A 117561-nucleotide genomic window follows, 5' to 3' on the forward strand; every position below is an offset into this window, starting at 1 on the left:
TGATTTTTCGTTCACATAATACATTATGTGTGTATATATACATATTCCAAAATACGGCATGGATATGGTGAGTGATGGTTTAGGTGAAAATCTAATGTGGGTAGTTTTGTGCAGCGAATGTGGAACACTGGGGCCTATCTTTTCAACGTCATTTCCATCATTGGGTGGCATGCCAACTTGGTCTTCTCATTCGGCTGTCATTTTTATTTATTATTATTATTTTTTTTAATTTTTTTTACTTTTACTGGAATCATTCCATGGAGGACCCTCTCAAAAGAAGATGATTTGACGCTTGTCATTGACCTCTCAATAATGCCTTGATGACTAGCTTCGCCCATCAAACTTTACAATTGAGAAAAACCAGCTATATATGCCTTGATTCTTGATCCTTGACTTAGGGTCTCTTTGAAAAGCATCTTTTTTTTCCCAAATTATGATATCAGTATATCACAACCTTCTCTCTCAAACTTTAATTTATTAGACCTAACGCCCCTCCCACTCTCGCTCTTTTCATTCAAGATTTTCAACCATACACCTCTATTTTAGGGTTCACCAATACATCATCAATGAATTTTATATTTGAAAAATATTTTTATTTTTAAAAATAAAAATAATTATAATATTTTCAAACAAAAATAATTATGTTTTTAATGTTTGCAAAATTCTCCAAGAATTTAACACCCACTGCCAATCCTGAATGATCTCAATTGTTGTAGCAATTTTTATTTATTTTTTTATTTGCATATTAAGTCTTGGACATAAAACTTGGGCTGCACGGTCCAAAGGGATTTGGGATGGGCCTAGTCAGTCACTATTGCTATGCCACAATTGGGCTTTATTAGGCCTGGCCTTGTTCATCCCAATCGAGCCCACCCAATCTCTCAATATTATTTTACGTTACTTTCATTTATTAGTTCTTTATATTTTCATCTCATTCAAACACGACTATTCATTTCTTTTTCCCTTTTTTTTTTTTTCCTTTTCCCCACATGTCTTAGAGAAGGAACGGTAGATCTAACATTGGGCCGGCCTTCAAACAAGAAGCCCATTACGCATTATGGGCCCACTTCTCGCCCAGCCCCATAACAGGTTAGCTGGGGAAATCCTGGCCAGACTCCAAATCCTAGAATATTGGGCTGGTACTCAGATATGGGCCTCCATCAAGCTTATGGACCTGGTACAATCAGCGGCCCATGGCCCAACTAACCATTTGGATATTATAGATGAAATTTAAGGATCAATGCTATCACGTGCCCTGCACGTGACATTGCCTCACCCTTAAGGGGCCGGCCCGGCCCACCAATGTGGAAGCATTGACAAATTTTCATTTCTTTTAGTAATTTATTATGTTGGCACAAATTCCCAAAATAAATAAATAAATATTTTCCCTTATGATAATAAAAAAATCAATATAGATTCCCTATGCATGAATTGGGTGGGCTCAAGACATTGATTTTAATATCAAAATGTTATATAAAATGATGGAAATAACATGAATTTAATGTGTCTTCTACCGTGCGATTTCATCCGTAGTTTCATTCGTTGTCAAAGTTTTTGGCTCGAAAAAGGTGTAGTCAATAAAAAACTACAATTATTCATGAAAACCATTTTGTTATGAATTGGTCGTTGATATTACTTATCTAGATTTTGACATAATGGATGGTGTCTCCTTACGTGTTGTAATGTTTCTTTCAATCGATGTTGATTGATGTTTGATTACATTATTTAATTTTAAGTGAAGATAACGAAATTAAATATAATTTTGAATATTTCAGCTTAGAAAAGCCACTGAAAACTCATTTGAGCTAACTTCTAATTATTTCAGGATCACATTTTAATTAAATTTCCTATCAAATATAAGAAGGATGATATTTTATTTTCATAAAATATTTTTTTATTATTTTTATATTCTTTTTTCTAAATTAACCAAATCTCTAGGAAACTTTATTCTATTCTTCAACTACAATAAAATTGGAATAATTTCCTTCATTCAATGGTAAGATATTAAAATTTATAAATGTCACTTGTTTATATTGATACTATATATTTTCTAATGTTTCTTTTAAATAAATTATTATAAAAACTATTAATTCATAAAGATTATAAAAACAAGTCTCGATTATCAAGTGAGAACACACAAAAAATATTGGTCACGTATTTATGCTACTTTTATTATTTGGTTTATTTTATACAAATTAGTCACCACTAACTTCATCTATAAGCCAAATTCAATTTGATTTCTTTTGATGTACACAACTTTGAAAAGTCCAATTCAAAATTTGAATTTCGATTCTAAATTTGATTTAGTATACAACATTGAAATTATGACTTTCAATCTTAAAAAGGTTGGTCATCTTCCTTACAATTTTTTAGTTTATCAATTTCTTATAATCAACAAAGGACAACCTTTTAAGATCATGTAGATAACTTCCAGGACGGTATCTTTTTTTATTTTTTTATTTTCAAAAAGTAACAACTAATTATTGTGAATTAACTTGAGGTATGGATACATCATAACTTTTTTATTATAAAATATTAAAATTTATTTATTTTAAAGTGAAGGTTGATAAATTTTAAGCAATCATATGATCTTTCAAGGTCGTAACTTATACTTATATAATTTTCAAACTAAGACCGATCGATAATTTTAAAAGCGATGATTTAATTTATAAACTTACACCCAATTTCATATTAGGGTTTTTATTTTTGTGAGGATGATGTTGAATTTTAATTTCTATGGTGGATCATTTAATAATACCCCACTATCCATTGAATTTGTCATAAAAGTAGTTAGTAGATTATGCTGTCAACTTCTTCGAGTACCTCTCATGCAATAAAATTAATGTTGCCGACTGAGTCTCTGACTTTGAAATTAAAGAAATCTGTCCACATATTTAAAAAAGAAAGAAAAAAAGAAAAAGAAAAAAAAGAAACGAAAAGAGGGTGAAGTCGGCATGGGCCATGACAAAAATTGAAACAATACAATAGTTTTAATTAATTTGCATATTTTAATCTGTTTCTCACCTTCAAATAAATTAAAAAAAATAAAAAATAAATAAATAAAGTGAATGGAAGTAACGGTCAACTTGGCCTTAAATCCTAGAAAATGATTGAAAACTGCCAACTGAAACGCAGGCAGGTGGTAGTTAGGGCTTGGTTCACCAAATTCACTGACAATTTTTTGGGTCATGGCCCAGCAGTGCCTCCACCCCCCCCACAAGATTAGACTTAAAAAAACCAAGCAATTATGGGCTTACTGTATGATTAATAAACCAATTTATTTTAATATATTCTTTTGTTTATTTGTGAAGAAAAAAAAATGTTGGGTCCATGCCAATCAAACTGGCATTTATAGGGAAATTTGAGAAATAAGTATGCCAAGTTGTTGTTTCCTTTCTATTCCTTCACTTTCTATATACTTCATGTGAAAGGGAAGTGAATAGAATTATTATTTTTGTTAGTTAATTATGAAGAAAAAGAAAAAAAGTGATAACGAGTATATGGAAATTTATTATCTTTTTTGAAGTCAAGAAAATTTGTATAATGCAAAGTATTATTCCCGAATATGACAGTCTATATTGCTAAGTTATGTTATTGTCATATCAAAACTCACGTATTTGACTAAATAGATCAATTCAAATACGACATGAGTAATAATGAAGTTAATAATATAAACTCAAATATGATCGAATTATTAATCAAATAATAAGTCATTTAGCCATTTAATAATAAAATATTATTCAATAATCAAATTGAATTAAATTTTATTTAAGCGAGGTAATCTAAACATAATTATACTTAATTCAAATCTATGAAGAAAAATTTCAAATTCAAACACGTTTTTTTACTTTCACAGTTACATTTTTCATATTTACAGTCATATTTTCTGATCCCTTAGTAACATATTTTATATATGTTGACTGACATGAGATTAGATGAGCAAACCCAACTAAACTAAAGTATTATCAAGTATCGATCTAAATTTTTATTTTTCTTTATTTTTACTCTTCTTTACATTTCCCCATGCAAATTAAAACAAACCCATTATTTCAAAACATCGTTAAAAATTTTATTGTATTTAAAGGATAGCCCCATGCATGGAGGTTAATTAGTCCATACTCGACTTTCAATGGTTATAAAAAACACCCAAGATCAAATACTCTTTCTTTAATATTTTTTTTCTTTGTTTTTTGGGCGGTGGTGGTGGTGGGTGGGGATTAATTTTCAAACCCTTCTTCAAAAGTAAAAATATTTAATTGTTTTAACCCATGTACCAAAAAATATCATACAATACTATAAGATGCTCTCAATTTATTTATGATAAACTTTTATTATATATATATATAAATAAGTTGTATTCCAATTATTGATGATATAGCATAGATAAATATATGGTAGGACCTCCATCTATGCGATGTAACATGGATGCTTTGGGCTTAGAATTGGTTGGGGCTACACCCTATTGAATGATAATGACCCATTAATTGCTATTTCCAGAATCAGAACTATGGCAAATATAATTTTCAAAAAGAAAAGAAAAAAAAAAAGGAATTCGTGTAGTGAGAGACTTGCCTTTTTTCACACATTTCTTTAACGAAGGAGATAAGAGGATTGGTTTCACACGTCTCTCTATAAGGAAAGAGTGTGAAAAATGAAAGTCTTTTGAGTGTTAAAATTATTGGCGTGAGTCTCATTTGGATAGAGACAATGAGACATGGTTGCTGATAATTAACCCACCTTCTTATATTGCTCTTAACTTTCTTCAATTCAATCCCAAAGCATGTGAATTTAGGTTAGATTTAAATAGTTATACATATATATAAGATTTTTTCATTCAAGTTTCATAAAGTAGATGTGCATTTAAATTTAATTTAAATCGAGTCAAATGTATGAAAGATTCTTTTCTTTGAGCTTCATAAAGCATAATAATAGGTGTATATATAAGTTTAATTTCAATAGAGTCTGATATATATAATATTGTTTCCTTCGAGTTTTATAAAGCATGACAATGTAAAAATAAAGTTAGAATTCTAAATTATTTGAGTGATTCTCCTTTTGAATGCACTCAACTTTTTCCGATCCAATCCCAAAGCGTGTGAATTTAGGTTAGATTTAAACGGTGATATATATATATATATATATAAAAGATTCTTTCCTTCAAGTTTCATAAAGCATGATATCGGACATTTAAATTTAATTTAAATTGAGTCAAATATATGAAAGATTCTTTTCTTCGAGCTTCATAAAGCGTAATAATATATATGCATTTAAGTTTAATCTAAATAGAGTATGATATATGTAAGATTGTTTTCCTTCAAGTTTTATAAAGCATAATAATGTAAAAATAAAGTTAGAATTCTAAATTATTTGAGTGATTCTCCTTTTGACAAGGATATGGTTGGTTGTAGTGTGCACGTTTCTATAATGTATACCTTTCAATATTATACACGTTTCCTTTTTTATTTCATCACAATGTTTCAAAGTTTAAAGTACATTCAATTTATTAGACGGGCTAGCTTAAGTACACCTCCACTGATCCCACAAGACCTTAAAATTAATGATCAGGTTTCAATTTATTAAATATAATTTGAAATAAGATGAAAATATCAATACATATATTATTTAATGTATAAACTTGGTTTCTATATATTTAACAATACAACATAATTTTTTATTTATAAATTTTAAATATTTTAATCATAAATATTATTAATAAAGATATAAAAAAATATTTATTAAAATATGAATCATAAAACAATGTTTTAAATAATATTAAGAACGGGACGTTTTCATATTCTTTATAATAGTAAATAATGAGATGCAATATGAATTTTATTTTAAATTAATATCGAATATCGAGAACATCGGAATATATTTTTTATTCCAATTTTTTAGTAAATCAAATATAAATATGACGTAATATATCTTGTTGGAATGATAATGTGAAAATAAACTAGTGGTTAAAAACTATTTGCATGTCTCGATTGGACGGGGACAGCATCGTCCATAGTCAGCACCTTTTGATAGCGTACAACATATTCGCTTTTTATTTGGTCACCTTGTTCCAGTGTTGGCCCCTCCCTCCCATTAAGGTGACACCAATAATTTTGAAGATTCTAAAATATATTTAAAATTTATATATTTTTAATATCTATACAATAAGAATTAGTAATCTTTAAGTTACTTTTTTCTATATATATAAAAAAAAAATTTAAAACTTTTATCCACATTTTCTTTTTTTACTTTCTCTCCTACTTTCTAGAATTTAGACAGACGGACAATTTTGAGTGGGAAACCAATAGGCCTTGAAGGCTAGGCTAGGACTACATGGGCAGAAAATAGACAACGTGGTGGTCCATTGACAGCCATTTACACAAGGGCACCATATTTTTCCAAAATAAATATATCATAAAAAATAAAAAAAATAAAAATAAAAGAAGAAAATAGTACTTTGAGGACCATAATCTTGGCACCATTGGACCAAGGTCCTGGGTCTATGCCCAATCATAGGAACAACTGGAATAAAGATGGAAGAATTTTTTATTTTTTTAAAAAAAGGGAAAATGGTTTTAGTCCTCTCTAGATTCTTTAGGTGAAAGTGGCTATGGGGATGGGAATGGAGATTCGAGAAGGAAAGAAAAGTTTCTTTTGAATATGAGCTTAGCGTTGATTGTGGAGTACTGCATGGGAATGCAAACCCTACATTTCCTTCCTTTCCGAAAGCAAAATCTAGTTGGAGTCGGAGAGTTGGACCTTAGCTGCATCCTCCTCACCATTCATTTTTCCATTGATTACCCAACATCATTACCAGTCTCCTTCAATTATTAATTACTTTATTTAGTGGACCTCATCGCATATTTAAAAAAAAAAAATTATATATTGACATCAAGTGTAATGATCCCGATGATGACACTGATGATAGTGATAATGATATTGATAATAACAAGACTTAGAAGATTTTAAAAAATTTCTATATATGATACCGTCGTAGTAGACAATAAATCAAATAAATACATGTGTGAATAGAAAGGGAGGAATTATAAAAAGAAAGATAAATTAAATTTATATAAATGAATGGATGATGTTGGGACAAAAGTCATGTCATCATGCTTAAATTATTTGTGAAAATGATCCACTATTGCACGTGTGGAAGGTGGACAAGATTAGTCAAAATCTTGAAAACTTTATGATAGAAAGGAGTTGATTAGAATCTGGGAAGTTTGAAATGAAAGGCAAACGTGTGGAGGAATGGCATGGTGGGGTGATGTGGTGCATGATCATCATCTCCATTCTCCCAAGGAGAAAAACTAACATCACATAGAGATTGGTATCATAATTATCAAAGCCCATTCCTAGTCCATGAGGTTGGTTGATGGATGATGTAATGTTTGGATCTCACATCATGATGATGATGGTGCTAGCTCCTACCTTTTCCAAATATAAGGTGAAATTGGAGGTATGATTATTACAAGGAAATTAGCCTAAAAGTGAAAATAAAGCTTGTTGTTGCAAGAGTAATCTCTTCATTTTCAAAATATGAAAAATGATTTTCTTTTTCTTTTTAAATAACCTGAACCTGCTTTCTATAAAACGCAAGAAAAAAACCTTTAAATTCAAAATAAGAAACAAAATGAAAGAGTGGATCAAATATCTTTAAAAAAGAGATAAAATAATGAAGATATATAGTGCAGAGCTTTTAGAAATACCCGATATCTTTTTGGAGGCATCTTATGTGTTTTTTGAGAATAATAAAGTTATATGTTACAAAACAATTAGCAAGTAGGATAGTGTTACGATTTTACATTCATTTTGTCATGTGTTCAAATAACCCTTATTATAACTAAGGTTGCCTAGCATGTTAGATTAGAGTTTATTATTTGTACCATATGAATTTTTATACCTTGGTTTTGAATTTATATCTTATCTTTCTTTTCCATAGGAGGCCCAAGAATTTAAAGCCATCATGATAAATTAGACAAGTGCATTTGGATTCCCTCCCCTTTTTTCTTTTGACACATTTGGATAATAATTCTCAACTAATGTATGAACTAATTCGAGTAAAAATGATAAGGCCTCCAAGATGTGTCACACTGAATGGAACACTTAATGTTGATGTTTCAAATCAACATACTTTAATGCAAAGTGTCAAAAAAATTAAAGTAAAAGAAAAAATGTGTAGCCTTCAAAAGGCATATTGATAAACCTAGGGACTTAAGCCACATTGGTGAATCAATAGAGTAATAATGCAGTGAAGAACAAGGCCATGAAAAGTTGGATATGTAGGAATCAATTAGCTCTCCCCTACCCTAGTCAAAAACCTCTACCCCACTCCCTCTAGAAGCTGTTCACATTCACCATCATCTCCTCACTGTCACACACCTATCTATCTCCCCCTGTTTTCTCATAGCCCACAGCTACCACTACTTACCATATGGACTCTTTCTTTCATTTCCCCCACAAACACCCACATTGAAGACCATGGAGATATTTTATTTTATTTTATTTTCCTTCATTTATTTCTTGATGAGGGGCTTTAGTCACTCTTGAGAACAATGAGCCAGGAAAGATAACATATGAGTGGGTTTGATACAGAAGAATAAGAATGAGAGTGAATTATATCATGAATATTTTTATTTTATTTTTAATAAATCATTCAAGGATGAAAAATATAATGAAATAAATGTGGCCAGATATGGTTACTTGCACAGGAAGGAAGGAATATATAATGTAATGTAAATTAATGAAGGTCTATTCAACAAAGCTAAAGAGTGAAAAAATTTAAGCCTAGAAGAATGGTAAAATATACCAAAGAGGGGGGGAAAAAAATCCAAGTCAAAAGAGTGTAGAGAAAGTCAACCTTCATTGTGTGACAGGAATTTGCTAGTTGTACTTCACCCAAAGTCTACGATTCCTGAATCACATTTATTTATTTATCCCTCTACCTCTCTTAAATATCCCCTCATCTTCTCAACTCTTCACACAACTCTTCATCCTTCTTGTGGAAAACAATGGTGGTGGCCTCTCCAACCCCAATTGGAAGTGAGAAGCTCATAGCTGTGGAGGTTCCAATAATAGACCTCGCAGCTAGGGGACCGAAGGTAGCAGAGCTGATAGTGAAAGCTAGTCAAGAGTTTGGTTTCTTCAAGGTGATCAACCATGGAGTTCCTGAGGATGTGATCAGGAAGATGGAAGAAGAGAGTTTTAACTTCTTTGGGAAACCAGACTCAGAGAAGAAGAAAGCTGGGCCAGCACAGCCATTTGGCTATGGCTGCAAGAACATAGGGTTTAATGGTGATATGGGTGAGGTTGAATACCTTCTGTTCAACACCAACCCTCACTGCATTTCTCAGAGATCAGAAACTATCTCCAATGACCCAACAAAGTTCAGGTACTTTTCTCTTGTCTCTCTCTCACAAATAAACTTGAGGGTTTTACCTCCTTTTGTGGCCTCTATTCCTCTAGAAAACTTTAGGGTTTTACGTGGGTTTATCCTTTACATCCATAGGTGGCCAAATCTTGGAAAACATCAAAAAACAAATTTACACGGAAGACAAGTTTTTGAAACTCAAAATCATGAAGAAAGTTGAATTTTCTTTTTATTTTTATTTTTCTTTTTCCTTTTTTTTTTTTTTTACTTGGTACTGCTAGTATGTGTTTTACTATGATGAATGGTTTCCATATAAAGGAAAGAACTTGTTGAAAAGTCACTTCAACCCAATGAAGTTAACGTGGAGCATGGAAGAAAAATCCATATACATATTCCCTCCTCCATTGCTTTCATATGCAACAACCCACTATTTGTAATGACTCCTTTACTTCAAAATGATACGACATAGGTGTCATATGAGTTGGTTCATTTTCTTCTTGGTTTAATGTAGCTACCAAAACACTAATAATAATAATAATAGAATAAACTATGAAAATAATGTGATTCCACTGCCAACAGTGAATTCAAAATTCATATATAGAAGTAGTATTAAATTATTAATCTTTATATACCATTTTAGATGCTACATTGTTGCATATACAGTACACTAATTGTGGTAGTGCTTATTGATGAGAAGGTACTGTTTTTATAACTAAATTTTGTATTTGGGTAGGGAAAAAAAAAAGGAAAAAAAGCTAATTGTCTCAGTGGGGGAGACAATGATTTAAGGAATTAAGCTTAAAATGTAATTAATTTATCCCATAGGAAGAGTCCATTGAAGCTTTTAACTAAAAAATAAGCCTGATATCCATGATTGGTTCTTTATCTAATAAGTTTATAATAAAAAATAAAGGGCAAATGGGAGAATTTTGAGTTAAAATTATGGAAAGAAAATTGACATGGGAATGGGGTTGAAAGTACAAAATGGTGAGGAGAAATGGAGGCAAGTGGGCAAGAAAGAGGAGAGTAGGGTAGTGAGTGATAGAAGGAGATAAAAAGCGTATAGAATCAGAACAGAATGACAAGTCAGAAACACATCAAGAAGGTCCAATCAAATCAAAGAAGATGTAAATGAGGGGAAGGTCCCAGATATGGAGAAAAGCAATGGTAACTTCTGTTACCAAATGAAGAAAACCAATGGGTGGAGGGTGTCAGAGAGAGAGAGAGAGATAGAGAGATAGAGAGTGAAGGTTAACCTACTTCTCCATTTTTATTTGTTTTTTTGAATGTGGTGTGTTATGACAGCTCTGCTGTGAGTGGTTACATACAAGCAGTTACAGATCTGGCATGTGAAATTTTGGATCTGATGGCAGAGGGATTGTGGGTCCAGAACACTTCAGTCTTCAGCAGCCTCATCACACATCTTGACAGTGACTCAGTCTTCAGGCTCAATCACTATCCTCCTCCTCTTAAGGACAGGGACACTTCACCTTCTTCCTCATTTCAGATTCATCATCAGGGCAACAACATTGGATTTGGAGAGCATTCTGATCCTCAGATCCTGACCATCTTGAGATCCAACGATGTGGGTGGCCTCCAAATTTGTCTGGGAGACGGGGTTTGGGTCCCAGTCCCCCCTGACCCCACCAGCTTCTGTGTTAACGTGGGGGACTTGTTGCAGGTGGGTCTTCTTCTTTCCCCTACTCTTTTCACTCTTCTCTCTCTTTAGTCTTTATCTCCTCTCGTGGTAATCAGGAAACTGACTGACAGAAACTGAAAAATGAATTGGGAATCCCTGCGATTTCTCTGTACTGGATTGGTGATAAGTTGGACCCCACCCATCAGTTCCCAACCAATGAGATTCATTGAAATCATACCCCATGCATTTCATTGAAATCATACAACCAACTTCAGAAAAAAGAAATACCAGCTCCAATGGTTTTTTATTTTTTTTCTTTTTCTTTTTATGATTATTTTCTTGGACACCAAACATGGGATTGATGTAAATGCTTTTCTCTTGTGTGAAGGCCATGACAAATGGGAGGTTTGTGAGCGTGAGACACAGAGCCTTGACCAATTCAGACAAGCCCAGAATGTCAATGGCCTTTTTTGGAGCTCCACCTCTTCATGCATTGATCACTTCTCCCCCAGAGGTGGTCACACCTGAGAGGCCTTCTCTTTACAGGCCATTCACTTGGGCTGAATACAAGGAAATTACATACTCTCTACGGCTCGGGGACAGTCGTCTGAACCTTTTCAAAGCCTGCCCAGACAAGGAAGCTCAAGAGTGATGAATAAAATGCATGGTCAAGCAATCTCCAACGCCAAATTTTGCTTATAAGTTTCCGCTAATTAGATGATATATGTGGTTTTAGCTAGCCTGGATGAGTGTGTGTATACAGAAGAAATGGTTTCTACTAGTGTAATTCTGTAATCAATGGAAAGTTTTTTCTCCCAACAATGGTTTCTACTACTGTAATTCAACATCCTTTTCCCATATGAGAGGAGTAGGAGTGTAAATTCGGGCCACCTGGAGGGCCCAAGCCTGAAAATTTGGGCTTTGGGCGGGTTTTAGAGGATTTCTTGGGCTCGAGAAATGATTTCAGACCGGGTCAATCTCCTAAAGGTAAGGCCCAAAGTCCAACCCACAAAATTTTAATCTTCAGTCGGGTTTAATCGGGTTTTGGGTCATTAGGCTTTTTTAACCTCCCTCGAAAAGAAGATTGAAGGAAATGGAGAAGCTTACACAAAGATGTAATGGAGGAGGAAGATAAATTGAAGTCATATGAATATATAAATGTTGATACAACACCAGTTGGTTACAAACTTACAATTTGAAGAACATTCATGTAAAGGCAGAGGCTCTCTAAAAACGTCAGCCATCCATCCGACTACATATCAGTCATCTATTTCAATTGAATGTACATACATCTAACAAATATTTTAAGCTAAAGTGGCTGTCAGAAAATACAAGGGACTAACTTGTCAGCCAAGAATCTGAGAAGCATTGTCTCTCTTGTATAAAACCAAGTCACCCACCATGCTCTTCCTCGTGTTTATTGTTGTGTCCTATGGTTGCCTAAACGACGGTAAATACTACAACAGGCAATGGAAGTGTTAATTAGGATGAAGGAATTCTCACTGGACGGGAATCTGGGATCTTGCAGCACTGCGTGAGCACTTCTTTCGACCGGTTTTGCTAAGTGCGCAGACACAAATCTCAAGGAGCTCATAGTCCTCTTCCCAAGCCAACAGGGACGCCATCTCTGGGTTTTCCAAGAGCATCTTTGAAGTCAGGAATCCAGCAATTGTCCATGTTTGGTAGAGCCGTGACTGCTTGCCTATGAACCGCCCATTTCGTGTGTCATAATATTCAGGCCAGTGGTCTACTGAAAGTCTCTCTTCAGCTAAAGCAACTGCCTTTCTTGCTAATTCTGGCCTTCCCATCTTAATGCAGGCCAATGTGAACTGAAATGCAGAGAACGAGAAGCATTAGTATGATATGGCCAGCATTCCCCATCATTATTATATAGATGCGGATTAATTTTTCAGCAACTGCTCTTTTGGTAGACCTAATTGTTGAACCTCAATTTGGTTCAAAATGATTTATAATGAGGAAAAGGATGATGGGGGACAAAAACACTGTGAAGATAAGAAGTGCTTTCTAATGAATTAACATGTAGAAAGATAATCATTCTGGAAGCTTTACAAAAAAGGTTCAGGGAACTCATACTATATAATCACGAGAAATTTTACCTGCCACAGGAGTGTTGGCCAAGATCCACCATTATGATATGACCATGGCCTGCAAGTAAGCAGAGAAATTCAGTGTTTGAATAAGAATATTTTACTAGAATTGATGTGGAGGTGCTGACAAATGAGGTTGACGCAAGAAAAGAACAGGAAACTCTAAAGAGCCTCACGTGTTTTTTGGGTCACTGCCAGTGATTATACGCCATTCCTCATTCTCTAGAGCAGGGTAACATATTTTAAGAGGCATATGTGCCACAAGATCATCCCATTTGGCTTCAATTAAATTCAGAATACCCTCATTCTGTTTGGCAGTACCCAAAGATGATATAATGGACCAAAGATTTCCAAGGGTGAAAAATCTGAAATCCATATGTGCAGGTTGTAGATTGCCAATAAGATAGCCACCTTGGTCAGGTATCCAATCTACCAGCCAGGTAGGAATTTGATCCGGATAAATGTTGAACTTGTTGATGGCATCTGTAGAGTATTCCTCTGTCTTGTAACGATATATCTCATTGATCTTCTTCATATCCACCCAATAATACTCTCGGATATGAAATGACAGGGCACTTAATCGGTTGTTGATGGCCCTCACCAAATTCTTGGTTCCATCATTGACAGTGATCATCTCACGGGAGCAACGTAGTGCTGAATAGAATAAGGCCTGTGAAATAAGATTTGTCAACAAAATGATAAGAGACCAGAAACTTGAAGCACCAATCGAAAGCTGTAAAGAAAGACATGAGATATATGTTGAACACATGAACTTGAAAACCTACTCATCCAAACATTCACATGGAGGGAATAAGCAAGAATTGCAAAATAATAGCCAAAGGAAGATGCCATACAACCATTAGCAACATAACTAATTCTACCTTAATATCTAATCTTCTTGAACAAGTAATAAATGGAGAAGAATAGTTCACCAAAATCCAATACATACAAAAAGCTCAAAACTACACAGAGCATGCACAACTTACTTGGATTTCAAGAGGGTGGCCGTGAATACCCATGCGTCTATCAATCATGCAGGAACCATCAGTGACTAAAAGAGAAGGGAACATGTCAAACCCATCAGTTAAACATAAATTAAGGATCAGTCTTATGCCTGTCTGGACATCTACTCTTTCTTGCAATGCATAGTCACCCGTGATCTTTCCATAAGCTCTCAACAAAATGATCCACCACAACCCTGTCAGAGTAGTTAACATATAAAACAGTGCTTCAGATTTTACACAATGCTAACTGTCAGATTGTTATTTAATATGTGTAGGTAAGAATTAATCTTATTGCATGAAAAGCACTGGATAAACATCTGGATATGAAGCAACTGAGAAAAATAACAACAGATCATGTAGCAAAGCTAAACCTACCAGAATCAACAGGGGCAACACGCCCAATCGCTGATTCACCAAAATCAGGATCCAAAACTTCCTCAAATGCTCCATTGCCGCCATCAAGAGGCACAGTTCTAACTTTAAAACTTGCTGGCATCAACCCTTGCCCAGGGCTGTAGCAGTCCACAGTCTTCTCCCAACTCTAAGCAACAAACACCAAAACGATATGTTTAAATTTATGTCAAAGCTCACAGAAATCCCAAATTTGCACAAGCTAGCTATTTGAACTACAGGCCTTCAATAGGCTTCCCCAGTAGATTACCCTTCACTGTGGCTTCATATTTTGTCAAAGGGGTATTATTTTCCATGATGAAACTAGGAATTCTTTTTTTCTTGTAAATGAGGAAAAGATATTCCTTGTTCTTTGGCCTTTGTGATGCTAAATTTCATTATAAGTCAGGACATCTGACCAAATAATGGATTCAAAATTTTTCCCATTTAGTTTCTGTATAAGGCCTCACTGATTCTTTCCATAATTTGTTTAATAATCATGTGGGTGTTGTACAGAAAATTTTTAACTCATGTTTCTTTCACATATGATTTATGCAAAAAAAAAAAAATCATTACAAGAATAGGCTTTTACAGAAAGTAGCAGCCATCACCACAAAGTAAATAAAAAACAATCCTAAACTTGAATTTCAAGAAACCCTTAAACCTCTCCTATATTATTGTCTGTGGAGATGACTCTCAATTTCTTTTGATTTGAATGATGGATTTCTAGTTTACAATGCTAGGTAAACCCGATAATTGAATAAATTTCAAAAGATGCATGATAATGCCCTTATTGTATTACACACAAAAATAATGAAATCATGTGCATCACTGAGCAGAAATTCACTTAACATAAAAGGGAAACAAACAGTAACATCAACATCAAACCAGAAGAAAAATCAAAATAAAAACCACAACTCACCTGTAACTGTAATGTATGAAGGAGAAAATTCTTCACAATCTCTCCCTCTCCTTTAAGCAAGAATGCAAGCGCTGATGGGACAAAATCCCGAATAAAGACCTGATCATAATTCAGCGGTTGCTTATCCCCTGGGTCATTAGCTGCAACAGTCCCCACCGGATTTCCACAGTAATCCACAACTGCACTTCTCAACAGCCTCCATGCCTCTTTTTCAATCTCGGGCACCTCTCTCTCAACCTTTTCCTTATTCAAACCCTCTGAATGATCAAAATTCACATCCGGGTCCTTAAATTCTAAGCCCGACTCCTCCTCTACATGACCCCTCTCAATTCTTTCAATCACCAATGGCTTCACATTCAATCCACCATTGATATAAATGCTCTCAAACCCCTTCTCATTCACATGACTCTCCACCGACGTCGAATGCTTCCTAAAATCCGACGCCACATTCGAGATCACCAAAACACCTCTCCTACCTCCATGAGCACCACTACAACTTCTGTAAACCCTAATTTGGCCCCAATTCGGATCGGACAACCGAAAAGCCCTCCGATTCGAATTGATTCCACATTTCTTACCCAGAATTTGAGCGCTACAACAGTGGAATCTCCGGCTATGGATCAACTTGGATTGAAATTTCGACGAATTATCAGCAATGAAATGGTTTGATTTTGAAGATGGGAATTTGAAAATGGAGGAATTCCTACAGCTGGTTAGAACTCTACAGTAGGGTTTCATGGTCGTAATTCCAATATAACTGCTCGAGTTCATGATCCGTAAAAAATCAAAATATTATATATATCAAATGAGGTTGAAATGGAACAATTTTTATATATATACAGAGCTCTGTCGATCCTGAAAATTTGATCAACAGAGAGTAAAAAATATAGGCAAAAAGGAGGATAAAAATCACTATATATGTATATAAAATGAGAAATGGAAATCAAATGGAATGATTTTTTAACTTACAGTTGAAGAAAAAAAACACGTTGACGAGCGAAATGGTTTGAATGTGAAGAGCAGCAGATTTGGGGGAGGTCGGTGGAGTGGGCCTTTTATAGAGACGGATGAAGAAGCTTCGTGGATGGAGAGAAATTGGCGTGGAAATACGAAGTTGTAAGCGTGGTTTGACGGTTGTGCCCATGCGCGTGATTGGTGGTGTCAATGGTCACATGGAATTACGGATATACCCTCAGAAGTGGATAAACACGAAAGGTTGGTGGGGGAGGAGGGAGAGGGGGAAGGGCAATTTGGGTAATCGAGGGGAGGAGGAAGGGAAGATGGACTTGGCAGATAAAGGGTAAAATCGTCCAGGCACAATTTACGATTTCGAAATGATCAATTTGGTCGGCGAGGAGTCAGTCTAAAAAAAAATGTGCGGGATTCAATAAAGATCAACTTTTGGCTTTTTCCATCTGAAATTAAAAATTTATAAAAAAATAAAAAAGAGAGGACAGCGAGGAATCCTACAGCTTGGCTTTTGTATAAATATACAGTACAAGTCTACGTATAAAGAGCATGGGGTACACGTGGACTTCTGCAATTGGATAAAAAATGGGTTAAGTTTGTTGAAATATCTCGCTAAGTCGTCTCTTTCTGAGTTGTAAATATCGCGATATTTAAAGATAATACGTGGCTTAGGCTTTTGGGTGTCAATTTTATCAGGGCTGTGGTCCAGTCACTGTCCCGATATAATTTCGTTATAGCGTTCAAGGCACTTTTCAATTTGGAAACCTTTACCCTTTTATCTCCCATCTTCAATTCTTTTTATTTTTTATTTTTTATTTTATGGATTTTAAACTTAAAATTATTTTTTTTAAAAAGATCTGAAATTGATATTTAAAGTAAGAGTATTTTTTTTTTAAATAATTTTAATTTTAATTTATTTTTAAAAATTGTTCAAAACTCATTAGCGTTGGTTAAAATTTTCGATCCCTATTATTCTGATGGAGATAAGAATAAGAATTCTCAATAAAATAAAATAAAATAAAACGTATAATTATCCAAAAAAAAATCAAGTTCGTTGAATGTTTCGATTTTTTGAAGTGTGTAATTGATTGGGCAGCCTGAAAAATGTTAGTGGCAGGAAATAATGGAAGATGAGTAGGATGAGGCTCCAAGTCAGCTGCTTTTCTCCATAGTCATCAAAGCTGACCTCAAATGCCAGTCCAGGCGTGTGGGTCTACCCAATCAAATTGCTCTTTATCCTTATCTTTATCTTCTTCCACCTCAATATTCGCATTTAAAATTCAATCTTTTATTTCTCAAATTTGCTATCGATAAAATCCGCCCTTCAATTTTTTCAATTGGTATTTTTTCGCCCTTTTAAAATTATTTTCAGACGATATCTATTATCTACACAAAAATCAATTTTTAATCCAATATCAGATTCTATTAATAAAAATATTACAAATGTATAAGTTTTTGTGTGAGATCTATTCACAAAAATAATGTTTTTTTTTTTTGAGAAAAACATTTTGAAAACATATTTGGTTATTAATTGTTCCCAAAACATATTTTTGATAATTGTTTTGAAAATAAAGAGTTTTTTTCAATGCATTTTAATTATTTTTATTTGTTTTTTAAGGTTTTAGTTTCAAAACTAATTGTATCTCTTATTTTAATTATTCTTATATATAAAGATTAAATACTTTTGAAAATAAATAAATTTTTTTATTAATTTTAATTATATTTTATTTTTTATGAACAAATCAAACATAAAAAAAAAAAAAAAATTCTTGGTATTTTATTTTTTCTTTCTTTAGCATTTTTTTACCAAACACAATGAAGATAGATATCCTTTATGGTTATGTTTGATTTATTAAAAATTAGAGAAAAATGTGAAATAAATTAAATATAAAATCTTGTTTTCATAAACTTCTTATAACTTATTTTTCTCTATTATATAAAGATTAAATAATTTAAAAATATATAAATTTTAAATTAATTTTTATTATATTTGATTTTTCATGAAAAAATCAAACATGAAAAAATAATTTTTAATTTTTTTTTTCCTTTGATACTCTACTCGGACCAAAGGTAGACTATAAATTATGGCTTTAAATTTACATTAAGCTTTTAATTAAAAGTACAAAAACCCCCTGGCCCAAAACCCCAGCGAAGCATAGTCCAAATGTTGAAAGAATCCTTCAACAGGCCCAGTTGTATCAAGCCCAATGTTTGACTTTTGAGGCCTAAAAGCAGAAACCTAATAAACATTGGACATATATCCAAGGCCCACTTCCCAATCCTTTTGCGCCAGATCAGTGACCTTCCCAAATTCCAATACTTGGGTTTTAAGTCCAAAATCAAACAAAACCAGCATGGGCCCAAAGAAAATGTGTGGGCCCATTCTACAGTTAGCCCAACCACATACTATAATCGACATGCTTACATGAAAGCCCCATGCAAGTTGCAGCTCCAGATAGCTTAATTAAAAATAAAACCACTAACTATTTGTTTATTAACAACTATAAGAACCTTCTATTAGCAAAATCCACAAATTTTTTTAATCCAAATGTTCACGCGCACCACGGTTTTGGCTCGCGTAAGCAATGATACCATTTTCTACGACCGCACTTGTCGAATGCCATGGATATGGTCGATTGGATTAGATTAAGTCTAGCAGCTTGACCCGTGTTTTATGTGTGATTATAATCTTTATTAAACCCGAGTCATGGTCAATGCACTAGGCTGCTAATCCTCCGATTAATTCTGTTCAAAGTTTTCCTCTCATCCTCCCATAGTGTGTTAGTTGGTTTAAGCTTTTCCAATTTCCTCAATCCTTAATCAAAATCAGATAATAGAATTAGAAATACAAAAAGTGGCTTATCAATTTTACATTATTAAGTTGTTTCATTTTATTGGAGTGCTTTGATGTTTTAATTTTACAAACCCACTCACTATCAATGACCGAATCCAATTTCACTTAATAGATGCATATAAGAAGCGGTATGAATGTTTTCTAACCGTTTTTCCTTTTAGGGTTATGAAAATTAGGAGAAAAGAAACATCATTTATGATATTAGATGATCCACGCAATTCAAATTTGTGGATCACAAAAGCCCCTAACCCCATGATGTTAATGTAACCAAAATGAAAACTACGTCTTTTCTAGATGTTATCCTATTTATAAGACATCAAGGATCCCTTTAGTTTATGGGTATCTTAATTAGGAAATGAGTATAATCCATCAAAACAAAAAATTAATATGTTTTGGTATTAATAATGAAGTTTTATTTTTTTAGATTCGAGATCCTGGCAATATAAATAAAAAAGAAAAGAAAAGTAGTTGATTTTATTTTTAAAATATTTATAACTAAATCCAATTTTTATAAGTATTTTCGTCAAGATTTTTGTAATAAACTTACATTAATTATTCGATGATTCTAAAATCAAAGTCTCGTATTTTTAAATTTAGATATCATTAAACTATCAAACGAGTCTTTTGAATGTTTTTTATTTTTCCAATATGGAATATTACTCTATTGGACATTCCAAAATGTTGAGAGGTATAGGAGGAAAAATCTCAATGACCCTAAAAGAGGTCATACTTGGAGGTGGAGGACACATGACGGGTCAAAATCATACATCCATGTGGCTCCTCCCCATGTAAATGTAAATATATGATCAAAACTTAGCCCAAAAAAAACCAACTCAATTAACCACTTGGAAAGGGTGGATAAGCATGACCCAATACAACACATTCCATTACTTAAAAGAGGAACCCCAACATGAAATTTTCCTTCATTTCTTACGGGTAGGAAAGATTTTCTATGCATTTGAAGATGTGACCAAGCGAAAAAAAAAATTGATGGATATGACCCCAATAACTTTGGCTGGCTAGCTAGGCCATTGAACTTGTGGCTGTGAGGCTTTGCAGGCCAAATGAAAAGGGGGCACCATGGAAACGTGTCGCTTTCAATACAAAGCTTCACGCAAGTGATGAATGGGAATGGGAATGGTAAAGGCAGTGAAATGGACACTTGAATAAAATCAACCAGGAATAGGAATATGGAGAAGGATATAGTACACTTGGTGGTCACACACATGTGTTTCATAAGATTTTACCTTCTAATTTGGTTTGAAAATTGATGGCTATGAGTCTCATGATGATGAGGTTCTTGGGGAGCCCATGTGCGCATCAATGCTTTTAAGGGAAATTACGGGGTGGTTTCGCATTTCTTTTTTTTCATAAATTAAGACAATTTCAAATTAAATTAACTATATATGACCATGTCTTAGAAAGTTTTGATTTAAATTTCACTACTCATTTTTATTCCATAAAATGTGATTCAACAATTTTTTTTTTTTTAAGGAATCTCTTGATTAGACTTTAGTACGTGTGTTACACAACATTTTTACCACCGAAGTATGGTATGAAAAATGTTGTGCATGGGAGTATAGTAAGGTAGTTCTTCCATGTAGCTCATCAATGTTTGAGAGAAAAGCTTGGATTTACCTCGTATGGTTGAAACCTTAACTTGCATTAGAACCATTATTTGAAAAAAAAAATGAAACTCATAAATTTAAATTTTGAGTTAATTTCACCTGCCTCTATGGGTCTATTTATTTTTTATTTTTTAAAATAAATTTTATAACTAGAATTAATTTATAAAAATATTAATTGATAAAATGTAAAATCAACGATAATCAAGTATATTTATACAAAGCTTTAAAGGGTTTTAAATTAAATTAACTATTTAAATTCCAATATGTGTAAACAAGAAAAGTTTTTGAAAAAATTTGTAAGTTAAAAAAAAAAACTTATCAGACAACCATTTCTCGATATTTTTCCATATAAAAGAATACATTTAAACAAATTTATATTTCTTTCGATTCATTAAGAAATAATAATTATATTGTAACTTTCAAATAATTTCTTAAAAATAATCAAATACTTTTTTTTTATTATTATTATTATTATTTTTACAATATTGCCTCTTTTTAAGCCTTTCAAATCATGAATGATATGAATGATTAGGCTCCTTAGCCTAAATAGACTTTGATATGTATTGTCAACCATTTTGTAAAGGACATGAAAAAGAAGGAGATGTGGAGAAGCAAGGACAAGTTGAGCTTTCAACATTATAAAAACTTTATAAGATAATAACATTAGTGAAAAAAGCAAGCCATGGTATCCACCAATATTGGGGGATGGAATGATTCAAGATACAAGCAACAATTTTGGTTTGTTTAGAAAGATTTTATTTCTATCAAGAAATGTGGAAGGAACCCTAGCGACTGAATCTTTAATCTTTATCAACAATCATGGCGAATCTTTATTCCCCATTTTGTGGTGCATGGCATTGTAGATTGTATTGTGGAGACCCAACTTCTTCTTCCATAAGTGCTTTTCCATCTCATTTCATAGGGTGAAAATTATATTTTTTTAAATTTAAAAAAATAATAATAATCTTTACAAATTAGTAAATAAAAAGATATAATATAATCTTTATGAAATATATATATTTTAAAAAATCATAAATAAAAAATTTTGTTTTTTATTTTTCTTAGCATGCTATGTATGGAGCACACATCATGGCTCAAGCAACAAAATTTTTATTTCTTGACGCAATTCCATTTTCAACATTCATCAATTTTTTTCAACATTTATCAATAATATGGCTATATTTGGTTTTTAAAATATTTGAGAGAAAATATTTAAAAAATAATAATAATAATAAAATAAAATTTAAATTTAAAATTAATAAATTATTTTTATTTATCATTTCAAATTTATTTCAATTATTTTAGTTCTTTTAATATAAAAACTAAATAACTTTTTTCTTATAGATTTCGATGACACAATCAAATAAGATAAAAATAATTTTTTAATTTTTTTTCTTAATACTTTAAAAAAATCAGATATAACCTTTGAGTTATTATTGAAGTCATAATTCTGACAATATTTTTTAAAATAATTCTTTATTATTTTAAAAATAAGATTTTATTTAAGAAATAAAAAATATTTTTCTCATATATAATATAAAATATTTTAAATTTGCAATTATTAATAAAAATATTTTATTGTTTTTTTAAATGTCTTAAATTTATTATTGAAATTAATTCAATTTTCATAATGATTTTTCGAGAGAGAGAAAAAAAGGTCGATGCTTCTCGGATCGTGATTTAGGCTGCCATTTATTATCTCATTAAATTTTTTATTAATATAATTGGAGGAAAATCCCTAGCTCCAATATTCATGGAACTGAATTGTTTTAATTTTTCTTTTTCTTTTTTTTCCAAAATAATAAGTACATCCTCAGGACCTCAACCAAAGCTTCCGTTTTTGCTCGGCTGTGAGATTGTTATGGGTGGACTTGAAGATTTGGTGACAGTAACGGTATACTTTTTCCAGATATAGGAGTGGTGGGGCTACGGTCCCACAATTGATGGCATCAGATGCCACCTACATTGCCCACGTGGGACTATTCTAGTGGACCCCATTCCCTTGACTCCAAGTCATCTTTCCGCTAGTGGGTCCCATCAACTCAAAAAAATCAACGTGGCCTCCAAAGAAGATGAGTCATGGAAGTAACTTTGGTGCATTCCAGTTGTCTGCTACAACGTCATTTTTGTTATTATTATTATTATATAAAAAAAATATTAGGAATAATGAGATGTACATGTGGACTTGTGATTGGGCAGCTTCAAGACTTGCGGCTGTCAGTGCTTCAGTCCAGGAAGCCTAACACTTTTTAGTTTTTACACGTGTAAGCCCCTCAACCCCTCCCACCCTCGGGACCACTTCGGTGGCTTGTCCAAAAGGCACGAGTCCTCTCTCTCGCCTGAGATTCCCGCCGCCACTCTCCTCACTATTCCATCACGTTTTCATCCGGTTTTTCTTCTTCCTCAAGAAATTACTTTATAAAATTTATATATACTATTATTATTATTTTTGTTTGGAATAACTCAAAATTTTAAAGTCATTGATAAAGTCAAGTGAATTTATTTTAAATATTATTATTAAATCCCTTAATTAATAATGAAAATTATTAAATCGTGTTTTAATTAATAATGAAAACTGATAAGATCGATTAAGGATGAGTTGACGACATGCCACGAATCAAAATCATTGCGAAATTCCCTTTTTGTCATCTAGAACAAGGAACTGTTGGTAGGTTCAGACCCCATGGACCAGATTTCTAAAGTGCCATGACTTAAAAAATTATATTAGTGGAACCAATTATTCACCGTCGACATTTAAAAAAAAAAAAATGGCTACCATAAAAGTAAAAAGAAAAAAGGACAAACACGAAAAGCGATCAATGTAAAAATTTAAATTACACGGTCAATTTCAATGAATGAGATTCAAAAAACCTCAAATTACAAATCCCCCCCTCAGAAGAAAAGCATACGGAATACAAACTAAAAAAAAAGGAAAAAAAATTCACAGTTTAACCTGTCCATTCTTCACAAATTCTAATTTTGTATCCTAGATTATTGTGTTCTAGTGACATTTATGTATTTCGCTATTGGCCCAATATTTTCTGCAAATATCAAATTGGGCTCATTTTTTTATTATTATTGTTTATCAGATGTTGGTGAACTGCGTCTGTACGGACCAAATGTCTTCCACATTCCACAAATTGTCCGCCGTGGCCGTGTCGCCGCCTTCGTACCACTGGGTGTTTGGCTCCATGGATTGGAAATCCAATCCTTGGTTGAAGTAACCCGAGGGGCTGATTAGCGAATCTGTGTACCCAACCTGGCCGGTCTGGAAAAAATCCGGGTTTTGGTTGTCACTGACCGGGAAATTGTAAATCTCTGTCAGGTCCGAGACGGGTGAAACCTGCGCTCCAAACGAGTCCGATGAAGCCGCTGTGCTAGAATTCTCCGGGGTGTAACCGGTGCTGACTTGCCCACCGTAGAAATCGGCGCCCCCGGCTGCCATCTGAGGAACCGCCGCACTTCCGGCGACGATATCGCAGCTACCACTGAACTGGTGGGCGGCCACGGCGGCCGGAGATGATCCTGATGTGGCCGCCGCCGCAGCCTGAATCCTCTCCACCAACCTTGGCATCCATAGATAACGCATGGTGTCCTTGAATTGCTTGCTGTTAACGTCGCATTTCAGCTGCTTGGCATGCTTCTGAACCCGGGTTCTCCAGTAGTTTTTAATCTCATTGTCTGTTCTGCCCGGCAAGTGCTGTGCTATCTTCGACCACCTATGAAAATCAAGAAAATGGAGTATATCATTGTTAGTCTTCATTTCTCTGGTTGTGTGACGTTAAATTTTTCACTGGGGTTTATCATTTATGTAATAAAATGGAGAGATCATGTACCGATTTCCCCAGCGGGAGTGAAGTTCAAGAATCAGAAGTTGTTCTTCGAGAGTGATGTTTCCACGTCGAACATCTGGGCGGAGATAGTTCAGCCACCTCAATCTGCAGCTTTTTCCAGTTCTTTTCAGGCCTGTTTCAATGATGAAGTTGTTTTGGTAAAGTTTTTTCCAGGAACAGAAAAAGAAAAATGCATAGAAACAAACAACAATTCCCTTATACTGTGCTTTTGCTTATACTTTACATATAAATATGCTATGATTAGCTCCGCAATATGCTTGGTTTTTTTAATCTCCTTATGGGTACGGCTTGCTAAAGAATAATGATGTGGGTGTATCTCATTCTTTTAAGCAATAAATCAAAGGTTTTTTTGCATCTGAGATGAATGAAAGAAAAGAAAAAAGAAAAAAGGAAAGTGGAGAAATTGAGCAATTGGGTTCCTTTGGTTTCTACTGAATTGAATTGGTTTAAGGAAGAATAAGAAGAAGAAGCTACCTGCACAGCGAGCGAGAGAGTTCCAGCGGCCTTCGCCCTGGGTAGCAATGTAATTGACGAGTGTAAGATCTTCTTCCACAGTCCATGGGCCTCTCCTCAGGTCCATCTCTTCTTCACTCAAAACGGTGGAGCTACCACCTCTACCATTAACATCCATTCCGAACAAAGTCTCTGATTGATTGAAACAAAAGTCTTTGATTCAGAGAGAAGAAAGAAAAGAGAGAGAGAGAGAAAGAAAGACTTTTGGTTCTTTTAGAGAGAAAGGGGGAGGGTGCTTGGATTAATCCAAGAGGATAGAGGTGGTGTGGGGTTTTTATAGAGATAGAGAGATAGGTTTGAAAATGGTGACATGTGAGAGAAAGAGAGAGAGAGAAGGAGAGAGAAAGAGCGCACACGCCGCAATAGGGATTTAATTAATCTGTTAAATTAATTAACAATTATGTGTAATTATAGTTATTAGTAAGAGGGCTTTCAACTTTGACGCTTTGACTTTCCATCATCCCTGTCTCTCTGCGCGTATGCTGAGTGTAGCAGTCCCCTGGAAAATGGCTTTCCCACTCTCCAAACAACTTGTCATTTTTATTTTTGTTTCTTCTTTATTGTTTTTCTCACTGTTTTCAAGTTGAGTAGAGTTTTTGACCAACCTTCTCATGGTTTTCTTCAACATGTTTTGGACCAATTTGTAGGTATCACCTGCTGGGTTATTTCAGCATCAACTAATAATTTGATAAAATTAATTTTTTATTGAAATTTAATGAAATAGATAATAATAATAGTGTTATCTTTTATATACCATGCATTCTGAATTTTAATAATCAAATTATTTTTAATGATTAAATTTTAATAAATAATATTAAAATCTCATTTCATAATTCTTTTTAAACGTTAAATTCGGATGCAATTTTTAAGAATATAAATATAAAAAAAATATTTTAATATTATATTCAATGAGTCTTTATAAACCAATTTAATAACTTAAATTCACTTAATAATTTAATTTTAAATCATTAAATAAATTAAATATATTTGATAAAATAACTTAAAATAAAAAATAAATTTAAGTAATAAATAAAACCAATTAACTTATTTTTAAATCTATATTTGTATATTAATTTTTTATCCATTTACCCTAATTACTTCATGGTATCTTTTACTACTTCATCATCTTCATTGTTACATAACTTTTTTTACTCTAATCATAATTTATGAAAATAATTATATTAATTATTAATTCGATAATTTAAAATATATTTTAAATTAATTTTATTAAACACCTTGATACTTAAAGGAATAAGTTTTAAGTTAACTTAAACATAATTCAACTTAAAATTAATTTAATTCATTAAGTAATAGGTATAAATTTTATCAAATACTCACTTAGTAAATTTTAATATTTAATAAAATATTTGAAAATATTATGTTTTATAAAAGTGTTTTAGAAATTTAATTTCCAATTACAACATCTAAATTATGATTATTTTAACCAATTTGGAATGTTGAAATAAAACCTAAAAACAAAAAAAAATAATCCATTTTTCATAAAATAAAAATTTTCCATAAAAATCAAAACTCACTTTTATTAATATTTTGATGTAAGACAAAAGAAAAATATTTTATATGCTATGAAAAAAAACTTTTAAATTAATTAAAAAGAAAATATTGAAACAAAGAAATAAAATAAAGATTTTTATAACAATTTTCTAATATTTTGCAGGAAAATTTATTTGAAACTTAAAATATTCATAACTTATATTTTAAAATTACTTTTTATTTGTATTACTTTATTTTTATAATTTTTCTTAAGCTAATTTTATTCATCTCTTTTAAAATTTTGGTTAAATATACTTAACCATTGGTTTAAAATTTCATCAAATATCTTAATTATTTTAAGTGAAATTGATGAATGAAAATAAGTAAAAACAATTGAAAGCTGTCAAAAGTGTTATACTGTTTTTTTGTTTTTGAAAAATAAAAAATTGTTTTGAAAAACAGTTAGGGGAATAAGCCTAGGATGTAAATGATGTTGAGTTTTTATTTTATCTAATTAATCCTTCCCTCTGTTTGGAAGATGGGTCTGTGCCCAAGTATTGGAATAGGGAAGTGAAAAAGAGTGGGTCAACCCAAGGCTATGGAATCCAATTCAGCTTTGGCACCTGGTTTGGCATTACAAATTTTGCAGTTTTTCTCTGGGTGGAGACGGGCCATACCTCATACCTGACCACCGCCACGACTCTCTTCCCGATCCATACCCACTTTTACATGTCACCTTTCTATTGGCTTTACCTTATTTTGCTTCATTTTCGCCGCATCTTTTGCTTGTGGGATCTTCATTCCTTCAATCACTTGAATTATAAGTTTTTTTTTTTTTTAATTGAATATTATTTTGTGAGATATTTTTATCCACCCAACCAGGAATCTTATATCAACGTTTCAAATAGAAAAAAAAAAAAACGATACTTTTATGTCTAAGGAAGAAAAAAAAAAAATCACAAAAAGATATGACTTAAAAAATTATTAATATAATATCATGTCCTCCCCGCAAAAAAAGTTTTTAGATATTTTAAAAGTATAAATGACTTTTGACCCTAAAATATAGGGGTTGTTATAGATATAAATATGCATAATATCAGAGTTGATATTCGATCTTTATATTAATTTTTATTTATCGGAGTCTTTTATTTGTTTAAGAGATAATTATGTTTTGGGGGTAGATGGGCTCCCAAATTAATAAAATGTTCATATAACTCTTCAAATTGAGCCCAAGACCCAATAAAAGTATGGAAATTGAGTTGAAAGATATCATCCTTCAGTATTTTCAAAAATGCATTGTTGATTTTGAGAAAAAAAATTAATATTTTTGAAAAATATTTTTATTTAATTTAATATTTTTAAAAAATAATTTTATTTAATTTAATATTTTTTAAAAATAATTTTATTTAATTTAATATTTTTTAAAAATAAATTTATTTAATTTAATATTTAAAAAAATAATTTAATATTTTTTTTAAATACTTTAATTTAATTTAATATTTTTGAAAAAAAAATTTTAAAATTTTTGAAAAAAAAAAATTTAATATTTTTGAAAAAAAAATTATTTAATTTAATATTTTTGAAAACTACTTTTATTTAATTTAGTATTTTTGAAAAAAAAATATTGAAAAAAAATTATTTAACTTAATTTTATAAAATATTTTATATGTGTTCTTAAAGGGTATATTTGTCCATTACTATTTCATATCCTTCAACTCAATTTGAAGAGTTATATGAACCTTTTGTTAATTTGGGGCTCATCTACCCCCAAAAGATAATTCTCCCGTTGTTTTAAGCAAGTTAAAATTTTGAAATAAAAGTTAATATTTAATTAAATAAATATTTTGATTTATTTAAATCCAATTATTAATATATTATTTTATATTATCTTTTTAAACTCTCTTTTTTTAATTTTTTTTAAATAAAATTCAAGAAAATAATATATTTATACATATAATTTTTTTCCTTTTATATTTTGTAATGAATAACACATAATATAAACTGAAATCCATAAGGTTATGGAGTAGACAAGACAAGAGTAAAAGACCAAAATAAAAAAAAATAAAAAAATTAGAAGATCTAATATGCAATTTAAAATAAAAAGGTATTATTGGAAAATCACTTTTAAATGAGTATTTTCATAAAAATAGGAGAAAAAATTATATTTATATATTTTTTTTAAATTCATTTTTGTTATATTTTTTCATGTGTTAAATAATTTTTTTAAAATATAATTTTTGTTATTAATATTAATTATTTTCAAAATTTTATATAGTAAAATAAAATATTTCTTAAAAATTTTATAGGAGTGAAACATAGCCGAGATAATTAAATAGAAGCAAAATGATTAGATATGTTATTTATTAGCTTTATTTTGGGCGCATCTTTTGCCTATGGGATCATAGGGGAGTTAATAAAAGAAACTAATGAGTAATGATGTTTCTGGTTCAATTTTTCAAAACTAATAACTTTTTGAGCAAATTAAATTCTAAATCAAGAAAGGCCAAAACAAACAAGACTCAGATTTATAAAAAAATAAAAAATAAAAAATTACTAAGTTTTTAAAATAATTTAGAATTAAAAAGTGATCGAATTAATTACAAATTTAATTAAAACTAGTAAAAAATATTCCATTTTTTATGAACATGTAATTAAAAAACTTGGTTTATTTACATATTAAAAAAAAGTATTTTATTTGCTTTCTATTTATTTAAATAAAATATTATTATTCAGTTAAAAAAACTATTTATAAAAATGTAATATCTGGATTAGTATATTATTTTTTTAATAAGAAATATAGATTATTATTTTGTTATAATATTACTATTCATATTTTAGTAAAACTTATTTATTTCTAATTTATTTATAATTATAATTTTTAATAATATTTTAATTAAATTTAATTGATGTTACCTAAATTGAATTTACAATTTTTTTTTTATAAAATCAAAATAAAAACTTTATTTTTAAAAACAACTAAAATTTGTTTATCAAAATGATTTTTTCATATTCTTTAAAAATATTTTTCAAAATAACTTACCAAATTCCTACGCTTATCTTTGGATAAAATAATTTTAAAAAACATGGTCACACCTATTTTTAAAATGTTTAAATACTTGAGCACCTTACACAACTTTTAGACTTTGACCCCCCAAAAAAAAAAGTAAGGGTCTCTTTGAAAACTATTTTTAAAATAATTTTCCATTTTTCATAATAAAATACCATGAAAATATATTTGATAAAAAAAAATTGTTTTTTGTTTTTTTATTCTTAAGAATAGAAAATATAATGTTTTTAAGAAATATTTTTAATTATTTTAAAAAACACTTACCAAACAATCCAAGAGTTTTACTATTATATAATCTATTTTTTGTTTTTGAAATAAAAAATACATCAAATGACATCAAATCTTCTTTTCTACATTTCTTGTTCACGGGAGTCTTTCATTTGTGTTATTACTTTTTATGTCATCTTCCTACTTCTACTATTCTATGAGTCTTATCCCTCACGCTTAGTCAGTATGATATGAAAACCTGATCGAGACTTATGATCTTTTCTTCCCTCCCGCCATCTTGACTACTTCCCATCCACAAATCAACCCGGCCCCTACTCCCCCTAGTCATTTAATTCTCAAATATCATCTTTCCTTTTTATTAAAAAAAAAAAAAAAACAGTTTAACAACATTAGGATTACTCAATATTTGTAATATTTATATAAAAAAAATATTACGTGTACGTAGAGATCACATGTAAAATAAGAGAAGAAAATTTTAAATTATTTCGACTATTGATGTAATTCTTATCGTATACGTAACACATCTAAACTTGAGAATCTACTAATTGAACGAAGATAAAAAAAGTCATAATGATGAAGACCTTTTTACGATTATAATGAGATGTATTTTTTTTCAATTCTTTATGACTAAACTCTAAATTATAAGAAGGTTAAATATAATAGGGATTGTTAATCAACAATTGCTCAACTTATGTAACTCTTTTCACTCAACTGTTAGATGGGTTTGTAGAAAAGGAGTGATCGGAATGTTGTTTCTAGAATGCTCCTTTGATGGTAATGTTAACTTGAGGACTTTTAGGTGGAGTTTTCATATGGGTTTAGAGTGCATATATTTACCCTTTCATATTTGATGTCTTTTTATAACAGAGGGGTCTCGTAAAATTGATCGTACATTTATGGTTGACATTTATAACAACTTTAATATACATCAACGACCAATTCCTTAGTTATCAAAAATCAACAATTTATAATATGTGATGTGATTGTCTGTTTTGAATCATGTATAATGTGACGGTTGCATTTATATATTTGGTACTTGAAATAAAATTACGAGTTTCAATTGACTTCTACACCCGATAAATAGTACACCCTAACGAGGCCAATCAACCTCTAAAGTCCACACAAACAAATTTATCATTCAATGAGACAATACTTCAATCCAACAAGCTAATTAGACAATTCGACTTCACAAACTTTTCGAAATCTTTTCTATAATGATAAAAGTTCGGTTTCGACTGTATAATACAACATATCTAACGTCACCAATTTGATTTTTTAAAAAAATAATAGTAATATTTTAAAATTGGTTAAATGCGACATATTTTACTCAAATAATGGATAACAATCTTCACGACCAACTAGTGATCGGTGACGTACCCATTACTATGTCTTTAAATTATCACATTTATTGTACGGGCTCTGTACAAAGACACACTAAGCTTTCCATTTTTTTTTTCTTATTAAATTAAATTTTTTAACTCTATTCAGATTTCAGATATAGTTGTAAGTGGGAAGAGAGAAACATGACTTTTTAAAAGATACCACTATTTTTAACTTTCACATGCCAACAAAAGACTTACTACTTCTTCTTATGGATGCTTCATGGCCCACCTTGTAAGTATCAATGGATGCTGTTCGACCACGCTCGTCCCAGTACAAAAATAATAATAAATTATAAAAAAAGGAAAAAAAAAAAAAAAAAAAGGGAGTAACCAACAACAATATATTGTATAATAATCATCTAAGCACTTTGGCATTTGCTGCACTCATAATTTAATTTAATTTAATTTAATAATTTTTTAAAAGAGGTGATATTTAATGTAGCGATAATCACGTGTTTGGGAAATGCATGCACTTCAATTGGGCAAGGGCCTGTTTGTCTCTTGCGGCTGGGAACATCAATTTAATTTAATTTAATTTTATTTAATTAGGATTTGGGTGTGTTATTGTTTAAGGTGGTATGAAATATGCCACTATGATTGATTGCATCTAATAAAGCAAAGGAAAATGGGATCCACCCACTTAATGTAAATATTATAATATATAGACATATATACATACTTCAATCCGACTGTGGACTTTTAAGAAGTGGGTCCAAACCTTTTTTCAATAATTCAATGACCCAATTAGTAAGCTTCCATTAATGTCCATTTAATATTGCTTCTAAGATAGAATAAAATTGTTAATATTTTTTTTTTAAAGAAAAGGTTACTTCCACTTTAAATGAAATTAAAAAGTAAGGTTAATTTCTTCACATGTCCCGAGTTTAAATATATATAATTACAATCGGTTTCAAATTTCGTAAATTAGCATTATTATAAATTTATTTCAATTATCAAGAATAAAAAAAAATTAGATAAGAATGTTCTAAAATTTATTATTTAAAAAATAAAATTTATATATGAAATATATTTATGAGAATGCTGGTGACATCTCATATCGGATAGAGGAAAAAATTCTTAACACTATATAAGTATGGACTAACCCTGTAAACATGTTTTAAAATCATGAGGGTTCCTTTATATCCAAAGCGGATAATATTTATACGATTGGGTCAATTAATAATAATGTATTTATACTAAACTTTAAAGGGTTTCAATAAAATTAACCAAAAAAATTACATTTTATTTTTTCTGCACATCAATTTGTATTTTTTTAATCAATAATCACTTTAAAATTCTTGTATTATTATGTGCGGTATAATTAAATAATATTACTTTAACACTTACACGTGAACTTACTTCAAAAATTGTTCATGATGTACTTATCATTTTATTTCTCGTTTAAAACGATTTTGCAAAGGGAAAATAAGATTAACACGTTTATTTACTTGGTGAGATACTTTGAGGAAATCATTAAAAAAAGTTCATCAATTTCACATGGTCAAATTTGTTGATTAGAATCTCTTATTAGCAATAAATACAAATCATTACTTAGCATAGTTATTTGGACAAAGGAAGAAAAAAACCCTAGCAATGAACCACATGACTAAAAATTTCAAAGAAATGGATTGATCAAAATAAATGAAGAAAATGAATCATGATTTGGTGTTTTTTATAGACTTTTCTGAACTAGGCAACTAGGAGTGCTTTAGTGAAATATTAAATTATGAAAAATTTCATTACAAAATCATTCTATATTGGAATATAAAATGGCCAAAAAAAAAAAAAAAAAGGGAAGTATAAAGTAAGGATAGTGTGAAAACGGATCTCACACAAAAAAAAAAAAAAAGTAAAGGAAAGATTAAAGTATGTTCTAGAGGGATTCTAGGGTGGGGGGTCAGTTCCTTACTCCCCAAAAGGAGGCTGGAGGTGGAAAGCAGCGCAAAAACACTTAAACTATATGATCCATAAACCATTTTTCCTTGACACGTGCCCCACACTGCTTATCCTTTCTTCTGGGACTCTAATTCCAAGCAACTCTTTTTAATTTTTTACTGTTTAATTGTACTATTTTATTCGAAAGTTATCCTATTGAAGTATGTATGATTGATTGATTCCATGGATAATGGTTGTTTGGATGTCTTAAAGCTTAATACACCGTTTGTTTACACTTTTTTGAGAAGCAAAAATCTCTTTATTAATCTTAATAAGAGTTTTTATATTTATTAAACTACTTTTATTTTAAAAGTTTATAATTTAAAGAAGAACTTAATATAAAAATTAAGAAAATATTATTTTTTTAGAAACTTTATTTTGACTTATATAAGAACTCTAAAATTAAAAAAATATCATAATCGATAAATAAAAAGTAAAATAGATCGATGAGGCTACTTTTGTTTTAAATCTTAAATTATAGCAAGGTATTAGAAAATTCAAGACAAAATGCAAAAGAAATAAAAAAATTAAAAGAGAATATCGTATTTTCATTTTCCATTTTCATTATTATTGTTATTGTCATCCGTAATAAGAGCCATAATATGATTTGATTGAGAGATTAAGAAAATCTTCACTTTGGTTACTTATTTGTTTTAGAGAAAAAAAATCATAATAATAAAATATTTAGCAAAGATATTTGATTAATAAATGACCAATTTGTGTTACATGTAACCCTGAGTTAACAAAAATATTCAAGATGTTTGATCAAGACCTTAAATAAAGATTAATATAATATTTTAAAATGGATGAATAATTCATATGTATATGATATGAACAAACTTTAGAATATCTTCATGTAATTTAGCCTTTAAACAATAATATTAAAAAAAATATTTTTTTTTCAATAATACATAAGCCATACAATATTTTTATGTTAGTAATAATATTATCATATTGAGAACTCTCACAGAGCAAGGTATATCCGTATATGCTTTTGAATAATTGGAAGTAGTTGGAACTCCAATACCAACCCCTACGGTCCTACCATCGATCAAGATGGGAATAGGTTTAAATAATAAGAGTAGGGTTGGGATAGGTGTGACTCCTCCCAACCCATTTTGTTACCATCCTTCAATCTCAATGTTCCTAGCAATCATGTTACCATATTGGGAACATTTACATGTGTTGGAGTGAGGATATATATGCTTTTGAATAGTTGGAAACTTAAGAAAAAAGTTACTGATATGACGATCAAAGGACGAGCGATTGAATATATTAAGAGTTTCAAGTGAATGTATTAAGGTTTTTATTTTCGATTGTCACTAAGAAGAATATTATTATTACCATCCATGCTAGAAGTGATACGGTGATTTGATTAAATTAATCTTTGTTTTTAATTATAATTAGAGATTAAAAAATCGTCGCTTTGCTTATTTATGTTTTTTAGAAAAAAAATATATTAAAAAATAATGAAATTGAACGGATTTGGAAGATTTATAAGCAATACCTATAGATGGAATGAACTTTTTATAACATTGCCCACTTAATTCCAAATTGCTAGTAAAGTAAACAAAACTTCAAAAAGTGACAAGAAAAAATAATTTAAAGTTCTCTTGCTATAATGAAACTTTAATAGGATGGTCAAAGATGTTAGAACCTCCAAGGGAGAGGCATATAACAAGATGCTCAATTTTTTTTGATCAAAACCTTAAATAGAGGTCAATTTAATATCTAATCAATAAATGATTATTTTAAATTATCTGTAACCTCAATTTAACCGAAATATCCAATATATTTGATAAGATCTTGAATGAATGAAGGGGAAGGTAATTTGGTGAAGACCTTGAATGAATGAAGGTCAATACAATATTTTAGATATGAACCACCTTGTAAGACTTTGGTATGATTTACCCTTTGAATAATTCATCCATATTCTCCCTCATTTTTTTTTTATCACTTAAGTTATTTTTTTCAATAATACATAAGTTACACAATATTTTAAATGTTATCAATAAAATTAATGACCATATTAAGAAAATTCACTTGTAATGGAATTAGCGCAATAAGAATGTATTTTTGAATAGTTAGAACTCTTGTACTAGTTCCATCAATTTAAATATTTTTTGGAATAGGATGAAAAGAGATTTAAATAACAGTTAATTTCACTCACCAAATATTAGGATTTGACTAAATATACTTGATCTTATTGATTTACGATTTTATCAAATATCAACTCTCCACTCAAAATAAGAGTGGTATTCGATGAAATTTCAAACTAATAAGATTCGAGTATATTAATTTAACCAAAACATGAAGAGAATAGAATGAAATTAATGGCAATAAGTCTGACCCATCCTAAAACTGTTTCATTACCATTCCTAAATCTGAAGGTTGCCAATAACTATTACTATATTTGGAACACTCGCATGTGATGGAACAAGTGCATATTTATATATAGGGGGTTGTTATTTGCAACAACCCTTTTGCTAAACATAACACTTTTTTGTTACATATTTTTTTTCTTTCACATATACCCTTTTTAATAAAGAATTCTCTATAATCTCCTCTCAACATATTAAACCTAAATTATAGTTGATTAGGGTTGCGAATCACATACGAAATATAATGAATGACAAAATTCAATCATCTGATAACAATTTTTAGGTAAGATTTATAACTTTCAATTTTTTTTTATAAAGAAATATATGTATATATTTATCAAAAAAAAAAAACTAACAACCTAGGTGGGGCTCCGACGATTGTCATATGCAATATTTTTGTTTGGGTTACAAAAAAAATCATATTGAATACAATAAAAATATATTTTTTAAAAACCTATTCCAATTTAATATTGTTTATTTTAAAATTTTAATAATAATTTTTATTTTAAAATTTTGAGTTATGATTTTCACATTAAAACATTAAATATAATAAAAATATTTTACGTAATATACTTTTGATGAGAAAATCATTTTATAATTTATTATTTAAAGAAATTATTTTGTTTTAAAATATAAGAAGAATATGAAAAACAAGTGAGTGTGAAAAAATAAAAGAAATAAAAAGAAAAAAAAAACAAAGTTTATGTGTGGTGAGGGATTGGGTGGATTGAAATGAAAAGGAAAAAAAAAAAAAAAAGAATATCAAAACGTGGGATAAGGGTTGGGAAAAAAAAAGGTACAGTTGAAACATGAGGTTGGGGAGGAAAGAGAGGGGAGAGGGGAGGGAGGGGAAAGGAATAAGGAAGGGTAGTTCAGGAATTTAAAATATTGCATTAATAAAAATAGTGTTATAAATAACAATCGAGTATATATGTACTTATACTTTTGATGTACAGCTGGAAACCAAAGAAAGATTTTGTCAAACTAACAGCCGAAGAATGAGTACTGAATGTATGGAGAGTTTCAAGTAAACCCGCAAGGATGGAACACTGGGAGTGTTGTTGGAATTTTGCAGGTATCGCAGAACATCAATCCAATTATATATTCAAAAGACAGCGACACCATGCAGTGTCTCCTCCTTAGCCCTTGCATCTTTTTAATCTTCTTTTCTCTTTTTCAAAAGCCAACCCGGGTTTCAAGGCTCGCCCCATTGACCATGGCCGGCGTTGATGGATTACACTATTTGTCTAAGCTTTTTTACAAACTGACTTCTCTCAATTCCAACCCATCCCATCTATTTATCTGATGAAGCGTCTTTGACCCGAACATATCCTTAATTTCACCTTTCCTTTTTTCTTTTTCTCTGGTTTAAGGTTTTTTAAGTCTTCTTTCCCGCATGCGTATTCGGTATTTTCCTAACTTTAAGGTATGAAAAGATAATAATAAGAATTAGAATACTCCTCTTACTGTCCTACGTTCATATTCATACCCCTTGAGAAGAGCTACAAGAATTTTCAACCTGTTTAATTATCATACACCAGTCAAGTCTTCCAAACATCGCTCTCATGGAATTGTTTGGATAATCACCACCCCATACTATCATTTTTTTTCCATAAAATAATAAATGATAATAATAATAATAATAAAAGAAGTAGATATGATATGATATGATACGTATTCTTGTGCATCTCTTTATACTTACATATGTGTACATAGATTCTCTATTGTGGAATTTATCAAACTAATCCATACTAAATATGCTGTCTAAATTAACTATTGAGGTATATGGGATGAACTTTCTGGAACAGGCCTGGGTATAAAAAACCAAGGGCTGAGTCCAAACCAGGCTTGAAATATAAGATTTGGGTTTTTTTTTTTTTTTTTTCTGAAGGGGTAGTAAGAAAAAGCCGCCAATGAGACTAAGAAAGGGACGACCACAAATGTCTCATCTCTGAGACGCACGCCTTTCATTTAAAGCCAAGTTTTTATAATAAAGTATATGTACTTGTGTTCCCTCTGGTCTTTGGCCTTTTTATTAAGTATACGTAACTATGTTGGTCTCTAACTCCACGCCCAAATCGGATTTGCCCATAATTGCATACACATTTTTCTAAATTTTTAACTCCATTTTCCCATGTGGTTTCGTTGCTGTTTGGCCTTGAGGTGCACCACTAGCCCATTGAGGTTGTTAGTTTAATGCCTGTGTACTTGATTTTGATTGTTTCAATGGATGGTTTCTTAGTCAGATTTCACACTGCTGGAGGAGATAGGGTTTTGATCATGACGTGGCGGTTTCGGACTTGCTCCAAAAACCTTACTTTTTGGTAGGTGACCTTATTTTCGAAGGAAGGAAGGAAGGAAAGGTGGTGGTCTTAATGGGCTAATTCCGGAATAATCTTGTTAGGGTTAATTCCGCTTGTGGTTAGGGCATGCTGTCGTGTCATGTTTCCATATGTTATCAAAGATGTGCGGAGGGTGGAGGTCTTCAGTTAAATCTCCATATATAGTTACGTTTTCGTGCTGCAAATTGACCATATTGCTATATATCAAACGTTGATCCACGTTCACCGCCTTGTTCATCCCACTGTTACATATGGATTAGGAGGGGACCAGTGTCTGCAATTCCACTGTGGGAGATGATCCTTATATAATGTTCCAATTGGGTTCCTTATCAGTTGCAGCTGGCGAGATAGCTTCTGAAACCCCACCATTCAATCACGGTCATGTCTTCATCAGGCCTATTACAGTGATTGAACTACATCTAAGGAAGTTTAAATAGGGTTTTATGCGTACTGGCAAAGGGCATGATGACAGGAATGATGACGATGAAAGTGGTGAGGACGATGACGGAGATGATAATATTGGATCACATGCAGTTACAGTGGGGTCGAAAAGCAGTGAGATTGCGACGTTAGGAACGCGAACTCATGGTTGGAAATACGACCAAGTAATCAAGAAATTAAGACACTTTCGTCTAGGTTCAATGCCACCTGTTATTAGACCATGACCCTATTCCAAAAGCACACGTCCTTTGGAATATTTTTACAAACAACTAGCGATAAAAGCACTCCCCCCTGCCCCCATTTGTCTTCTGGCGGTGCCATTTTCTACATTAGCTCAGCTGGTTGGAGTGTTTACAAAAGTTCCATCATCTTATGATAATATAAGACTGCTTAGGGTTTTCATGGCTTTGTTTTTCAGGATGCATCAAGCATAAGCATCCCTAGTCAACAAAAGCAAGAAGTGAAGACTTCTTTACACGTAGTTATAGGTCGGAAAGTTTGATTATTTCCAACATCAACATATTTTTAATTCCTTAAAAGCGGACATTAGTCTTGTAAATCCTTTTCCAACTGGGTCAATAACTTGGAATATGGGTGTTTTACATTGCTTCAAAATTTAGCAACATGAGCGATGTTCACGGGTAAATTGAATTAAGGTTGCTAAATCCTAGAGTACTGACCAGTGACGAACAATATCATATATGAAACAAAACCCGGAAATTAATGTTTCAGACTATACAACATCGAGGGTTGGCACTAAATCGATCAGTATCATAGGTCATGCAAGATCTAGAAGCCGGTCTCGCCATACTCATACTTTTTGGGACACAGTTGCATACTAGTTGTATCATGGAGACAATGTAGAAGACAATAGAAAAAGAATGCCAAGTATGAACTCAACAAGCCCTACAAACTATAAAGCAAAGTACTTAAAAACATGTTCTTCCTCAAAACATTTTGTTGGGGAAAGCCCCTACACTATCATTCATTTGGTTGAATCTAACTCAGATATGACTCTCAGTGGCCACCACACTGAGTATTAATTTAACCCTTTAAATAATGCTTGAAACCATTGTTTAATCAAGCACCATCAAAGCATGAATACTTCCAAGCCATTGTGCTTTGTATCTTAAAAGGTTTATAGCCTTATTTTAATGTTTTTTTGGTAATCAAACACTATTTCTTTAATCAAAGCATCAAAAACTTCAAGTGATTAACTTAAGCCATCGCACCTTTTTTGTTAAAGTGACCAAAAGTATTAGCCCCGTGTAAGCCCATAACTCCATACACAACTTATGATTGACCATTTCGCTATTCCTTGTCAACAAAGGAAGCGTCCGCGTAATTGTTTGTTTAATCCTAAATTTATCTTGCTAAGTTTGAATTTTTCGACCTTGTCTAAGTGTGTATAGTTACTCTACATTATTGGAACAAGGCTCATTTCAAATGTGCTATTAAAAAAATCAAAATTGAATGAAGTTGTTTAATCTACATGTATAACTAAATAAAGCCTTTGGTTTTCCTTGATTATTCCATGTGATCATCTACATTATTCAACGTTATCGGGTTTTTTTTTTCTTTTTATAATCTTGGCGAAGTTAGTGAACTAAAGGCGGGTCAAACCATACAATGAACAATGAATTTGTCACAAAATTTGTCTAACCCCAAGTGGGTCAGCTCAATGAGCATTGTGACAATGTACTTATCTCGTAATATGTTACATAATTAATGTTAAAAATTATTTAATTGTTATTGTTAATTTGCTACAACACCTAATTACTTTTGACATTGAGAGTGGACTATCAGTTTTTTTCATTATAATTTTATCTCTATGGTACTTAGGATGATTTTGGGGTGTTTTGAGACACACTCAAGGACTGGTTTGCTCAAAACTGGCCGCTAGAGCAAGGTGACAACCATCCACAGCCGTTGGATCTTAATTATTTGATTATTTTATGTTATTTTTATTTATTTATTTTTTCACCATTTTTTTCAGTTCTGAAATTTGAAATTTGCTTGTGTGAATATCACAACTGATAGTTTAAGCCTTTATGGTGGGCCTGATTGCAAATCGATATGGGCCTGGTCGGGGCTTGATATTTTTTCAAATGCTTTCATTTTTTTTGGTCTTTTTTAGTGTGGGCTATTGGGCTTAGAAAGGAACATGCACAATAATGGGCCTATCAAAATCTTCTCATTGGGCTTTTGGATAACGGATGACCCAAAAAGGAAAGGAAAATACATAAATTCAAGGTCTCTTATTTGATTTGCTAAAATGTGAAAAAATAAATAAAATAAAGTTTATTTAAAATTTAATATATTTTCAGATTCCTTATTCTTGAATCTTAATATAGGAAAAAATAAAAGATAAATTTAAAAAGCATATAAGAAAATTTATTAATTTAAGCGTTCTTTTACTGATTATTACTTTTTATTTTCTATATTTTCCTCCCTATTTTCTTTCTTATGTACTTAGCCTCTAGCTTTCCAAGATATAAGGAAGTCATAAGAAATGACAGGCGAAAGGCCTGATTTGAATTGGGCCAGACCCAATAAAGTAATCCAATGAGTATTGTGGCTCAGCCCATCCCAAGCGCTGGGCCGTTTGATGGAAGCTTAAATCCACGGGGTTTTTATTACTTTTGCGGTAAAAAGCCCATAGGACATATTTGTGTTTATATTTATATTTACAATTTAATTTTAAAGTTTTAGAATTTTATTTAAACTATTATATATATATATATATATATATATATATATATATATTTTAATTACAGATTTATAAAAGAATTATTATATATATATAAATTCTTTGAAGTAGAAGTGAATAAAAAATAGAAATGGATAAAGAGAGATCATGTGTGAGTCCCTGTCCTCTCTTCTACGTGTTGTTTATAGAATCATGTCTTTCTTTTGTTTTTATGATAGATCTATATATAGATCATGGGTTGAGTTATGGTGACATGGATCTAAAGACTTCACTTCCAAGTTCCAACATTGTCGATTGAATCATTAATGTGTTTTCATAACATGGGTTAACCAAGTGAACATTATGGTTTGACAATCTTCTCAGATCTACTGTGTTGGACAAGTCTTTTAATTTGATGTGTCTTGTAACGAGAAAACGTTTTACTCATAAAACAATTAGTTATCATACATAGTATGATGTTCTCATTGAATGATAAAGGAGACTTTTTAAATCACAAAGAAGACTTCGGAACATAATATTACACTAGATCCTTTTAAGTCTATTGTGAAATAAGAATTAAATAAAAAATAAAAAACTTAACCATATGTCATTATCGAGTTGAGTAGTTGAATAATTGATTGTTGGTTTTCCATAACTACTATGCATGTTGCGAAATAATACAAAATTAAATAAGTTACTATAATGCAACTCCCTTTATTTATTTATGTTCATAAATATTTCTTCGTCATTATTATTATTATTTATTTATTTATTTATTTTTGTTATCTTAAAGGCAATTTTGTTTCTTAGTGGTTTTCTATCTAGATAATTTTATCCAATAATTTTTTTAAACAATTGTCTTCCTTGAAAACTTCCCTCTAAAACAATTTTTTGCCTCAATTATTTCATCTAAGATAATGTTCTAAGCAATTTTCTTCCTTAAAAATCTTCATATAAGACATTTTTTTTGTTTGAATAAACAACAATACTATATTTTGTCTTAACAATAGTCAAGACAATTTTTTTAACTTAGCGACAATTACTAAAATCCACCATCAACATGACAATTTTTATTCTTTAAGGCAATCTTTTACCTTACTCATTGATAAGACAATTTTTTACCTTAACCAAAATACGGTAGTTTTTTACCTTAGCAATCTACTAGGTACCTCTTTGTATTAAGCATTGATTAGGCTTTTTTTTTTTTTTTTTTTTAACAATCTACTAGGTAATACTTGTTCTAGCATATATCTCAAAATCGTCAAAGTATATAGTTAATAATATGTGATGAATCTTTTTTAAGCAAGTCATAAGATACTATGAGTTGTGTGAAAAACATATATACTTATGCATTCATTGATAAGGGAGGGCATAAATTTTCTATGATTATGTAACTTCTATACTAGTGAAAAAATATAAACAAAAGTAAAAAATAAGTGAAAGTCAATTTCGTCCATTTATCTACTTTTCACCTTAATAACAAAAATACCTTTAAAAGGAAAACAACCTAATAAATAAGTTATTTGCCTTGTGGCTTTTTCCTATACAAAGATTTGTACTAGTTAAAGTTGATCCAGAGACGACTATTAAATGTAATCTTAGTCGTAGCATCATGACTTTCTACTTGCATCAAGGTAAAACTAAACATCCTCACATAATAAAGGGTGTGCTCTCTATTTTGCTTGTTTGATGTCAAACGTTGAGTCCATATCTTTCTTCAATTTTGAATGAGCACATGTACTGCTTAACTAATGTTGTATTGAACTCAAAATGTTGAAGTTGACTTTGTTTTCAAATTGTGAAACCACACTAATATTAGCTCTTACAAGCTCGATGGCAAGGTTTTACGTGATAGTGCATTGTTTCATTGTACTAGCATCATTATCTATCGAAAATGCGTTATGTAATTAATTAGATCTTTTAATTTATTGTGCATTTGGAATTTAGGGAAGACAAATTTGATTTGACTTTAAACTTTCAACACATCTTTTGTGAAAAAAACTAGTGACAAATCCCTTAACTCTTTATGAGCTAGTTTATTCAAAGTGTTCATTTTCGTCTCATCTAGTTAGACCTTTAGCTTCAATGCATTACTCTAAAACCTTGTTCTACTTATTTGAATATCAAATAGATATATTTCCAATTGGGTTGTCCACTTAAATCTTCAGGATCAATTTCTTTCACCAAGATTGAGATTCATTTGGTGGAATAATAATTGGGAACTTAGACATTTACTTTTGAGTTGTCCTATGATGTTTTTCATATGATGAAGAATTTGGAAATTTGCCTTTCAATTGCGTGCCTAATCATTTGAATGACAATAAGCTGAGAAGTTTGCGCTTAAGTTGTCTATGGAGTTGCTTGGATGGTAGAGAACTTAGTATTTGAGTTGGGTGGAACCTAGCTTGAGTTACATGATGAAGAACTTAGATATCTACCTTTGAGTTGTATGTCTAGTTACTCATTATCTTGACTTAAAACCTTATTGTGTTCTATAAGAACTTGTAGTCGTTACTAAAGTTGGTGTTGCATTTGATAAAGGGGCATATTACTTGCAACTCAAATTTGTATCCTCATTGTCAAACCCTAAAAAACGGTCAATGACTTTGAATTTGTAGTACTTGATTAGTATTCAAATCTTAAACCCTAGAGAGTGACAAAAAAATGAGTTCAAGAAGATGAAAAGTAAGTATTTTTTTTTTTTTTTTGCTTGCTATTTTTTCAAAATTTGAAAGGGATGAGGTTGAGAATACGAGTAGTTGAATGAAATGAGAAAATAACTACAAGGTTTTAGGATAGTCTAAGGTATCCTCCACTCAACTTGTCTTTGGAATGTCATTGCAATGCATGACTTATTGTGTCAAGTATAGCACCATTGCATTTAATGCATCCTTTCATCGAGAAATAACTTAAAGATTTAAAAACAATATTCTTCTTCGTTTTATTGTTTCAAACTAATCTATACTACAATGAAGGTTGAATGTATTAATTTTTACTCAGTTGTCAATATTTCAAACTTACAACATTCTAAGCAACCCAAGGATTATGAAAGCAACAAGAAGAATGCATTTTAAGATATCGACTAAGTGAATTTGTGCCTAAGTTGAGATGAACAAACTAAACTAAGAAGCATCATCGACAAGTTATTCAAATATTGTACCATAAGATTGAAGTAACCTAAACTTTCCTTCACTTTAGATTGAGGGGTGGCAATTGGAATTGAACAAAAGCTGAAAATTAAAACTAAAATGGAACTTTAAATTTTCATACATGGAAGCAAAAGCAAGCATGACAACAAGAAACACGACTAGTGCCATATTTTCTTGACTTCTCTCGATGATAGCAACAATTACACATGAAAGATAGTTGGTAGATGAGACAATGATAGCTATAATGAGTGACAACCCATAGTTGGTTGACTTGGCAACTATTGAGAGGAAATTTAGCAACCAATAGCAATAAAATATGATGACTAGCAAAATTTGACGTAAGCCTATCAAAAAATGAAGGAAAATGTTACAAAAGCATATTAAATCCAAAAATAGGAATTTAGTAATAAAGTTGAGTAAAATGATGAAGATAAAATCGAATGTTAAAATAGAAATGTCTAAGTTTAATTATATAAAACGTAATTATTTAATCATAACGCTTACTTGGCTCAAAAACTCCTATTTCCTCCATAGTTGATTAGAAGGTGTCATACTTCTAATTATTCTAACTCATTTAATGACTTTCACCAAAAATCATTATATTTTTCTTTATTTTTTATATTTAAAAAACAATGAATTATACTGTTATCCTTATTCAATAAATTAAGAAAATTTGAGCCTTAAATATATGTGGAAAAAATATACATGTATCAAATTAGTAACTCAAACTATAGAAAACATTAGAAAAAAAAAAGTTTTACATTTTATTAAAAAAAAAAAAAAGAAAAACGTTCAAAAGAATTTGAAAAATATCAAGAGATCTCACTATAAATTTTTTTAATGATTTTGATAAATTTTGTAGCAATTTTTTATTTTATTTTTAAATTCAATCAATTCTCTAATAAAAATTAAGATTATTTTTAAATGTCTAGAAGAGTGCTAAGCTTTTTGTTCTGCCATATATAATATGATAACTATCATTGTAAATATATTATTAGTTAATTAAACACCAAAATCCCAATTATTTAAACATTTCAAATGGATGAGAACCACTATTAAAAAGCTATTTAATAGAATATTAAATACAAAATTGCATAAACTTTCCGATTTGTTAAATAAAAGTTTTTAAAATAAACAGTTAGGTACTGCCCGTAATAACAAACTTGCAAAATGAATCTATTCATCATAAAGAGATTCTTTTTTCTGGGAGGTTTGCCTAAAAGTAACCACTCTTGAAAGAGTGCATAATAGATTATTGATCAAACACTTTTACGTAAACAAATGAAAAGTTCCAAAACTAAATTAATTGATGGAGTGGAAAATACATTAAGAAAAAAATTTCAAAAAAAATGATATGTATTAATATTTAAAAAAAATTATAAACATTTTATTTTAAATTTTTTTTTCATCTAGGTATGAAATTCCTTTTTATTTAAATCCTAATGTATATAATCAATAAACATCATCATCACTTGACTTTAGTGTTAGTTTTCTGCGTACACCATTTCATTATAATTATTTATTATTTATAAAAATTTAAACTCAATATTATATATTTTTTAAAAGGTAAATTACCTCATTCTTACTTCATAAAAAATTCATAGTTAAATTAGTATTTCTAAAATTGGAGGAGACACGTTTTTTTTTTTTTTATATATACCTCGACTTTACAAGTGCATACATCAAACAATTGTTGTATCATGGATTGAGTAATGAAGAAATATGTCTGATAACTCCGCTCCTAACATCGAGAATAATATTACTAGCATATAATTAGAGATATGAATATGCATGAATAATCTTTTCGATATCTAATTGGATTAGTCTTGTCAAAGGCATTCTATTTAGAGAATAATTAGTTGCTACAAGGAGGATAATGATCTTTTCAAATGATAATGAAAGTTTCTTAAATGAAAAACAAAATTTATCGTAAGAAAAACTTATGGTTTATATATTACAAGAAATATCATCTTTAAACATTTTAAATGATAATGTATTGCTTATAAAATCAACATAAGAAATAAATAAGAATGTGATTCATGATATGTTTAATTATATATAAATTTGTGTGCATTAAATTATTAATGATGTGGCTTATCTTTTCACATTAAATTATTATGAAATGTTTATTTTTTGTGTTACTTGGCATTAAATGTATCCATATAATATACATTTTTTTTATATAATATTGGGACCACATTGTTATAAAATAAAAATATTATTCCTTCACTTCAATTTATATATTTTTTTTCAAGAGAAGTGACATGGCATTACAAATTTAACATTTGACTAAATTTTGAATAATGGCATTGAATTCAAATTGATTATGTTATTCGAAGAATATCAAACAAGTCTTAATATAATTTATAAAAAATTCAAATATTTGATATATATATTTAATGAAATTTCAATTCCAATCACGCTTTATTATTCAATACAAAGGTTAATATTACAAAATCGTTAATTCATACATAAATATAGTAATTTAGATTTGTTTGGACTATTGGATCAACTCATTTATTCAATGTCATTAATATTTCTTAGTTGTGACCCATAGATGAGACTTCACTTTAACGAAAATGATAGATCAAGTCAAAATTTCAAAATCAAAATTTACATTTTTTTAAAATTTAAAATATATAGAATCTTTTATAAATTCTTATTATTTTTAAAATTTAAAATGTTTCACATGGTATATATGTCAAATCTGAAATTATTTAGAAATTCGTTTCATTTTTCAAATTAAAAAGTCAATAAAAAATAAAAATAGAAAAAAATCTAAAATTTTTCCTTGCTCTAACAAAAAATACGATTTTTTTTAATATATTTATTTTGATATTATTTAATAAAATAGAACTAATTTTATTCACCTCCACTAAGATTTCGATTAATTATATTTAACCCTTATAAATAAAAATTTATTAAATATTTCTCATATCATTTTCTATTTTTATTTTTATTCATTTTTCTCCTAACTCGAAATAAGGGAATGTACGACGAAATTTTAAATTTATAAGCGTAAGATGTATTTAACCAAAACCTCAACCTCGAGAAATTAACTCTATTAAATAAAATAAAAGTAGGGGGAGAATTTTTAATCAGTTTAAAATTTTCTTCTTTATTTTCATATTTTTATAAGCTATATATCGTCCAACGCAGCCTTATTAATGCGATAAGAGTCCAAATACGAAAGGAAAGGATCAAAGGAAATTAGCGGGATTTTCCCAGCACCCAAACAGCACGTCAAGGCATTTTGGTCATTTGAAAACAATCCCTTCGCACAATCATTTCAGTGGTCCAAGCCTTTTATAATAACTTTCCTACTCGGTTTCCCATTTTCTGGTCCAGCACGGACAAGGAAAAGGGAGAAAGTGAGAGAAACCCCAATACAGAGGCTCCTCCTTTTTTGATTTGTTCATCTAATAAATTTTCCTCCGATCCAATCACTCCGCCGTCAAACTTCGGCCGTATCGGGCTAATTCTAGGTTGGAGTCTCCGATCAGAACCTCTCTCGTTCGCTCACTTATACTTATTTGCAAATTCTAATGAATCCCTAAACTTTGATTTGTAGTTTTCGAATAAGGCGAATTGTTGCGAATTAGGGCTGAGCTTCGAGAATGTTCTTCTCCGGAGATTCGTCGACTAGGAAGCGAGTCGATTTAGGCGGTCGAAGTTCGAAGGAAAGGGATAGGCAAAAGCTTCTGGAGCAGACGCGGTTGGAGCGGAACCGGCGATGGTGGTTGCGTCAGCAAAACTCCGCCGCACTCAGGATTCAGGTTTGCTTTTCGTGTTTTGAATCTTTTGATCATGTGTTCTGGTACTGGAATTGACTGTCTGTTGTTGTTGTTTTTTTTTTTTTTGGGTGGGGGGGGGGGGGGGGGGGGGGGGTTGGAATTGAGGGTTGGCATGCAGTGTAAGACTGTAGTTTGTGGTTATTTTGTGAAAACGGATGTTTCAGAGGCTGTTCACGTGATCATTGCATTCTTTCAAATTGTTTATCGATGGTTGCATTGTCAAATTCTGATTTCTATGCATATCTTACAGAAGTTAGGGAATGCAAGTTTAAAGGTTTTATTTTCCTTGTTTTATATTTCCGGGATAATGAAATTATTGCTTATTGAAGATCGAAATGTAAGGTGGAATGCATGGTGGTTTTGTTTTTGCCTCTATGAATGGATGTTTATGAGTTCTAAGCATGTACACTGGGTTCATCCTGACCAATAAAATTGCTTTTACCCATAAAAAGTTATTGAATTGATGTTTTGTTGATATCCTAGATAGATTGCATGAGCACATCATGCATATTTATAATTCCAGTAGGTGCAATGCAGATTAGTCTTGGAGAATAAGCATATTTGGTTAAGTGAGGTACTTAAAATAATCTATATCTCATTTTTGGTTGCTTACTGTTGGCTTTAAATGCCTTAAATTAAAGGCAACATAATATTGCGTGTGAAATTTATCTGAATTATATGGAATAGTGGGGCCCATTCCCACTTCAACTCCTTTAGAGAGAGATTTTTTATGGCTTGAGATGCTCCTCAAATGTCTTCTTCAAAATGGCCAGTTTAGCTGGAGATGTTACTTTGGAAGGAATCAAAGATTTCTTGATTAGTGTCTTTGGAAAAGGATCTCCCCTCCACCCACAATAAGCAAAAAGACTTCTCAATAAACATACCTCATCTTTGAGGAAGCAGTCTTTGATTTTGATCCATGGGTCCGATGAATAAATAGGTCTCCAGTACATTTCATGAGAAAACTAGTTCTCAATCCTAACTTAGGAGGAGTTTGATCCGTAGTTTTAAAAGGCACACTTTAAGCGCGCCTAGGCTCAAGGTGTCACCACTCCCTAGTTATAGTGGCTTACTTGCTAAGATATGCGTCTTATTGAAAAGGTGCGTCTTATCAGCTTTGCTATTCCTTTTTAAACACTTTTATTCTTGGAATTTCTAATTATATACTGAAATTTATATAATTTCATTATTTTTTTATTGAATGTTTCTCTTAAATGTTTCGAATCTTAATTTTTTTATTGATTGGATTATATATATATATATATTTATAACTGAGGAACCTTTCATGGCCAACCCTTAGGATTCTCCATAGGGACCCAAACCTCGAGGTGCTGACCACCCTACAATACCTAGCACCGGGTAAATTCAAGGTATTATTAGTGGTTGGATTCGAACCTAGGACCATGTGCCACTTACTGGGACCACACTCCCCAGTATTCGCCTTGACGAACTGGGCTACCTTGGTGGGTGTTGATCGGATTAGATTTTGAATCATATTTTACAAAATTGATGTGCACCCTAGGTTGTATTTCACTTCACTCAAGTGTGCGCCTTGCGCTTAAGCTATAGGAGACTTTTGCGCCTTAGGTACGCCTTGCGCATTTTAAAACTATGGTTTGACCTCATTATGGTACCCAATTCCCCTTGCAAAAGAGGAAGATTTTTAGAATCACTTTTCAATGGTGATATTGATATGGGATGTACTTCTTCATGAATGCACCAAATGAGTGAACTTAGATGCTTCCAGTGCTAGTGGTTTACAATCAAAACCAGCAGAGTGCCACATGATACACCTGAATGATTGATATTTAAAAGAAGCAACAAAACTACAAAAGATAGGGGAGGTTTTGGGTTCTTATTTATTTACTTTAAATTTTTGACACGATCACTAAACATGGTAAAAAACATAGCAAGGATATAAAACAAAAATTAAACTTTCAGCCACTCATTACCAATGGAATGACCTAAAATTAAGTCTAGGAATAGTTACATTGAAGTGATCACGACTGAAAATGTCTTCATTTGTTGTTTGTGCCTCAATAAAGTAAAAGTGGAGGATGATTTCCATTTATGTTTACCAATGCACTCCTCCCTGAATTCCATTGATGGATCCTTCTCTGTATAATGACTTCTAAAAAAATCTGTGACTAATTTCAACTGTGGCACTCTCATTCTTTATGTACCAGAGGTCGCATTCAAGTGGTTTCACCCAAGGTTTGTGATGAAATGATATCTGTTGACATTAAGATAAAATCTTTTTGGTGTGCCTGAGGAATAGTTATTGGTAAATTGCATTTATGTGTAGGGTGTGAACTTTAGGTTCCATTAATGACAATTGCATATTGATGCATATTGATTACTCGGTTGAAAGGTCGAAATCTTTTTCACATATCTGGATTTGAAAGCTGTTTTTCTCTTGTCCTTTATGGTTTAAACTGAATGCTTGAATCATAGTTTCCACATTGTGTGGGTGGGTGGGTTGGGGTTATGGGGTTTTTCTTTCTTTCTTTCCTCATTTTGCCCTTTGTATTTTTCTTTGGATGAATTTGGCTACCTATGGACTTCTAGTTCTCACCTATTTTCCTTTGTCCTTCAAGGAATACAAAAATGGTTAATCATGATATGCCAAGAGGGGCATGCAAATAGGAAATAAGTATTATTTTGGCATTACATGGTTAATCATATGAGACGTGCTTTAGAAAGTGAACCGAAGTTTATCCATATTGTAGCTAGTTTTGCTTTTAAAACTACCTTATAAGCTACATAAGCCTTTGCACCGTTATGAAATTACCATTTTGTTCCATTAAACTATATTGATTAATTGTTTATTTGCTCACCTATTTTAGGCAGAGATAGAGTGCTGATTTACATCCTATTAGGTAGAACTCTAGAAGATATTCTAAATGGAAAATGTTTAGACATGATGCATATTTATAATTCCATTAGGTGCAATGCAGATTAATTTGGGAGGGTGGGCATGGCTGGTTAAGTGGGGCGCATACAATAATCCATATCCTGTTTTTGGTTGCTTGCGGATGACTTTAAATGTCACAGCAGTGTTTGATGAAAGGGAACTTAATTTTGCGAGTGAAATTTAGCTGAATTGTGGCAATAGTGGGCCCCCTTCCTGCTACAAGTCCTTTAGAGAGATATGTTTTATGGTCAGGATACTCAAATATCTTATTCAAAATTGCCAGTCCAGCAGCTACTTTGGAAGGAATCAGAGATTTCCTAATGAATGTCTTTGGAGAAGGATCTACCCCAATGTGTTAAAAGGTTAAAGATGGTATTAAGGCATTTTGTCTAAATGAGGCGAGGCGTAAGCCTCAACTAAAACAAATAAATAATAAAAAATTATAAAAAAAAAAGAAATACTCATGAAGTCACAATCAAATTGAAGAATAAAAATGGCATAAACTTTATAATTATGAAATAATAATATATTATATTGTTGTTTCTCATAAAAAAATTATAAAATTAATTATTTTTCATTGTTAATAGTTCTAATTTAGCTCATTTTTTTAAACATAAAATTTAGCCTTCTCCCATGGTTTTACCAAATAATTTTCAACATTATTGATACTATCATTGGGATCCCCTAAGGAATATAATCATATCCAATTGCTCTATTATCCAGCATAATCGAAGAACCTTCAAAGATAAAGAACTCTCCGACTATGGTTTAAAGGATCTCTTCTTTCGGACTCTTTTTGAGTGGACTAGGGATTCTTTGGAGCTGGATTTCCCCTCTATGTTGATTTTCCTAGATACTCTTTTTTGTGGTTAACTTTGCTTTGTTTTGTTTGTGTGGTCTTTTTTTGTTTGAGGTGTGTTTGGCTTGTTTTCGTGTATACAACTTGTATATGTAGGGTGCCCCCCTCCTTTTTGGGTGCTTATTAATGCTTGTTCTTGTTGTCTATCAAAAAAAAAATAAAAAATTATCCTCCCTAATAGCGTTAATATTCACCCATTTTTCTTCTCCATCTACCAATTTTTTTTTTTTTTTTTTTTGATGGGTAAATAGCAATATATTAAGAGAAGAAAAGACACTCCAAAAAAGTATCCCAAAGTACACAAGAAGTATACAAAGGATGCCTTAGAATGCCTAAAAAAAAGGACAGGGTACCATAAAAAACAGCGCCCCCCTCAAACAGAGCCTAACCAATCTTCTTCATCTACCAATTGTAGTGGTATCTTTTTTTATCCATCAATAATTAGATTATTTATGAGATGAACCACTAGGACAATCAACAATTTTCTTATTATTTTCAATCTCTTTGTTTCCCTTCCATTTAAAATGTTAATTGGAAATCAAGTAAGCCCTTATTTTAAAAGGTTTAACCAAATAGGGACTTAATACTAAATTCATAAAATTTATGTCGGAAGACCCCAAAGTTATAGATGGTAGAACATGTTAAAACTCATTAAATTTTGAAATTTAAGCCTCTTATAAAATATATATGAAAAACCCCTAAAGGCCGAAAATTGTTTGAATATTTGAGGCTTATTCTTTAACAGCCTTGAGGCTATAACCTCAAAGCTATAAGCTTTGATAGGATGAGGCTTAAGCCTCAAGGCTAATTTGTAGAGCTTCGCCTTGAGGCGAGCATTGAGGTGTAAGCTTTGATAGCCTTTTAAACTTCTTAAATTTTTAGTTCCAAATTCTAACTAGACCTATGTACTTATGTGTTGTTGATATATAAATGTATAAATATATATGTATGTGTGTGTGTGTAAAAATAAAAAATAACTAACATATTAAGTAGAAGTTTTTATTCACTAATCACCATAATTTTTAATGCCAAACATCCAAACCATTTAAATAAAAATTCTCCAATATTCATTGTAAAAATAAATTTACTTGACTTCTAACATAGTATTTGACAACAAAAATGTAGTTTTTTTATATATAAGATTATTTTGCCTCATTTTCCCTTCAATAATCAATTTTTAATGTTTCTGTACATTTTAAACAATAAATATAACAAATTCTTTTTAACATTTTTTTTGAATTTTATTTTTCTTAAAAATTATCAAAATGGTTGAATGTGTATGTATCGTTGTATATATATCATACCATGTATCATATATGTATCATAAGATATGCTTTAAGATAAGATAAGAATTGTACGATGTATCAATTTCCATAAAAAATGTATCGCATTGTGTATCGCAAGTTTTTTTAACAACTATGGTTTTTCCATTGTAATTTTAAAGCATAGAATATATAAAATAATACTAACTGAATTTTAATTCAAATAAGAGACGGTGTTTGATATATATGCAATTTCCACACCCATACATGGCGCATTTGAGTGGTTTTGGGGGTGGGGGGGTTGATAGTGGTTAGATTGATGGGGTTTTTCTTTCTTTCTTTCTTTCTTCTTCTTCTTTTTAATTAATTTAGCCACCTATAAGCTTCTTTTTCTCACCTATTTTCCTTTTCTTTTCAAGGAAGACAAAATATAATAAATGATACCTAAGAAGATGACTAAAGTTTTGGGAAAAAGGGGTGATGATCATGACACATCAAGAGGTGCATGCATATAGGAAAAAAAAGGAGTATTTTGGCATTACATGGTTAATAATATCAGACATGTCTTAGAAAGTGAACTGAAACTTTACACATTTTGAAGCTGCTTTTGCATTTAAAATTACCTTATAAGCTATATAAGCTTTGGTGCCATTATGAAGTTACCTTTTTGTTGCATTAGGTCATATTAGTTAATTGTTTATAACCTTGAGGGGTAGCTCAGTTGGTCAGGTCTTGGGTTTGCTCCCCAATGGTCACCAGTTCGAGTCCCCTCAGGGCCACTGGAGGTTTACCCGGTCGTTAACTTCAGGGCCCCGTGGGATTAGTCGAGGTGCGCGTAAGCTGGCCCGGAAATCCACGGTTATCAAAAAAAAAATAAAAAATATTAGTTAATTGTTTACTTGCTCAACAATTAGACATTTAGGAGATAGTATTCATTTACAACCCATTAGGAAGAATTCTACAAGATATTCTCAATGGAAAATGCTTAGACATATATTCTAATACAGATATAATTTGGTCTAAACATGTTCTGATACAAAACATAAATGCTATATGGATACAAAATAGAAATGCTAGCGTTGGATATTGCTGAGTTATGAAAAAAGGATTTATGCATCCAACCCCAATTAACTGGGATTAGGGAGTTATTTGAGATGAGTTATATTGAATCTCAAAATGTACGGCTATGGAGTTGACTACTATCATAGTTCTTTTTAGGTATAACATTGTTGAAATGAAGAATTCAAATGGTGTCTTCTAATACTTGAACAATGTGGTTTACATATGCATGGTTCATTTGAGTCTTCATGTTCATAAGGTGTGACAGTATTTACCTATCTCTCCTTTCTTTCTTTGTGTGTGGCACTGGATGTTTGATATATGTAAAACCTTATTCGTACCTATCAAAAAAATGTAAAACCTTATTTGCGGCTCAAGTGAGTTTAGGTGGTCCAAATTTGACATCCTCAAATTCATGCACTCAATGTACTTCACAAAGCTCAATTTCCAAGAATGATATGTTTGCTTTTCCACTTGATATTTGACATGAGGGTCAGAGTTTTGAAGATCCTACATACACTTTCAATTTTTTTGTGTGGAATTTGTAGACAATGGTTCAATCATAATCTCATAAATTTATATATTCTTTACATAATAAAGATAACTAAAATGCCAAGATGATGAGAAGACTCTTCCTATATGGACACTATCTCATGAAGATTCACTTTGATGGATGTTCTTTGGGTGCCTTGGGGCAGCTGGGGATTCAAGTAGTGCTTAAAGATCAGCGGGATACAATGATTATTTTAGCCCTGCAGGTCAAGGTTTCCGATTAAGGTAGAGATTTTGGTTCTTCTGGAGGGCCTTGGATTGGTCTCAGCTATGGGCATTTCCCACCTTGTAGTGGCAGGAGATTGCACTAGTGTCATTTCATGGATGACTAAGAAGGAAAGGGGCTCATGGAACTTTGATGAATGACTTCACCAAATTTTTGATATCCCTATAGGGTTGGGAGATTCCTTTTGCTGAGCTTCTTGCTTAGCCAATCAAATGAAGGATCTTTTAGTCAAAAAAGGAGCAAAACTTTTAATGTCTTTAATTGGGAAGTTTTTTGCCTTCCTAAGGTTTAATTAGTGTCTTTGGTGTTCTTTTTTTTTTTGGTGAATATTTTTTTGTAATCTTTTTTGGTGTGCAGATTGTAATGCTTCTCCTTTAAAGATTTTCTTCTTGTTTTGATCCTGATAAAACAAAGGCTATGAATAATTAAGGAAAATACCCAAAAGGGGGGGTGAATTGGGTTTTTCAAAATCTTTTTTCACACAACAATATATGCACAAAATAAATAAAGGAAAGAGATAAAGGTAGAGAATTCAAACTCAAATTTATAGTGGTTCGGCACTCCCTTGCCTACGTCCACTCTCCTCAATCTCCTAACCGAGTGAGGGTTCCACTAGCTTGAAGCTACAATCAAGCTTTCAATCGTCTTACACTTGGATTTCGGCTCCAATGGGCTCTTACACAATCTCTTCAAGATTTGAACCACTTGAAGGCTTTCACACTCAGTTTACACAAGGATGAAACACTCAACCTAGCTTAATGAAGGCTCAAGTACAAGAGAAGGCTAGGATGAATTGCAAGAGTGCACTAAGAATATGCAATTGATGGTTTTAATGCACTAAGAAGGAAGATGAGAGCTTTTTAGATCAAGAACAGGTAGGTAGGCTTTGAATGCAATTGTTCTCTTAGTCATAAATGAAGAAGAGCTCTCAATATATAGGTTTCTAAGCTCGGGAGACAAAAACAGCAGAAAGTAGCCTCGACCAGACGAGCAAAGGGTCGACCGGATCACTAGCCGTTGGAGCATTTAATGCATAGCAGGTTACCGTTGCCTCGACCGGACTTCGACCGGACATCGACCGGACCTCGACCGGACAAAGGGTGAGGCTCGACCGGGAAGAGGAAGCTACTGGGAGAGAGAGAAAGTTTTTGTGTCTCCCTCGACCGGACCTCGACCGGACAAGGGAAACCGGTCGACCGGTTCCCCAACCGGTTGAGCCGGTTGGCCATAGCCTCGATCGGATGAGCCTTTTGGCCCTGAAAACCTATCCTTTTTGATTTCTTTCTTTTCCAATACTTAGGCAAGGTCTTTAGGAGAGTTAATATGTCAATTTTGAATCAATTTGCCTAAGGTATATTTGATAAAACTCGGGTTTTAAAGAAAATCAAGTTTTAAAGAATAAACCGAGTTTTCTAAGATGCATGAAAATGTATGAACATCCTAAGTGCACTCATGCTATCATCTTACATTCATTTCCTATGATCACAAGTCTTCCAAATGGTCTTTACCACGTATTCGTTTGGTCCTTGAGATTATACCTGAGATTCTTAACAATTTAAAGCAATTAGTCACTTAACCATGGTTTGTTATCATCAAAACCTGATTAGGAGAACCCTTGGGCTAACAGATCCAATTTTCATATTGTGGGAGGCTGTCTTGTCCTTCTTGATATTTATATTTTATAGAAATGAATTGGTTTGTTTTACGTAGATATTTGGATGTGATAGTTTATAAAGTATTTTTACTATATGTTTCCACAACTTTCTAGCATCTTTGAATAATATACTCCTCCACATGTAGATGGAAGTGTGGTTATTTATCTTATATGTAGTATATGCTCATGGCTATTATAGACTCATTAAATAGGTATTTTCTTAATTGGTATTTTGAAATCTGCATATTTCTTCTTTTCAACCTTTTATTTTGACTTAAAAAAGTGGCAGCTGTTACTTATCTGTAAAAATCTCCTCCTTAGTAGAATGTTAAAAACTTTCATCAATTACAAAGTGTAGAATTTGACTAATTACTAGTTACAGAAATGCTTCAGAGGTAGAAAGGCTGTGGAAGCTGAACACGCAAAGGTGCGGGAACAGTTCTTTACAACTTATGGAAGGCACTGTCAAAATGTAGACAGGTAGCACTTTTGGATCCTTGTCCTGGTTAATACAATGGTAGCCATCATCCTGCCCCTCTCTTCCCCTCCTACCACACACATATATATACTGTTTCTCCTCATGCCCGTCAGGGTGCTCAGTTGGTTAGGGCAGATGCCGGGATGTGTGGTAGAGATGCACGGTCCTGGGTTTGATTCCTGCCGTTGGTTGAATGCCTTGAATTATCTGGTACTGGTTGTGATGGGCACGACAATACCCTGAGGTTTGGGTCCCCATGGAGAGTCTAAAAGGCTCGGCCATGGAAGGTTCCGTAGTTAATATATATATATATATATATATATTGTTTCTCCTCATAGAGTTCACTAACTTGCTGTGGATTGCTGTCCCTATGAAATCATGCATTATTGCTATTTGAATAGGTTCTTCCATTTGATCTATTAATTTTTTTCTTTTTCTTTTCTGAAATGTCTTTGTACATTAGGCATTCTTTTGGTCCAGACTCAGAGTTCCTCCGCCAGTTACTCTTTTTCTTTGATGCACGAAATGTTGGTGATTTTTCAGCTCTCGTGGAGACATGTCGACTACTTCAGAATTTTGTTCGAGATAGCGGTGTGTGCTGTCATTACTTATTTATTGTGAATTGGATCTTTTAGGTCTTTTATGACACTGAAGAATTATATATGACTATATAAGATGATAAATGACAGCACTTCTTTTGTGATATGGTGTTTATTTTTTATTTTTATAATTTGCTTGTATTTTCAATTTGGCATCTTATCTTGTGTATCTTTGTTGCTAGTATTTATAGTATACTAATTTCTTGTTGGTGGTGAAAGTTAGAACAGAATTCAAGAAATCCATAATTTAATTATTATATTCTATCTTTTACTTGTGTTATTGTGGGTAAAAATAATTTTGAGAAATCCTTAGCACATGTACAACTTTGTAATTATCAGCATAGTTATCAACTAGTTAGTGGTGTGGGGTATTGTTTTTCTCTTTTACTGTATCATATTATACTCATTGAGTAATAGATAAAAAATGTGTATATACTTGAAATGCATTAGAAACACAGTTCATGAAAGATATTAAGGGTAAACCAGACCAATATAAGTATTCCTCTGATGATACATAGATAAAGATTGAACAAGGAGTTCTGAAGAGATGAACTTAATAAAATATGATATTTAATGTACAGATTAATTATTTGAAGAAAGAAGTGAACTTTCTAATCATTAAACTATAATTTTTATTTCTGAATTGTACACTATGACACTATTATTCTAAAACTTAAGTTCTAGCCTATATGCCAAATGAGGAACTAGTAACTTGTATTAGGCGTATATGTAATTGTATGGCTGGTAGACATATGTGTGTCTATGATGTACAAAGTTTTAACTTTCAAATTCATGATTAATCACCTCCTACCCCTCAAATAGAAAATATTTTTTCTTAGTGGAGTGTAGAAGAAGATAAAAGAGAGCTTCTAAGGTTTTGTTCTAAACCATTGAGAGTCCTGTTAGTTCTTGAAAACTTTAGTTAAACCATTTGTTACACTGGATCAGCATGCTTCCTTAGGTTCAGTAGTTGCTTCTCTTTTTAGCTTTCAGCTTATTCGTTCTTTTTTCTCCTTACATCCCTTGTTACTGCTCAAAAGCTAGTATCCAAACAGACAGATTGTACCTTCTGGCAACTGTGGTTTGTCTTCATTTTTTCTCCTGACAAACTTAGATTATGGGCCTTTACCTTTAATCAACTTTTTTGATTGGTTGGTTTCTAGATAAGGGCGGGTGAGGTTTTTTGTTGCCCCTCTTTTTCTTTTGTTGCTGTGCTTAGGCTGCCTGCTGTATGCTTCCTGTATGCTTTGGGTCGTTCTTTGGGCGCCGTTTTCTCTTTTTATATACTATTGTGTTTTTACCTTTCAAAAAAAAGAAAAAAATGAAAAAAAGAAAAAGAAAAATTATCTCCTGACAAACTTAGAGTTTGTTGTCCAACAATTATTCATAATTACCATAAGTATGTGCAATGATTTTTTTCCCTAATCATTGCTGCCTGGGCTTTTCAGTACCTCTTATTTGGCTTTCTTCATTCGCTTTTGTTGGGTGCTTTTTGACCACCTAATTTAATAGAAAATGACTGGCAGTTCTATATTTTTGATAGATAACTATTTTAGCCTGTTGGGAATTGCTTGTTTGTGATGAAGACAAATATACAGATGAAACTGTTGTTTTCCATTTTGGTTGATTACCATTTTAATAGCTAAACATGTCTCAAATCCTGGAAAATTGATTATCTGTAAACCTTTTTTGGTGTTTAAGCATGTCTGCATCAAATTTGACTCTGTATTCATATGCAACAAATGTGATTCGGAGAAAAAATACCTTGCGCTTCCTCTTTTTGGAGTACAAGTACCTTATGTTTCCTCTTTTTGAGTATAAATGCCTTGTTTTTCCTCTTTAGCATCATTCCACAATAGGTCTTCTTCATTTAAATGCACTTGCTTCATCTTTTTTACTTACAACTTTGCTGGCTAGTATTAACAAAGTATGCAAAATATGATCATGTTACAGGGGATGCTGTGAACCTGTTTGCAGGCATGGATTATTCATCCAAGAATGCTCTGGTTGATTACAGGGTGAAGCAACTTGCATATGCTTGTATCCAGGCTGTTCATCAGAATAGGTTAGTTGCCCCACACCTTCAGTTGAGTGTATCTCGTTGATTGCTGACACCTCTTTATAGCTTGCATAATTAGTATTTAGGTTTAAAGTATATAAACCCAGAAAAATCAGTGTTGTACAGTACTGTGGATGAGGATTAGTTTCAATAGAGGTCAGCTAACATCATTTCTGATTATTAGGTCGTGAAGATGTCTGTCTGTTGCATATTACAATTTTTTCTCCCTGTAAGCTGGTAGTGCTCATCATAAGTATGGGACATGCTGGTTTTGATTCGTATTCTCTTGTGAATTTACTGTCAGTTGTGATTTGGACTGCAGAGCTATGAACATTTTTTTGATAGGTTACTGAGCTATGAACATTCTAGTCTGCATTCCACTTTTATGTTTTTTTTTTTTTAAAGAACAATGGTAATTTGTTGCCTTAAGGCAGCTAGATTAATGTGGGTTTAAGAATGACAGAATCTGTTCTGAATCATGCATGCAGTAGACCATTATTTTTCTGTTGGGATAAATGTTGACTCTTTTTTTGTTGTTGTTGGGGGGCCGGGGGGTTAAAAGGCAATTGCTTACTTGTTCTAGATGAGCAGTATTAACAAAATATTTATATAACCACTATTATCCAAGTTATCTTGTTATGTCATACTCCAAATTGTCTGAAGGTTGAAAGATCTTGGTGAATTCTATTTAAGTTGGAGCTGGATGTCTTGGAGCTGAATGCCATGTCATGGAGATTCCTATTTTTTTTTGATAGGTGCCATGTCATGAAGATTCCTATGCAGTAATGAGACAGACACTTAGGATTTTTGGATATTGCTAAGTTAACCTGTTCTCAACCAAAAGCTAAGTAGTGGTAACTTTGAAAGAGCCAGGTAGAGATCATTTGAAGTTTGGAAAAAATGCAAGTGAACTCATCATAAAGGAAGCTTTCAAGCCTAAGAGCTTGACAACTCTAACATGCTTTGAACAAATGAGACTGCCACCTATGTTTAGGCACTCAAGGAACTCCCTGTAGAACTCCTTACCTCCTTACAAATTGAAGTAGATACAATGTCTTGGTGTATTATAGATACTCCCTAAGTGACAGAATTTTCAGAGTGTGGGCTACCATGGAAGACACCACCCTAATTTGGAAGCTTTAATAATATTCTAACTGTCCCTTGAGAGTTCAATCAAGGATTTTGAGCAGGTTTATGTGCAGTTTCTTGTGCGGTTTGTGACTGTACCTATCTATAAATGCCTTATGAGGATCATTTGTGAGAGGTGTAATATAAAGCTCTGAATATCAGTATCCTAATTTAATATATAATACTGCTGTTTCTCATAAAAAAAAGCTCTGAATATCAGTGCTTTTAGCTTATGCACATTTAGAACTCTTTTGTTTGTCATACTTATCAAAAAAAAAAGAACTCTTTTGTTTGTTAAATACCCTATGTCATAAATGATGCATTATGACCATGGTTTGTTTTCATATCTACTGTCCAGTGGGCTCAATATGGTTAAGCATGATAACAGTAAAGCAAAGATAAAGAGCTTTCACAGAAGTGCACATGCATTTATATGGTTCAATGATGTGTGCTTACATCCACAATAGAGGGGTTACTGAATATACTATCAAACAAGGAATAGGGTTGGAAACACTCTTTTGATCAGAGAGTTGGAAATGCGCTCAATCTGGAATCCAATGGCTCTAATACAAGACATCTACAATAGCAGCATCTTGGCTACTAGACCCCTCTCAAATCAAGTGACAATAAAAATTGGAGGTTTACATAAGTCTTGTTATTTGCATCAATGTGTGGGCTCTATCCTAATTTTTGGGCTGTGAAAGTTCTATTCATAAATGGATGTTATACTTCATGTTTCCAGAATTTTTAAAAATAGGTAGACCTTTTCTTCTAGGCAACTAAAACTATGAATCTAGAAATCATTTGATGCTTAATACTAAACAGTAGCACTTACTCTATTTTCAGTCTTTAATATATTACTTGTCAAGATATGTGGTGTCTATTAACTTTTTTTTTTTTTTTTGATAGATAAACGCAGAATAATTATATTAAAAGAGGGAAGCAAGAAGGCAACCCGAAGCATATAGGAAGTATACACGAGAAGCCCCAAAAACAAAAAGCACAAGGAAGCATACACTCACCAACCCTCAATTAGAGCCCAACCAATCTGCAATGTTAATTAAGGAGCGGGGCTCTCCAACTAAACAAGACTTAGTCCAAGAGAAAAGATTACAAACGAAGGAGGTTTTCAATCTTTGGATCAACAAAGCCTCATTATCAAAAGCTATCCTATTTCTTTCTTTCCACATCGTCCAAAATAAACAAAGGGGGGCTGCCCGCCAAATCTTCCCACGCTTCTTGTCTACAAAGGAATCGGACCAGCCAAGGAGAGTGTCTTTAACCGTGAGCTGAAGGACCCAATTAACCCGAAACATCGTAAACATAAGATTCCACAACACCTTCGCCTTGGGGCAATGAATAAGGATGTGGTTAATTGTCTCCTCATCATCACAACATAAGAAACATCTGTTTGCTAGAGACCAGCCCCTCCTCTTGAGATGATCTTGGGTTAGGACCTTCCCCCAAGAAGCTTCCCAAGCAAAAAAACCCACCTTAGTAGGCACGCAAGCGCTCCAAATGATTCTCCACGGAAACGGGACTGCTCCACCAGAATCAAGAGTATTGTAGAGGGATTTTACAGAGAAAATCCCATTCTTAGAAGCATTCCACACCACTCTATCCTCCATCCCAACATTGAGCCTCTTTCCTTGAAGGACCGAAAGGAGACTCGCCACCACCTCCAGCTCCCAGTCATTAAAAGATCTAGAAAAACAAGGATACCATCCCCCCGCATCCCCCATAGAATCCCAACAATCCTCTACCCACGCATCTTGAGAAACCGCAAAGGCAAACAGAGAAGGAAAAGCCTCACATAGGGGAGTGTTTCCACACCAAATGTCCTTCCAAAATTTCACCCTTCTACCATCCCCTACAGTGAAGGAAGCGTTTTTAAGCAACAGAACGCCTTCCTTTCTAATTTCCTTCTACAACCCCACCCCATAGCCTTCCCTAACCTCACAAGAGATCCATCCTCCTTCATCTTCCCCATACTTCGAGCTGATAATAAGTTTCCAAAAAGACTCTCTTTCAGCCGCAAAGCGCCAGCTCCATTTACACAACAGGGCCCTATTGAGGATAGAAAAATTTCTGATCCCCAATCCACCCTTCATTTTATGAGAGCGAACCACATCCCATTTTACAAGGTGAGGCCTCTTCTCCAACGCACCCCCTCCCCAAAGGAAATCCCTTTGGATTTTCTCGAGCCTCAATCTTACAACTCTTGGAATACGCATCAAGGACATAAGATAAATTGGCATGCTAGCCAAAGTGCTCCAAATGAGAGTGATTCTCCTCCCCTTAGAAATGAACTGCCTCTTCCACAAAGCGAGTCTCTTCCTCATCCTTTCTTCCACACCATCCCATGCAACCACCGATTTGTGAGGAGCACCTAGAGGCAGCCCCAAGTAAGTGGAAGGAAGAGAACCCACTTTGCAGCCCAATTCAGAAGCCAAGACCTCAGCATTCTCAACTCTTCCCATCGGCATAATTTCGCTTTTTTCCAAGTTGATGTTCAGACCAGAAATGGCTTCAAACCACATTAAAAGCCAGCTTAGAACAGCCATTTGGTCTTGGGAGTCCTTGCAAAAGACCAGCGTATCATCCGCAAATAATAGGTGAGATACTTGAATCCCATTTCCACCCCTTCCCCTTAGCCTCCAGCCGGATAGGAAGCCCCCCCTAACCGCTTTGTTAATGAGGCAGCTTAAGGCCTCCATTCCTAAGACAAACAAGTAGGGGGAAAAGGGGTCCCCTTGCCTTAACCCTCGAGTGCTCTGGAAGAAACCCGTTGGCGAACCGTTAATCAGAACTGAGAAGGAGGTAGTGGAGATGCACCACTTGATCCAGCCGGCCCACTTCTCCCCAAAACCCATTTTTTGCATCACTGACATCAGAAAATCCCAATTAATATGGTCATAAGCCTTCTCTAGGTCCAGTTTGCATAACACTCCAGCTTCATCCCCTTTCAGCAGCGAGTCTATGGCCTCGTTAGCAATTAACGCTGCATCAAGGATTTGCCTTCCTTCAACAAAGGCATTTTGGGAAGAAGACACCACCTCACTCACTACTTTCTTCAGCCTATTGGCTAGAACCTTGGCGAGAATCTTGTACAGACCACCCACCAAGCTGATGGGTCTAAAGTCACGTAAATCCTCAGCCCCACCTTTCTTGGGGACTAAAACCAGAAACGTGGAGTTAAGACTTCTAACGAATTTCCCCCTCTCAAAAAAATCCTTAAAGAAGCCCATAATTTCTTCTTTGACAAAATCCCAACAAAATTGCCAGAAGGCAATGGGAAATCCATCCGGTCCAGGAGCCTTGTCCCCATTTAGCTCCGAAAGGGCCAGATACACCTCTTCCAAGGAGAACATCTCCTCCAGCCTGGCAGCCTCCTCTCTTCCAATTCTATCAAACTCCAAGCTGCTTATACTCGGGTGCCAGCCACCAGGATTCGATAACAGATCCTGATAGGCCCTCACCACTCCCCTTTGAATATCTTGATCGTCTGAAAGCCAGATACCTCTGACTTTAATCTTTTTCAAACAATTCCTTCTACTGTTAGAGTTCGCCATCTTATGAAAGAATCCCGTGTTCTTAACTTATTTTTTTACCACATGGTTTATTCTTTTAGTGGATTGCCGGCAGTTCTGTTTAAACTATATGTTTCTAAATTATTGTAATTTGTCAGCTGCAATTATTACATGACCTTTTATTTGCTGTGAACTTATCAGAGCAACATTTTTGTTTAAGTCGCTTTGAATCACAAACATCACTTATTTGGATTTCTTCAACAGGAATCAATTCAAGGGGCAACTTTTGATGACATCTGATGAGCCCAGTTCACCTACAATTCTATTGCTAGAGGCAGTAGTTATGTTATTAGATTCAAAACTTCCATGGGTTTGTAAGATAGTTGGCCATCTCTTGCAGAGAAATACATACTCCCTCTTGAGAGAGATTGTACTTACTGCAAAGGTATGTATTTCATCCTGATATACCTGTTTGTTGTTTTTATTTCTATTTAATTTGATATATTAAAACGCATTCTGCAATTAGTATTTTTTTTCAGTCATTTGCATTTGAACAGAAGATATGCTCTGAATAGAGTTGAATGGTGTGCGAGCATTTGTACATTTGAGCATATTTAGTTAGCATCAGGCATTATCATCTTTAAAATATTAGTGAATTATTTAATTGTTGGATTTTAGAGACTTATGGAATTCATGTATAAGAATCTAAAAAGGTTATTTTAACACAAGTGGGATCCTGATAATGTTGCATTGTGGCCTTGTTTTTGTTATCCTTAAACTTTTATGCAGTTCTTTAAATTGTTGGATATTAGGGACTTATTGAAGCCATGTACATCTGTACGAATTATGAAAATATAATTTCTCTATAGGTTGGATGTTGATGTGTTCTAAGTTCTTTAATTTGTGTGATGTTAGGGACTTATGAAAGCCATGCACACCCATGCATATTTTGGAAATGGCTATGAATATATTACTTTGTGTATGGATGTTTCACATCTGTTCTTTGTGGATCATTCATTGCTTTGCTGTGAGACTAGTATGAACTTTTGGAGCAGTTGAGATACTCGAAATGGTATTGATTTTCTTTGAGCTTGTGTTGGGATTAAAAATTAACTTATAAAAGAGAGATGAGTCTGATAAGGGAGGTGCAATGGGTGGATAGATTGGCTTCTTTGTTTGGTTGTAGTGTTGGAAGCTTCCCAAGTATATGTAGGCCTTCCTCTAGGATTGCATCATAGATCTTGTTCAGTGTGGCATTTGGTTGATGAAAGATTCCAAGGGAAATTACCCTCTTAGAAGTAGTATTTAGCTAAGGAGGAAAGATTGACCCTCATCAAGGCAATCTTTCAAGTTTGTTAGGTATTTCATATCCTTACTTGTTAGGCTTAGAAAAGTGAGAATCGGATTGGAAAATATTAAAATAGACTTCTTGTGGGGAAACCGTCCTAGGGGGAGCAAGTCGCATTGCTTCTTGTGAACTTGGAGAGTTTGCTTGGATAAAAAGTGTGAAAGGTTAGGAATTAGAAAGCTTGATTCTTAAATTGTACTTTGCTTGGTAATTGGCTTTGAAGATTTGCAAGTGAGTGGGGTAGCTTATGGAGGGGGTAATTTGAGTTGAGTTTGGAGAAATAGATGAGGTGTAGTGAAGGTGGTAACAGAGGCTTTTGGGATAGGGTTACAGAAAGATATTAGAAGGGGGTGGGATGAGTTCAATCTTAGAACTTCTATTCTGGAAAGAAATAGATTAAGGACCAAGTTTTGGTTGGACAGGTGGGTAGGGGAGTGCTTTTTGAAAGTGGCTTTTTTGACGCACTTTAAAATTGCTTATGCCAAAGATACGAGAGCTGCTGATTGGTGGGAGGTTGGGGCAGGAGGAGTTCCCTAGTGCCTTGGTTTTCAGAGGAATTTTCATGTTTCAGAGATGGAGGAGGTGGGCATGTTTATGGGTCTCATTCATGACATGATGTATGGAGAAGGGGAGGACAACCTTTTTTGGAAGGAAGGGAAGAGACAGGTAGGGAGAGAGGGTGGTGTGGGTCATGTGAAGTCTTATTTTAATTCCTTATGCATGACAAACTCAGAACATTTCCCTGTAAAGAAGGTTTGGGGCACTTTTGCTCCTTGAGGGTGTTATTTTTTTGCTTGGGAGGTGACTTAGAGAAAGATTTTAACCTTAGACAACTTGAAAAGGAGGGGTCAGTTATTGGTGAATAAATGTATTCTTTGCAAGTCTAGCAATGAGTAAACTACATTCTAAATCATATTGATAAAATCCAACTACATTCTTTGCAAGTCTTATTTTAATTCCTTGTGCATGACAAACTCAGAACATTTCCCTGTAAAGAAGGTTTGGGGCACTTTTGCTCCTTGAGGGTGTTATTTTTTTGCTTGGGAGGTGACTTAGAGAAAGATTTTAACCTTAGACAACTTGAAAAGGAGGGGTCAGTAATTGGTGAATAAATGTATCCTTTGCAAGTCTAGCAATGAGTAAACTACATTCTAAATCATGGTGATAAAATCCAACTGCTATGAGACTTTTTATTGGCTATCTTTGGAATCTATGGGTATTTGTAAGGAGCTTCTTGTGGAATGGAAAGTCGGTGATCTGGATACAGTAAAAGAAGATATGGGAATAACTTCTCTCTGTTTGTTTTGGTACATTTGGATAGAGCGCAATAGCCGGACCTTCAAGGAGGAGGGGCTTTTGGGTCAAATTTGATGGAGATCTTAATCATGTCCCTTATGAAGGGGTGAAGGGCAGTGCTAGGGATGCTGAGTTGCTTGTTACTGGATTTTATCAATAGTTTTAATTGGGCCTAGGTGGCTTTGTGTTGATGTTTTCTGTGCAATTGATGTTTTCATTTTTGCTTCTCTTATAGTGCATTTTCTGTGCACCTTGTGTATATAGGGTGTGCCCCTTTTTGTCAGGCTTTTTTATTGTGTTTGTATTTTTGTTGGACCTTGTGTTGTTGTTTTAGCCTTTCTTTTGGGGTCTATCCCCAACTTTTTCAATATTTGCATGCATACACACACATATTATTTGGTTTTGTTTGTCTTTATTGGCATCTAGACCACAGAATTGGACAATCTCACTACTGCCTCTAAGAAAAATATCAGTGATTCTGATCAAGAAGCATTCAAAATTTAATTTTTGTGTAATTTTTAGGTTTCTAGATGTTTAAATTAGTTTGTTTGATTAAATATCAGAACCATTAAAGTTGATCTATAACAATAGTAGTGGAGGAAAAATTTTGGTTGAATTGGAATTTTTTTGCTAATTTCTGTTCTTGTCTGCAATTCAGAGTTGCTCATTCTTCAGATGTTTAATTATTTTCTTAGTGTAATCTGGTGTGGTTATTTTGGTTCCACAGACTATTCCTTTACTCTGTATTGATGTTCAATTTAGTTCTCTGGTATCTCCTTGTGCTATGCATCAATGAGGAAACTGTCTTAAAAATTTCAATCTGTGCAGGAAAGTGTGGAAACTTATTCCACTGGGAGAGTACCTTCACTGGAATGTCTGCTTACCATTCTTATTTCTCACGTTGGTCAGAACCACTGTATCTGTCCAATTATAGATCCACGGTGGAGTTTCTCATCTCAGATTCTAACAATTCCTTTCTTGTGGGCGCTTTTCCCATACTTAAAAGAGGTAGTTTTCCAAAATTTTCCTCCTACTGCTACTGGCATAAATAGGACTCCAGAGCAGGCCTCTTAGTGGTGCATAATTCCTAAAGTTTCTGCTTATCCCATAGATTTGCTGCAAACAAGTTGTAAAGTTTATCCTTAAAATTTATTTCTTGTTGGCTGATCAAAAAGACAATATTTTCCTCTTGCTGCAAGACACTTAAAACTGTTTTCCACTGGTAATGGTCCATGTAGTTTTATTGTGTTTCATAACTATTATAAAGTTTAAGTCATAACTGGATTGATCTTTGTCATCCAGGTTTTTATGAGACGGGGCTTGAGCGAACATTACATCCATCAGATGGCATTGTGTGTGCAAAATCATACTAATGTTCTACCTGATGATATCTCAGCCGATTTTCCAGGTTATGCATGTCTTCTTGGAAATATATTGGAAACTGCTTCAGTGTTCTTTTCTCAGCCTGACTGCTCATTGGACATGGTAAGGCAGTGTTCGGGAGTTTTTGTTAGACTGTTTATTGTCCATACTTAAGCTATTTGCTATTTTGTAGAAGATGAATGTGGTAAAGAAACACATGCTTCTAATGCAGGCTTATATTTTGAAGAAGTGGACCTAGGAAACTCCTCTGATTTTCTTGGCCTATTAATTTTTATGAGAATAGGTTTTGTTTTCTTATTTAATGATTTGCATCATCTCTATCGTGGTGATGGATATATTCACTGAGTTCTATTGAGGTTGATTATGCTAATGGCACATTTATGCAATCGATACTCCTATTGTTTGGGCGTGAGGTCACAAATATTTCACCATCTTTTTGTCCTATCAAAGACACATATTCAATTAGAAGAAGCATAGAGCAAGAAATATTATTCTTTGCTTTCTGAATGCTTCTATTTGTTGTTTGGCCTGCCACCTTATATGACCCTACCGGATGACTTGAAATATAAATGATGGGCTAGCATCTTCTTTGTCAATTGTCATTCTTGGTATCATCATTTTTTAAGTGAATGCAATGATGCCACCATGGAAATATTCTTTTCGAGAACTTCTGGCCAGATTTTTAAAATTTGCTCCATACTTTTCAGGATGTAATGAAAGGAACAAAAAATAGTTATCTTGATATATTTATTGTCATTTAATAAATTTTCTTGGTATTTGATGGGCATGTTAACTTTTTTCCCTATGATTATAAATTTATTTTTTCTATTTTCTCATAAGCATGTAGAAATTAAAAATCTGCTGGAATACTCATCATAGATATCTGAATGAATTAGAGCCTATACCTGAACTCTGTGATTTCAGCAAAAATGAGGAAATTATCAAAACAAAAAGAAGTTACATTTAATAGTAATCAAACAAAATTAATGCAACTGAAAAAGTTATGACTTAACTTTCAACTAGTTGAGGGACCAGGAGAAAACTTTAGAGTGGGGACTCTTTGGCTGTATAATCTCCCTCGGTTCTTTCCTGGATTTATTTGAACATTTCCTTCCCGTCTTTTTCTTAACTGGTCTACCCCCCCCCCCCCCCCCCCCCTCCTCTTCTCCTTTTCTCTCTCTGTGTGCACACTTGCATGTGTACCAATGATCCATTCTTATGTTAATTTGATCACTAGGCTTAAATTTAAATTTTCAAATGCAACAACCTAATGAGTTTTCTGAAGTTTGTATGTATGTGTGTATGTTGGAGATATCTTAATTTAATTGGTTCACTATTCATAAATTAAATTTCAATATAGCATAATGTGGCTTTTGAAGTTAAATTTACTTTCCTTTTTTTTCTTTTATCTCAACCAGGCTATAGACATTGCAGCTGTCATGACATTTTTGTTACAGGCACTTCCTCCAATGAAATCATCAAATAGAGAAAGTAAAGAAAGTATGCCTTCTCATTAATATACTTGAGCCATTTGTCTTCAGTTTTCTTTATTTCTCTTATGTGCTTTCCCTCAATGAGATCATCAATAACTTCAAGTAAAATTATGCATACCTTTCACCGTTTACTTCTTTATTGAAATGTATATTTATGTACTATTGCACTTTAGATTCCTCAGGAGGTGAGGATGAAATGGCTGTGGGTGATGAAATAATGGAAAAAGTTGTGAGCAGGGATTTGGAACAACAAATATCCAATGCAATAGATCCGCGTTTTCTTCTGCAACTGGTATGCCATCCTGATATATACCATATTAGTGTTTAAGTTGATTTTTTCTTTTTTTAATTTATCTCTTTCTTCTGTTAATTTTAAGCAACAATTTGGATGTTGTGTTTTTGTGAGCAGACAAATGCTCTATTTGGAGGGATTTCACTCATCAATCATTTGTGTGAAGAAGGGCCAGATGATAGAGAGGTGGCAGCTATTGGTGCTGCTTGTGCTTTTCTGCATGTTACTTTCAACATTTTACCTCTTGAGCGTATTATGACCGTACTAGCTTACAGAACTGAACTTGTTCCACTGCTTTGGAAATTTATAAAGCGATGCCATGAGAACCAAAAATGGTCATCTTTGTCGGAGCAGTTAGCTTATCTGTCAGGAGATATGCCTGGATGGCAATTACCTCTAGCTGTTTTCTGCCCTGTGTATAAGTAAGAGTGCTTGTTTGAGCTCATGGTTTGATTTAAACAAGGGGTGTATTATTGGTCTATAAAGATAATTTTTATTCCCATTCTTTACTCTTGTTTTACTTTTTTCTGTTTTGATGCTTAACCTGTTAGTATTTTTGCAAGGTTACATGTCAATGCATCAGCAATTAGTCTAACTTATTTTGTATTTGATCAGGCACATGCTTACAATAGTTGACAATGAAGAATTCTATGAGCAGGAGAAACCACTATCACTGTCGGATATCAGATGCTTAATTGTTATTTTGAGACAGGTAATTTCATGTTAGTTACATAATGTATACTTCAATGCACCTTCAAGAGAGAGAGAGAGAGAGAGAGAGAGAGAGAGAAGATATGAAGTACTTTATAAAGGAAGACTTGCCATAGGCATATATCATGTGGATGTGTAAAAGAATTATTGATACTATTTAGTTAGATGATGGGGGGTAAGACATTACATGTCCTTTTGATTACTCATAGAAGTGAACTCCGGGCTAAGAAATGGGGTACTAGGAGTTATTTGCAAACTGGATACAGAGACGACTTATGATGGTGTCATATGGAATTTCTTCGTTATCTTACTGGAGGGTAGGCTCTGGGAAAAATTTCTCCACTGCTAGTTAATTGTAATTCAATAGGTTCATTTTAGCTGCTTGAGGGTTTGAGGTAAGACGATCTAACCTTCGCCATGTTTATTCAATCTTGACTGAGAGTTACTAGGATGATTGATATATCAGTGATGGGCACAGCAGGGTATTGTAGTGGGAGTGAGGGGCAGACCATTTTGGTTCTATTGAATGGGTACTGAATGACGGTGTTCCATGAGGTGAATTAGGCACATTTTAGTTATTTTAGATGATTCTTCCATGTTTTTGAAGCTGTATCTGGGCTTAGAAACCTTTAGTTTTGGTAGGGGAGATGGCTTGTGCAGCTATTTTGTATTGTTGGGTTGGTTTCCTCCTTGTTTGTTAGGTTTGCTGCTGGGTCCTCCCTTTGAAGCTAAACTTGAGTGGGGATTTGGGCGGATATGTTTGTGGGTAGTCTTGCAACATGGAAGAAGCAGTGCTTGTCAAAAGGGAAAGGTGGACTCTCTCAAAGAGTACTGGCTGGCTTGGGGTACTTTGGTTTTACATTTGGTGGTAGAGAAATCACATTCTTTTGAGAGGAACGATAGCTTGTCTCCTTCAAAGGCTGGAGAATTGGGCATCAGAGGGTTGGTTTTGTTCAATAAAGCCTTGTTGTGCAAATAGTCATAGAGAATTGTATTGCAGTGGACAATCTAGTGGAGAAAGGTGGTAAGGGAGCAAATATGGGAGGAAAAAGGGGTTTGGGCTTCAGGAGTGAGCAGGTGAGATGTTTGTAGAGGGGTTTGTCTGTGTTAAAAACATGTGGAATGATCTTAGGAGATCATTCACTGTCTCCATTGAAGGTGTGAGCAAGGGGGGATTTTGATTGGACATTTGTTGTGATGGTAGGGCATTTGAAGGAATGTTTTTGTAATTGTTAGCTTTGGCCAGATGAGGAGCTTGGGTGGGGGAAATACAGTGGCACAGTTGGGAATAATACCTTTTGGAATCCTATTTCTGATTGACCATTTCATGATTGAGAGTTAGAGTTTGTGGATAGATTTCTATATTGAATATATGGTGTCAAAATGGATGAGGGTGGAATGGAATTTAATCGGCTGGAGCAGATGTGGGGGAGTTCATTTTTCAATATTTTCACAAGGCTCTAGTAGGAGAAGCTGAGAGCATCTTTCCTTGGAAGAATTGGTGGTGGAGAGGAGTTCCTCCCTAAGCTGTTTTTAGATTCACAGCTACTTTGAGTAGAATTCTTGCTACCAACTCTCTTTTAGGAGAGGGAAGATTCCTTGTTGTTGCATGTACTAGAAGCTGACGAGTCAGTAAATTTCTCTTGTTGCTCTTTCCAGTAGCCTTGAATTTGTGGTTTCTACCTTCTGTTGTGTGTGTGTTGACAGTGAAGGAGTTGTTTTCTGGATGGTATGGATGGTTTGTGACTATTATGAAGATGTGGAGGGCAGCTACTTCTCCCTTCTCTGTTGGAAGGAGATTAACCAGACCTTCAGAGGGGTTCTTATTAGTTTATTTTATTGGCTGCCAGGAATCACTGGCAGTGAAAGGGAATTCTTTGTGGATTTTTTAGATGGCATATACTGAGTACTGTATTCGCTGCTTGATTGTGTTTTTCTTTGTGTTTCCTTGTTCTGTCAGATGGTCCACGTTGCACTTACCTTGGCTGTGGTCGTGTTTCTTTTTTGTCTCTTTTGGCAGTTTCCTTTTACAGTTTACTTGCAAAAATTAATTAAATTCCTGACATTGTATAGGGTGTCATTCCAGTTGGAATTCTTGTAACTCATTTGCTCTTTTTGCAGGCCTTATGGCAGCTCCTATGGGTGAATCCTGCCATGCCCCCTAACCTAATGAAACCTGCCCCTGAGGTCACCTCTCATAGGGGGCACCCCATAGAATTCACTCAACAGAGGGTTAGCATTGTAACTGCTGAGCTACTCTCTCAGGTACATATGAGCATAAGTTGTTGAATCTCTAGGTTCTTATTTGATCAACTCTTGCTTTCTAATTAGAAGATGTTCTATGACATTAATATTCTGCACTTGGTGAAAAGTCATATGCATTTCACTGTTGTCACTATATTCTTCCTGTAGTTGTCCTTATTTTGTTGAGCAAACTGTTGTTGTAGTTGCAAGATTGGAACAATAGGAGGCAATTTGCACCTCCCAGTTACTTTCATGCTGATGCTGTCAATGAGTATTTTATTTCTCAGGTGAATAAAAATATCTTCCTATTTGCATCTTTGGGTTCTAATGTCTAAAATTTTCAATCACTTCTTGTTCTAATACCGCTTTGTCCAGGCTGTGATAGAAAACACCAGAGCATATACTATATTGAAACAAGCTCCATTCTTGGTGCCATTTACAAGCAGAGTTAAAATATTTACTGTAAGTGATTAATTGATCACAAGTTTGTGTTTAAATTTTTAGGCTTGCATGCATGCAGTGTTTAGAACAGTATAGGCTCTGATTAATTAGATCTGTTTTCATTAAAAAATATATTTTCCATGAGAAATAACAATTAAATCCATTTGAATTCTGTTTCACTTACTACTAGTTATGCTGATACCTATCTTCCAGTCACAGTTAGCAGCAGCAAGGCAAAGGGATGGGTCTCATTCTGTTTTTACTAGAAACCGATTTAGAATTCGGCGGGATCATATCCTTGAAGATGCTTTTAATCAATTGAGTGTGTTGTCTGAAGATGATCTTCGAGGATTGGTATTATCCCTCTTTATATATTTCTTGTAGTTGTTCATTTTCAACTAATGAAAAATATGCTCTGCTGGCTTGGGATATTGACATTTGGAGAAAAGTAGTGTATCAAAATAATCCTTTTCTTCTTTTTGAATTCAGATCCGAATATCATTTGTCAATGAATTTGGAGTTGAGGAGGCTGGTATTGATGGTGGTGGGATTTTCAAGGATTTCATGGAAAACATTACACGAGCAGCTTTTGACGTGCAGTATGGGTTGTTTAAGGTTGTAATTTTCTCTAAACACTGACATCTCTGTGTGAGTGTGTGCATGATGCTACACAAATATATGCAGGCACACAACCAACCTTGTTAAGTTGCACTTCTCATATTTTGATAAACTTTGGTAGTGTAGCTCCAGAACCTTTTCATATCAGTAAAATCTGCAAGTAAGATGCTTCTTTTTTATCTACTACTTGAAGCCTTGTGCTCCAAAACCTTTTTATATCAGCAAGAAGCCTTGCAAGCAATATCAACTCTTATAAAACAAATAATATACTGAGTTTTGGTTTCTTCCACAATTCTTACATATGAGTGCTCAATGAGATGCATCAGATTGCTTGGAAGCAACCCAATCCTATTGTAGTGAGGGTGGCCTGTTTCATTTATTTTTGACATTTTATTTTATTTTTTATCTTAAAAAAATAATTTATTAAATGAAAGGATTAGTGGAAGGATGAGTTGTCCTTCAAAACTAGAGATTACAGGGAAAAGTGCAAGAGAATAGGAAAACAATCAACAAGTAGGGCCACTAGAGATCACTGTGGCATTTTACATAATGTTTTTCTGTATTATGTATCACAGAAGCATCCTTATGATACCCATTTGTGCATGTGACTGATATATTATAAATTGAAGCACTTGGATATCATATACTCTGCTGTTTGGTCAAGATGATGTCTACAGTAGCCCCTCATTGTGTTTTGGTTCCCTTTGAAGATAGGTCACTGAAAGTCTAGGCAATATTCTGCTAGGTTAGGTGCCATATCAATACCTTGGTAGTGATAAATGGTCTACTTTCCATTTGGTTGTCACCTAATATTTTTTAGATAATTATAATACTTACCTGGAATGTGTTCATTCATCATTAAGAATATGGTAGAATCTCTTATTTCCAATAAAATTATCTTGTGTATTGGTGTGGGCACCCATATTGATGTCTATAGTATTTGATTGCCAAAATTTTGTTATTATACTGTGACTATCAAAATGAAGAGTTATGAATCTTGTGATGGATGATTTGGAGATAATGAATTACCATGTTTTGCTATTCCTTTTGTTTGGGACATCTACCTCCTCTTTTTCACCTGTATTTGTAATTTTTGATGGGTTCTTTTTATCCTCCTTTGTAATTATAAATTCATATTAAAGGATTTGTTCCCTTCAAGTGACAAAAAAAAAAAAAAAAACAGCATGTTCTTGTTTGAGTCTACTAAATTGGTCTTGCTGTATTATTTTGCCTTCCCGTGCTTTGTTGATTTCCTTCTTGGCTTGGTTTAACCAGGAAACAGCTGATCACCTACTCTACCCAAATCCTGGGTCAGGAATGATACACGAACAGCATCTCCAGTTTTTCCATTTTCTTGGAACTGTTCTTGGGAAGGTATGATGTGTTTCCTCTCACTTGTGCCATTTTTTTTTTCCTTATAAAGTTGCCCTGAGTGTGATCTTCTGAAATTTGAAGAATTTCTCCTCTGTGGTTAGTGAATTTGTTACCCACATATGTCATCTTATATGTAGCAAGCACACGGAATGGCTGGCATTGATTGAGTACTAGTTTTGTTCGATGACTTTATTCTTGCTGTGTCACTACCAAATTGGACAGTGCCCTTTCTATTGCCAAGCATTTATTCTTCTCCCAGCTTTGGGTTGTGCTACTTAATAGTATTGTAATAAACAAAAACTATGATCTATCTTTGTTCATGCTGACATGATTCAGTTCAGTGATTTTTGAATTTTGATATTCATTCACGATGGATATCTTGATTCCTCAGGGAAATAATTCTGGCAGGCTGTTTGAAATTTTTTGATGGACCTCCTCATGTAAGAAAAAAAAGGCTTTTAATGTAAAAGTTTCTGTACATTTAGGCAGTTCACAAAGAATATATGGGCCCTTGGTGGTGCATAATGGCATGAAGAAATTTGTGTGGCCAACCTGAGCAGTTGGTTAAAGCTTTGTTGAGTTTCTTTCCTTAATTTCTTTTGCTTTTCAGGAGCTGATGAAAAAGGAATTCTTCTTCCTAAGGATGATGTGGCTGTGTCCCCACCTTCTGTTGTTTATCATTTTTCTAATTGTTTGTCCATTTTTTTGTGAATTCCAGTTTGCATGGACCACATCCCTAACTCGACCTTGATGGTTTAGCCTGGGCTATTACTAATTCTATTCATGTTCTGATCTTGTTCGCAAATATATTTGAGGAGCTTTTATAGATTAGCAGAATGATGGCTATTGATAAGTCCTGAGTTGAATTGGTTTTGCCTGCTTGTATTTTATTTTATTTATTTTACAGTTTGCCTACTGATTATGTCTCTGATTAATGTTGCTCTTCTCATTGTCTTGCTTTCTTTTGCATCATTCAATCTTCATATGAATCTTATTTTTTGCATAGTTGGTTTCTGAATTAGTTTACTTTCATGATTTCAGTCCACGGCAAATTAGTTTTACAATGCTTTGTGTGTCTGTGTGTGTGTGTGTACTATCTCAAACTTTTTTAACTAACATTATACTTTGTGGACGACATCTGATTTCTTCCTGTAGGCCATGTTTGAAGGGATTCTTGTGGATATACCATTTGCAACATTCTTTTTGAGCAAATTAAAACAAAAGTAAGGCTTCCAAAGGTTTCACTGACTGCAATATAAACTTTATTTCTTGGTTTATTCTCTCTCTCTCTCACTTAATTGTTTTTAGCATTTATCATTGTGAACTTACTATCTGTCATCCTATAATATAAAGTCACGAGTCTTATAGAGTTGGGGAAAAAGGTGGGAGGCGAGGTTGTTGTTAAGATGGATGGTGATGATGGTGTTTTTTTTTTTTTGATAACCGTGGGTGTCTGGGCCAGCTTACGTGCACCTCGACTAATCCCGTGGGGCCTTGAAGTTAACGGCAAGGTAAATCCTCTAGTGGCCTTGAGGGGACTTGAACTGGTGACCATTGGGGAGCAAACCCAAGGCCGGACCAACTGAGCTACACCTCAGGGTTGTGATGATGGCGTTTCTTGTTCGAATGGGGATCCATGATTGCTTCATGAATGCCAAATTGCCTCATGCTAGCTGTGGGTTTGCTACTTCGTGCTAGCTGATTGGATAGGATTCATGCCTAATTGATTAAGAATACCAAATTGCTTCATACTTGTTGTGGTTTGTCATTTAGGAATTCATGTGACTAAATAATTAAGAACGCCAAATTTGGATCCATTACTAATTGATTGAGAATGCCAAATTGCTTCATACTAGCTGTGGATTGTCATTGATGAATTATTTTATGGTTTGTCCTTTAGGAATTTATATGACTAAATAATTAAGAATGCCAAATTTGGATCCATTACTAATAGATTGAGAATGCCAAATTGCTTCATACTAGCTGTGGATTGTCATTGATAAATTATTTTATGAATAATGTGGTTGTATGAGAGTTCCCATAGTGTTACTTTAGGGCTGTTAAAGTTTCATTCTGTTTTGCTATTTATAATCTTCGAAATGGTATATTTTACCTATTTATTTAGTAGCATAACATTTATATTTTTGTTTTTCTCATCTTGAGTCAGGTTTAACATGTGCTGTCTTCTCTGCATTATATGATACTGGCATATCCATTCTGTTGCTTTTCTGCATGTACTCAGTTGCACTACCTTCTGTTGGGAATTTTAATGAAAATTTACTTATAGAAAATCCATTATTTTGTTGTCAGGCACAACTATTTGAATGATTTGCCTTCATTGGACCCAGAATTATACCGCCACCTTATTTTCTTAAAGGTGATGTCTCTTCATCTTTCTCCTACTCATTTCTTGTGTTACAGCTTCTGTGAATACTGGTTCTCCCTTTATTTCTTAAGCTTAAAAAAGGGTAAAACAATGCTTGAAATATTATGATTTCCATGCTGATACTAAGTAGTTGTAACTTTTAATATTCCATTTTTCCTAAAAGAAAGATCATTATTGTCTCAGCAACCAAGCATGGAATTATCTTGTTTTGGCCAACATAGATTTCCACTGAAAATGAAAGTATGCTATTTTGTTTTGTGCTTGTATATAAAGGCACAGATACTTCCTCTAGAATTTATCATTGGCACAACAAAAACAATGTCATGATAAAATGTTCTATGGAAATACGACAAATAAGATTCATTGTGGTAGATGTTTCAAATGACTAACAACATTAGATGTACTTAGGTTGTAGGGTATGGATATTTCAACTGAGTTTTTGAACTGTCTGCAGTTGTAATTTGGTATCTCCAATATTCCTAATTAATTGATGAATTGATGATAATCTAGATGTCTATAATATATCAAGTCATTCATGTTGTCAATGCAAGTTATTTACAATAATAGCTCTGTTTCCTGTGGTGTCTTTAACTGAAAACAAAATGGAACTCTTTTATTACCATTTGACACCCTATTGCGTCCTCAGTTCTTATTACTATTTTTGCACACTCATTTTGCCTATTTATTGTGACCTGCAGCATTTTGAAGGTGACTTATCAGAATTGGAACTTTATTTTGTTATTGTAAATAATGAATACGGGGAACAAACAGAGGAGGAGCTGCTTCCTGGAGGAAAAAATATCCGTGTTACTAATGAGAATGTCATCACATTTATTCATCTTATAGCAAACCATCGTTTGAATTTTCAGGTGAGATCGCCTTTTTCATAGTTAATTCCTTCAAACTCTTCCTTGAACTGTTGCTTGACGCTAATATCAAATAACATCACTTTCAGATACGTCAGCAAAGTACTCATTTCTTGAGGGGTTTTCAGCAACTTATACAAAGAGATTGGATTGAAATGTTTGATGAGCATGAACTTCAGGTACTGTGTTCAGCTATGCTAGATAATGAAACAACATAAGTTGGACCTATATTGGATGGCACAATCACTGGTATTATTAAACTTGGTTATATAGGAAGAGAAAAGAACAGAAAGCAAATGATATTTTATTAACATAAGAACATTTGGAATCAAAATGTACTGTCATTGTGTTTATATCTTATTATCTATTAGATTCATACGAGATCAAATTCCTCACTGAATTTGATAGAAAAGTTGAAATAAAGTTTATTATAGGGTTATTCATTATTATATTACTGTTATTATTACTGCTTTTGTTGTTTTTGTTAAAACTGTTAGTTCTTTTTCACAGCTCTAGATATTGATGTCCCACAGTTCTCTTTTAAATTCTGAAGTATGAAGGGGTTATAATCAATAAATACAGTAACTTATTGAAACTTATATTTTTAAGAAATATTTATTTTGAACCTTAATCCATTCCCTTGAACCTCAGTCCCTACTTTGACATTTTTTTTTGTTTTTTATTTTAGCTTCTGATATCAGGTTCACTTGATGGCTTGGATGTTGATGACCTACGATCTAATACCAATTATGCTGGTGGCTATCATAGTGTAAGTTCTCTTGCATTTTGTGGCCTACCTGAAAAGGTGTCTAATATGAAATAATACAGCATTGTATTTGAATACTCTTGGCTAGAGCTTGCCAGATGGTTCAGTTTTTTTGTCATCTAACATCATCGAACATTCTTCATGGTTGAATTTAAGGGTTTGAAGTAGGATTTTGATTAACTTCTATGTTGGTCATCTAGATGCAAATTTTGGTCCTTTCATGACTTTTCTAGTGGAAGGAAACACAACTCCCTCTTCTGTCACTGCTCACTGACATGGGAGATGGAATGCAAATTGCCTTTTTCGTCTTTAAAGAAGTTTTTCCAAGCTTGGTGACATGGTGAACATTAATCATATAGCTTAATGGATTATTTCCAGCCAATCAGTTTTGCAAATGGCTGCAAGGCACAGGGTGTGTTGATGCCCTAGGCAGGACATGTTGCCTGGGCTGAGGGCAGCAACTTCAACCAGGGACATGTAGCTGTGTCTCAGGTGCAGGCTTGCATAAGAATGTGCCCTCTTCCATGTTTTTATTTTATTTTACTTGGTGTTGGTTTTTTGCTGAGGCAGACGTTGGTTAGGCCTGGGGAAAAAGGTAGAGCCAAAACATCATCATTTTTCTGATTAAAAAAAAGACATTATTTTGGCCTTCATTTACCTGTCTTTATGACTCCCCTAGAACTCCCAACTTCCAGAGTCCCACTCCCATCCTTATTTCTTTGCGAGTGTTGAACAGAGTATATTTATTTATTTATTTATTTCTTAGTTTTTCAAAACATAGCTTACTAAATTGTCTATCAAAATAAAAATAAAAATGCATAGCTTACTAAATTAAAAGCGAGCAATTTGTTTTGCCTTTCTTATACACACACAAAAAGTAACCATTTTACGTGAATACTAATAGAGCATACTTTTTTTTTAATTATAAAAAGAGAATTTATTTTTACATTTTGTGTTTCAGAAGCTCTCAAACCGAAATTTGTTTTTACTATATATAGAAGTACTCATTGCTGCTGAAAAAAAAAATTGAAAATAGTATGCTGATTTTGTTTCTTCTTTTCTTTTTCCTTCTTTGATTTCTTTCTGGGTTTTTTTTTTTTTCTGTGCATTGAGTCCTTTGATAATGTTTATATATAACTGTAGTATACGTGTACATTATTTGATTAGTTTCATTATGTTAAAAATCACAATACATATTTGTTGATAATTTGGTGATATATGAGTATATAACAAATGTTTGCATCCTAATTGGCCATATTCCACACAATTGGTAAGGTGCTTTAGATTGTGCTTTATTTTTGCTCAGGTATGAGCCTCAGGTTGCATCTTGTGCTAAGTGCCCAGGAGATCTTTTGCCTTGTCCCTGGGAGATCTTTGCAACTTGAGCACCTTTCAGAACTAGGCAACCAATTATGATATTGCTTCTTGTTTTCCATATTTTTTTTCTGCATTTGCACAGCTGCTTAAGCTTTCAGTTGATTTTGGCAGGAACACTATGTCATTGAGACGTTCTGGGAAGTTCTCAAAAGTTTTACCTTGGAAAATCAGATGAAGTTTCTAAAGTGAGTTAACAATGTTGATCATTATTCCCTTTATTATTTATTCATTTCAGTCACATTTGGTCAAGCAGTTCATATGGCAATTCAATGCCATTTGCTTATAATCTTAATCTATAGTGATTCTTAAAGTGAATTGATATCTACTGTTTGTCCTCTGATTTTTATTTATGTCAATTATATTTGGTGAAGCAGTTCATATGGCAGTTCAATGCTATTCGCTGATAATCCAACTTTGTAATGTATTTAGATCCGAGTTTAAGTTGTTCTTGCATTTCAGTATTATTTCTTGATTGTGCATGTGTCCTGATTTACAAAGAAAATATAGCAAGTTTCATTTATAGGGGATGGTTTCTAGTGTGTATACATTGCTTTTTCTGCCTATAATCTGTGTGGATAGTTTTAGTTTTTTGTTGAGCAGTCATGTGTTTCTACTTTCTGATTGGCAGTTGTATGCTGTTGGAATAGTTGCTCTTCTTTGTTATTTATCATCTGATGCAAGGAATACACGTTTTTTTCTGATAAAAAGAAAATTCCATATACATGCATCTCATATTACTGCACTCTGTAATTTATTATAATATTAGATATGGCAGCTATTTTTAAGGTCCAGTTTGTTACAATATATGAAGGGGAGCCCTCTTGTCATTAAGGGGGTGACTAGGTCAGTTTTGCCATTGGTTTACCTCATAATTCCAATTGAAGGTTAATTGTGTAAAATAAATTCCTCTAGTTACATAACCTATCTCCCATATAGAATCTGGAATTGTTCTACCATAAATGGCTAAGATTTTTGCTATTTATTTGGGAGCCTATGGGAAAAGGAAAAACCAAACCCAAGAAAAAGGGAAAAAAACAAAGAAACTATCGAAAACTACAATAACCAAAGAGGTTTATTTCAGGTTTGTGACCGGGTGCTCTCGAGGCCCACTGCTTGGATTCAAATACCTTGAGCCTTTATTTTGCATACAAAGGTAATTGGTCCTTCAAATTCGTTTGCTATGTTTTTTTTCTAGATTTCCTTTTTCCTTTTCAACTTTATGAAATTTGTTGTTTGACTGTTCATATAGGGCTGCTGGTAGTGCTTCTGAAGAAGCTCTTGACCGGTTACCAACATCTGCTACTTGCATGAATCTCTTAAAGCTTCCACCATACAGAAGGTTTGTCTCACTATCCTCTGCACAGCTGAAACAAGTTCTTATGCCAAAGCCTAACATGGAAAAAAAAATTATAAAAGAAAAAAGATCAGTAATAGATGAGCTTGCATAGCACGACCTATGTTAGGATATCTGTGAGTTAAGTCATGCAGGTGGAAATTGCTGTTGATTAACAGGATACGGGCACACAATGTGGGCTCTTTATGGAATTTTGTTGGTTAACCATCAAGTTCACTGGATAAGTGCAATGAGCTTTAGGATATTCAAACGAATTCAGATTGTTGCAGCCATGATATGTTTTATTTTGAATGGAAATATCCCACAAGAAACCACTTAAAGAGAAGGAAAAAGCAGCTCACTTGACAAAATTATTTTTGTTATACTAAGCATCATAGAACATGCCAAATCATGTTACTGGGTAAATTTTACAGGATGACTCTTCTCTATTCACCTCTAGAGCTTGGTTTATTCACCAGTATTCAAACACAACATCCCACATCTAGCCAAAAAACAGACTAGATGTGGGTACACTTTCCTGAGAAACCTAAGGCAGCTCAAATCGCCAAGTAGCCAACTTTTATAGGAACAGAGTTCTAAAATACTAGTTAGACAAAATTAATCGATTACTTTCTTTTTCTCTCTCGTGTTGAATTAACACCGCAATCACTTACCTTGATAACACTTGTTTCTGATACAGCAAAGAACAAATGGCAACAAAATTGTTGTATGCGATAAATGCGGATGCGGGTTTTGATTTGAGCTGATAGATGCCAGGCCCATGCGCCAAATCCTCCATGTCATGCTCCCATCTTAATCTGAGAGGAGCGTCCTCGATAGATTTCATCACTCCAGGAGATGGGTTTCATCAAAATTTATTATCGTTCAGAATGAGTAGAGGGATCAGCTGATTAGCAGGCGACAACGGATGATTGTTGAAGCATCCACAGAGTGGAGGCTGAATACAAAAAGCATGTAAATATAAGTGCCGGCCTTTTGATTGGATGTACATGTACATATATGATATATCTATATATATACACATGTAGGGTCATCTACAAAATATAGACTTGAACTGCAACTTCTTACATAAAATTACCTCCCAGCAGGTTTAGATTGTCATTGTGTTTTAATTTTCTTCCTCAAAACAATCTTTTGCATCTTATATGAATATAGATCTGTACATTATGAAGGGATGAACTTTTCGAATTGGGGGTCTTATCAGGACCATGGATCTGGGGATGGTATCCTTGTGTTCTTCCTTTTAAATTATCATTTTGTAAGCCAGTAAGTGACTGCATTGCATTCTGTTTTGGTCTTCTCCTCTCAAAAGTGAAAAGCGTTTGAAAAAAATTAAGGTTATGTCTTATTTCAGTAAAAAAAAATAATAATAATAAGGAAAATAGTTTTTTCATTTCCTATAAAAAAATATAAAAAAAAATCCAATATAATTAAAATTAATTTGAAATTTATATGTTTTAAAACTATTTAATCTTAATATTAAAAGAACATGTATAAGCGTAATTTATTAAATTTAAACTTATTTTTTTAAAAATGAATCGTTTTTCATGGATTATTAAAATAATATGTTTTTAAAAATCATTTCTATTTTTCAAACGAACTCGGCCAATACTCCAACTCAACAAAACGACACCGTCTCGCTGGGACACGAAAAACGACGTCGGTGCATGCCGGAACTCAAAATGGATTGTGTTCTATTCGTTGCCAAACACCCTGGAAATCAGACATAAGTATTCCGATACCATCTTCTCCAACCTCAAATCATTTCGCTGAAAACATCGTCCCTCTGAACACGCACAAGCTCTGATACTGCGAATAAGAAAGTTGAAAATGGTGAAGGTCCGAATGAACACGGCCGACGTGGCCGCGGAGATCAAGTGCTTGCGACGATTAATCGGCATGCGTTGTGCCAACGTCTACGATCTCTCTCCCAAAGTACTTCTCAATCCACTCTGCCAAACCCTAATTTAATTGCAATCCTTTGTTTGTTATTTTCCTTCTAAACAAACATTTAATTTTTACCTCTTAATTTTTTTTCTTGTTTTTGGGATAATTGTGTGTTTGTTTGTTCATTTACATTGCTGATCACCACATGCTTGATGAATAATCTGAGTTAAACGGGCCTTTGTAATGGTTTTTGTGAATTAATTGAATTGGATTGTTGTGTTGATTTCGTATTTACAATTTTTTTTTTTTTTGCCAGACTTATATGTTTAAGCTTATGAACAGTAGTGGCGTCACTGAATCCGGAGAGAGCGAGAAGGTTTTGTTGTTGATGGAAAGTGGTGTTAGATTGCATACCACTGCATATGTTCGGTAAGATTTTTCCCAATTCGAAAAAAATAAAAGTTAGGCCTAATCTTGCCCAGCCTTTCCTTCAGTTTTGTTGCCGGGGAAACCTTGGAAAATAAAATGAAATAAATTTGAATTCAAGTTTTCTGTTTTATGCTTCCAGAGGGTTTTATTAGGTATACTTCACCGAGGTTTAATGTTAAATTGGGACCCAAGTAATGAAAAACTTTTAAAGTTTACAATGTTTTCTAGCCTTTGTTCAGCAACCAAACAGAGCAAAAGGATAGGAAAAGAGTAGAATGGCACTGTTTTTAATACCACAAGTTTTTTGCTTACTGTTCATATTTTCTCATATCTATAGGGACAAAAGTATGACTCCATCTGGGTTTACTCTTAAATTAAGAAAGCACATACGCACAAGAAGGCTAGAGGATGTGCGGCAGCTGGGATATGATCGGGTATTACTTCAGGGGATGCTTGTTTATGCTTGTCATTTTCTCTAACTTATGTAGTGTATATTGACTGTGTTGTTTCTGATCATGGTTTTTTTTGTTTAACCATTTTTTTCTCTTTTCAGGTTGTCCTTTTTCAATTTGGACTTGGTGCTAATGCACACTATGTTATATTGGAGCTGTATGCCCAAGGAAACATTCTCCTTACAGATTCTGAGTTTATGGTCATGACTCTTCTTCGATCACACAGGTTAGCAGTCCATCTCTCATGTTGCATTTGTTTTTGCTCCTTTATGCACATATTTGTATACAAGTGCAACTATTTTTTTTTAGCAAGAACTTTTGTCCTTCTCTGCCAATTCATGTATATTAGCTGTTGAGTTTAGCACATACATCATGGTATGATGAAATTATTGATGTTCATGCTATGACCTTATTGGTATCACTGGTGAAAGAGTGAAACCCTCGATAAATTTCATTTAGAAGAATTAAACAAAACATCAAATAAAAAAGGGTTATATATATTGTATCCCCTTGACCTTGAGGCATTTCTTACTTTGCTCCCTCACATTCAAATACCAAAACTTGTCCTCCAAATTTGCTAAACAGTTTGGACCGTGTTTATTTTATCTAATTAAAAAACCCAAATGCACTACAATTAAGTGACTATTATAATCTTACATTTCGAGTCTTAAACCCTTTAGGTGATTATACATCAAATTTTGGGTCAAGTGCAGCACATGGGAGTTTTTTGTTAATGAAATAAACATATCCAAGAAAACATTTGGGGGGGCAATTGTTGGATTTTGAACGTGAGAGTAAACTGTGAAAAACCCTAAAGGTGTAGCAGAAAAAGTGCATTAAGCCAATAAAAAAACCATTTAGAAGAACCACTTTTGAAGGAAAATTAGAGGCTGAGTGCTCTGGAAAAATATGGAGAGAATAATTGCTCAAAATCCCTCTCTCTATGTGTGTGTAGTTTAAACAAGAAAGTAAAGGAGAGCATGGAGCAGCTTGTGTCTAAAATCTCATCTGTTTGAACAAGAGGAAAGAGCTTATGAGGTGGCCAATTTTCTTTGGCTTGCCGAAGGCAGATTGCCTTTTAGCATCCTTGTGCATGTAAATATCCGTAGGCTTAACACCCTATTCCCATATTCAACTTCTTTAACTGGCTACCACCAATCACATGTATGCAATGGGTATAGGATGTGTTGATGGATTGGGGTTGAACAAAACCTCAATCCAAGCCCAACTTGAACTTTTCTAATATGAGTCAAGAGTGTAGATGCAAAAGAAGTTGCCCAAGACCAACCACTGCTTGGATTGGCTTGTGTTTAACCCTTCCAAGTTGAGACCATGTTTGCTAGCTCCTAATGGCCTTGAAGATTTCCTTCCTTAACAGGGTAAGTTTTTGCTTAAATGTCTATAGAATTGAATTTTAGCTACATGATAACAAGTTATTTACAACAGAGATGATGATAAAGGAGTTGCAATCATGTCACGCCATCGGTATCCAGTTGAAATTTGTCGAGTTTTTGAGCGTACTGCCACTACTAAGTTGCAAGCAGCCCTTACATCTCCCAAGGAATCTGAGAGCAATGAAGCAGTCGAGGCCAGTGAGGGTGGAAATAAAGTGTCTGATGCGCCTAGAGAGAAGCAGGGTAACAACAAAGGTGTGAAGTCATCTGAGCCAAGCAAAAATACTAATGATGGTGCTCGTGCCAAGCAAGCGACCTTGAAGACTGTTCTTGGAGAGGCACTGGGTTATGGGCCTGCACTTTCTGAGCATATTATTTTGGATGCTGGTCTGATTCCAAACACAAAAGTTACTAAGGATAGCAAATTTGACATTGATACAATTCAGCGTTTAGCCCAATCTGTCACTAAGTTTGAGAACTGGCTAGAAGATGTTATCTCGGGTGATCAAGTTCCTGAAGGTTATATTTTAATGCAGAATAAAATTTTTGGAAAGGACTGCCCCCCATCTCAACCAGATCGTGGTAGTCAGGTTGTGGATGTGTTTTTTTTTCTTTATGTTTGCTAATACAGAGCAGAACTGTCATTTCCTTCCCTTTTTGCCTTGATATGATATAATCAAGTTCCACATATGTGTGAATGTAAACATGTTTGTTTGATTTGCCATTAGAGTAGTGTTATTCATTACGTGTTTTAATATCCTTTGCAGATCTATGATGAATTCTGCCCAATTTTGTTGAACCAGTTCAAATCAAGGGAGTTTGTAAAATTTGAGACTTTTGATGCTGCATTGGATGAGTTCTACAGTAAAATTGAGAGTCAACGATCAGAACAACAACAAAAGGCAAAAGAGGGCTCTGCCATGCAGAAACTCACTAAAATACGCGTGGATCAGGTCTTTAAATTATTCTCTGATATTTGAAGCCAATAGAATCATTTTCTTCTTTTAAGAAGAGTGGTTCATTTGCTTTCTAGCCTTTCAGCTAGTTGCTTGCTTGCAAGTTGCAACTATGTTATAGTGACTTGGGCAGCAAGCAATGAGAATCTAGCCAATGCATTAGTAGTTGTATGGGCATGCTATGGTCATTCTCTCTTTACATGTCAAAAGGTTCTCTGCTAGAAATATTATTCAGTATTTTATGATCATTGCCATGTGTTATAGTCTTTCAACTTGATGCTGTAGGAAAATCGTGTGCATACACTGAAGAAGGAGGTTGACCACTGCATTAAAATGGCAGAATTGATAGAATATAACCTAGAAGATGTTGATGCTGCCATATTAGCTGTCCGTGTTGCTTTGGCAAATGGTATGAATTGGGAGGATCTTGCCCGAATGGTGAAAGAAGAGAAAAAATCTGGAAATCCTGTAGCTGGCCTCATTGACAAGCTTTATCTTGAGAGAAATTGCATGACACTGCTGTTGAGTAATAACCTTGATGAAATGGATGATGATGAAAAGACACTTCCTGTGGATAAGGTGTGGCATGATGCAATTTTTTTTTTGCATCTTAATGCGTCATAATAACAGAACTGCTTATGTTTACTTCCATTTGAAGGGATGCATGGAGATTCTAAATTACCATTAAGCTTATCTTGTTGGATGTGACAGATGCTAATTTCCACTCTGGTTCACACCTGTCTGATCAAACAAATTACAGATCATGTAAAGGCCATATCTTTATTCTTCAAACTTGTCATCTCTTTTCTTTTCACTTTCTAGGTAGAAGTTGATTTGGCACTTTCAGCACATGCCAATGCTCGGCGGTGGTATGAACAGAAGAAAAGGCAGGAAAACAAGCAGGAAAAGACTGTTATAGCTCATGAAAAAGCTTTTAAGGCTGCTGAAAAGAAGACTCGCCTCCAGCTTTCACAGGTAGCTGAACATTGTAGTTGTTTTTCCCCTTTGATTTATTTTGTACTGATGCTATTTTCAAATTTTTGAATCATTAAATGCAGCTGGTCCTGAGTTATTGGCCCTTGGTATTATGTTACATGTGTGCTGTGAGGAGAGTTAGCACTTAACCATATCTTTGCTGAAGATTCACAGGAATGAATGATTAGGACCTAAGTTGAATGTTTATTAGCATCTAGTTTGATTCAAATGATCTGAACAACACGGCACTCTTTGTATGCTTCCTGTGTACCTTGTTGCGCTCTTTCTTTGGCACGTGTTTATAATATCTCACCATTACTTATAAAAAAACTAACACACTTGCCTCTCAGCACCAGAAGAATTACTACGCATGATTGTTTTTAATTATTGGTTGAGCTTAAATGAACCATTAAGTTGTCATTTCTCAATGGTCCTAGTCTGAATTTTCTCATCTATAATTGTGCAGGAAAAAACCGTAGCCACAATTTCACATATGCGAAAAGTTCACTGGTTTGAGAAATTTAATTGGTTCATCAGCAGTGAGAATTATTTGGTTATCAGTGGGCGTGATGCTCAACAGAACGAGATGATTGTCAAGCGTTATATGTCAAAAGGGGACCTGTAAGTAGATTTTCTCCATTAATAAACAAATTAACTCTAAGAAGAGAAAAAGGGCAAAAACCTTTATCTGTATGGAGAATATATCAAGGGGAAAAAAAGAGACGAAAAGAAAAGAGGTACTGGAAGTTAAGAGGGTTAAGGAAAAAAAAATGAGGCCCAATTCCAACCATTACTATGCCACAAAAAAAGAAGTTTCAGATTCATACATTTCAAATCAACCAACAACTCATCAACATTTTTGTTTTTCCAAAGGCACCTAAACACTGTTGCAGAATACTATTCCACTACTCTTCCTCGTAACTCCTATGACATGTTAATCCAACATTGACTCTCTATAAGTAGATGTTATTTTATAAAATCTCTTTCAAATCTTTCTGACAGAAGGATCCTTTAATGATTTACACAGAAGTTTAACATGTCCTAGGCCAAATATTCAACAAATAAAAAGATTTACTATGCATATTCATTAAATATTGATAAGTGATAGTCTATTATTTGGTTTTGTTTTTTGTCTGTTGTTGTAGTACTTATTTTATTTTAATTTGGTAATTTTTTTTTATTTTTTATTTTTTATCTGATACTTTTTCTTTGAATGAGAAAACTCAGAAGTCAGAAGAGATGTGTAAAGACTTAGAATTTCCAACTTATTGTAATACAGTCATCAGCATTTTGGTGAAAGTATTTCTGAAGCTTACTGGCTTTATTTATTTTTCTAATGCCAGTTAATTTCTTCTTCATTTTTTACTTTGTGGAAACCACCTCAGTCACACTTACTTATCTTATTCCCATACCTCTGCAATTTGTGATTTAATAGACCTGTTTCTCCTATTAACATCAGGGGAGGCCTTTTCTGCTTTATGAATTAATCTTCACAAATGTTTATTCTAAGTTATACTTTCTTGTCTCTTTTCATGTCAATCATGTACTTTGGTAGACGTTATTAATTCTCTGAGTTATGAAATGAGATTTAGGAATTTAGGATTAAAGGGAAATATGACTTTATGAAATGTGTCTTATCTAATTCATAGACCTCCATGATTTCAGCTTTTATCAGCTTGCTGTTATCCCTCAGCTGATTATTGTTATTATGGAATATAAATTGATCCAATAATGTGGAGTCTTAATATCCAAGTTTTTTTTTTAAAAAAAAAAAAAATCGGAAATCTTAATACCCCTGTTGTTTCTTCTGATATTGCTCATTTGATTATGAAACAGGTATATCCATGCAGATCTACATGGAGCTTCAAGTACTGTGATCAAGAACCACAAGCCTGAACATCCAGTACCCCCTCTTACTTTGAACCAAGCAGGATGTTTCACTGTAAGTTGGTCATCTTTCAATATTCTTTTGGTATTATTTCATTTTATTGTGTCTTAAGGTAGGAATGAACAGCATATCTGCACTCTGAATTATTTAGCTTACAATTTTTTTGTAAAATAGGTTTGTCACAGCCAGGCATGGGATTCAAAGATTGTCACAAGTGCTTGGTGGGTTTATCCTCACCAGGTCAGTAAAACTGCTCCTACTGGAGAATATCTTACAGTTGGGAGTTTCATGATCCGTGGGAAGAAGAACTTTCTTCCTCCACACCCTCTTATAATGGGCTTTGGCTTGTTATTTCGCTTAGATGAGAGCTCCTTGGGATCACATTTAAATGAAAGGCGGGTGAGAGGTGAGGAGGAAGGGGCACAAGATTTTGAGGAGAATGAATCTCTTAAAGGAAATTCTGATTCTGAGTCAGAGAAGGAAGAAACAGATGAAAAACGTACTGCAGAGTCAAAAAGCATAATGGATCCATCAACACATCAGCCAATATTAGAAGGCTTTTCTGAAATTAGTTCTGCTCATAATGAATTGACAACCTCCAATGTTGGATCCATCAATTTGCCTGAAGTTCCTCTTGAAGAGAGGAATATGTTGAATGGAAATGATAGTGAGCATATAGCTGATATTTCTGGAGGACATGTTTCTTCTGTCAATCCACAACTTGAGGATCTCATTGATAGGGCTCTTGAACTTGGATCTAATACTGCATCTGGTAAGAAGTATGCTCTTGAAACTTCTCAAGTTGATTTGGAAGAACACAATCATGAAGACAGAAAGGCTACAGTCAGAGAGAAACCTTATATTTCAAAAGCTGAAAGAAGAAAGCTCAAGAAAGGCCAGAAAACCAGTACTTCAGATGCGGGTGGTGATCATGGACAAGAAGAAATTGAAGAAAATAACGTCTCAACCAGTCAGCCAGACAAAGATGTCAAAAACTCACAGCCAGCTGGTGGGAAAATCAGCCGTGGGCAGAAGGGTAAGCTCAAGAAGATGAAAGAGAAGTATGCAGATCAGGATGAGGAAGAGAGAAGCATCCGTATGGCTTTACTAGCTGTGAGTACTTGCACTTTTCTTCCTGAGTTAGTTACCTGGACAAATACAGATAGTTTACTTCTACCCTCTCTTATTAGTTTACATTTCTGTATATTTCATTGCATTTGCCAATTTTTAAACATGTGAACGATAAACTCTCAACTATTTATTATTATATTTCCCAAGGAATAAAATGTTCATTCCCATGTTCTAATAATCCAAAAATTAATATTTGTGAATTTTCAGTCTGCCGGAAGAGCACACAAGATTGATAAAGAGAAAGAAAATGAGAATGCAGATACAGGCAAAGGAATGAAACCAGTTAATGGTATGTACTCCATATTCAGCCTATCATATGAGAAAACTAGAATCTCTGGCTTTTGCAGTTCACCAGAAATGGCATTAAAGGAAGAATCTTATTTTGGGGGTTAAAATATCATGTTTTAGTTACTTATCAAAAAAAATAAAAAATAAAAAAAATCATGTTTTAGTTATCATGCTTCCTTATGTTGCATCTAGTCCTTGTGTTCTTTCGAATCCATTTCAATGGATTTTGTGGTAGATCTGCACTATTTGTTTTTCTATAACTTACTCTAGAGTAACCGTGTATAATTTTACAATCTTCAGTACTTGGTATGTAAACTATTGGATTGTCTTATTAATCTCATCTGTCTCATGCATATGTATTTTTCATACTTAATCTGTGAAATTTTTTGACAGTAGTGACATTGTTCATTTTTTCATGATGTTTATATAATTTGAAATGATCTTAATAAATCATTGCTTATCTGCAGGCCCTGAAGAGGCACCAAAAATATGTTACAAATGTAAGAAGGTTGGTCACTTGTCCCGTGATTGTCCAGAACATCCAGATGGAACAATCCATAGCCACTCTAATGGAGTTGAAGATCGGCGTGTAGATTTAGACAATAGTGCCACTGAGATGGACCGAGTAGCCATGGAGGAAGATGACATTCATGAGATAGGTGAAGAAGAGAAAGGAAAATTGAATGATGTGGACTACTTGACTGGCAATCCACTGCCTAATGATATTCTCTTATATGCGGTGCCTGTCTGTGGTCCTTATAGTGCATTGCAAACATATAAATACCGTGTGAAGATAATTCCAGGCACAGCAAAGAAAGGAAAAGGTATTAACATGTTTGAATACTTTTGGGACTCACTTGCCAATAGAAAGGGTTCATTTGCCAAATTTTCTTTGAGATTTGACTCTTTCTTTTCTTTCTTTTTTCATAGCTGCAAAAACTGCCATGAATTTGTTTAGCCACATGCCTGAAGCAACAAGCAGAGAGAAGGAATTGATGAAAGCATGTACAGATCCCGAGCTGGTCGCTGCTATTATTGGAAACGTGAAGATTACAGCTGCAGGCCTTACCCAGTTGAAGCAGAAGCAGAAGAAAGGCAAGAAAAGCAGCAAAGCAAGTTAGTGACCTCGACACAGGGAAAAAGTTGGAAGGTTTCACTAATGGTTCTGGAGCTGCTTCTCTCATATCCGGCGGTCTATCTATGACATACAAGAATGCCTTACTTGGTTCAGATTTTGGGGGTCTCTGGGTTGGAGGAAAACTTGATTTTGAGTGTGGGTTAGTACACATACAATCATAGAGCATGTGAAAAAATTGTATCAACAATGAACAGAGCACCTCCAGATTATGGGGGCCTTTGAATAGGAAATGGGTAGATTGGCTTTCATTTTCTTCAGACTCAGTAATTTATATCCATCTTTCTACCAGTTAATTACTAAATAATGTTGTTCAATACATGAGCAACAGCCATAAAAAAAAAGGCTTACATAGAATGTGCCACCAGTTTTCTGGACGATTTTTCATGTGTTAGGGACTGGTTAAGGACTGCTCATTTAGTGAATTGTAATTGGAAATATTAAAGATCATTAAAACAGTGTTTTCATAGGGTGAACACCAGCAATCCATAGAACTATGGCAGTTGCTGGGGGCATGAATAGTAATAAAATTGAAGAGAAGAAGGGATCTATTAAGCTACGGGAGTTGAGGTATGTTTGCAACCCTGACAAGCAAAATAATGTAACTGAAAAAAGAAAAATCAGGTCGGCACTGTGAAACTATCAATCAAGAGTCTTCAGCAGGAGGAACATCACTTAGATCTAGACCCTCTGCTGGCAAGTCGGCGGAAACGGGGCCCAAGATTCCATCCGAATTGAGAGTTAATCCACTCTGCAAAAATGAGGCAAAGAGGTTAAAATTAGATGGATTATCCTGATGAACACAAGATCTATCATGCTTATCGAGCAGTTACAAGAAGCTAAGAACTGCAACATTTACCATAAATTTTTTTTTTTTGGCCATTTCTGATACCATTAGGCCAATTTATAAACTCACTGATAATGGGGCTAGAATCAGGAAAAAAATCAATGTGGGTAAGCCCAACATTGGTTTGATTAAGGATTGTAACAGTGGAAACAAACAACGAAGGAATAAATAAGACACTGCACATACAATAATTTTAGCAGCACTAAATGGAAAGCACGCACCAGGGCCTTTATTAAGTATGGAGGCTAAAACTTTAATTTGGTTTGTCAAATTATGGCCTCTCATGCATCCTTCTGTCTCTTCATTTTTACCTTTCCACTTGGGAAAAAAAAATAATTATGTAAACAATAGCAGTTAAAATACCTCAGGTTGGAATCTTAGCATGTCTGCCCGAGCCATAGCTTCTGCTTGAGCTATTCTCTGCCTGAATGTCTGAGCCATCTCCTCCGCCTGTTAGAACAGGGTTAAGAGCCAAGTATTGTTAAATCACTGGATTTCAAATAGGTAGAGGAGCAACACACATGTGTGGTTTATAGGTGAAGTAACAGAACAAAAACCAAGCTTTCTACACCCTCTCAGAATATGAGCTCAAAGCACCCTAATATATATATATAACTAATACAACCAGAGGTTACCAACCTCTATTTCTATTCATAAAAAATGATTACAACTATTTGAAAGGTTTTTCTAAAAGAATTACCTTCTCAAAAACAAGCTTTGGATTGCGAATCATGTCTCCAGGGGTAGGTTCTAACTTCTTAGTTGAGAGACTTACACGGCCTCTCTCACGGTCGTGGCTCAGGATCATAACCTACAGCAAGAGAAACACAAAAAATAAATACATACATTTATTTATCTGTAGGGAGTGGAAGAAATTTGGTGACAGTATTGACAGTATATTATAGGCAAACCTTGAGGATGTCACCAGGTTGAAGAACTGTGGCAATATCTGAGACACGATCATGACTGATCTGACTGACATGAAGAAGGCCATTAATTCCACCAATGTCGATGAAGGCACCGTATGGTTTCAGACTCTGAACAGTTCCAGTAACCACTGATCCGATTCCTAGCTGTGCCTGGCTGTCTGCCATGGCCTTGCGGTTGCTGAGAACAAGCCTAGACTGTTCCTCATCAACCTCCACAAACTTCACGGGAAGTTCTTTATCAAGAAGCTCTTCAGCAGTTGTTTTCTGATAAATCCATGAGGATATAATAACAAATTCAGGATTTGCAATATTTGGAAATTTCTTGAATAATCTTAAGAATTTGTAAAAACATAAGTATCGTGCATAACAAAGACTGAACTATATACAAGCTTATGATATGAGGATACTTCCTATCAACATCTGGGTGCTGGACTGGTTTGGATGCTCATAAAATGACTCCACTTTTATTCACTTAAGAAACAAGGAAAAGAATGTGATACATCCTGCCTTTACATCATGAGATCCATCATAAAGTTATTGACCAGATGGTGTCTAGTGTCAATGGATTGGATGATTGTGGGTTCATTCTACCTCATGGCAAAAGAGGGGGAATTAACATAGCGTTTTCACATATATCCCTGTGTATAAAGTTTTGAGGCAAAGCTATTTTGTGAGAGCATGATACCACCAATGTATGCATCTATAGATCATAAGCTGAGAGGCACGGGATTTTTAAAGACTGCCATTGCGACTTCTTTGCTAGAATGTAGAATTTTGCAATAATGCATTCAGTTTCTCAAAGGAAAAAACATACGGAGAAAAAACAATTAGCATAGACAATGTTCTAGCCATGTTGGAGAGCTTACTGATGATATCTGTGAGAAAGGAACAAACCCACGAAGACCCTCCACCAATGCCACCACTCCACCTTTATTTGCACCTACAACCTGCACATAAATCCCAAGACAACAAAATTATTTATTTATTTATTTACTTGAATGGAGAATTTCTACAGTCGAAATAATGCAAATGAAGACTTTCACAAACAATTAGTTGAACTTGAAGAAGGTATCGCATAACATTTGATTTACGAGTATCAAGAATAATAATCCCTATGATCCAAGACATAGTTTATATAACTCATTATATAACAAAAACATCTATTGAGTAGAACCTTACTGTATAACAAAAATGGAAACAAAGTAAAAAATCAAATAGTTTGTGTGCAAGAACCCACCTTACCCTTCACAACAACATCCTCAGCCTGAAGCTGTCTACATCGTTCCCATGCAAGATCATACTGGATTGACCTTAAGCTCAAGATCAAGCTATCATCAGCTTCATTTTCACCAATAATCACAAACTCCTCCCTCACACCAGGAACAATCCCAGCTTCTTCTACGTGTTTTATTTTGTGAATGCATGCCTCATAAACCGGCAAATATGCTGAAGATTTTGCAGTAATGTCTACAAGTGCCCCATTGGTGTCGGTGCAAAACACCGTTCCCTTAACCTGAAAATGAATTGCATAAACATCATCAACTACAAGCCTTACTCATGAATAGAACTAGGCATGGACAGGATATGGAAGTACTGAAATTGAATTCCTTCTGATAACAGAATTCCCTAGAGATAAGAAAAACACATTATGCCCATAAAAATCAAACTTTGCTGAAATCCAGCATCACAAACAAAAAATAGTTTGCCTTCTTTTGCCCCACTCTTTCTCCTAACCAAATGGAGCCTCACTGCCTAATCCTCTGTTTGGCTGCTAAGAAAATAGAACTATACTAACCTTACCCAATAACGAATTTCACATAAAACCCACAAAGCATTCCTCATTCAAGTTCGCACCCATCAAAATTCAAGCCATTTTCTACTAAAACAAGTCATAAAATTAAAAATTATAGAAAGCCCACTAATTGTTTCTCATTCAAGTTCATACCCATCAAAACTCAGATACATTTTCTACTCATAAATCAAAAGGATAAAATTAAAATTTAAGAAAACAAAAGGGGAGGGCCTCCAACCTTGGTGCCAATTTCGGAATTGAAGTCGTACTTGTCGAGAGCGGAGTAGAAATCGTCGGCAGAGAAGGAGACACCTTCAGTTGGAGCAGTACGGCATCGCTCGTAGGCGTCTTCAAACATTTCTTTGAGCTTGAGCCTCTCTTTGGTCTGGGCATTTGAGATTGCCACAGCGGAGACTATGCGAACAAAGCTGGGCTTCTGGGGTTGTTTTGGAGAGAAGGGTTTGGAAAGGCGTGAAGAAGAGATAGGTGGGCACCTCAGCCCTGTGAATTGCTGTGCCAAACACGCCATTTCTATCTGTATTTTGCTCTTTGAGACTCAGAAATGGGGAAATGTTTCTTTTTGTTCGTTGTGTTAGATAAGGTGCGTGGATGGGGTTACAATTGATCATGGGTGGCAGAGATGAGTGGACCGGAGCTCCACCTATTACTGAATCTGACGGTCTGGATTAGGTTTAGGATTTTGTTAAAATTATTTTGATAATTAACCATGTTATTTAAGATAAAATTTTGATGGATCACAAACAGGAGCCTTGCTCTTTAAAAACCCTTTATAATAATGTTCTTTTAAAAAAATTAATTAAAAGAAATTTTTTTGATATTGTGTTTGAGCAAAAACATGAGTGCTGTTTTTTTAAAAATCAAATAAATCATGTTGGTATGAAATCAATGGTTGAGAGTTTTATCTAAAACAAAAGAATTTTTTTTTTTTGGAATTTTTTAAACATAGTATTATTACTCATATATATATAAAGACACGTTAATAAGAAAAAAATTCCTCAATTATTGCTTTAACCATTGCCATTATCTTTAACATTCCTCTCAAGCTAAGAGTGGAAGATGACAGCATATTAAACTTAGCTTTAAGTCAATCAAAATGAGGAAGGATATTGACTTTGTGAGCATGTATGCCTAGTTTTTTTTAGTAAAGATCAAGGATGACACTAAGAGATATGGTGCTTAAGTTATCAGACCATAGAATTGGTGTTCTAGTTTACATGGTTTGATTTCTTTCAAAAGGGATTGGAACCAAGCAACTTCAACAATTTTATTTGCTAAACTTTTATATTATGCCTTCGTGCTTAACCTTGAGATTGTGTGTGTGACTTAAGTTTTTGCCAAGAAAGATGTAGTAGCATGGAGTAGATTTCTTTTCATTTGGGTTAATATCGTTGTCTAAATGCACTATGAAGAAACAAAATATTTGACTTAGGGAGATGTGAACATAGTTGATAGTTACTTTTAAGTATCTCAATATCCTTTTGATAGCTTTCTAGTGCATATCTATAAGGGTTTGCATCAACCAACACACTTTATTTATAATGTAGGATATTTTAGGTCTTGTTTTTATATATAGTAGCATCTTTAAAAGGATCACTACTTCTAGTAGAAGTTGAACTCCATTGATTATTAGTGTTGAAATTGCTTTTGGTATTTACTATTTTTCTTGTAGGGTATGTTTTGATATATTTTAATTGTGAAAGAACCAAGCCTCTATCTTTGGCATAGTTTACTTTTATTCCCATGAAGTAGTTTAGGTAGCCAAATTCCTTGAGAGAGATTATGATTTAAGCCACCAATGAGTATTTTTATTTTTATTACATCGCTCTCAGTCATTAATATGTTATCAACATAAACCATAATATAGATGTTACTAGTTTTACTAGGAAATAAAGATTGAATTGATTTTCATAATTGGAACGCTGATTGCTTTAAAGAGAGTTTTTAGCCTTTTAAACTAAGGTCAAAAAGTTTGTTTTAAGCCCTATAGAGTGTTTAGTTTGCATACCAACCGATTCTCTTCGTGTTGTTTCTTAACTCGAGTAACTATTCAATGTAAACATTTTCACATTAGACACCATTAAGAAAGACATTATTTACATCAAATTGTCTTATCCTCCAATTCCAAAACAATACAATTGTCTAAACCAATTTGATACTCACTAGCTTAATTACCAAACTAAAAGTTTTTAAAAAAATCAAAACCATCTATTTGGTGGTAGCCTTTTGATATTAATTGGCTTAATATTTAACTAGAGTACCATTAGGATTCCTTTTAATCTTGTACACTCATTTACATCCTACAATTTACTTGTTAGAAGGCAATGACACTAACATTCAAGTTTTCTTCTTCGATAAAACATCGAATTCTTACTTCATAACAACTTTTTGGTTTTTATCTTGTAATCTTCATTTGCTATAGTCAATTTTTTATGACTTAGATAAGTTGTAATGAATGTTTTAGGCATAAAGATTCCACCCTTGATAAAACCTCAATTGCATTTTAAGTAAACCTTTTGGTCCTAAGAGTGGATAACATAGCAATAAACTACCTTGACAAAGGAATAGTTAGGCTTTTTTGTGGAACAACTTCTCAAAAGGTAACTTTCCATGAATGATTGATATTGACAACTTCTTGATAAGATATACCGTAAAGGAGTGAGCATTATTCCAAAATTTTAATGCTAAAGATGCTTGAGCAAGTAAAAGTGAGGCTCATTTCTATAATATGCTTATGTTTTCATTCAACTATTCCATTTTATTTAGATGTTTTCAAAAAAGAAAGTTACTTAATATCTTGTAATATTTTCTTCAATTGGATCAAAGTAAATTGATTTTCTTATTTAAAATAAGTTTATCTTGACTTTCGAAATGAAAAAATGTTTGACATACCTCTTATTTCCATTTTAAAATGTAAATGGAAGAGCTAACATAACATTTGAATCCATTTCTTGAAGTGATGGAAGAAGTTCCCAAAGATTAGAATATATCAAATGTAAGGGTAAACTTGGAGTTTATTGCTCTTTCCCAATTGACAAGAAAATAAAAATGAATCTGCACATTGATCGAAAATGGAACATTATAGCACAATAGAGCTTTCGTAGGCATTGAAGAAGGATGAGACTTGACTATTACAAGAAGACACTAAATTTAAAAGACTAAAGGACAACTAGAGTGGATTGATTTCTTAGACAAATCTGAAGCAGGATGACTTGATTGGACTGATGAACTAGAGTGGACCTTGGATAAATTGAATGTATACAAGCCTTCATGTAACCTCCCTTGGAGTAGCTTCCCATTGCTTGGTCTTCCACAATGCAAACATTTGGGTGCAAATTGACTAGCAATACAAACCAAGTTTCTTGTGATTTTTGGAACATGAAGAATGTTAGGAGAAGGCAAGACTCTTGAATTACTATGATCACTAACAAAAGAAGAACTAAGTATAGTATGTAGGCAAAACCTACTACATTGCCCATCATAATTTTGTAGTTACCATTGTACTTGGATCCAAAGCTCAAAAATTTCAATCATGAGTCATATGGTTGGTTGCTCCTGAATATGGGAACCAACTCTTTGCAGGGAGCAAATCTAGAGCAGCCACCATTATTGCAATTATATGCTTAGTGTTGTTTACATTTGGACGAAGGAGCAGCTTTAAAGTGTGTTTCATAGTGTTTTTATTCAAAATGTTTTATTTAAAAGTATTTTAAAAAGAATTACCTATCAATTATTTAGAAAAAAAACACTATAAATAATTTTTTAATATTATAAGTATTTTTCAATATTTTTAAAGTATTTTTTAAATTTTATTGAATACTTAGAACTTGTTTGGTAGTGATTTTAGAAAGTACTTTTAATATTTTTAATATTTGAAATTTTTTATCATTAAAGTATTAAAAATGTTAAAAACGCTTTTTAGAATTACTCCCAAACGCACTCTTAACTTTCTTTAAAAACACTTTTAAGCTAAAAACGTTCATAAAATTATTGTCAAATCCACTTTTAAACTTCTAATTCAAAAAGTGTTTTTGAAAAAAAAAAAAACATTTTAATAAAATTTAAAAATAAACTTTCAAAAAATTAAAAAATCATTTATAATATTTTTTTTTTTTTTGAAAAAACACTTGATACCCAGGACAATACTTTCAAAGAAAGTAATTTCACTCAAACATTACCAAGAAAAATAGTATCCAACGCACTGTTGATCTTGAATCTAGTGAAGTTGAGGTTCAATCGTGTAATAGCAATTCCAATTCTCCATAGTTTGACCATACTTCCCATAAAGCTGGAACCCATTGCAACCTCCTTTTCCCCTTCCGTGATTCCTTTGATAAAATTGATTACAAGAAGAATTGAACTTTGGTTTTCCACAATTCTTCCATAGTTTGATGAGCATTGAGCTTGTGGCTTTGACACCAACAAAGAAAAGAATTTTGAGTGCATCTTTTGCATATCCTAGCAAGGAGAGCTTCATACAACTTCCCTTAACTATTGCCTCAATTCCTGCCATCATCTCTAAGCTATTCTAAATAGGATTTATATTTCAGATCATGGGCATTTCTCAATTTATTTAGTATTCAATTTTAGGCTATAAATTTAAATGATTTCTCATTTTTCTATTTTTCAAAAGATGTAGAATCTTTTCTCATATTTTTGCGAGGGGTCTAACCATGAGTACAACCCAATCTCAACAATAAGAGTTAGTAAAGATAATATATATAAAAATGATTCCTATAGTTAAAAGGACTAAAGTTTTAAATCCTTTATTGATGTTGGTTATAGGCAAGTTTAGCACTAGTAGCCATAGTAATTTTAACTCTAAAGTGGAGTTTATTTTTTGGCTGAATAGAAAAAGATAAAATATTTGGTTTTTTCTATGATCTATTAAAAGTAACTCATTAACATCGATCAATATAATTAAATTAAACTCATTGATAACAAGTTCACTTGAATTATATTGGTTAATATTAACAAAGTATTTTTAGTTGAATAGAAAAAACTCAAATAACTCCATGTTTAACAACATTGGAGCACAAACCCAACCAATTAATAGTATGATCCCATGGTAAATGAAGGGATTGAGGTGAGAAATTGAGCGACCCATCCAAGGTGGAAGGGACAAGGTGATAAATATACACCAAAGCATATTGATCAATTTATCTAAGGTCCAATCATAACCTTTTTATAACAACCTTTTAACAAGCTTTATGGTACTAATTGATGACCTTAAACAATGGATTATGAGCATGTGGTATATATATTGAGGCTTGATCATAAAGTACACCAAACAACTTTTTTTTTTCCAAAATCATAAAGCAGTGAAATCAAAGAAATTCCATCATATATTCCATGCTTTTTTTTTTCCAAAATCATAAAGCAGTGAAATCAAAGAAATTCCATCATATATTCCATGCATTTCATGAGTTCCTTAACGATGTCAATTGCCAATTCCGAATATTCCGGGGCACGTAGGTGCATGTTCCTCACTTTTTCCTTTTTCAAACAAATACAAAAAGTTTCTTGGCCACAACATCTCACACTCTCTAGCATTTCCCTCAGCACTCACTAAAGTTTTCATGCAACCAAAGAAACACTTATTCCACACGAAATCCTCCACTCCAATTTTCAACAAGTCTTGGATTCCACAGCTGGCCCTCCTTTCTCCCTTCTGTCTTCTCTCTTCATCCCAAATCATTCACTTAGATTCCAACTTTTGAAAAAGCATTATACCATCCCAAAGAACAAAAGAATTTTCCCTTTACATGTGCCTTCTCCTCCAAAGCACACACCCTTCCCACGTTCAACACGACAGTGGTATATTATCATCATTCCCATCATCCTGTCAGCTTCTTTCCCTCACCATCATTGTCACTATTTGTTTGAATATGGTTGATGTAATAGTTTCAAGCAAGGAGTTCAAGTATAAGTTATAACAAATATGTTGAGCTGTAAAAAACGACATGGCATGTCTTCATCTTTTATTCAATGATGGGTTGGGTTGGTGCTGTCCAGCCTCTTCTACACTACTCTCCTATGTATAGTATTTCAATCGTGTGGTACATATACTTCTATGTATATCATCGTAAAAACTACGACTCCGTGATATGACGATACTAAAAAATGATAGAAATTTTAATAAGTTTAATATGATAATTATTATATTATCATATCATCGCAAAAATTACAATTTCAAGTGATATAGTGTAATAATGACTCAAAAATGATATGAATTTTAATAAATTTGAGTTAGACAATTATTTTGCTGTCGCGAAGGTATTAACCCATATCACTTTGCTTGATGAAAGGGTCATATTCATGCCTAATTGATTGATGTGTTGGAGTCATATTCATGTTTGACTTATCAACTCGTTCAACATACTTAACCTATTTATTTAATAAGATCAAAATCATTTATTTTTTATCTAATCATTTATGAATTTTTAACCCATATAAATTTATTAATGAATATTTAACCATTGGAGATTGATTAACTAATTAAAATCAAATTTCATATATTTCAAAAATTAAAAATTAAATAAGATTCTAAAGAGGAGTAAAATTAAAAGTTTAAATAATTTTAATTAATTTAATTTAAATCCTACGAGATTGTCTCTTACATACCATAAACTGATTAAACTCATATTAAATTAAATCAATAAAAAATAATTAAAAAAATCCAGGATGCCTCATGCCATGAATCCACATCATCATTACAATTTAATTTTTGTAAATTTAGCATTCATTAATGGACTACACTTAGTATAAATTGACTTTTGAGAAGTTTATTTATTCATCAATAATTTTATTTAAATCATTTATGATTTAAATTTAAAATGATATATAAAATTATTTTTTATGTTTAATAATACTTTTATAATATTAATATTAGTGCTTAAGACTTGGGATTTTAGCTTCATTTTGCGCAAAAATAAGAAGTTATCTAAACGGATTATATATAATAAGACACGTGGCAAACGGGGCACACGAATCTCTTTGATTGGAGCCCACGAGGCTTCGGCCGCTACACCTTTGAATGCCACGTGGTATACTTTGGCTGCCATGTAGCGGATCTTTGTTGTGGCCTTATCCAAACCATCGACTTTTAACTTGATAAGCCCAAATCTCAAATGAAATCAAAGCCACACATCACTTGTACACGCAAATAACACATTTGTACTGTACTCACACCGGAATTTAGCTCTATTACCACGTGGGACAACAAGAAGTTAACCGTTGGATTTAAAGATTATTTTGTTTTTTAACAGAATTTTTTTTCTTTTTTAATCATCTTTCAGCGAGTTCCATACTTAAAAATCATGGAAAGTGGATATACTAGAGGACCCAATTCAGGAACAAAAATCAAAGCACTTTGGGAAATGATTCTCATCCACTTGGCCGGTATCTCAATCTTCAATCTTTCAAATTGATTTCTCTTCCTCTGCGCCTTATATAAGGAGGTGCAGCTCCCTCCTCCAAAACCCAACATTCCCTCATCTTCTTCTCTGGTTTTCCTTGTTGTTTTAGTTTCAGACTCTCAGTGCAGTCATGGATGTAACTACTGATAGAGCATACGTCACTTTCTTAGCTGGAAATGGCGACTATGTGAAGGGAGTGGTGGGGTTGGCAAAGGGTTTGAGGAAGGTCCGGAGCCTGTACCCACTAGTGGTGCCTGTTCTGCCTGATGTGCCGGAGGAGCACCGCCAGATTCTGAAGTCACAAGGGTGTATTGTGAGGGAGATTGAGCCTGTGTACCCGCCGGAGAACCAGACCCAGTTTTCCATGGCTTATTACGTCATCAACTACTCAAAGCTTCGTATTTGGGAAGTAAGATTACGTTTTTTTGCCTTCCATATTATTACTTTTGCATGGACATGACTGTAGCTGATTGGAAGCAAATTGTCATGAACTTAGCCCTTTCCTGACCATTTGTGCGTCATTTTAAAAACAAATTTGTTTTCAATGAAATTCATTGTTTTCATGAATATTTTGAGAGAAATAATAATGGCGAAAAGATAGTAGTGTAATGAAGATCATTTCGTTAATTAGAACCATTTATGGAATAGAATATTTTTCCCATATATATATATATATATATATTTTATATGTTTGACTACTGTTTTCTTAGTCTTTCCGTCACCACAAATTAATTTATATAAATTAATCGTGATTTGGGATTTATTCAATGCTTTGATCGGCCATGATAGATCTTTCTTTACTAAATGTAATCTGTTTCCCATAATTTTTCTCATTGTTTTGATTGACTTTCTAGTGTTGAAATTTTGAAAAGCACTTTTGGAATCATATTAAAAATTTTCATGTAATCAATTGTTGCAGTTCGTGGAGTACAGCAAGATGATATACTTGGATGGAGACATACAAGTATTCGAAAACATCGACCACCTCTTTGACTCACAAGACGGCCATTTCTATGCTGTGAAGGACTGTTTTTGTGAGCAGACATGGAGTCATTCCACCCAGTACAAAATTGGCTACTGTCAGCAGTGCCCGAACAAGGTGGAGTGGAAGGCCGAGCTTGGCCCTCCACCGCCGCTCTACTTCAACGCCGGCATGTTCGTCTTCGAGCCCAGTCTCTCTACCTACTCTAATCTCCTCGACACTCTCAAAGTCACCCCTCCTACTTCATTTGCCGAGCAGGTAGATTCCCCTCCTGATTGGCTGCTTTTCTTCTATGTTACTTTAGTAGAAGTGTTTTCTCTACTTTGAATTTTTCGTTAAAAGCACTTTTGGTTTGTGTTGTGCAGGACTTTCTGAACATGTTTTTCAGAGACGTCTACGTTCCAATCCCTTCTGAATACAACCTTGTGTTGGCCATGCTGTGGCGGCACCCCGAAAATGTGGACCTCACCAAAGCCAAAGTGGTTCACTATTGTGCGGCGGTGAGTGATTAACACAACTTGTACGACAAAATTATAAAGTCAACCCATGACTAATGAAAATGTCAAAAGTCAACCGTAAATTGATCAGAACCTCAATTTTTTTTTTGTACTTAATAAACATTAATTTTGTTGTGATTACTTCTTTAATCAGGGATCGAAGCCGTGGAGGTTCACAGGGAAGGAGGAAAACATGGAGAGAGAAGATATAAAGGAGTTGGTGAGGAAATGGTGGGAAATATATGAAGATGAGACATTGGATTATAAGACAAGCTTGAAGGATCATGATGACGAGAAGCCAAGCCAGGATGCGCTTCTTACCGCAATGTGTGAAGCTGGGCTTGTGCCCATCAGGCCCGCTCCTCGAGCTGCATAGATGCGGGCATGCATGGCTGGTGACTATATATAGAAATATTTATGCAGTTTAAGTGGGCAGTTTGTTGTTGGGATTCGAGTGTTCTATGCTTCCATGAAGCTGTCTATCTAATCTACTACCTGTTAACTGTTATGTAATTTATACATGGCAAATAAATAAAAGTTTGAAGTATTTTTGGTATTTTCTTTGAAATTTCAGGGTTGGTTTTTTTCTTTTTTTAATTTTTATTTTGAAGATTCTGTTTCACAGTTTTCTCCTAAAATTTTGACAAAATTTATGATGTTTCTCTGAAAACCACTTTTAGAGAAAATATAGTTAATATTATTATTGATTTTATAGTGGAGGAAGAATAGAGGTTTTTTTTTTTTTTTTTTTTTTAATCCAAAATATAGATGATTCAGTGAGTGTTTGAGAATTTATATTTTGATTTTTTTAGTTAGTTTACCAATCCTTTTTGCATATGTCATCCAGAGCCATGACCACTATCTTTGGTAGCATCAATTAATTCAAAATTTAATTTGAAAGTCATATTTTGATTTGGACACATTCAGGGTGCCCCTAATGTTTTTTCTTGTGTGGATCCTATTTCAATAGGAATTTAATAAGTCAATCCTGCTATATTGAAGTTCATGTATTGCTTGACATAAAGGAGGTAATGGATTTGTTTGTCTTTTGTTGAATCTTTTTCACAATTCAATACATAATTTGATAAATTAATTTTTTTTTTCCATGGAAATTTGAGTTGGAATTGGAATAATGATTTTTTATAAGGAAATTGCCTCCTTTTTTTATATCTATAATAGGTAAATAAAATAAACAATTTAAAAGGTATTTTTGAAATGAGTAATAGAAAACTAGCATTTGATTTTGTATGCTAATACAAATTCCAAGATCATTTATGTAAAATACAAAATGATGAAATATTAAATAAATTTTAGTAAAACACCAAAAGGAGTAATTGAAGTAAAACCCTTAATTATAATTTTTAAGAAAATACTATAAAAAAAAAAAGTAATAACAAAGAGGTTTTCAATTGATAGGTGGCAAAAGCAAATTTTTAAATGTTCCATTTTAAATTTGAAGCTCCCAATTTCTTGATAAAATGTGTGGACAATTAAAAAGGGTGTCTCAATCAATAATTTGTTAGACAAACAAGTAAGGTGGCAGGGAGAAAGGATAAGAGTATCACTGTATCATAGAGTAGAATGGAAGAGGGAAGAGGGAAAGGGAGTGGTGAAGCACGTATTGCTGGCAAAATTCAAAGATTCAACCCCACCCGACCAGATTGAGGAACTCATCAAGAGCTACACCAACCTTGTCAGTCTCATTCCTCCCATGAAAGCCTTCCACTGGTACTTGTCTTCCATCTAAATCAATTATTTTGCTTCATTTTCTCCCTTTCATTGTCATTTTCTTGGGATTTCTTAGCTTTTGTGGGCTTTCCGAAATGGGTCTTGTTTCTAGCAAAATGGTTCCTTCATGTTACCATGCCTACTTAAAACCATAAAATAATATGGTAAATTATAAGTGATTAAAACACTGGTTTCTAATGTTCCACCATAATTCTAAAGCTCTAAAACTTGTGACATGTTGTGTAATGTAACAGGGGCAAGGATGTGAGCATTGAGAACATGCATCAAGGTTTCACTCATGTTTTCGAGTCCACCTTCGAGAGCGTGGAAGGCATGGCAGAGTACGTATCTCATCCAGCCCACGTCGAAGCTGCAAATCGGTTCCTGCCCCACCTGGAGAAAGTCATTGTTTTGGACTACAAGCCCACTGCAGTCCATCTCTGAACCAAAAGGCAGATGACAATTACCAATTATCCGGCCAGTTTAATCTCTTATAAAAATGCAGACTGGATGGTGTCGTGGTATTTGAATTTTTGAGTCAATTTCTTTAGTGAATTTTGAGGTCGATGGTCTTGTTTGATATTGTGAATTTGGAGTATTAATTGGAAGATAGTTGGAATATCCGCTTCCAATCCAAAATCACTTCCGTTTCCAATGAAGTACAACTCCTGCGGTTGAAAAGAATGGAAAGGTCTGAGAATGCTCAAAGCCTAAAAGGTGGATGGTGTAACGAAGATTCTATGGATCATTTCATTAACTAGAACCATTTATGGGATTTAACTCATTTATATAAATATTAAATAATTTAAATATATATAAAAAAATTATTAATTTTAATTATATTTAACTTTTTTTTTTTTCATATTTTTCGTAATAAAATAGAAAAAAAACATTATTTTAATACTTTTTTTTTCTTAATATTTTTCCGAACCAAATATAATAAAACATTAAAAAGAAAAACAAATGGGTTTTCATTAGATAGATGGCAAAACCAAATGTTTAAACGTTCCATCTCAAATTCTGGGCCCCCAAGTTCTTGATAAATGTGTACAAGAAAGTGTAGCAATCAATGAAAAAAGAAGTGTAGCTTGTGAAGTCTAAACTCCTTGGTAAGCATGCATACAATAAAAAAACTTATCAATTAGTTAAAAAAATTGTATAAATGCTCATTTTGTCACATTTTTTCTATTATCAATGAAAATGATCACGTGACTTGTCTGATTTTTTATTTTTTATTTTTATTCTTAGTTTGAATTTTTCTAAAATTAAAATAAATATTAATTGAGAGTATCCTTCAAATTTGGAGTGAAAGTTAAAAATTCACTTTTTATATTAAAAAAACATTTCCATACAAATAAATAATTTGAGGTAAAAAATAATTTGTATATTAAGGAAATCTTTTTGTATGTAAGGCAATAAAAAATGATAAATTTTTCTAAAGGATGAAAATTGGTTACCTTTTCCAATTGGATTTTCATCTCAAATCATTCTTGCAGTACTTTGTAGATGATTGGCTGACAGCTTTTTAGATAAGCAAGCAAGGTGGCACAGAGAAAGGGGAAGAGTCCTAAGAGAGAGTAGAATGGAAGAGGCGAAGGGGGTGGTAAAGCACGTATTGCTGGCAAAATTCAAAGATTCAACCCCACCTGACCAGATTGAAGAACTCATCAAGGGCTATGCCAACCTTGTCAATCTGGTGCCTCCCATGAAAGCCTTCCACTGGTACTTCTCTTCAATCTGAGTCAATAATTTTGCTTCATTTTTCTCTGTTTCATTGTCATTTTCTTGAGATTTCTTAGCTTTTATGGGCTCTTCCAAATGGTTATTGTTGGGGATTCGGTTTTGAGTGAGTTGTTATTCTCTTGAATCTATATCAGTTGTTTTCTTGGGATTTCTTGGATTTTTGTGTGATCTGCCAAATGGGTATTGTTGGGGATCCGGTTTTGGGCACAACCCAGTAGTTTTAATTGGGAATTGAGTGAGTTGTGTGGCATTTTTCCACTATAAGTTTCACTACCAAATGCTCTGGCAATCTTTATTTATGGTGTCATCTTCTGGATCTGGTGATTTTACTTGTTTGAGTGTTTTCTTTTTGGGAATCAGAAGAATTTGTGGCAAGTATCTGGGGGTTATCAGCAATTTTGTTGATCGGGTTGAAAATTTACACTCTGCACATACTAATTAATGTAATCTGACCCACTTTTTGGCTTGATTCAAATCGTAAGTAGCATAAAATTATCCAAACACATTCCTGGAAAATTTCATAAATCATCAAATTATGTGGATGGGTGATTCTTGGATAGATTGGATCCATGTATCTGTTGGATTTGCTGGAGTTTTTCTTCAGATTTTGTATTGAAGACTCGGATGAAGTTGATTGACTTAGGTTGGGTTTGAGAATCCCCTTCTAAATTGTTGAACAATGTCGGTAGGGTGAATGCTTGAGGTGCCTCTCTTTGTTGTTTGTAGTGGTGTGGGCTTTCTGAAAGGAGCCTAATACAATTGTTTCCAAAGGGGTATTAGGATGAGTTGCAGCTGTTTCACAGTAGGCGTTTAGTCTTGCTTCTTGGTCTCCCATATTGGGCAACATTTGATTTATGAATAAACCTTAGAAAACCCGAAAGTTTGTTGGTGCTTCTTTGTATATATATATATTTTTTAAAATTTTATAGAAGTTCAGGAACATCTGGTCCTATATTGAGAAGAAAGTTCCAAATTTTCAAATAATTATCATATCATGTGTTGAAAAAACTTCACAGGTGAAATATCAGTTGTCTATACTCTATAGAATGCTTTTTAGCATGCCTAAAAGGAAAATAAGTGAAGATAATTTAGTGCTTTGGCATGTAGCTAGAACCAAAATATTCCTCTTTTAGCTTGACAATATATGCTGCAGGACTTTTTTCTGAAAGTGATTTTTTTAAAGTTAGTAAGCACGTCTTGAGAACTCTCATCAAGATGGTGCCAGCTTTCTTAGCAATCAAAACCTCATGTACATGTTTAGATTCACAACAACTAAAACCAGGTTACCAAATCATAGTTTCGGTACTTCTAAGTTTGATGTGAAAGTTAACCTTAAAGTTTGATTAGAAGTCACTCTTTCTTTTGTGGCTTCATTTATGTGAAAGATGCCCTTTGAGCACCTGGATGGAATTAGAGTCTGTGTCTAACACGATTTAGAACCCATTTGACCATGTTTTTAGAAAATACTTTGTTTAAAAAGCACTTTTGGAAAAAAATCAAGTATTTGACAAAATTTAGAAAACATTTTTACAAAATTGAAAAATCACCTGTAGTATTTCTTGGGAAAGCACTTGATAAGTGATTCTCTAAAAAACATTTCTAACGAAAACACTTTCACTAAAAATACTTAAAATAGAAATATTGTCGACCCACTCTTAGTAGGTCATCTGCATAACATGCTTGGATTTTCATAGGTTTTCTTACATGAATGATGAAATTGTCTTCAGTATCTGCTTTTTGTATAAGAACTGAGACTGCTTCCATTTTCATAATGAACAAAAAGCCTCAATGATGACTCAGTGAACTTCAATATTAATTTGCCAAGCAGATGCCCTGAACTCATCTGATAATGAGGCATCAGTTGCTCATAGAATCAGAACAATTTCTGTTGAACCTATAGATCCCTTTCTAACATTTTTGTTTTCATGTAAGTGAAGAAATTTACGATGGTTCATGTTTGAGTCTGATGTCTTTGAGTTGTGCCTGGCGAAATGGTTATGCTGCTTGTTACCATGCCTTCAAAATCTCTAAAACTTGTGACATCTTGTGTAATGTAACAGGGGCAAGGATGTGAGCATTGAGAACATGCATCAAGGTTTCACTCATGTCTTCGAGTCAACCTTTGAGAGCGTGGAAGGCATTGCAGAGTATGTGTCTCATCCAGCCCATGTCGAATTTGCAAATCTGTTCCTGCCCCACCTGGAGAAAGTCATTGTTTTCGACTACAAGCCCATTACAGTCCATCTCTGAATCAAAAGGCCAATGACAATTATCAATTATCCGGCCAGTTTAATCTTGTAATAAAGTTAATGTGCCATATGTGCAAACTGGATTCAGGTTTTGTTGAACCCTTCAAATCCCAGTTTAAAAAAATGCAGACTTGGAATTGTGGATTTTGAATTTTTTTGAGCTAATTTCTTTAGTGAATGTTGAAGTTGATGGTCTTGTTTGATGATGTGAATTTGAAGTATTAATTGGAAGCTGTTTGGGTGTCAGTGGACCTTTGAGTTCCTTCCAAAGGTGGGTGTGAGTTTCTCTTGAAATTTCTTGTAAATGGAGCTTCAATTTCTCTTTAGATCACACTCTCCTCACTGTCAGTCAGGGTAACCTGTTAAAGATGAAGTCTATAGATTGTGGCAAAAGCTCTTCCAAATGCTAATCCATTAGCCAAATACAAGTTGCGACTTCTACTTATGACTCATGTTTTGCTTTCTGACTAAAAAGACGCAAAATATTATGCCAAACAGACCTTAAATTCAATACTTAACAAAAGGGTGCCAAAATGTGCTGTATAAGTACTATACTAGGCAAATGGTAGATTTATTAAACAATTACTCGTATATAAATAGGATGAGAAAAAAGGCTGTCTACTAGGTCTCATTATTCAATCATATACATGAACTAAAATTCTGATAAATCTTGACTCCATTTTATACCAGGGAAGGGTTTGAGAAGTCTTTGATCTTGTTCAAATTCTATGCATGGCACCTACTTGGTTACTTCCGAACACATTAAAAGCAAATTAGTACTCCCTTAAATTGTTGATTTTATTATCTCCTATTTTTTCACACTCTTGTGTGATTAATTAGCCTCCCTACACTCATTGTATAGCTTGCCCTATTTAAATATAATTATATTTAAATTAATCAATTATTAAAGGAACGTAAGGATTTAACCAACACCAATCAAAAATCACTTAATTGATTCACTTAAAGTATGTTTGGTAGTGATTTTAGGAAGTATTTCTAACATCTAAAACATTTGAAAATTTCATTTTTCAAGTACTAAAAATGTTAGAAATACTTCTTATAATTACTGTCAAACGTGCTCTAAAAAAGATTTGACAAATCACTTATAGTAAAACACACTAAATAAAACTTAAAATTTTATAATATTTTATTTCATAAGGTAAAGATTTTTATTAAGAAATAATGTTATACTTCATTTAATGACATCTATAAATTTATGGGTTGATGCTTGTAACTGACATTATTAAAAAAGAAGCAAAACTTGTGAAAATTAGTAAAGAAAATAAAATATAATTAAAAAACTTGTGAGACACCTAAAATATAATTATAAATAAAAGATAATACGTAAATATAAAATAAACCTTTGTTATGTAAGACATGCATTATTTTACTTATATTTTACTTGTATTTTTTATTTAATAGACTTTTCTATGGTTCTTTTACCTTTTTTTTGTTCTTTATTTATCTTAAATATTGTCATTTTGGCACTCATCAATATGCTAAATATTAAAAAAAAAAATCATTAATATAGCAAATAATTAATAATATTTTTTTCCATACCTTACATAAAAAAAAAACTTATCTTTATTTAACTATTATTATTTTTTTTGATTGAAAGTTAAATTTTTTGAAAATATTATAAATTGTTTTTTAATTAAAATAAGGAATAAAACCTGAGGATGTTTTAGGAAGAAAGATAGTGGGGTTCACCGATTGGGACCCACCTTACGGGACCCCTCCAATGAGAAGCGAACTCACGTTGACTCCAAGGGATAATTTTAGGGAGAATTGTGTTTTGGGCCCAGCTGGGTTCAAAAATTAACATTTGGTCCAAATATCATGCATATTTAAGCCCAAGACCCAAACAAAGTATGAAAATTAAGATGAAGGATATTATCCTTCATTAATCCCTAAAATACCCTTAACTCTTCCACAGGCATAAGTGAGCGTGAATTTCAATTTTTTTGTGTTTTTTTTTCCCTTTTCTATTCCTATTAAGTATTACTCATTTTTAACTTTTTTTTTCTTCCAATCTATATTCCTATTTTATGTCAAATAAAAAGCAATAATGTTTTTTTGTTTTTCATTTTTAAAGATATTGAATCTTTTTACTCTTATTATAAGCAATGATAAAAATTTTGGGATTTTTCATCCAAATATTTTTTATCTTTTTGTATTTATCTTTTAGTTTTATTTTTTATTTTTTATTTTAAATTTATATTACCCTTTCATTTATATTTTTCTCTTATTTTTAATTATTTTTTATATTTGCTACATTAACCATATTTTAAAAAAAATTTAAATTGACTATCACTTCACTCTATTATATATATATATATATCCTTTTAGCTTTTTAATTTTTAATGTTTTTATTTTAAAATTTTTTAAAAGATAAATTTATTGAAAAAAATAACTAAGATATGAAGTTCTAATATTATATTAATAATTTTTTTTATCTAGATAGACTAATGCAAAGTATTTTGATTCACAACAAGAAAATTGTAGTACAATTTTTTAGTAAAACTTTAAAAATTAAATTTCAAATAAAATATATTATATAAAAGTTTATCTAAAAATTATTGAAAGTGGTATTTAATTTTTTTTATTGACTTTCAAACTTATCTAATTTTTTTACTTGAAAGGTAATAGAACATGTTTAGAAAAAAAAATTAGTTTTTCATTTTTTTTAAATAAACAAGTATAAATATATTAAAAGAATTAAAGATAATCTAAGTAAAAAATTTGATAAATATGATTATAATTTTAAATATAGATTCATTTGGATAAAATTTCACAAAAAAAAAAAATAGTAGAAAGAAATAACATTGCTAAAACTATAAAAACAAAATATGCAATTACAAAAATTTGATGATGAAATTTAAAAATAAAATTCGAAACAATTCTTGAGTGAGAGAATTTGAGTGGGGAAAAAAATATTTGAGTGGAAAAAAATGGGAAAGTTTTTCAAAATCACTTGAAATTCTTAACAAAAAGTAGTATTGTACACCCTTGTACAATTAGTAAATTTGTCTTGTACAGTTAGTGTAATACCCTTATACAATAACTCAAATTTCATGCATCATCTCATGAATATCTAACAATAGGTTGGTTAACCATGTTTGCATTGGTTTGGTTTTAAAAAAGAAGAAAAATTATTATATAATTTTGTTTTACAATCATCATAAGTGAGGTACCTATTCAAATGACCATATACAAGTTAGATAAAGTGTATGAAATGAATGTATGCTTAACCAATGTGTATAAGGAATTTCATTTATCCTCGGTTAGGGGAAATAAACAAACAAGTTTTTCAAAATTACTTAAAATCCTTCACAAATAATAGTCTTGTACACCCTTGTACAATTAGTATATTTGTCATGTACACTTAGTGTAAATACCTTGTACAGTGACTCAAATAAAACGTTATTTTATTTTATTTTCAATGCAAAATGTAATTAAAAATAAGATAAAAAAATTACTTAAAAACTATTATTTAAACCAAGTTTATTTATTTATTTCCTTTTATTTTTGGAAATAAAGACAAAAGAATAAAAAAATTATTTAACCATGAGAAATATGAATATAAGATCAATTGGAAAATTCCAAATTTATTTATTTATTTCATTTTATTTTTGGAATTAAAGAAATAAAAAATAAAAATTTTATTTAATCATTAAAAATATTGATATAAGATATGTTAAAAAATAGAAATAACCCCAAATTTATTTACTTATTTTATTTTATTTATTTAAATTAGAAAGTAATTTATTTTAATAGATAAAAATATGCACAATTGATTTATTACTTTGTTAATTATGGATATATTAAAATTTTCTATTAGACAAAAAATAAATAAAGAAAATAAAATTAAAAAGAGTAATAAATATATATAATTTAGTTATTTAATTATTTTTCATGTAAAAGATAGTTCCACAAAAAACACATAATTGATCAATTTATTTGTTTAATTGTAAACATACTATTTTTTTTTATTAAAATAACTAATGGAAAAAAATAAAAATGGATAATCAATTACTAAAATTTAATTCTTTTTATTATTTTCATATAAAAAATAGTACAATTTTCAATTTTTATTTTTAAAAATAGTTTTCGTTTTTTAATTAAACGTTTTTTCAAAAAGAAAATATAAAAAATATAAATCATATTACTATTTTTTAGAAAGCGTTTTTTAAAATAGTTTTTGAACATAATTTTTCTTTATTTATAATTTAAAATAGAAAATAATGTTGATTTTCAATTATTTATAATTTAAAAAAAACAATAAAAAAATCCAAATTGTTAAAATAGAATTATTATGGTTGTATGAATAGTGGTGCAATAAAGACAAAAAAAACTTATGTGAAAGGTTATTGGGTATTTTAGTCCATCACTATTTTATATCCTTAAAAGGTAATGTATAGAAATTTGAAAGATATATTGGTTTTTTAACATCTTATATCATTTCCATCAATTATGGAAGTTATATGGACCAAATGTTAATTTTTAGACCCAACTGGGCCCAAAACACAATTCTCCCATAATTTTATATATATATAGTCATAATTTGGTGGAGTAGTAGGCTTCATCATTTACAGGTCTATAGGAAGCGGTTTTTTTAAACTTTTGCAGCAACATTTTAAAATAGATTTGTCATGTGAAAGGTGTCTTTTAAATAGACACCTTTCATAATTTTCAAAATTATGATACATATTTAAAATAATTGAATTTAAACTAAATGTGCATTTTCTTTTACAATTTCAAAAAATTTAATTTATATTAAAGATATCTCTTGAAAAGATACTTTTCAAAATTCTATAAAATCCAACGAAGAGACACCGTCCATAATTTGATTAATTTGAATTTGTCTCATGAATTTGATTTCAAGCTAAAAATGTCTCTTAAAAAGACATTTTTTACAATTCCAAAAATTTTAATTTATACAAAAAGTATCACTTAAAGAGACACTTTTCATAATTCCACAAATTTCAATATATACTAAAGGTGTCTATTCAGGAGTCATCTTCTACTATTTTAGAAAATTGGATTTATATTAAAGGTGCCTCTTGAAAATATACTTTCCACAATTCCATAAAATCCAATATGTATTAAAGGCATCTCTTCCATAATTTGACAAATTTGAATTTACACTACATTCTCATGAATTTTATTTTCGAGAGACACCTTCTACAATTTCAAAAAATTTTAATTTATACTAAAGGTGTCTCAAAGAGACACTTTCCATAATTCCACAAATTCCAATATATATAAAAGTGTCTTTTCAAGAGACACCTTTCACTATTTCACAAATTTTAATTTATATTACGTGTCTCTTAAATTTGATTTTATATTAAATCTTTAAAGGACACCTTCTATAATTCCCCAAAAAAAAATGATTTATACTAAAGGTGTGTCTTCAAGAGACCTTCTACAATTCCATAGAATCCAATATATACTAAAGGAGTCTTTTGAAAAAAAAACATTCTACTATTCCCAACAAATTGGATTTATATTGAAAGTGTCCCTTTCATAATTTCACAAATTTTAATTTATACTATTATGTGTCTCTTAAATTTGATTTTATATTAAAGATGTCTCTTCAAAAGACACATTCTACAATTCCAACAAAATTAGATTTATACTGAAGGTGTTTCTTCAAGAGACACTTTTCACAATTCTATAAAATCCAGTATGTACTAAAGTTTTGATTCCATAATTTCACAAATTTTAATTTGTATTGATTTTATATTGAAGGTGTCTCTTGAAAGACACCTGCAATCCCCAAAAAATTGGATTTATACTAAATCCATAATTAAAAAAAAAAAATATTATGTGTTTTTTGAATTAGACAATTTCCACAATTTTCATATACAGTTAAAAATTTCGAATTTATGCTAAAAATGTTTTTTCAAGAAACACCTTAGTAACAATACTATTTTGTGTTAAATAAGTTCAAAATAGATAAAAATACTATAGAACTTACGTTAATAAAAAGTTAGTTAATCCAAAACATAACAAGTATAAATATACATCTCGAGTATTTGTTTAAAATAATGATATACAAAATACTTACAACATCCAAAATATAAGTCATATATAGTAACATCTTCAATGCGTATTGCACGAAGGAGCCTTCCTTTTTTGTTGTGGACGTCCATGATATGCATGTTCCACTATTGGCTCTATGGGGCTAATATGTACCCCTCCATGAGCTCAACAACCACATCTCCTACCACGTCCTCGACCACGATCATTCTTTTATCTTTACTGATCATCATTTGCTATATGAACTAACTCTTCATCAACCAATATAGCCTCTATCGGTTGTGGTGATGATGCAACAAGTGGTACTACAGGTGGGGTGCATGACACCTCTATAGGTGTAATAGAAGTCTCCTCAACAGGTGGCG

The 117561-nt window shown here is 32.9% G+C and overlaps 9 protein-coding genes across 13 annotated transcripts; 6 read left to right on the forward strand and 3 right to left on the reverse strand.

Moving 5' to 3' along the window:
* Positions 1-8946: 8946 nt before the first annotated feature.
* Positions 8947-11828, forward strand: LOC100258599 (gibberellin 2-beta-dioxygenase 2). Its single transcript, XM_002280390.4, has 3 exons — positions 8947-9388; positions 10673-11048; positions 11395-11828. The coding sequence occupies exons 1-3, from the start codon at positions 9009-9011 to the stop codon at positions 11656-11658; spliced, it is 1020 nt and encodes a 339-aa protein (XP_002280426.1). The 5' UTR covers positions 8947-9008; the 3' UTR covers positions 11659-11828.
* A 310-nt stretch (positions 11829-12138) lies between these two features.
* On the reverse strand, positions 12139-16522 carry NIN1 (neutral invertase). Of its 2 annotated transcripts, XM_059736613.1 has the most exons (7): positions 16400-16522; positions 15431-16285; positions 14494-14659; positions 14101-14312; positions 13291-13784; positions 13124-13172; positions 12139-12835 (listed from the first exon to the last, which is right to left on the reverse strand). In XM_059736613.1, exons 2-7 carry the CDS (start codon positions 16199-16201, stop codon positions 12506-12508), a joined length of 2022 nt encoding a protein of 673 aa, XP_059592596.1. In that variant the 5' UTR covers positions 16202-16285; positions 16400-16522; the 3' UTR covers positions 12139-12505.
* A 7444-nt stretch (positions 16523-23966) lies between these two features.
* On the reverse strand, positions 23967-25366 carry LOC100248153 (R2R3 transcription factor MYB108-like protein 1). Its single transcript, NM_001281062.1, is given in 3 exon segments — positions 23967-24600; positions 24718-24847; positions 25210-25366. Coding segments are annotated over 3 exon segments (921 nt in total).
* Positions 25367-47532: 22166 nt separating this feature from the next.
* LOC100243032 (E3 ubiquitin-protein ligase UPL6) lies at positions 47533-83587 on the forward strand. Of its 2 annotated transcripts, XM_003631888.4 has the most exons (27): positions 47533-47838; positions 47925-48129; positions 57056-57153; positions 57615-57742; positions 59704-59815; positions 64732-64912; positions 67940-68119; positions 68414-68596; positions 69913-69994; positions 70161-70279; positions 70397-70701; positions 70895-70991; positions 73112-73255; positions 73438-73521; positions 73610-73696; positions 73889-74029; positions 74165-74290; positions 75569-75667; positions 76823-76890; positions 77978-78044; positions 78752-78922; positions 79009-79098; positions 79608-79688; positions 81174-81247; positions 82144-82215; positions 82312-82401; positions 83096-83587. In XM_003631888.4, exons 2-27 carry the CDS (start codon positions 47971-47973, stop codon positions 83160-83162), a joined length of 3105 nt encoding a protein of 1034 aa, XP_003631936.1. In that variant the 5' UTR covers positions 47533-47838; positions 47925-47970; the 3' UTR covers positions 83163-83587. The 2 variants fall into 2 exon arrangements, with proteins under 2 accessions (XP_003631936.1, XP_059592702.1); XM_059736719.1 differs by having other exon boundaries at positions 82312-83587.
* A 514-nt stretch (positions 83588-84101) lies between these two features.
* LOC100267050 (uncharacterized) lies at positions 84102-93211 on the forward strand. Of its 3 annotated transcripts, none has more exons than XM_010651184.3 (14): positions 84102-84351; positions 84620-84732; positions 85070-85166; positions 85286-85410; positions 86631-87168; positions 87346-87531; positions 87820-88113; positions 88357-88509; positions 88976-89130; positions 90346-90451; positions 90572-91510; positions 91736-91817; positions 92284-92640; positions 92747-93211. In XM_010651184.3, the coding sequence occupies exons 1-14, from the start codon at positions 84247-84249 to the stop codon at positions 92935-92937; spliced, it is 3441 nt and encodes a 1146-aa protein (XP_010649486.1). In that variant the 5' UTR covers positions 84102-84246; the 3' UTR covers positions 92938-93211. The 3 variants fall into 3 exon arrangements, with proteins under 3 accessions (XP_010649486.1, XP_010649487.1, XP_010649488.1); XM_010651185.3 differs by having other exon boundaries at positions 84240-84351; positions 84646-84732; XM_010651186.3 differs by having other exon boundaries at positions 84246-84351; positions 84649-84732.
* Positions 93212-93367: 156 nt separating this feature from the next.
* Positions 93368-97192, reverse strand: LOC100265325 (small ribosomal subunit protein bS1c). The gene is made up of 7 exons (XM_002280568.5): positions 96758-97192; positions 95965-96240; positions 95594-95674; positions 94710-94991; positions 94499-94609; positions 94162-94248; positions 93368-93702 (listed from the first exon to the last, which is right to left on the reverse strand). The coding sequence occupies exons 1-7, from the start codon at positions 97046-97048 to the stop codon at positions 93598-93600; spliced, it is 1233 nt and encodes a 410-aa protein (XP_002280604.1). The 5' UTR covers positions 97049-97192; the 3' UTR covers positions 93368-93597.
* A 6742-nt stretch (positions 97193-103934) lies between these two features.
* Positions 103935-105990, forward strand: LOC100260126 (galactinol synthase 2). The gene is made up of 4 exons (XM_002280580.5): positions 103935-104364; positions 104875-105195; positions 105303-105437; positions 105589-105990. The coding sequence occupies exons 1-4, from the start codon at positions 104086-104088 to the stop codon at positions 105808-105810; spliced, it is 957 nt and encodes a 318-aa protein (XP_002280616.1). The 5' UTR covers positions 103935-104085; the 3' UTR covers positions 105811-105990.
* Positions 105811-107606, forward strand: LOC100261862 (stress-response A/B barrel domain-containing protein HS1). Its single transcript, XM_010651292.3, has 3 exons — positions 105811-105816; positions 106978-107162; positions 107417-107606. The coding sequence occupies exons 1-3, from the start codon at positions 105811-105813 to the stop codon at positions 107604-107606; spliced, it is 381 nt and encodes a 126-aa protein (XP_010649594.1).
* Positions 107607-108473: 867 nt separating this feature from the next.
* On the forward strand, positions 108474-111305 carry LOC100255022 (stress-response A/B barrel domain-containing protein HS1). The gene is made up of 2 exons (XM_002280603.4): positions 108474-108884; positions 110966-111305. Exons 1-2 carry the CDS (start codon positions 108745-108747, stop codon positions 111153-111155), a joined length of 330 nt encoding a protein of 109 aa, XP_002280639.1. The 5' UTR covers positions 108474-108744; the 3' UTR covers positions 111156-111305.
* Positions 111306-117561: the final 6256 nt, after the last annotated feature.

This window comes from Vitis vinifera, chromosome 5, assembly GCF_030704535.1.
Source record: "Vitis vinifera cultivar Pinot Noir 40024 chromosome 5, ASM3070453v1".
Taxonomy (NCBI): Eukaryota; Viridiplantae; Streptophyta; class Magnoliopsida; order Vitales; family Vitaceae; genus Vitis; species Vitis vinifera.

Bases quoted from the DNA above. Each gene is read 5' to 3' on its own strand.
- LOC100258599 (XM_002280390.4), top strand. From the start codon at position 9,009: ATGGTGGTGGCCTCTCCAACCCCAATTGGAAGTGAGAAGCTCATAGCT. The intron at 9,389-10,672 runs GTACTTTTCTCT...GTGTTATGACAG, and splicing joins AATGACCCAACAAAGTTCAG to CTCTGCTGTGAGTGGTTACA. The intron at 11,049-11,394 runs GTGGGTCTTCTT...TCTTGTGTGAAG, and splicing joins ACGTGGGGGACTTGTTGCAG to GCCATGACAAATGGGAGGTT.
- NIN1 (XM_059736613.1), bottom strand. From the start codon at position 16,201: ATGAACTCGAGCAGTTATATTGGAATTACGACCATGAAACCCTACTGT. The intron at 14,660-15,430 runs GTGAGTTGTGGT...TTTGTTGCTTAG, and splicing joins TTCATACATTACAGTTACAG to AGTTGGGAGAAGACTGTGGA. The intron at 13,785-14,100 runs GTAAGTTGTGCA...CTTATTTCACAG, and splicing joins GCCACCCTCTTGAAATCCAA to GCCTTATTCTATTCAGCACT.
- LOC100243032 (XM_059736719.1), top strand. From the start codon at position 47,971: ATGTTCTTCTCCGGAGATTCGTCGACTAGGAAGCGAGTCGATTTAGGC. The intron at 76,891-77,977 runs GTAAGGCTTCCA...TTTTGTTGTCAG, and splicing joins TTGAGCAAATTAAAACAAAA to GCACAACTATTTGAATGATT. The intron at 78,045-78,751 runs GTGATGTCTCTT...TGTGACCTGCAG, and splicing joins GCCACCTTATTTTCTTAAAG to CATTTTGAAGGTGACTTATC.
- LOC100267050 (XM_010651184.3), top strand. From the start codon at position 84,247: ATGGTGAAGGTCCGAATGAACACGGCCGACGTGGCCGCGGAGATCAAG. The intron at 84,352-84,619 runs GTACTTCTCAAT...TTTTTTTGCCAG, and splicing joins TCTACGATCTCTCTCCCAAA to ACTTATATGTTTAAGCTTAT. The intron at 85,167-85,285 runs GTATTACTTCAG...TTCTCTTTTCAG, and splicing joins GGCAGCTGGGATATGATCGG to GTTGTCCTTTTTCAATTTGG.
- LOC100265325 (XM_002280568.5), bottom strand. From the start codon at position 97,048: ATGGCGTGTTTGGCACAGCAATTCACAGGGCTGAGGTGCCCACCTATC. The intron at 94,610-94,709 runs GTTTGCCTATAA...CTCTTGCTGTAG, and splicing joins AACCTGGTGACATCCTCAAG to GTTATGATCCTGAGCCACGA. The intron at 94,249-94,498 runs GTAATTCTTTTA...CTGTTCTAACAG, and splicing joins CAAAGCTTGTTTTTGAGAAG to GCGGAGGAGATGGCTCAGAC.
- LOC100260126 (XM_002280580.5), top strand. From the start codon at position 104,086: ATGGATGTAACTACTGATAGAGCATACGTCACTTTCTTAGCTGGAAAT. The intron at 105,196-105,302 runs GTAGATTCCCCT...TGTGTTGTGCAG, and splicing joins CTACTTCATTTGCCGAGCAG to GACTTTCTGAACATGTTTTT. The intron at 105,438-105,588 runs GTGAGTGATTAA...TTCTTTAATCAG, and splicing joins TGGTTCACTATTGTGCGGCG to GGATCGAAGCCGTGGAGGTT.
- LOC100261862 (XM_010651292.3), top strand. The intron at 107,163-107,416 runs GTACTTGTCTTC...GTAATGTAACAG, and splicing joins CCCATGAAAGCCTTCCACTG to GGGCAAGGATGTGAGCATTG.
- LOC100255022 (XM_002280603.4), top strand. From the start codon at position 108,745: ATGGAAGAGGCGAAGGGGGTGGTAAAGCACGTATTGCTGGCAAAATTC. The intron at 108,885-110,965 runs GTACTTCTCTTC...GTAATGTAACAG, and splicing joins CCCATGAAAGCCTTCCACTG to GGGCAAGGATGTGAGCATTG.